The sequence below is a fragment of the Echiichthys vipera genome, assembly GCF_963691815.1.
Source record: "Echiichthys vipera genome assembly, chromosome: 18".
Classification (NCBI taxonomy): Eukaryota; Metazoa; Chordata; class Actinopteri; order Perciformes; family Trachinidae; genus Echiichthys; species Echiichthys vipera.
In genome coordinates this window covers 3502949-3645141 of record NC_139843.1, presented here as the reverse complement: position 1 = coordinate 3645141, position 142193 = coordinate 3502949, and the positions used below count along the sequence as shown (strand labels likewise).

The 142193-nt window shown below is 43.6% G+C and overlaps 9 protein-coding genes across 11 annotated transcripts in view; 3 read left to right on the top strand and 6 right to left on the bottom strand.

Annotated features, from left to right (window-relative positions):
- Positions 1–30761, bottom strand: part of acsf2 (acyl-CoA synthetase family member 2) — a 38677-nt gene extending 7916 nt beyond the window's left edge. The window contains exons 1-14 of the mRNA XM_083932785.1: positions 30492–30761; positions 26904–27099; positions 22425–22553; positions 21414–21467; positions 21225–21343; positions 19238–19400; positions 18028–18123; positions 17643–17794; positions 14197–14288; positions 13329–13405; positions 2241–2348; positions 1340–1491; positions 1125–1266; positions 174–284 (exon numbers count right to left, since the gene is read on the bottom strand). Of these exons, the coding sequence (XP_083788911.1) occupies positions 174–284; positions 1125–1266; positions 1340–1491; positions 2241–2348; positions 13329–13405; positions 14197–14288; positions 17643–17794; positions 18028–18123; positions 19238–19400; positions 21225–21343; positions 21414–21467; positions 22425–22553; positions 26904–27099; positions 30492–30610 (1710 nt within the window). The 5' untranslated portion in view covers positions 30611–30761. The remainder of the gene's footprint in view (positions 1–173; positions 285–1124; positions 1267–1339; positions 1492–2240; positions 2349–13328; positions 13406–14196; positions 14289–17642; positions 17795–18027; positions 18124–19237; positions 19401–21224; positions 21344–21413; positions 21468–22424; positions 22554–26903; positions 27100–30491) is intronic.
- Positions 5141–13102, top strand: chad (chondroadherin). The gene is made up of 4 exons (XM_083932787.1): positions 5141–6222; positions 9830–9999; positions 10097–10254; positions 11512–13102. The coding sequence occupies exons 1-3, from the start codon at positions 5437–5439 to the stop codon at positions 10236–10238; spliced, it is 1098 nt and encodes a 365-aa protein (XP_083788913.1). The 5' UTR covers positions 5141–5436; the 3' UTR covers positions 10239–10254; positions 11512–13102.
- Positions 30762–31846: 1085 nt separating the features above from the next.
- tap2t (transporter associated with antigen processing, subunit type t, teleost specific) lies at positions 31847–43069 on the bottom strand. Of its 2 annotated transcripts, none has more exons than XM_083933213.1 (12): positions 42880–43069; positions 40909–41451; positions 39891–40005; positions 39642–39772; positions 38805–39010; positions 38467–38664; positions 37681–37809; positions 37399–37590; positions 36526–36699; positions 36213–36372; positions 35961–36097; positions 31847–33396 (listed from the first exon to the last, which is right to left on the bottom strand). In XM_083933213.1, the coding sequence occupies exons 2-12, from the start codon at positions 41411–41413 to the stop codon at positions 33202–33204; spliced, it is 2142 nt and encodes a 713-aa protein (XP_083789339.1). In that variant the 5' UTR covers positions 41414–41451; positions 42880–43069; the 3' UTR covers positions 31847–33201. The 2 variants fall into 2 exon arrangements, with proteins under 2 accessions (XP_083789339.1, XP_083789340.1); XM_083933214.1 differs by having other exon boundaries at positions 33201–33396; positions 35961–36117.
- A 1269-nt stretch (positions 43070–44338) lies between these two features.
- Positions 44339–63819, bottom strand: slc16a5a (solute carrier family 16 member 5a). Its single transcript, XM_083932786.1, has 5 exons — positions 63718–63819; positions 58316–58779; positions 53416–53559; positions 51193–52014; positions 44339–47855 (listed from the first exon to the last, which is right to left on the bottom strand). The coding sequence occupies exons 2-5, from the start codon at positions 58674–58676 to the stop codon at positions 47584–47586; spliced, it is 1599 nt and encodes a 532-aa protein (XP_083788912.1). The 5' UTR covers positions 58677–58779; positions 63718–63819; the 3' UTR covers positions 44339–47583.
- A 7402-nt stretch (positions 63820–71221) lies between these two features.
- On the bottom strand, positions 71222–78059 carry kctd2 (potassium channel tetramerization domain containing 2). The gene is made up of 6 exons (XM_083932511.1): positions 77412–78059; positions 75834–75942; positions 75478–75569; positions 75107–75202; positions 73346–73471; positions 71222–72166 (listed from the first exon to the last, which is right to left on the bottom strand). Exons 1-6 carry the CDS (start codon positions 77787–77789, stop codon positions 72137–72139), a joined length of 831 nt encoding a protein of 276 aa, XP_083788637.1. The 5' UTR covers positions 77790–78059; the 3' UTR covers positions 71222–72136.
- An 880-nt stretch (positions 78060–78939) lies between these two features.
- On the top strand, positions 78940–92203 carry tubgcp2 (tubulin gamma complex component 2). Of its 2 annotated transcripts, none has more exons than XM_083933410.1 (18): positions 78940–79074; positions 80536–80693; positions 81731–81859; positions 82076–82252; positions 82355–82514; positions 84833–85040; positions 85129–85328; positions 85969–86158; positions 86245–86390; positions 86469–86649; positions 87896–88076; positions 88245–88417; positions 88509–88637; positions 88727–88847; positions 88919–89062; positions 89221–89337; positions 91045–91208; positions 91930–92203. In XM_083933410.1, the coding sequence occupies exons 2-18, from the start codon at positions 80544–80546 to the stop codon at positions 92003–92005; spliced, it is 2646 nt and encodes an 881-aa protein (XP_083789536.1). In that variant the 5' UTR covers positions 78940–79074; positions 80536–80543; the 3' UTR covers positions 92006–92203. The 2 variants fall into 2 exon arrangements, with proteins under 2 accessions (XP_083789536.1, XP_083789537.1); XM_083933411.1 differs by having other exon boundaries at positions 78988–79074; positions 80533–80693.
- Positions 92204–93581: 1378 nt separating this feature from the next.
- On the top strand, positions 93582–110061 carry adam8b (ADAM metallopeptidase domain 8b; the record flags this gene model as incomplete). Its single annotated transcript, XM_083933319.1, has 23 exons — positions 93582–93618; positions 96663–96769; positions 97316–97389; positions 98124–98199; positions 98661–98737; positions 99622–99826; positions 99912–99977; positions 100780–100842; positions 100930–101099; positions 101187–101268; positions 101358–101497; positions 102200–102386; positions 102765–102854; positions 104347–104545; positions 105617–105719; positions 105914–106079; positions 106168–106248; positions 106357–106441; positions 107441–107561; positions 107650–107809; positions 107920–107967; positions 109170–109220; positions 109316–110061. The coding sequence occupies 23 exons, from the start codon at positions 93582–93584 to the stop codon at positions 109400–109402; spliced, it is 2475 nt and encodes an 824-aa protein (XP_083789445.1). The 3' UTR covers positions 109403–110061.
- A 2471-nt stretch (positions 110062–112532) lies between these two features.
- On the bottom strand, positions 112533–126548 carry LOC310961192 (inhibitor of nuclear factor kappa-B kinase subunit alpha-like). The gene is given in 24 exon segments (XM_083933182.1): positions 112533–112964; positions 113829–113928; positions 114552–114589; positions 114592–114693; positions 115348–115495; positions 115622–115727; positions 115859–115908; positions 117773–117882; positions 117984–118045; positions 118160–118311; positions 118402–118525; positions 118773–118875; positions 119305–119499; positions 120515–120650; positions 120814–120921; positions 121584–121708; positions 121883–121972; positions 122057–122145; positions 122229–122298; positions 123396–123513; positions 123701–123795; positions 125139–125266; positions 125353–125450; positions 126426–126548. Coding segments are annotated over 23 exon segments (2376 nt in total). The 5' UTR covers positions 125414–125450; positions 126426–126548; the 3' UTR covers positions 112533–112898.
- An 8339-nt stretch (positions 126549–134887) lies between these two features.
- Positions 134888–142193, bottom strand: part of LOC310960919 (PH and SEC7 domain-containing protein 1-like) — a 64731-nt gene continuing 57425 nt past the window's right edge. Inside the window, exons 11-16 of the mRNA XM_083932784.1 lie at positions 142091–142193; positions 139688–139758; positions 138157–138314; positions 135989–136133; positions 135688–135831; positions 134888–135577 (exon numbers count right to left, since the gene is read on the bottom strand). The exon at positions 142091–142193 is cut by the window's right edge and continues 91 nt beyond it. Of these exons, the coding sequence (XP_083788910.1) occupies positions 135302–135577; positions 135688–135831; positions 135989–136133; positions 138157–138314; positions 139688–139758; positions 142091–142193 (897 nt within the window). The 3' untranslated portion in view covers positions 134888–135301. The remainder of the gene's footprint in view (positions 135578–135687; positions 135832–135988; positions 136134–138156; positions 138315–139687; positions 139759–142090) is intronic.

The following is a 142193-nucleotide window of genomic DNA, read 5'->3' as shown; positions in this document are numbered from 1 at the left end:
TCAGCAGGTTTAATTCAGCAGGTTTGATTCAGCAGGTTTAATTCAGCAGGTTTAATTCAGCAGGTTTAATTCAGCAGATTTGATGAAGTGTGTGTGTGTGTGTGTGTGTGTGTGTGTGTGTGTGTGTGTGTGTGTGTGTGTGTGTTAAATGTTGAACAGTGAGTTGGTCTCACCTGTCCTTTGCAGAAAGCTTTGATGTCTTCTGCCGTGCACTCCTCTCCGTCTATCAGTTTGATGCAGGCGCAGATCTCTTCGCCGAAACGTGAGTCCTCCACTCCGACCACCTGACCCACGATGAAATACATACGTTACTTTTGTACTGAAACAACAACAATAAAATAAACAACAACAGAGAAACACGTGCACAGCAGCATGCAGGTCACATCCACACATTTAAAGACGTGATAAATACTTCTTTGAATATTAGTTGTGTTGGTTTCAGGACTGGAGGTAAAAACTTAAATAAATAAAATAATTATGGAGCCGGGGAGACGCAGACTTTCTCAGATTATTGTGAGAAAGTAACGAGAAATAAAATTAAATTTATGAAAAAAATCATAAATTTACAAGAAAAAAATCATAAATTTGTGAAAAAAATTCTAAAATTTATGTGAAAAAAATCTGAAATTTACAAGAAAAAAAATCAAAAAATTTCAAGAAACAAATCCGAAATTTATGAGAGAAAATCTGAAATTTTCAAGAAAAACTTCCAAAATGTGTGAAAAAAATCAAAAATTTACAAGAAAAAAAATCAAAAATTTATGAGAAAGAATTCTGAAATTTACAAGAAAAAAATCAAGAATTTGTGAAAAAAATCTGAAATTTACAAGAAAAAAATTAAAGAAAATTCTGAAAAAAAATCCGAAATTTATGAGAAAAAAATCAAAAATCTTTGAGAAAAAAAATTCTAAAATGTGCAAGAAAAGAATCGTGAAAAAAATCCGAAATTTACAACACAAAAATCAAAAATGTAAAAGAAAAAAATTCTAAAAAATTTGAAAAAAACCTGAAATTTTCAAGAAAAAAAATCAAAAATTTATGAGAAAAACATCAAAAATTTCCAAGAAAAAAAGTCATGAATTGTGAAATGTGTGAAACACGTTCTGGTTCCCGCCCGTCCTCACCTGCGCCTCCATCACTTTGGGGTGTGTGTGCAGGAACTGCTCGATCTCTGCCGGGTAAATGTTCTCTCCTCCTCTGATGATCATGTCTTTAATCCGCCCCTCGATCCGCAGGTAGCTGTACGCGTCCAGTTTCCCGATGTCTCTGCGGGAAAAACAGGAAGCGTTGAAGCAGCTGCGTGCGGAACAAGAGAAACAGAGAAACGGCGTCCACTCACCCGGTTCTGTACCACCGGTCTTTAGTGATGCACTCCTGGGTTTTGGCCTCGTCGCCCCAGTACTCCAGCATCACGCAGTAACCCCGGATCAGGATCTCCCCCGTCAGCCCCAGAGGCACCACCTCTCCCGTCGTTGGGTTCACCACTTTAGCCTGTGGAGCAGTGGAGCCGTCGTTATGTAACGTTACAGGCTGAATATGAACAAGCTCTATTAAAAGGTAGATATTTAAAAAATAAATGATGCACACACGGGCGTTTTGAGGGGGAAAAAGTCTGAATTTTATGAGGAAAAAAATCTGAAATTTACAAGAAAAAAATCAGAAATTTACAAGAAAAAAAATCTGAAATTTAAGAGAAAAAAATCCTAAATTTACGAGAAAAAAATCTGAAATTTACGAGAAAAAAATCTGAAATTTACGAGAAAAAAATCTGAAATTTACGAGAAAAAAATCTGAAATTTACGAGAAAAAAATCCGAAATTTACGAGAAAAAAATCCGAAATTTACGAGAAAAAAATCCGACATTTAAGAGAAAAAAGTCCAAAATTTACAAGAAAAAAATCCGAAATTTACAAGAAAAAAAATGAAATTTACGAGGAAAAAAAATCTGAAATTTATTAGAAAAAAAATCTGAAATTTATGAGAAAAAAATCTGAAATTTATGAGAAAAAAATGAAATTTATGAGAAAAAAATCTGAAATTTCTGAGAAAAAAAACATGAATTTTGACAAGAAAAATAATGAAATTTACAAGAGAAAAGACAGAAATTGGGAAATGTGTGAAGTTCCTTCTGATGCACGTCCGTCCTCACCTGTGCCACCTTCACTTTTTTAATAATGTTATATTTTGTGTAAAAGTGTATTTTTAGCGTGACGTCTCGGTGAACGAGCACGCCGCCGTACCTCTAAGTGGTCCATGACGATGCCCACGGTCTCCGTCTTCCTCTCCAGGTTGTCTGTCGGGAAGCCGCAGAAGGTCACGGGGCTGTTCTCCGTGGTGCCGTATCCAATCTGTCAATCACACAAACGGGACGTGGTGAGGAAGAGGAAGAGGAGAGGGAGAGGAAGAGGAGGACGGGACACGATGGGGACTAAGGACGTGGTGAGGAAGAGGAAGAGGAGAGGAAGAGGAGAGGAAGAGGAGGACGGGACACGATGGGGACTAAGGACGTGGTGAGGAAGAGGAAGAGGAAGAGGAGAGGGAGAGGAGGACGGGACACGATGGGGACTAAGGACGTGGTGAGGAAGAGGAAGAGGAAGAGGAGAGGGAGAGGAGGACGGGACACGATGGGGACTCAGGACGTGGTGAGGAAGAGGAGAGGAGAGGAGAGGAAGAGGAGGACGGGACACGATGGGGACTAAGGACGTGGTGAGGAAGAGGAAGAGGAAGAGGAGAGGGAGAGGAGGACGGGACACGATGGGGACTAAGGACGTGGTGAGGAAGAGGAAGAGGAAGAGGAGAGGAAGAGGAGGACGGGACACGACTCAGGACAGAGGGGAAGCTGGGAGCGAGAAATTTACGAGAAAAAAAATCAGAAATCTTTGCTTTTATATTGATATCATTTTTTGTTATTATATATAATTTGTTACTATTAATTTGTCATTACTTTATGTAGTTTTTATTTTATTAATTTATTTATTTTTATTTATTTATATTTTATTTATTTATATTTTTTATTTATTTATTTTTTAATTTATTTATATTTTTTATTTATTTATTTTTTAATTTATTTTTATTTATTTATATTTTATTTATATATTTTTTATTTTTTTATTTTTGAATTTATTTTTATTTATTCATTTATTTTTATTTATTTATATTTTATTTATTTTTTTGTGTTTATTTATAATATTGTGACATTTTAACATTATTTAGGTGGAGGCTTTAAATCAGCCCACTGGGGTTTCTGCCTCTTCCTGCTCTGCATGTTATTTCTATTCTTTGTCAGTATTTGTGTATTTTTTAAATTGTGCTAAAAAAATAAATAAAATAAATAAATAAATAAAACAGAAAAAAGCAGCAAAACCCTCATATTGTTGAAGCTGGACGCACTAAACATCTGCCATTATTGTTATAATTAATTATTGTTATTAATCGCCCATATAAATAGCTGCAGACTTCAGCTGTAAACTGAGAATATAAACGACTTTATTAAATATGATTTTCCACTTGTTGACAACGCGTCAGAGAGACAAAGTGCAGAGGAGTGTGTGTGTGTTCACAGGTGCAGATTGGATCTCAGGGAGGGAGGTTAAAGGCCGGGGGACAAACGGACGCTGCGGAGCTTTTCAGAGGCGGGAACTTCACCTGGAAAATCCGGGAGGAGACGAAATATTCCCAATAAAATGTTAGATTTGTTGAGTAAACTCTAGATTCCACTCACTCCGCGTGGCTCCATCCGTCTGATGAACGCAGCCACGCCACAAAGTCCTGCTGCACGTTTCTCCAAACCGTCCTTTCATAATTTATTTTCCCAATCTTTAATTTAATTCAGTTTTATTTACAGTGCGAATAGAGGAATGTTAGATGCTGGAACATTGAGGGCGTGTGTACAGACACTGATGGCGCCCTCCCACTGTGCCTCCGCCCCGTGCCCCGTGCTTTAGGGTCCTTGTCCCCCCCTCCAGGCCCGTTTGTACTCACACTACCTGGGCCTCGGAGAATGCTTCTTGCTGCCTATACGTCATCACGCCGTAACACGTCACACGCATTGATGACGTCATGGCGATGTGTGGCTTTGTTTCCAGATCTTTCCGTAGACCTCGGAGTTTTTGTGCGTCTTGTCGACTGTTTTTGAATCTTTTCATCGACCAAATCTGCAGTAAACACTCCACCTCCGCATCACACCAACGTGAACCTTTCACCACCATTGTTTTAAATGTCCGCGCATGGTCCCTCCTTCTTTTTTCTACGTCCCAACAGGCGCACAGGAAATGACCTCAGAACCGCCGTAGGCCTCGTGCTCGTACACGTGCACATGCTCGTGCTCGTACACGTGCAAACGTGCTTTACTAAAGCCCACCTCTCCCAAACGGGCAGTGGACGGAAAGTGTGCCGCTCCTTGGCGCGGTACGGTTGCACTCACACTGATCAAGCGTACTAGACTTTAGCCGTGAAACGTGTTTGGGCACGGTACGGATGGACAGTGGGAGTGCGCCCTTTCTCTCTCCTTCTCTTCCTCTCTCCGGTGCAGACATATGTGCGTCCTCCACAGAGCTGGGTCTGTCTGACGTTCCTGTCTGTTATAGTGAAGGTTTTCAACGCCACCGTACTCTACGGGGGAATTGTTGGGTCTGTGTAAATCATAAATAAGTCATAGAGTGTGGTCTTTACCTACTCTGTAAAGTGTCCTGAGATAACTTTGGTTAGGATTTGGCACTAGACTCTTGTAGTTTAAACCTGAGAGCCACAATCGCCTTCACAGCTCGCAGGGCCGACTGGAGAAAGGAGCGTTACGTAACTCCTCCATCTCCAAAAGAAAGAATGCACACAGGAATGTAAAGTGGCATCTTAAAAATCTGCTTTTGTACGTTTTTTGTTGCAATTGTTCCGACCTGAAACAGCATCTGGAGACTATTAAAGGTTACAGGAGCGGCTCCTATTCCTGCCACCGCAGACTGAAAAACAATAGAGGCGTCTGAGAGCGTGCGCGCGGATCCGACCCGACCTGCCACGTGGTTGTGAATGTGTCTTTTCATTTGTCTGCACACGAGCTTCCAGCAGAACACATCGTTTCTGTGCAGAGGAGAGCGCGTCCGTGTCGTCGTCCTGCTCATTTAGGGTTAAATTCTCACAGCTCATGACTTCCTCCTGCAAACCTCTCACTGGCAAACCCTCCTCGGTTTTTTTTTTCCTCAAGTAAATGTTATAAATAGTGCAGTGTGTGTTCTGTGAGCGGCCATCCTCCTCTCAGAGTGCATCGCCCACCTTCGCTCAGTCAACTCACCTTTTCATTCCTTCTCTCTGCGTCTGTCTCTCTCTAAACACCGAACACTTCTTTCATCCTCAGAGATCTTTGCTCTGAAGCTTTTTTAAACGCCACTCCTCAGCTCGTTCTTCTTCTACTAAAAGACTCCAAGACACTCGAGCTTTTCCAGCATGCGTTGTGTGAGCTGGTTGTTGCTGGGGACCTGTCTCCTGGTCCTGGGCCCCGCGGTGCAGGGAGCCCCGGGCCAGTGCCCCACTCTGTGCCACTGCCACGGGGACCTTCAGCACGTCATCTGCGACAGCGTGGGGCTGAAGAAGATCCCGCGGGTGTCAGAGGTCACCCGTCTGCTCAACCTGCAGAGGAACAACCTGGGCACCATTCCCACGGGTGCCTTCAGCGAGAGCAAGGGGCTCATCTCTCTGCACATGCAGCACTGTCAGCTCCGAGAGGTGGGATCCCAGGCGTTCAAGGGGCTGAAGAAGCTCATCTACCTCTACCTGTCCAACAACGAGATCAGCAGCATCAAGCCCGGCGCCTTTGACGACCTCACGGAGCTCACCTACCTCTACCTAGACGGCAACCAGATCAGCGACCTCGCAAAGGGCATCTTCTCCCCGATGATCAACCTCTTTATTCTGCAGCTCAACGACAACAAGCTCCGGGAGCTGCGGCCGGGGACTTTCACAGGCGCCAAAGACCTGCGCTGGCTGCACATGAGCGGGAACGAGCTGGCGACCCTGCAGCCGGGCTCTCTGGACGACGTGGAGAACATCGCCATACTCCACCTGGACAGGAACAGGATGTCCACCTACCCCATCGCGGCTATGAGCAAACTGCGAGTGGTGGAGGAGCTCACGCTGGGGAAGAACCCAATGAGGACCATCCCCGACGTCGCCTTCCAGAGCTTTGGGCGTTACATGGAGAAACTGAGCCTGGACAACATGGGTCTGGAGAAGGTCAGTCTGGGGTTTAACTGGGTCTTTACTGGACACACTTTGATATCTAATGACTAACATGGTGACATTCAAGGCAGTGAAAGTCGCTGCAGCTAAAAATGTAAGGAATCTATTAGTTTAAAGACAGATCAAGTGCTCTTTTAATCCAAAAACACCTTTTTCTTGGCCTGATTATTCAAAATAATGTCTTTAAAAGTCTTGTTTTGTCTTAAAAAACAGTCCAAGCTGAAAGATATTGCAGTGTTACAGAGTTTAAAGTGATATAAAACAGAAAAAAGCAGCAAAATCTGCATATTTTTAAGCTGAAACCACCAAATATTTGCCATTATTGCTTGAAAAAGTACGTGAGACTCTAAAATTGATAATCAAAATAGTTGCTGATTGAATGTGACGAATGATTTCAGCCCTAAACAACAAGTTCATCTAATGAAAAGCTCTCTGCACTACACTGTGTCTGTGTGTCTGTCTTAATACTTGTTTGTTTGTTTTGGATTCACACTCATGTTTACATGTGCAGACACCCCCCCCCCCCCCCTCGTCTGCAGCCAGCAGGCGTTTCTCACTCACTATGACTTCACAGGTGTGTGAATCATGCATCTATCAGAACAGGATGCAGATGTTGGTTTATTCCATTTCCATCTGTCTCACTGTCGGCTGACAACGCAAACCTGATGCTGCATCTTTCAGTCTTTTGAAAGCAGACGGGATTCATATGATGCTCCAGGATCTTTCTCTGGCCACTGACCACAGAGGGACACAAAGAGACACAAAATGACCACAGAGACACAAAATGACCACAGAGAGACACACAATCACCACAAAGAGATGCAAAATGACCACAAAGAGACACAAAATGACCACAAACAGATGCAAAATGACCACAAAGAGACGCACAATCATCACAAAGAGTCACAAAAAGGCCATTAAAAGTCCTATGCATGAGGGTTTGACCACAAACAGATGCAAAATTACCACAAAATGACCAGAAAGAGACAACAGAGACACAAAATGACCACAAACAGATGTGAAATGACCACAAAGAGACACAAAATGACCACAAAGACACAAAATGGCCACAAAGACACAAAATGGCCACAAACAGATGCAAAATTACCACAAAGAGACACAAAATGACCACAAAGAGACACAAAATGACCACAAAGAGACGCACAATCATCACAAAGAGTCACAAAAAGGCCATTAAAAGTCCTATGCATGAGGTTCGGTGGCCCTTTTCCACGTCTGTGTCCATTTGGACGATTAACAGGGAAACTTTCCCCCGGCTCAGTGTCGTTCAGTGTGGGCAGTAAAGGCGGATTAACTGTGCTTGGATTCAGCTCCACAAGACTTTCCTTTAATAATGTACAGTTTACTGACGCCAGTGAAAGTCTTCAAACACTTAACATGCAAGTCTCCGATCCAAACGTCTCTGAACTCTGAAGAGACGCCTTCTTAGATCTCCAGGAGTCTGGCTCCTGAAGGCGACATTTGACTCTAATCCACCTCGCCGCTTCTCAAGACATTCCTCAGTCCACATTTGCTTCATACTTGCGGTCGAGCCCATATTTGCATGTACCTGTGCCACAGTACGGAGGGAAAACTGTGAAACAACAACCTGCTCACGCTGGGACTGTGTGAGAGCCAGGTGGAAGCAGCGGGAGACGGCGAGTGCGGCACACACACACAGCCAAAGGGAGATTAAACCCATTTTCCAGCCAAAACGCAGGTATTTTTAGAGTGTTTTTGTTTGCTGGACCTCGGCCAAGCGTGTCCCAGTCTAATTATTACACAAGTGTTATTTTCAGCAAGGTGTGTTTTCTACTTTCAGCGGGAGGGTCTTGTAAACAGGTCAGGAGGGGTGAGGAGGCGGGTAAATAGAGGCAGGGTGTAGAAGAGGAGTATTTTTAGCCCCATTTGAATGGACAAATGGGCCCTTTGCGAGCCTTCCTGGCAAAGAGGGCGAAGACAGAGAGAGAGAGGGAGAGCGAAAACACCTCGGCCACGCTGGAAGTCATCCATCTTCCGTTGCTCCAGACTCTCGGCTACTTGTCGCTGTGCAGTGGAAATTTCCAAACAGCCTCGTCCCCTCCAGACTCATAAAACAACCCTTCAAAGCTCAGCTCCTCTGCTCCTTCTTCCCCGACTTGACCCGACGTGGATCGGTTCACCTCGCACCTCTCTGAAGCTTTTAGCACCCTCGCAGATGCATATGAAGACGGCCCGTGTTTACATAAGTGCTGGTGCGGGAGGAAGGATGAGAGGAGGCTTTCATGGAAGAGAAACACCGGCGAGGTCCCATCGTTCTGCATCGGGGACGAGCGTGTGAACCGTGTTTTTATCAACACCGTCTGCAGCACGAGCTCAGAACTACAACAGTTTCAGGAAGCATTGATTCATGAGTCCTCGCGGTCGAGATAAGAGTCTGAGGCGCTGGTGGTAACTCCCCAAAGCGAAGGAATAAAATAAAGAGTGAGGGTAAAATTGAGGGTGAGATGGACAGGCGGTTAGGCGCGCTGTCAGCAGTGATCTTGGCGTTGCGTCGGACCATTGTGGTGAAGAGGAAGCGCTCGATTCACCAGTCCATCCACGTTCTGACCTTCACCTACGGTCATGAGCTTTGGGTAGTGGACAAAAGAACATGGCCGTGGAAGTGATGGGAATAGTTTTCAAAAAAAGGTGCGGGGGTTAATATCTATCTGCGGAAATCGATCAGGCATGTGCACGCACGCCTGCCTGTCATGCATGTTGGAAAAAGTGTCAATAAAAAGTGTGTTTGCGGGTTTCCAGTCTGTGAATCCTGCAGCTCGCTATGGATCTAAAGGGGCCGTCACATGATCAGCTTTTAGCGCTGGGCTCACTTTGAGGTCGGGCGCAGAGACCCAGTAAACGGCTAAATCGACGTTAGCATTGTAACAACCGTTAGCTCGCAAACTGCCTCTTCACAAACCTGGTGTGATGCAGATAAACCTCCATCGTTACGTTTTCTTCTGATCGTGATGCGACTTTAATGTAACGTAAATAGATCGGGAAACTCGGACAGACGAACGATACGTTTCCTCCATCTTTCTCACCGGCTTGATGTCGCTCTCTGGTTGTGCTTTTGAAAGGTCAGTGGCAACGAGGTCAAAGTTCAACTGATTTGAACTTTGTGCGCCTCCTCCAAAGGAAGCTGGTGCAAAGCGTTTTTTACCGCGTATCACTTGTAAGGGTCTTAAGGCAGGCACAAGCATACAGAGAACGACTCTTAAGCACGACTTCGCTCACACCAAAGAGTTGTTTAAAAGAACTGTTTCCATGGCGTACTCACATCCCTAAATCGAGGATACAAGAGGCACAAAGTTGCTTTCTCCGTAGGGCGGCTCTGCTCAGCCTCAGAGACGGGGCGAGGAGTTCAGATATCCGGAGGGAGCTTGGAGCAGAGCCCCTGATCCTTGGTGTGGAAGTGAGGGCCTTTCACTCTCCGGTAAAAGGCCCAGAGGTCGACCAAGAACACAGAAGTGTCATTGGGGCGGCAACTTGCACGGTGGCTCACTGTGAGTGTGTGAGTGTGTGAATGACGATATAAAGACGCAGCCGTTGACTCATGTACAGCTCGTCCTTCTTCTAGTTCTCTGACGGTGCGTTCACCGGTGTGACGGCAGTCAAGTCGCTGAACCTGGACAACAACAAGCTAAAGTTTCTCCCCAAAAGCCTGGATTTTAGCGCCGTCACCATCACCAACCTCACGCTCTCCAACAACCCGTGGAGCTGCACGTGTCAGCTGGCTCCGCTGCGCAGGTAAGAGACGACGACGACACCCCCGACACAACACTTCACAGCCGCGCTATCGGCACAAACTCTCTGCTCCTCATCTTTTCTGCTTTCCACCCCGCAGGTGGATGGACTCCAGCCGCAATCGTCCAGACGCGGTGTGTGCTTCTCCCCCTCAGCAGAAAGGGAAGCAAGTGAGAGACAGCGCCGCCTTCAGTGGCTGCAGAGTGAAGCCGAAGAGAGCCAAAAAGGGAACGCGTCATTGAACACGCAGCTGCACAGGTAACCGCCACTGACGTTTGTTACCCGGCTGCCATGTTCCATACAGTCGAGACAAAACCAAACACAACCGCCAGCGACCGTCTTCCTGTCATTTTCACATAGTTGGTACATCTCTACCATAAAAACACAACTCCATGCTGAGAGAACAAATTATATTTATCGTGAACGAGTGAACAATAACTCGAGGACGAACCGTTTCTACTAAAGAGCTTAACGGTCTCTTGACTCTGCTGTTTGTTTTCTGTCCTCACTTCCGTTTCTCTTCTCTTGCACCAACCGAACCGCCAATCCGAGCGTTTTGTCTCACCGATGGACTCCTGTTGAGCCCCTGATGAGGGCCGGTTAGTGCGGGAATCACCACAAAAACTAGCGCAGCAGAAGCCAAAGATGTAGCGTGTAGTGCTAGTTAGGAATCATATCTGTCTTTAATGACACGACCATTAGGAGTCACTGAAGAGAAATCTTTAACTCTTAAACTTTGGGGTTTTAAAATGGTAAATCAGTAACATTTAGGTTACTGCAGCTTTCAACAAGTTAAATAAAGACTTTGTTTAGACCATTAAGAGCGACGTCCATGTGGAAAACACCCTTGAAAACCTCATCATTGTCAGTGTTGTCAGTATTTTCTGTCAATTCTTCCGAGGAGTGGACTGGAAGAAGAAACACGCCTTAAAGGCCTTAAAGGCAAACGTTGCATCCGGTCGAATAAGGGTTAAATCGTTATTAATGCAATTTAAGACCCAGTTCACATCTATACTGGCAGAAAAAGTTATTTCTCCTCTCCACAGAGTTATTGGTTCAACATTGGAGTCATCAATACACATGTTTCTCAAAATAACAACATTTAAAAGTGAGATTAATCGATGCAACTTCATAAAAGTCCTGTTGAAAACGTAGATCCAAGGACTCAGATTGATCTTCATTTCTGCAGAAAGCCTGTTTCTTAAATGCCTGAGGTGCAGTGAAATCACAGCCCTCCTGTGACGCTTCGCTGTGAAAGGTTTTCAGCTGCAGTTCTGCACAACGCGACATTGGATTCAGACGCGACCACGTGGGGTTTGAGTTGGTTTTGGAGTGGGGATGGAGCTGGCTCTGCAGGATTTTGTTTTTCTCTCCGCCCGACCGCAGGACTCTCCGTCCCCGTCTGAACTTTTCCATGTTGGCCCCGGGGTCCAGAACACGGCGTCCAGGTCGCGGGGTCTCTGTTTGGGCGCAGACTATTTGTTTTGGCTGCTGACATTTGTGTCTTTTCCACAGGAGAGGAGGCGAGGAGGAGCCTGTCCAGGTGACTGGCTACTACACATGCAACGAAAAGCAATGCTAACTCATTCTACTTCAACACTGTCCATCTATTCATCTGCCAAATATTGTCACGAGCGTAAACACACACACACACACACAAACACACATTCATACACTCCCTCTGCGTCTGTCTCTCTCACACCCAAACACATCAAGAGCTTAACGGACCTGAACTTTCATTTCTTGTCCGTTTATACCAAAGATGGAGGTGAGACGTGGAAACAGGCAGGTAACCACCAAAACAAAGGATGTGTTTGAGTAAATGAAGCTGCACAAAAACATTAAAAAGGAGAAATGTTTTCCTGATGCGTTCAGAGAAAAACAGTGAATACAAACACGCCTGAATATGAATGAAAATAACGTGAAATCAAACCAGATTCAAGGGAAATGTTTGGGGAAACAGAGAAGATCTACAGCCAGCAGCTGGTTAGCTTAGCTTAGCACAAACACTGGAAACGGGGGGAAACAGCTAGCATAGCTCCGTCCAATGCTCACTAATTAAAAAGCTTTAATCTGTATTTTTTCCACATTAAAGTCTAAAACCAACTTGACCTTTGTTCTGTATTTGGTTGAGTTGTGTTCTGACATGATCCCAACAATGTTCAAACCAGAGAAATGTGTCGTTTTATTTAAAGGTGCCGCTCTTTGTCGACCAGAAGCTTCATAAATTGACTTTTAACCAGTTTTAAGACACATTTTTACCAAACACTGTTTAGATCTTGGTGGTTTTTAACTCTATTTTTGACCCTGATGGAGGATTTGAGTCATCAGACGTCTGGATCTGAAGTTATCAGAGAGACAAGCTGAGCAAACGTTAGCGACAGCCGCGGAGAAACAGAGATTTTTAACTGGAAAACTGCTTCATTCAGCGTTTTTACAGGTTTGAATCAGCGGGTCTGTGTGTTTTGGCGGGTCTGTGTGTTCACCACGTCACCAAACGTCTTCTGGTCTTGTTTTAAATGCAAGAAAAATAACTTTATGTTGTTTAATTCCACACTTGAACTTTCCAGTGAACTCTTCACACACGGTCGTTAGTGAATCTTTGTTTTACTGAACTTTAAATCTCTTATTTTGGTGGTTACCTGTTTAAACGACACAACAACAACAACAACTAAAAAGACAAAGAGGCAGAGAAACACATCCTCAAACACTCGCTTAGCGTCTTTTCTACTTTGTGATGTCAGTTCTACGCCCTCGCCAAAACATCCAAGACGTTTAAAAAAGTCAGTTTTCAGACGATACGACTTTAAAGATGTGGGTTGGCTTATTTTGTGGATCAAAGGAGACAATTTCGGTCTTTTATGAAGGTATTTTAACACATTTTTGGTCCGAAAAGATGAAAAAGTTCTTCTTTTTTAACTTTAATGCAAACTATTTGACACATATTTAACATTTTCTCAACATTTCACTGATTTAAATTGTAGGAAAATGGGATTTTTATGCAGCTGAGGGTGACTGACTTTAATGCGTATCTAATGTATATTCAGTTTCTTTACTTTTTCTACACTTTTGGTGGTGACGAGTGCTCACATGCAATAAACCTTTTACAAAACCAAGCCTCTTTGTGTCGTGCATGTATACTTTAACACGTCTGACGTTGGATCTCTGCAGAAACAGTCTCCATTTGTTCATTAATGGATGTTTATGTGAGGGTTTGTCTCCCCCTGGTGACTGAAACTGCATCATTGAAGCAGTGAATGATCAGATTATACTACAGAAACTTAAAAATATATAATAATAAGAAGAAATACAACATGTGTTGATCGACTCACTGTTATTTGCTTGATGCCCATGACGTTGATGACCTGCTTCACAAGTTCCTGAGGACAAGGGGAACCCGCCATGATGCCTACGGAAACAAATACACTTAATATGTGACATCCACAGCAAACAGTTAATTATATTATTAAAACGCTCACTACCATTTAGGAAAAGAAAAGCAGGAAAAAGCAGAAAACCGGTGGATTGTTACTCCAGGTAGGGAATAAGTCCTGACCCCAAGTGAAGGAGTTCAAGTCCCTCAGGATCATGTTCACGAGTGAGGGGACGATGGAGCGTGAGTTTGGCCGGAGAATCGGAGCAGTGGGGGCGGAGCTGCAGTCGCTCTACCGCACCTTTGAGACGAAAAGAGAGCTGAGGAAGACAAAGCTCTGGATCTACCGCTCAGTCCTGGTTCCTACCCTCACCTGTGGTCATGAAAGCTGGGTCAGGACCCAAAGAACCAGGTCCAGGTCCAAGCGTGTGAAATTTGTTTCCTCAGGAGGGGGTCTGGAGTCTCCCTTAGAGAGAGGGGGAGAAGTTCAGCATCCGTGAGGAACTCGGAGTAGAGCCGCTGCTCCTTTGCGTTGAAAGGAGCCAGTTGAGGTGGTTCAGGATCATCTGGTAAGGATGAACCCTGGGCGCCTCCCTAGGGAGGTGTTCCAGGCACGTCCAGCTGGGAGGAGGCCTCGGGGAAGACCCAGGACCAGGTGGAGAGATTAGATCTCCACACTGGCCTGGGAACGCCTCAGGATCCCCCAGTTAGAGCTGGTTAATGTGGCCCGGCAAAGGGAAGTTTGGGGTCCCCTGCTAAAGCTGCTGCCCCCTGACCCGACCCCGGATAAGAGGCTGAAGATGATGTTATGTGAGTGTTTCTCTCACCTGTATGAACTGACGACAGGTCGTATTTAGCCAGGTCCGGCTGGTTGATCATATCCACGTACATGGTCGGGGTGCCGTAGATGAAGTCGCACCTGTGAGGAAAATAAAAATACACAAATTAACAAAACACATCTTCACTGGAAAATCTGAAGAAAAGCTGCAAGAATGGATAGACAGATAGATAGAAAGATAGATTTTCTAATACAAGTTCTCTGAAATGTTGTGTTTAATTATGCAAATGAGGCATTTTCTTATTCCACCTTTGGTTGAATTTAGGGGAAATCTACAGACGCAAACAGACAAAGAGAAGTGGAATAAATGTTTTATTTCCAGCGCTCTGAGAGAAGATTAACTGCAGGAATGAAACATGAGTTTAGCAGCTTCGTCTGGTTTTCAGATTTTAAAAAAACACAAGTTTAGGAAGAAAAATAGCCTAAAATGTTAAAACGAAAGCGTCCGCATGAGAACTTTAGTGCAGAAGCCGCAGGGATCAGAACAGGAAGCATCGTCCGAGTCACAAATCGCTGTTGCAGTTTTGTGAAATTGCGATAAAACAAAATAGAAAAACAAACATTTTAATGTGTTTTGCTGATATTTATATTGGATCTCTGTGTCATTTTATCCACAAAGTCACATTTTTCCCCTCATGAGACTGAAATTCAGCACGGAGCTGTGTGTGAATGATCATTAACCTACCTCACTCTTATATATTTATTTACCTTGGATGTTCACTGTGCTGCTGAAGAGCTGCCAAACTGATTTGTATTGTTCTTTGCACAACGACAAGAACAATCTGTTCTCTTGTATCATATAAAATGTGCCGACACGCTTTGATTTCTCTCTCTTTTTTAATTCACTTCCATTTAAAAACATGAAACTTTATTTGGAGACGAATGAAGTGAAACTAAAGTTAAACTCTCACCGTGTGATTTGGGTTAAAGGTAAAGTTTGGAGAAGGTCAGTATGAAGCCAACAGCTGGTTCAAAGACACAGCTGCATAAACACTGAGTGCTGACACAGCGTCGGGGTCCGCGGGGCCTTTATTCTGATATATTTATTCTTCTGAGTCCAGCCTTTAATACGTTTCTGACCCGTCAACGCAGGAACAGCACACGTGTAATTACAGTAAATACATTCATGATGAACTGAAGCTTTATTTATCCTGAGGGAAATGATTTAGTGTGCAACAGTTTCAACACAAAGATGAAAGGATCAGAGTGACAATAAGCATAAAAACATGAATCACATCAAAATAAAGCCAACGTAAAATAAATCAAACAATTAACTAAATGTGACAGAGTGTGACGGACATTGTGGTTAAACGCAGGTTTATACAATAAACAACAATACGCAGCTTAGCAGCATTAAGATAGGTACAAACTGAATAAGTGAGAAGTGATCTTCTGCACTATATTTAAAGGTTGAATGTGTAGAATCTTTATTTAAAGTTTTATTTCTAAGAACGAAGATTGTTGGCAGATCCAGAGCTTTCCTTTCGTCACAACTCTTTTATTAAATACTGACAATAAGACGATCAAAGACCTCAGCTGTCTGATGAGGAGTGGGAAATGGCTCTTACTAGACGCTTGATCTTATTTAAATGGGAGGCTGCTTCTCCGCCATCACACCACCACTGGATTAGGGACGTTATGCAGAATGTTAAGTTGAAAAAATCAGATGTACCTTCAACGGATCCATCAACAGATTCTGCAAAACCTGGGACCCTCTGACATCTAATGGGAACGGTTTACCGGGTCTGGACCTGGGTCTCTGCCCGTGGTCCATCCTGTGATAAGGAGAGTTAAGTGCACCTTCCACCCTTTTGTATTATTTATTTATTTATCTTATTTTATGTCTGTCGGTTGTCTGTGACAAGTCTGTTATAGGTTGTTTTTGGGTTCGGTCGGTCTTTGTCTTTTTCCTGTTGGGACTGTTCTTGTACGGTTATTTGTGAAATAGAGGATATGATTGTTTTGTACGATTGGAAAATGACAAATAAAGTAAAGCTGCTGCTTTTGATTTGACACAGAGCCCCAGTTTTCTCGTGTGTCCGCTGTGAAACCCCCGCTTTAGCCCTGAACGGCGCTCTGAACAACAGCGGCTTCATTCCTGAGTGAAACGTGAAACTGGAGCTAAAGATCGCTGCGGTCGTGATGGTTGGAGTCACTTCTCTTTCTGCCTGAACAACAAAACAACACGTGATATCTGATCCCACTCAGGAAGCGCTAATGTGAACCAGATCCTCCGCAGACTCAACATGAAGCAGCCCCCAACGAGCTCAGACGGGGCTGCACACGAGCTGAAGGGTGGTTCTCCCTGTCTGTCACAGCTCTGCACACGTCCACTGCATCTTTTTAAGCTTTTATTTCCATCTAAATGCAATAAATGTGTCGAAAATCTCCTTTAAAGAGCGTCAGGCAGCAGCAGCACGGCACAAACGTTCAGACATTAAACATCAACCAGTTTAAAACATTTATTAAACGTTCAGAGAGGTGGAAAGGATGAGATTGGTGGACGGACCAGTGGGAATTTCTCAATTATTGATGTTTTTAATGGAGATTATTGTTTTGCATTGATCTGGTTGTTCTTGGAGACCATCCAGCTTTTCCAAATTACCTTTATTGCTACTTTTTAGTTTGTTTAATTGTTTTTTTTATGCATTTTTTCTCCTGCAAATGCAATTTATGTGTAGAAAATCTCCTTTAAAGAGCGTCAGGCAGCAGCAGCACGACACAAACGCTCAGACATTAAACATCAGCCAGTTTAAAAGATAATTAAACGTTACTTTATTTTAAAACGACTGATTTTAAACATTCAGAGAGGTGGAAAGGTCGAGGTTGGGGGTTTTCGAGAACGAACCAGTGGGAAGTTCTCATTTATTGTTGTTTTTAATGGAGATTATTGTTTTGCATCGATCTGGTCGTTCCTGGAGACCATCCAGCTTTTCCTAACTATCTTTATTGCTAGTTTTTAGTTTGTTTAATTGTTTTTTTATGCATTTTTTCTCATTTTTCCCCCAATAACTGGGTTTGTGTCTCTGGTTGTCTTTGAGTTGTGTGATGTAGGTTATGTTTAATGTTTGTTTCTGTTTTAATTGTAAAATAAAACGCATACATATATAAAAAACATTCAGACATACACCATGTAACGGCTACAGACAGTAAACTATTGAAAATAACAGCATTTTATGTCGTTATATGCAGCTTATGTTTGCACAGCTCCAAACCTGCTGCAGGGAACCTTCACTTTGATGATTTCATTTGAAATAATCCCAAAGCAGCTTTCTTACCTCCGTGTCCCGGAGCCTCGAGGTCACGCGGTTTACAAAGAAAGGGGATTATTATATTCTGTCACATTTAATCCTTCGTTACAGGACATTAAAGCTGCTTTATGGGTTTAATACTCAGACTTAATTAAAGGACCTGGCCAAGGGTTTGTAACGTTACCTTTCGCTCTCCAGAGCTGCTAAGTTGGCCTTCCCGTCGTACCCAGCAGAGGGAAAGACCACGGAGACGCCGTGCACGGCCATGCACAAGCCGCCGCCCACAGAGCCGAAGCAGTGGTACAGAGGCACGGGCAGGCAGATACGAGTGTGAGGCTGCGGGACGAAGACAGGACACGAGAGAGTCAGAGCATCATTCAGAAACTACCAAAGTACCCGTGAAGATGCACGACACGGCCCAAAGTATGTGGAGCTTTGTGGCAACAACCTGGACTTAACCGCCATCGTTAGAGATTTTAACTATCGTCAAAAAACGTGTAGAGACCAAAATCAATCTGTATTTGTGCCTCACATTACAAATTTGATACAACGCGTCGGCTGAGACTCACCATCCAGGTGTAGCCCACTCTCTTCCCCACGGTGTAGGCGTTGTTGATCATGTTGTGATGAGACAGCGTGGCGCCCTTTGGAGCCCCGGTTGTGCCCTGGTGACAGATACAACAACAGGATCAAATTATTGCATTTAGACATAAAAGCAGTCGGTCAAAGGAGACTCTCTAAACACGGTGAAGCCAACCGGCAGCTAGTGACATTTAGGTTTTCACGTCTTTATTAATACCTCCAAACAGCTGCTACGGTTCTCTAATGTAGTGCGTTTTAAAAATGTTTATATGGCACACGGACACAAACTAAAATAGAAAACTCAAACCAGATTCAAAGGAAATGTTTGGGGAAAGCGTTTGGCGTTAGAGGAGAAGATCTACAGCCAGCAGCTGGTTAGCTTAGCTTAGCACAAACACTGGAAACGGGGGGAAACAGCTAGCATAGCTCCGTCCAATGCTCACTAATTAAAAAGCTTTAATCTGTATTTTTTCCACATTAAAGTCTAAAAGCAACTTGACCTTTGGTTGAGTTATGTTCTGACATGATCCCAACAATGTTCAAACCAGAGAAATGTGTCGTTTTATTAAAGGTAGCGCTCTTTGTCGACCAGAAGCTTCATAAATTGACTTTAAACCAGTTTTAAGACACATTTTTACCAAACACTGTTTAGAACTTGGTGGTTTTTAACTCTATTTTTGACCCAGTAAAGGATTTTAGTCATCAAACGTCTGAATCTGAAGTTATCAGAGAGACAAGCTGAGCAAACGTTAGCGACAGAAACAGATATTTTTAACTTGAAAACTGCTTCAATCAGCGCTTTTACAGGTTTGAATCAGTGGGTCTGTGTGTTTTGGAGAGGAGGAGTAAAAAAAACTGCTTCACCACGTCAACAAACGTCTTATTTTCTTATTTTTAATGGGGGAAAAATTACTTTTGTTGTAAAAAAATGTGAAGAATAGAAGAGAAAAGTGGATGTTTTCTATCACAGGACGACTGTTGTTAGTGTTTCCCCCACGTCACCTCATACGACCACACTTAAAACACATCCAAACCAGCCCTAGGGGTTGAAACGTTCCCTGCATTTCAGGGTGCAGTTTCTTTCCCAGGACATTCTGTAAGAAAGGAGCCAAACCCGGCGCTGACTCAGCATGTTTGATCTTGCACAGACCCCGGCGTGACTTTGACATTCCTTTAAAAATCTGCAGGAACAGTTACCGAGGTGAACTGGATGTTTATGGGGTCGTCGAAGGAGATCTTCTTCTGCAGATCCTGGAGCTGCTGCATGTACTGGCTGCTGCCCGCCTGCATCACGTCCTCCAGATGGAGCATTCCTGGCTGACGACTGTCCACGACAATCACCGAGCGGAGGTCCGGGAGTCTGGGAGGGGAGACCAAAGGAATGTGGGTCACGCTGTTAGACCGAGGAGCTCCGTTCTGCACTGTAAAGATCGATCCATGCATCCTGTGAATGTTGAAGCTGACGCAGATTATTTCACACACTGAGGTCTGGAGTTCAGATGCTCTCTAGGGAACTTTTCACATACCAGCCCCTAAAAAAAGAAAGAGCCATTAAAGGCCACACATCAGCATTTAAAAACAGCTAAATGTTCTTTGTGGGAACAGAGAGAGCAGCCTAAAACCAGAGCTATCGAAGCGAATCAGCTGCAGCATCAACTTTAACTCCTCTGTCCGTCTGAGGGCGCACTCCCACTGTGCCTCCGTCCCGTGCCCCGTGCTTTAGGGTCCTTGTCCCCCCTCCAGGCCCGTTTGTACTCACACTACCTGGGCCTCGGAGAATGCTTCTTGCTGCCTATACGTCATCACGCCGTAACACGTCACACGCATTGATGACGTCATGGCGATGCGTGGCTTTGTTTCCAGATCTTTCCGTAGACCTCAGAGTTTTTGTGCGTCTTGTCGACTGTTTTTGAATCTTTTCATCGACCAAATCTGCAGTAAACACTCCACCTCCGCATCACACCAACGTGAACCTTTCACCGCCATTGTTTGAAATGTCCACGCATGGTCCCTCCTTCTTTTTTCTACGTCCCAACAGGCGCACAGGAAATGACCTCAGAACCGCCGTAGGCCTCGTGCTCGTACACGTGCGCACGCTCGTGCTCGTTCATGTGCAAACGTGCTTTACAAAAGTCCACCTCTCCCAAACGGGCCGTCGACGGCAAGCGTGCCGCTCCTAGACGCAGTACGGTTGCACTCACACTGGTCAAAGGAACCAGACTGTAGCTGTGAAACCTGTTTGGGCACGGTACGGAGGAACAGTGTGAGTGCGCCCTGAGAGACTGAGCGTAAATTGTCACATGCTCTGGTCCTGAGTGATCCGATCACAAGTGGACAGCTCTAAGTGCAGGTGTGAATGCACCAACGATCGCTCAGACAACATGCGGAGGTGGTCTTTTAGCGGCGAATGTGTCCTGGTCCACACTGAAGGACCACCTACGTCACAAAGAGTCCAAACTGTGGAGGAATCAGTGGGAAACTACCTTCCTGATTCAGTCGGAGACGCATTGAATGGCAAAAAGGACGTGCCTTTTCCTATTTCAGACAACTTTGTGGCAACATCGTGAGCTTTATTGGCATTGTTAGAAATGTTCTTTCCCTGTGTAGAGACCAAAATCATCTGTCTTTGAAGACTTTCTGATTTCCCCGACCTTCACTTGTGCCTCATGTAAAAAAATGTACAAAAAAGGCCACTACATTATGTATTAATATTATCTATTATCAGTTTCATCATCACTATCAAATATTCATTAATTTTCAGAACGTAAAAGCTCTAAATGCCATTTTGTTTACATAATGCCACTGTTGTTTTTGTGCACACTAAATGCAAAGGGGGGATTTTTATTGTTAAAAGTGTACTTTATGGTTTTTAACCTGGGCTACGTCAATGATTAGTTACAACACTGAGGCAAAAGCCTTTAGAAACAATCATTTCATCATTTTTCTGGGCCACTTTCTGCTGTTACCGAGCTTTTATTCTGAAAAAACGGCAGAATTATGTTTAAAAAGCAACAACTGTGTGCACTTTGTGACTGTGGGATGTAAACCCTTCTCCAGATGTCCAAAAGGACACGATTTAGAGAAGATGGACGTCCACAGTTGACATTTTCACACGTTTTGCAGCGTTTTAAGTTCAATGACAGGTGAGAAGCAGCAGCAGCAGCAGCAGCAGCAGCAGTTGTACCTGGCGCTCCGGATGTCTCCCGGGGTGGACGTGTCGATCTCGGGACAAATCTTTCTCAGCATGTCGCAGTACTTCTGAGTCTTGAACTGCGTTGGGCACACGATAGCTTTGCACCCAACCTGCGGACAGAGGATTCAGGTGTGATGTGATGTCACAGCGGCGAGAGCAGGTGCGTTAAAAGTCACTCACCTTCCTCAGGGCGAACTCCACCTCCTGCAGCTGGTACGCCGGGTTCACAGACACCTGACGCACACGGGACCAGAAACAATAACAGCTGATGAGACACTGAACGCTGCTAAAGTCTGTATTAAATAAATTAATGTGGCTGTGAAATATTATTATTCATGTTATTTATTTAGTTCAGGGGACGTTTTTGGACAATTGACCTGTTATTGTATGAAGGACTCAACGTGTATATAATTAAATAAATACATAAATAATTACATGACTTAATAAATAAATAAATGACTCAGTAAATAAATACATAAATGACTTAATAAATAAATACATAATTAAATAAATAATTAAACTAATTAATTAATTAATCAATAAATGAATAATTAAATAAATTATCAAATAAATAAATAAATTACTCAATAAATACATAATTAAATAAATAATTAAACTAATTAATTAATTAATCAATAAATGTATAATTAAATAAATTAAATAAATAAATTACTCAATACATAAATGACTAAATAAATACATAAATTATTAAATAAATAAATAAATTACTCAATTAAGAAATGACTAAAATAAAGAAATAAATAAATACATAAATTAATAAATAAATGAAATTAATTTACCTTTATATTAATCCCCCTATTTATTTCTATTCCTATTTAATTTTCCCCTTTCTTTCTTTGTTTATTTATTTAAATGTGTTTTGTTTACATTTTAATCATTTCTTTTTGCAATTTTCATTTATTATATATTTATTATTTGTTTATTGTCCATTTATGACACATTTTATAAATAAAAGCCTAAAAAAACATTATTTTCGGTAGATTTAATGACATTAATAACTTATTATTACATGTGTTATTATCAAGTCCTTCACTTATGTCTGTTTGTATTCGTGCAGGTTCGGTCCTTCACACTACGGCACAGAGAAACAACAAATATCATCTTTCCCACAGCGTCGGTTACGTCCTAATAAAGGCTTCGTCTTCCTGCCAGGGAACTTTGTCGACTCACCAAGATGATGCCCGCTCTGGCCGTGGCGAACTGAAACAGGATCCACTCGTAGGTGTTGGGTCCCCACATGCCGAGCCGGTCTCCTTTCTGCAGCCCGAGCGCCAGCAGCCCGGCCGCAGCCTGATCCACCTACGGACACAGAACACGCTTTAACACGTTGGCTGAGGCGGTGTTCTCTTCACGAGGAGCATCACGACACACAGAAAACACACACATTCTTCTCTTAAAGTCACTGTGTTATACCACAAAAGGCGGCAGTAGCTCAGTCCGTAGGTGACTCCGCTGGGAACCGGAGGGTTGCCGGTTCGAGTCCCTGTGTGCACCATGAAAGGAGCGTGGACTGGTGGCTGGAGAGGTGCCAGTTCATCTCCTGGGCACAGCGGAGGTGCTGTTGTGCAAGACACCAAACCCCCAACTGCTGGGGGCGCCGATCCATTTGGCAGCCCCCTCACTCTGACATCTCTCCATTAATTGCATGTATAAAGGTCCTGTTTGTGCATGTGTGTGTGTATTTCGGGCCTCTGTGTGTGTGTGTGTGTGTGTGTGTGTGTGTGTGTGTGTGTGTGTGTGTGTGTAACCTGTATAATAATAATAACAGTGAGAAAAAATTGAATTTCCCCTTTCAGGATTAATAAAGTTATTCTTCTTCTTCTTCAATAGTTCTCCACATGCAGCGACTTTAGAGACGTTAAGTCAAATAAACGTGCAGAATTTATTTAAAGAGTCTTTTATTTCAGATTCATTATTTCACTTTCACTACTTGATTTTAAGTGTTATTTAAAGGCTGTGTCCAAAAGAAGCCAATTCAAAATCACCCCGATAAACGAAAATGATCATTATTATTTTATTGCAATCTGCGATAAAAACAAGTATTGCTCGTCCTTAACGCAAATGTTATTCCACTGATGAGGAGGAAAAGGACAATGACCTTATTTTTGTCTCATTTATGTTCAGTTTTGTTTATCTGTGTTTTTTTATTAATGGAAATAAAACAAAAGCCCAAATAAATGCATCACTTGGTGTCATTTCTGAAGCGCTTCACATGTTTAAAGGCTGTGTTTTTAAAAACACACGTGCATAAAACTAAGTTGGGAAACATCAAACGTATCTCTCTTACAAAAGGCAGTTTTACCTTTTTAAGATATTACCAGGAAAAAGTGGTGAAAATGATCAGGAAGGGGAATTTACTTTAATTTCCCAAAGTTTGTGAAACACTGCTGCAGGAATATTAATCATAATAATTCAAATAAACAGAAAAGAAATGCACTTTAAAGCCTGATGAGCCTTCAGTAGTGGACCTGGTGATAAAGTTATCACCTGATGTGTTATTTACGGCCGCTGCTATCTGAAAAAATGTTCAGCGCTTTACTTTGAAAAACGGTTAACACCATATATCTGTGGTGTTTGTTTCTTAAGGTCATCGGGGGAAAGGTGAGCGGGTCTGAACTCGCAGGTGAGCAGATAAATATATAAATATAAGTCATATCTGAAGACAGCTGTGCTCTTGTTAAGTTTCTTTTTGCTTATTGTTCGTCCCTAAATGCAGTGAAAGCAGTTTATTATGTACGTTGTTTAAGAGATCAGAATCAGAATCAGGTTTATTGTCAGGCAATTTTCATTGCAAGGAATTTGACTTGATTTGACAGTAATGTGTTTAAATATAACCATGAACACAAGCAAACTAAACATATGGCATTGAATTATATACATGAAATATAAGTGAGTGTGTTTGTACGACCAGTGCAGGTGGTGGTGTGCACGTTCATGTGTCCAGTGTCGTTGATCTCGATGAGACAAAGTGGGTTAAATAAATAAAATAAATGTGTTATAAACGTCGTACTTCCAGTTCAGGACTGACTAATGATTCACCACATGAACTGTGTGTGAAGTGAATTGCAAAATAAATTGTGTACTTTCTGCAGAGCGAGGGCAGAATGACATTTTGTTTTTGTCTCCAACTCAACTTTTACAATTTCAGTTTAATGAATTCACTGAAATCTCTTTAAAAACACGTCGCCTGCTCGTCCAGCTGCAAAATCCAGCTTGAAATAATCATTTAAGTTGCTGTAAAGGCATCAGCGATGAGCTTCATGAGCAGCAGCAGCAAAGATTATTAACATTATTACTTATTTTAGTGTCTTTGTTCTGTGTTTAGCATTTTGGGCTCCAGCCAGGTTCATGTAAAACCCTCTGATTGATGGAGATTTATGAGCAAAAATGACTTTTTTCACCCTGAAAAACATTCTGAGAAGGTTTTCCACCCTTGTCTTTCTCTCAGTTTGCATTTTGCACCCAGTGACCTCCACTCACGCGACTGGGAAACCTGTATTTTACCTGAAATATGAAACCGGACCCAGGACAAAACAACCCCTCACAGCTGCTCTGGGGCTTGACGATGAGTTGAAGCATAACTTGACTTCACGTGCATGTTTGTTATGTTTTACTTCTGTTTACCGACAGTTTGGCAGGTGATCTTATCTGTTAATTATCCATTTAGGGCGCACTCCGGTCCATCCGTACCGTGCCCAGGCACGTTTCACTGCTAAAGTCTAGTTCGTTAAAGTCTAGGAGCGGTACGCTTGCCGTCCACGGCCCGTTTGGGAGAGGTGGGCTTTTGTAAAGCACGTTTGCACATGTACGAGCACGAGCATGTGTACGAGCACGAGGCCTACGGCGGTTCACGTTGGTGTGATGCGGAGGTGGAGTGTTTACTGCAGATTTGGTCGATGAAAAGATTCAAAAACAGTCGACAAGACGCACAAAAACTCTGAGGTCTACGGAAAGATCTGGAAACAAAGCCACGCATCGCCATGACGTCATCAATGCGTGTGACGTGTTACGGCGTGATGACGTATAGGCAGCAAGAAGCATTCTCCGAGGCCCAGGTAGTGTGAGTACAAACGGGCCTGGAGGGGGGGACAAGGACCCTAAAGCACGGGGCACGGGACGGAGGAACAGTGGGAGTGCGCCCTGACTGAGAGTTATAGTTTGACACAGAATCACTCCCGTGTGTTTAGAGTGGGGTTAAACTTTAATCCAGATCATCGTGACCTTGTTCTGCACAGTCAGTTTCTATGGAGCTTCAGCCGGGGAAGATGACAGCTCTGGTGGGTCCCTCCGGCAGTGGAAAGACTTCCTGCGTCAGCCTCCTGAAGAGGCTCTATGAACCTGGAGAGGGACGGATCCTGCTGGACGGAGAGCCGCTGCACCGGTACAAACTCAAATACCCTCTGATTGATAAGCCTGTGAATGTTCTCATTTGTCCAGGTCAGCGTTATCCTTTGAAGATAACCTCTGATTGATGGAGATTTATGAGCAAAAATGACTTTTTTCACCCTGAAAAAAATTCTGTGACGGTTTTCCAGCCTTGTCTTTCTCTCAGTTTGCATTTTGCACCCAGTGACCTCCACTAGCACGACTGGGAAACCTGTATTTTACCTGAAATATGAAACCGGACCCAGGACAAAACAATCCCTCACAGCTGCTCTGGGGCTTGACGATGAGTTGAAGCATAACTTGACTTCACATGTTTGTTATGTTTTACTTCTGTTTACCGACAGTTTGGCAGCTGATCTTATATGTTAATTATCCATTTAGGGCGCACTCACACTGTCCGTCCGTACCGTGCCCAGGCACGTTTCACTGCTAAAGTCTGGTTCGTTTGAACAGTGTGAGTGCAACCGTACCGCGCCTAGGAGCGACACGCTTGCAGGCCACGGCCCGTTTGGGAGAGGTGGGCTTTTGTAAAGCACGTTTGCACGTGTACGAGCATGAGCGTGCGCACGTGTACGAGCACGAGGCCTACGGCGGTTCTGAGGTCATTTCCTCTGCGCCTGTTGGGACGTAGAAAAAAGAAGGAGGGACCATGCGCGGACATTTCAAACAATGGCGGTGAAAGGTTCACGTTGGTGTGATGCGGAGGTGGAGTGTTTACTGCAGATTTGGTCGATGAAAAGATTCAAAAACAGTCGACAAGACGCACAAAAACTCTGAGGTCTACGGAAAGATCTGGAAACAAAGCCACGCATCGCCATGACGTCATCAATGCGTGTGACGTGTTACGGCGTGATGACGTATAGGCAGCAAGAAGCATTCGCCGAGGCCCAGGTAGTGTGAGTACAAACGGGCCTGGAGGGGGGGACAAGGACCCTAAAGCACGGGGCACGGGACGGAGGCACAGTGGGAGGGCGCCCTTAAACATGGAAAGGCTTTTGTGGTCAGCAAAGTTTTTAAGGGTCATTTACAACTCCTTCTGTTTCACTATCATATAAAACTGTAGAAGGTAAGAAAGCGGAGATATAATGTTTTAGGTTTTGGAGTTCGTTTTCAGTCGAACAGGTAAAGACGGTGAAGCCAGGTCCTTTTCTTTCTATCACTTTAAAAGTGTCCCACACAAATATTCCTCCCAGAATCTCCACGTTTAGTCTGAATAAACAAGTTTAAAGTCTTGACCTTCACATAGTTTGATCAAAGACTCACATCCTGCTGAAACTGTTCGAAGGTCTTGCGGACTCCGTCTTGTAGAAAAGCCACGGCCTCTCTGTCCGGCCAGCGCTCCACGGTCTTCAGCAGGGACTCTCCGATCGTAGCGTGGAGCAGAGATGTGTTAGACGTTCCGTGGGCGTAGCTGGTGGTGAGAGTCGGGATGATTGGCGGAGAGTCCACATGAATGCCACTGGAGCGAAACAAGAGATAGGAGACGTTTTCAGATACATATTAACATTAAAATACAACCACACACAAACTATACTGCCCCTTTTAGTAGTGGAGTCCCTCAAGGCTCTGTCCTAGATCCTCTGCTATTTTCTAACTACATTATTTCCCCTTTTATATATCAGAGTTTTTATGGACATTGAGTTGTGGAGTCCCTCAAGGCTCTTTCCTAGATCCTCTGCTATCTTCTAACTACATTATTTCCCCTTTTATATATCAGAGTTTTTATGGACATTTGGACTTTGAGTTGTGGCGTCCCTCAAGGCTCTGTTCTGGGACCCCTTTGGTTTTATATTTAAATGCTTCCTCTTGTCCATTTTATTCAAAACCGTGATGTGCATCTATGCTGACGACGCTCCGTTATATGCGCCGTTAAAACCTGCGGATCCTAGGGTTTAATCTCACAACCTGCCTTTCTGACATTAAATCCTGGATGTCCTAAAACTTCCTTAAAACACACACACACACTTCTTAAAACTGTTCTCTTTGTAAATGCTTTTGGTTTGATGTGTTCTTATTTATTTGTTCCTATCACTTGTATTGTTTGACTTGGTCTGTGCGTTCTTATTCTCATTTATTTATTATTAATTCACTTTGTAACATTGTTAACATTTAAATAGAGTTGATTATTATTATTATTCACTATTTTCTGACGTTTTTTAGACAGAACGACTAATCTACTAATTTAAATGTACATTTTCCTTCAAGTTAATGAAGAAAAATCTGAATTGTTCGGTTCATTAAAGAAATAAAAATAGATATTAATGATAAGTTAATTAATCTGGAACCTTCCATTAAGCCTAGAGCACATTTAGGAGACATCTGTCCAATCTTACTTTGATTATCATGTTAAATAAGAAGTACAGGACTGTTTTTATCCACTTTATATTATTTTAATTCAGTCTTTTTCTAAACTGTGTTAATGTAAGTCTCTATGTATCTCTGTTAGCATCCTCCATGCTCTCTGGAACCTGTGTGACTTCCTTAAACTCCCTCATCAGGTGCTGCTCAGCTGAACTGATAAGTGAGAGGTCAAACAAAGGTTTGGCACGGATCCAGAGAAGGTTCATTCGACCTTTCGCACAGAACAAGTCGATGAACCAGGGCGGCGAGTTTCTGTGCCGCAGATAAGAGGAGCGACAAAAGTGTGACTTTTTATCTTCATGACGCCGCGGATAGAAAACAAACCAGCACAGTTTCCATATCAATACCAAAAGATCAGTCTCCGACCAAACGTCTCCGCTTCTGTTCCTGAGTTATGAAACTTTGTGATGTCACAGTGAAGTTCACCTTTGACCCTTTGGACAGAAAATGTCACTTACATCATTTTTATACTTAAATCTGATCTGAAAACGCACCCGGTCCGCTCTGCTTCACCCCCCAAACCCCCTGTTTGCACATATGTTTGGTTTAAACTGTTTTTAATCCGACATGTTTTAAAGCTAATCTTCACGTTTATGCTTTTTAATTTCATGAGTTCATGTAAATCGACGTGTTTTGCAATATGATTGTTTTACCTTTCTGTGAAGCACCTTTACATTCGTTTGTATTTTAAAATGAATTAAAAAATAGCAATAAAGTGACAGACAGCAGTACGTAATACGCACACACAAGAATGGGAAATACGGACAAGTTCATGAGTAAATGCACTTTCCACTAATGCTCATATTAAGTCACATTAAATCTACCTGCTGCTGCCTAGCAACAAGAAACAGACTTCATTCTCCGTTCGTTTGCACTGAAGGAAAATCAATGATCTTATTAAGGGTGATTAACACATCACGGCCATTTAAAGTGTAATTCCAGCGCAAAATAAACAAATAAACCATTGAGACAACTATTAGCGGAGAAATCCAGGAGAGACGCTAACAGCCGGACGTGGCTAACAGTGATTAGCTCGGGCAGTAGCGTGAAGGCATTAAAAGGTCTTTTTTAACCACTAATGCTACTGAAAATAACAGCAAACCTCTGCAGCAGCATGAGAAGAGTCCCTACACACACAACAAAGCACCAATGGGCTCCTTCCTTTGGGATTGACTTTGGTAATCCACTGTAATGGACTTTACTATGAGAGGAGCTGGTACAGGGGCCAGTAGGTAAGTCTTTAAAACACTCTTTAATAAACTCTGGCTTCACTAACTACGCTGTTGCTGCTTTGTTGTGTGTGTAGGGACTCTTCTCATGCTGCTGCAGAGGTTTGCTGTTATTTTCAGCAGCATTAGTGGTTAAAAAAGACCTTTGAATGCCTTCAACTCTCCACCCCGAGCTAATCACTGTTAGCCACGTCCGGCTGTTAGTGTCTTTATGGCTTATTTGATGAATGTAAGTGCCGCAAAAGACCACAGGGATGATTTTTGCTGGAATTAAACTTTAAAACACAAACAACGACTCAAAAACTGTTTCTTTCCAAATGCAATCGGCACTTTAAACCAACTCAAACATAAAATGCATAACATGTCATAAGCAAAATATGCTGGACTGCACTTTACATTTGCTCATTTTTGTACATTCACTGTCGAACTATCTCCTCTTTCAAACCAAAGTACTCTATTATAGATCAAACCTTGTTTCCACATGTACATACAGATTAATTTATATGAATATTTCTGTTCTAAGCGTCTTGAACCACATGTAACCTCACCTTGTTGCATGTACTTGTCTGTTAAGGCGTTAAAATGACAAAAGCGACTCTTGAATCTTGAATATCAGCCGCTAAAGCACTTCTATATTTATTTATTCATATTATTCATAACTCACAACTATGGAACTGGATTTAAATGGGTGCATCTGCAGGCTACAACACTCTGAATCAGTGCTTAGAGAGATTCATCCATGCTTTGATGGTATCACGTGAATGCAGGGGGTGGACACAGTCATTTTTCTCCTTCCATACATTAGACTCTGGTGTTTGTCTGCAGAGACACCATGGTATGTCTTAGTCTCCTCCCCTTCCTTCCAGCGCAGCAGAAGTCTCCACCCACCCCTGCATTTTGACTTGATTATTTAAATGATTTGCACATAAAAAAGCAGATAAATTAATGTTAATAAAAATCTGCAGGCGAATTCGGGTAAAACTAAACATGGGACGGTTCTCCAGACTTTAAAAAGTCTTGAAAAACAAATTATATTTCTCAGCAAACGCGGAGATTTTGTTACATAATGACACAAAAAGTCACCGACAAACAGAGAAAGTTGATTAAAGTGGATTAAAACAGTAAAAGACGCTTTAACCGGGAGGTTTCTGCGGAACCCCGCTCCCCTCTGCAGCCTGTGTGCGCGTTAACGTGAAGTGAAACCAATCTCGACTGCGCCTTTCTCCTCTTTAAAGACACTTTTGGTTCATATGTGACTCACCGGCTCGCTGCAGGGAACCCCCGGGGACGCGTCCACGGTCTCTGCAGGAGTTTCAGAGACGCGGAAAAGGCGCAGTTGCTCCGCAGAGACTTGGCGCACAGCACGATGTTGGGGATCATTGTTGTTCGGCTGCAGCTCACCGCGCCCCTGAGCACAAGGATGAGAGAGAGAAGGGCTCCACACGGACTTCCTGCTGCACAGAGACGCTGAGAGAGGCAGCGACACACGCTCCTGCACCGGGGGAGCGGGCTGCAGAGGATGGACCTTGATCCTCGGGAGCCTCCCGTCCTGCTGGGGGAGCCGCGCGCTGCAGGGAGGACCTCTGTCAAACCAATTAGAGCCAATTAACAGTGACGTCTGCACACACATGATGATGCGTCATATTAACAATAATACACCTTACTTTCCTGCTTTATTTGGGATCAAATGTGCGTTTTTCCAACACTGGAGGTCAGATTGAAAATAACAGTAGATCCTCAGCCTCTGTGGAAAGAGAAGTGCACGTGTGTGGGTTCATTTGAACAGGTATTTAACATAAATACATACACATATTCTTGTTTATCCTCTTCCATTAAGACATTTCATCACCTGCCTCACAAAAGGATTATTATTTGGATCTGCAGTCTGTGAAAATGCCCCTCCACCTCCACCCTTCATGGCAACAGTGAAAAAAATCAGATTAATTAGAATAAATAATTCAGATTAATTAATAAAAACTATTAAAAAATACAATAATAAATATATTAGGAATAAATACATTAATACAAAAATAAATACATCTATTAGTAATAATTACAATAAAATATAAATAATAAATAAAATATAAATAATAAATACAAATTTTAGTGATAAATACAATAAAATAGAAATAATAAATAAATATATTGGTAACAAATACAATAAAATAAAATAACAATTTAAAAAATATATATTAGTAATAAATACAATAAAATAAAAATAATAAATAAATCTATTAGTAATAAGTACACTAATAAAATAAAACATTTAAATAAATATATTACTACTAAATACAATAAAATAAAACAATACATCTATATGTAGTAAATACAATACAATAAAAATATTTAATAAAGATATTAGTAATAAATACATTAAAATACAAATATTAAATACATTTGTTAGTAATGAATATCTTAATAAAATAAAAATAATAGATAAACACATTATGCTGAAAACTGTGATAATGGCACGAAAACACGGTGGAATCACATTTAGTTAAGAAACAAATGTTTTTATTGCTTCACAAACAGGAAACAAATCTTTTTTAGTGAAAAACAAAACATTTTCAAATAAAGTTATTATTGATCATAAAGCCCCCTTTAAAAAATGTGGTAAACAAATCTCATTTAGCATTTCTGCACATTAAATATTATATATTAAATATTAAATACAGCAGATTAGAACTTACATCTGTTGCTGTGGTTGATAAAAACATGCAGAGTGATGCAACAAACACTTCTTTTAACCGTCTTTATCAAATGAAAACACGATTTTCTGTCAAATAAAACACATTTTTCTTGATCTGACGCTGTGATTTTATGAGCTGAGGCCAAATCGATGCAACGTCAAAGAGAAAACAACGTGAACTGCAGTAAATCTGCCGTTGAGTCGCTCGTGAGTAGATTCATAATTATCCCGATGATGGAAATTCACAACAAACTTAATAAAATCACAATAAACCGTAGATCGTCCCATCGCTGTGCCTGAGTTTTGTACGACATGAGAAACAATTCTGATAAATGATCGTCTCGCTCAACGCAACAGTTCCAGTTCCTTCTGACGCCACAAAATCAAACTTAATCCTCTAAAGGCCTTTAATATATTAATATACTTCTTCCTTTAATATATTATCATATTTCTTTGAACGGTTGATCTGGAGTATTTTCACACGGAACAAAAATATAACAGCACGAGGTTTCTGAGATTTTGCACGACTAAATCCAAGCATGAGGATTGGAAAACTTTACTCCCTTCAACCTTGACAAAAGTACTCTCTTTCCGTTCTTACCTTTCACAATAAAAGCCCTAGACTGTGCAACTGTTGAGCCGATCTAGCACATCTTCTGTTTTTGTGACTCTTAGGGCGCACTCACACTGTCCGTCCGTCCCCAGCCCAAACAGGTTTCACGTCTAAAGTCTGGTTCCTTTGACCAGTGTGAGTGCAAGTAAAGCACGTTTGCACGTGTACGAGCACGAGGCCTACGGTGGTTCTGAGGTCATTTCCTGTGCGCCTGTTGGGACATAGAAAAAAGAAGGAGGGACCATGCGCGGACATTTCAAACAATGGCGGTGAAAGGTTCACGTTGGTGTGATGCGGAGGTGGAGTGTTTACTGCAGAGTTTGTCGATGAAAAGATTCAAAAACAGTCGACAAGACGCACAAAAACTCCGAGGTCTACGGAAAGATCTGGAAACAAAGCCACGCATCGCCATGACGTCATCAATGCGTGTGACGTGTTGCGGAGTGATGACGTATAGGCAGCAAGAAGCATTCTCCGAGGCCCAGGTAGTGTGAGTACAAACGGGCCTGGAGGGGGGGACAAGGACCCTAAAGCACGGGGCACGGGACGGAGGCACAGTGGGAGGGTGCCCTTATTCGTCACGCCCCTGGTGTGTAAAGGCCTTAAGACATAAACATGATTTGTAACCATTAGAACACGACGTCGTTCATACATTCACTGAGCTTCTTCTCAGCTGGGTCGAGAGAACAGTTCCTCTTTCAAGCGGTGGTAGCGTCCTCTCTTGGCCATGAGCTCCCGGTGCGTCCCCTGCTCCACCACCGCTCCCTTCTCCATGAAGACGATGTGATCCGCCTCCTCCACGGTCTTCAGCTGATGCGCCACCACCAGGACCGTCCGACCACGAGCCAGAACCTCCCGCAGCACCTGAGACGCACAACGGGGAAACACCGATGAAAGTGTTGCTGGAATGTCCATAAAATGTCATAAAATAGTGAATCATAATAATAATAATAATAATAATAATAATCATCTCTATATGTGAAGTGAATGAATATGAATAAATGAGAATAAGAACGCACAGACAAGTCAAACCATACAAGTGATAGGAACAAATAAATAAGAACACATCAAACCAAAAGCTTTTACAAAGAGAAGAGTTTTAAAAAGAGATTTTTTGTGTGTTTTAAGGAAGTTTTAGATCGTTTTTGGTTCAGTTCGTCTTAAATGGTGATAAAAACAGTATAAATAAGAACACATCAAGTCCAAAGGTGACTTGGCTGGGAACCGGAGGGTCGCTGGTTTAAGTCTCTGCGTGGACCATGAATGGAGCGTGGCTGGAGAGGTGCCAGTTCGTGTGTGTGTGTGTGTGTGTGTGTGTGTGTGTGTAAATTGAATTTCCCCGGGACAAATAAAGTAATTCTTCTTCTTTAAACCAATAAGCTTAAAGAGTTTTTGTAAGAAGTTTTAAGGAAAACAGTTAAAATCATCCACTGAAGTTTGTCTAAAGTCATGTTTAAATTGTTTTGTCTGAGCAACAGTAAAAGAAAACCCCCAAAATATGAAATTTACAATAATAATAAACCGAGAAAAGCAAATATCTTATTTGATACCTGCTCTGTAAAGTGTCCTGAGATCACTTTTGTTAGGATTAACATTGAATTGAATTGATGAAGTGAAAACAGCATCTTTGGGGAAATTTCTGCTTAAAAAATGACTTTAACAATTTATCGTCATGGAAACATGCAGATTATTTTTCTGTCCACTGATCAGGGCAGCTTTACTCTTCTCTGTGCACTTAGATGTGGTGGAAAGGTTCAGTGAAGCTGCTTGTTAGAAAAAAGAATAATGTTACAACATGTTTGGACGTGTTGGGTGGAACTTGTTGTTTTAGGAATGTGGTCAAACGCAGATTCCACTTGAGGGCCGGCAACAACGCAAAACCAGAACAACAGCCATGGGTGTAGATTCCTTGTTGGGGGGGGGGGGGGGGGGGGGGCAGTTCCTTACACAGACGCTGACGATCAGCAGCCTTTAAAAACAAACTGCTTCATATTTTCATACTCATCCATATCAGTTAATCCTGTATAAGTAGTGACATAAAAAAAAAAAGATGGTGAGAAGAACTGGGGGTGAGAAGACCCCATGTGCGGTACTTTTTGAATGATATGCGGAGCCTCTTAAGAAGCTGGGATTTATGGTGGCATGGTGCATACGGGCAACAAAAAAAAGAAGAAGAAGAAAGAAATCACTTTTGTGTCCCCCCCCCAATCCTGACATCAGCTCTGCATCCCTGCCAACAGCAGCATTGATTGTTTTCAGGTCAAAGAAGTTCGACATAACGTGTGTTTGGGAAGAACTGAGCACATGTTTCATTAAACAGGACTTGGATTAAACTGCAGGAGCCGTGTGAGAGTTTGTAAACAGCCGTTTTTGTTAGTTTCACTGTTGTTTAACAGCTTTTTCATTCTCCGTTCACCGTGGAGGCGTGCAACAAAACCAACGTTCTCTTCACGAATTCAAGGTTTCACCTGTTGAGTGATTGATACAGAAACGGCCATTTTGAGGCTGAAGTATTCCCTTTAATGATGTCTGAACTCCAGTTAGCAGCTTCAGTTAAAAGAAGGGAAAGAACAAGTGGGATAAGTAAGTTAGAGCAGAGGACAAAGGAGGAAATCCACCGCATTTAAGTGAAATTCCCATGTAAAATCATCCCAGGGTCTTCTTATACACTTACATCAAATAATCCATAAGGAGAGTTTTTTTTTTGTGTGTAACAACTGTTAACGGAGAAATCCTGGAGAGTGGCTAACAGCCGGCTAACATTGATAATCTTTGTTTTGTGTGTGTAGGGACTCTTCTCATGCTGCTGCAGAGGTTTGCTGTTGTTATCAGCAGCATTAGTGGTTAAAAAAGACCTTTGAATGCCTTCAGCGTGCTGCCCCGAGCTAATCACTGTTAGCCACGTCCGGCTGTTAGCTACACTCCTGGATTTCTCCGTTAACAGTTGTTACACGAGAAAAAGGTTTATTTGATGAATGTAAGTGCTGAAAAAAGACCATGGGATGATTTTGCTCTGGAGTTACACTTTAAAGGAACACACTACAAAAAGACTCCTGCCACCATCTGGGATAAAGCAGACATGCACATGCTAGAGCTGACCTCAGTCCGGCTGTTACGTCGTGGCGTAACGCCCTTTCAAATTATGATTTCCAAGCCCAAGCTGGTCCAAAAAAGCAACATCATAATTGTCATTTTAGTGCGTTTCTCTCGATGAAAACTGAAGAAAGAAGTGATCGTGATTGTTCACAGGTTCGGCCGTTGTTGTCTGTTTTGTTCGATGGGGCGTTTGGGCCAGGAAATAGTATTTTGAAAGGGTGTTACGTCACGACTTAACAGCCCCATAAGGTATGATAGCGTTTAATAGCCTTGTCTGCGTTAGGATGGGCGTCATCAGTGACACGCCATGACCTTGTTTGTTCTTTACTCACAGCATGCTGCATTTTAACATCCAGTTTGCTGGTAGCCTCGTCCAGAACGATGACCTGCGGATCTCGAACCAGCGCCCTGATGATGGCGATGCTCTGCTTCTGTCCGTCTGAAAGTCTCCCGCCACACTCACCGATATCTGTGAACACCAAACACGGACTTGGAGACGATTCAGATCTTTTTGTTTTGGTCAATCATTACTGAATATCACATCAGATTTAAGGAGGTATTTGTTCCTTTCTCTCTAAACATACCTGTGTCATACTCGTGCTCCAGTTCAGAGATGAAGTCGTGTGCGTTGGTCTTCTTTGCAGCTTCCTTCACCTTCTCCAGGCTGCACTCCTTCAGCCCGTACTCAATGTTGTATCTCAGTGAACCAGAGAACAGCACGGGATTCTGGGACACCAGAGCCATCTAAACACGTGAAGGGGAATCACACACACGAGTATGAGGGCAGTGCTGGTGGACTTTATGGAAACATACGGTCCAAATATCATTTTTACATGTTTTTTTTATGATTAGAAAAGTGAAAAAAAAAAACTGCAAATCAAGATTTAAAAACTCTACCTTTTGATGCAGGTATTTGAGTTTGTACCGGTGCAGCGGCTCTCCGTCCAGCAGGATCCGTCCCTCTCCAGGTTCATAGAGCCTCTTCAGGAGGCTGACGCAGGAAGTCTTTCCACTGCCGGAGGGACCCACCAGAGCTGTCATCTTCCCTGGCTGAAGCTCCATAGAAACTGACTGTGCAGAACAAGGTCACGAGGATCTGGATTAAAGTTTAACCCCACTCTAAACATACGGGAGTGATTCTGTGTCAAACTATTACTCTCAGTCAGGGCGCACTCCCACTGTTCCTCTGTCCCGTGCCCCGTGCTTTAGGGTCCTTGTCCCCCCCTCCAGGCCCGTTTGTGCTCACACTACCTGGGCCTCGGAGAATGCTTCTTGCTGCCTATACGTCATCACGCCGTAACACGTCACACGCATTGATGACGTCATGGCGATGCGTGGCTTTGTTTCCAGATCTTTCCGTAGACCTCAGAGTTTTTGTGCGTCTTGTCGACTGTTTTTGAATCTTTTCATCGACCAAATCTGCAGTAAACACTCCACCTCCGCATCACACCAACGTGAACCTTTCACCGCCATTGTTTTAAATGTCCGCGCATGGTCCCTCCTTCTTTTTTTCTATGTCCCAACAGGCGCACAGGAAATTACGTCGGAACCGCCGTAGGCCTCGTGCTCGTACACATGCGCACGCTCGTGCTCTTACATGTGCAAACGTGCTTTACTAAAGCCCACCTCTCCCAAACGGGCCGTGGACGGCAAGCCTAGACGCGGTACGGTTGCACTCATACTGGTCAAAGGAACCAGACTTTAGCCATGAAACGTGCTCGGGCACGGTACGGATGGACAGTGGGAGTGAGCCCTCTGTGAAGCAGTTACCTGCAGAGCTGGTTTATCCTCAGGGGCTGAGGGATACGTGAAGGTGACGTCCTGGAAAACAATTCTCCCCTCCAGCTTCTCAGGAGCTAACTCTCCCTCCTTCTTACACTTGGGTGTTCTGTCGAGGTAACTGAACACTTTGGAGATGACCCCAACTGTGGACATCGTCTCTCCGTAGCAATACATAATCTCCTGTGACAAAAGGAAATCATCGACAACAGGTATTATATTTCTGACAACTACATAGGAGAGATTCTGCAGAGTAAAACATGCGTAACTCACCTTTAAATTGTTGGACATGGGCTTCTGGTACAGGAAGAAAGCCACGAGGCTGCCGATGCTGAGGTGACCCGAGGAGATGAGGCCGCGGGCCTGGACCAGCATGAGGATCTTAATCCCCAGACTCACCAGCTGGAAACAGAGAGGAAATAGGGGGGAATTTAAAAACGACAGTAAACAGGCTCCTAAAACACACGGGCCAAACTGAAATAATTTATTTTATTCTATTGGAGCAGCACATTTGTATAGTAGTAGTTCCCAAACAGCATTAGCTTCTTACAAACCCACCGACAATGCTACAAAATATGTCAAACATCAACTTTAAGGACGTTTAAGGAGCGTATTCAAAACGCTGCAGCCAGAGTCCTGACGAAAACAAAGAGGTTTGAGCACATCGCTCCTATTTTATCATGTCTTCATTGGCTCCCGGTTAAACATAGAATTGATTTTAAAATACTTCTTATTGTTTTTAAATGTTGTGATGGCTTGGCTCCTTCTTACGTTGTTGACATGCTCACTAACTACACACCAGTGAGATCCCTTAGATCAGCACCGTAAGAGCTCCTCACTGTACCCAGAATCAACTCCAAATCAGCTCATGGCTGTAAACTAAAAACGTATGTGTTTAAAATATTGATTTTAATATTTAATGTTTATGTCTATTTTATTTTTGACGCACATAGGGCTTTGTGTATTTATAAATAAAGTTACGCGGAGTGGTATCTGCTGTGCCTCCACACGTTCTCTTGCTCTCATGTGACTCATGGACGCACGCCGCTGAAGTCTCACCCTCCGTATCAGGCAGAAGACGGCGCTGTAGATCCCTGAACGTGTCTTCACAGCACACATGTGGTCCAGAGCCTCCTTATACCTCCTCACTTCATCTTTCTCAGCCTTGAAGCTGCGGACCGCGTGAATCCCGCTGATGGTCTGCGTGGCCAGGTCTTTGTTCTGAGCCTGGCAGTCCTGCATCTGATCTTTCAGCTCCTGTTTGACCGAGACAGAAAACCGCACGTGAGCACCCCGATGCAGCATGTTTGGGCAATGATCCGTCAGCAACAACTATGCAAACTGTGTCCTCCTGTCGTCTATTCAGAGTGGACCGGGGTCAGTCTCCTCACACCTACCTTGGACCAGGTGATGTACTTGTTCTGCAGGATGGCCAGGAGCGGCATCTCTATGCAGGTGAGTAGAGTGAGCTCCCAGGACAGTCCTAACATCACCGTGAGCATGAGGCAGGTTTTGAATGTGCTGCGAACCAGGGCGTTGGCGTTCAGTGCGACTGTGCGACCCATCCTGTCCACATCAGAGTGCAGGCGGGAGGAGAGGCGTCCTGGGTGGAGGAGAAGAGGAAGAACAGGAGGAGGACAAGAGGAAGAAGAGGAGGAGAAGGAGGTGAAGGAGGAAGAAGAGGAGGAGGAGATGAAGAAGAGGCGGAGGCAGATGAGGAGTAGGAAGAAGAGGAGGAGGAGGAAGAGGAAGAAGAAGAGGAGAAGGAGAGGAAGAAGAGGCGGAGGCAGAAGAGGAGTAAGAAGAAAAGGAGGAGAAGGAGAGGGAAGGGGATGAAGAAGAGGAGGAGGAGAGGGAGGAGGAGGAAGAGGGGGAAGAAGAGGAAGAAGAGGAAGAAGAGGAAGAAGAGGAGGAGGAGAAGGAGAGGGAGGAGGAAGAGTGGGAAGAAGAGGACAAAGAAGAGGATGAGGAGGAAAAGGAGAAGGAGGAGGAAGAGGAAGAAGAGGCAGAGGCAGAAGAGGAGGAAGAAGAGGAAGAAGAGGAAGAAGAGGAGGAGGAGGAAGAGCTGTGAGAGTGACACTTAAGAGTCCTACACTTCGCTGACACTGCGAGTAAGACGCTGGATAACTAACTTTTAAGTGCAGCTTTCAGCGAAGACTTGTTTTAACTCATAAGTCGACTCTGAAGTGGCGGTGAGCGTAAACCAACATGCATGTTTACTGTGTGGTTCTCACCGGCGTTGTTCTCCTCAAAGAATTGCACTTCCTGCTGCAGAAGGCTGTGAAACAGCAGGTGCTTCAGTCTTTTGTTCAGTCGGGCCAGAGTGCACATAAACACGCCTCCTCTTAAGCCCGAGAACAGAGCGCTGTGAAGGTGGTTAATGTTAAAAAAGTTTATTTTTCACATCACTGAAGGAAATCACTGTTGATTAGTTCTGTTTAATAAATACATAATAATAAATACACACGTTTTCATTTCATTACCTTCCTAGAGAGACGAGTGCGAGCCGTCCGACTGCGTAACAGAAGTCGGTCTGAAGAACTCGACCTCGAAGCATATCGATGACTTTCCCCTGATGCAGCGGGATAAACGTATCGCCTGTCAGGGAGCGTAAACAACAACACCGATTAGGTAAACAGGAAGTGGCACGATGCTTCTGTGATTTACGTCGTCTTTTTAATAATAACTTTAAATGTAAATGAACTGGAGCAACCTCTAAACGTTCACACTTAAGCTGTCAAAAGCATCCATACGACAGATTCAATAACACGCAAAACTACATGATATTATCGTAAGTATTGAAGAAAAATTAAAAAAATCTGTTCTACATTCAGACAAATCTGCGCAAATGAAACAACGGGAAGGAAAGTCAGAGTTGTGTCAGTTTGTGTTAAGTGACTTTTTTCTCAACCAGCTCTGTTCATTTAAAAAACAAGGAAAAATAATAATAATAATTAAATTATTTTGTGCCAACCTCAAAACAAACAAATGCACATTTTTACTTTGAGAAGCATTTGGTAAAAACTAAAGTAAGCAACTGTTTCAGTAAATTACAGGTTCCTTTTTTAAACATTAAACTGTACATTTGTGATTTAATTAACAAACAATACACACTGAACAAACAATAATAAGTGGGTAATTAATAGAAATAAAAATAAAGGTAATAATAAAATAAAATAATAGAAATAACACAAAAATAAATAATTTAAATAACTTTAAATAACAATAATGAAAATAAATAATAAAATCACACATTAGGTAAATTAAATTAGGACAAAAAGGTGGTGATAACAATATTTATAAGCAAGTCCTGTCCAGGGTGGACCCCGCCTCACGCCCGATGTCAGCTGGGATCTGCTCCAGCCCCCCGCGACCCCGACAGGGACGAGAGGCTGAAGATGAATGAATGAATGAATGAATAGCATAACAGTAAATAATGATTTACATGTGTAGGACCCAGAGATTCGACTGTTAAGCAGGTTGTGAGTATTTCATACTTACAGACGACTCCTAACAGCAGGAAAGTGAAAGCTGCAATAAGGTAAAAAGTGTCCGGTTTGAAGTATTTCAGCATCCTCGTCAGCAGCCGCCTGGCATTCAGTTTAATGTCGTCCTTCCTCTTCTTCGAGTCACCACAGAGGCCCTTCTCCCAAACCACGCAGGCCAAAGACGAGGACATGGCGCCCAGGAGCAGCGTGCTGAGGTCAGGAGACGGTCCCGCGTAAGGCTCCGAGGGAGGCGCCACGAACATCCTTCCGCTCTCAAACACCGGAGGAAGAAGGCAGAGGATGGCCACCAGCCTGCGGAGCACGGCCTCTGGCTTCCCATCGGTCAGTGTGGAGGTGAAGACATGGAGGATGGCCCACTTCACCGCCCCAAAGGCCCACACACCTGCCAGCCCACTGCAACTGGAGCACTGCTGCAGCACCAGTGCGGCCCGCAGAGCCAAACCCAGCACCGCGTCAAACACAAGAACAACTAATCCACATGATGTCACGTCCCTCATTTTCTCTAGGTGGACGATGAAACGGCAGGAATCTGGTCCTAGAACAACAAGAAATTCTGTTATAGTTGAGTGTGACGCCTTTGTGACATGTTTACTGAGTTTTCCGTCAGTGGTCTGGCACCGTTGACTGACGCTGAAGCCTGCGGTGCAGAGTAACACAGAGTTTTACTGGAGTACTTCTGTAATGAAGGACATGTTTCCCTCTGAGATGTGCAGGAGGGGAGCAGAAGTATAAAGCAGCATGAAATAGACAAGTACAAGACACTCATGTTTATGATTAATTAACAGTTGTTGAGTCAAATGGATAAAAGGGCCAACCACGACACAAACACAGCCGCTATGGAGGAGTAAACACAGCTTAAGTCTCAATAAATCAACAAACAAATGCTAGAATAAACGAATAAATGCTCAAATAAATAAATAAATGCATGAATAAATGGGACCTCCTACGTCATTCAGCTACATATGGACAAAGAATTACATAAATAAATAAATGTAGGTGAACAAAAATGTAGAAATAAATGTCTAGCAATATTTTATGTATTTAATCATTGATACTTTTATTTATGCATTTATTTATTCATTCATTAATTTAATTAATTAATTTTCCCCTGGGATTATTAAAGTATTTCTGATTATGATTGTTTATAGTTGTATTTATTTATTCAGATATATCTGTATTTATTTATTTTGCTTTTATTCCTGTGTTTATGTATTTATTTATTCATTCATTCATTGATGGATTTATGTATTCCTGTATTTATTTAAACGTTTGTTTATTTATTAATCCATTCATTCCTGTATTTATTAATTTCTGCATTCATTCCTGTATCTATTTAAACGTTTATTAATGCATTTATGTTTTCATTTATCCCTGTTTTTATTTATACATGTAGTCCTCCATAAGCCCCAGGGACTTCATCTCCCAGAGTTCCTTTCGTGTGGACTGTATGACGTCAGTAGATTAATCTGTCAACGTTTGTAGTCCGGCGGTGTAGAAATACAAGTTAATAGTTAATATTTTAGACTTTAACGAACCTCAAACTATAAAAATACGAATCCGTAAATGACTTCTTTGTACTGACGGTTTTGTAGCTAACATGCTATGCTAGCTGCTAACTTTACTAACACTTAATAACATTTATAGAGCGTTTCTGCTGTTTAGCACCTGTAGCTAACATGCTGTGGTAGCTGCTAACTTTAATAACACTTAAAGATAGTTTCTGCTGTTTAGCACCTGTAGCTAACATGCTATGCTAGCTGCTAGCTTTAATAACACTTAACATTTAAAGCTAGTTTCTGCTGTTTAACACCTGTAGCTAACACGCTATGCTAGCTGCTAGCTTTAATAACACTTAATAACACTTAAAGGTCGTTTCTGCTGTGTAACATCTAACTAAACACGGCTGTCACACATTAATATGAACATAAACTCGAGGTGATCGAAGCTAAATGTGAAGATTTACCGTGTTTGCTCCAGGTCACACACCGAGCGTTAACGGCCGTTAACGGCTAACTGCTTTCAGTTTCACTTTCAGTCGGTCGGCCGTTGACTCGCCTGTCTCGGTTCCGTTCATCTGAAACAAGCAGAAAAAGCAGGAAAAAGGAAAAACAGCCATAATTTAACTTATTTGCCCTTTCCCCGTAGTTACACACACTGTTTTCTAACTTTCCTCCTTTAAACAGACTCTGTCCGCCATTGCTCATTTCAGACACAAGATGGCGGCAGTTTCCTTCTTTGTTCCTTTAAACAGGAGGAAGAACTTTTATTTTATTTTTAATAAAAAAATAAAGCTGTAAATATTCATTAAGTCATGTTTCTGTCTCACATTCAACTCAAACTGTTTTAATATGTTTCTCAGGAACCAGTGGCGTGCTCAGACTTTATGAAGGGCAGGGGCCAAAGGGAAAAGGCACAAACAGCACCGCTCATTTATTCCTTTATTTATTTATGCAGTTAAATATTAATTTATTCCTGTATTTATTTATATATTTATTTCTGTATTTATTTATATATTTATTTCTGTATTTATTAATTTCTGTATTCATTCCCCCTTTAGCTCCTAGAGGACACTTTAGCACATGTCTGGGCTCCTAGAGGACACTTTAACACACGTTTATGCTCCTAGAGGACACTTTAGCACATGTTTTAGCTCCTAGAGGACACTTTAACACACGTTTATGCTCCTAGAGGACACTTTAGCACCTGTTTTAGCTCCTAGAGGACACTTTAACACATGTTTTGGCTCCTAGAGGGCACTTTAGCACATGTTTGGGCTCCTAGAGGGCACTTTAGCACATGTTTTGGCTCCTAGAGGACACTTTAACACACGTTTTGGATCCTAGAGGACACTTTAACACATGTTTTGGCTCCTAGAGGGCACTTTAACACATGTTTTGGCTCCTAGAGGACACTTTAACACATGTTTTACCTCCTAGAGGGCACTTTAGCACACGTTTTGGCTCCTAGAGGGCACTTTAGCACACGTTTTGGCTCTTAGAGGACACTTTAGCACACGTTTTGGCTCCTAGAGGGCACTTTAGCACATTTTTTAGCTCCCAAATAATCACAAAGGGGGGGGGGGGGGTTGTAATAAATTAGGATGTATTATGAGACTTTATTGACACACATTACTGCATCAATACTTACAGTAATATACTGTAGATTATGCTGAAATGGCACATTCTGCATAAAAAGGTATATTTTGATGCTCATACTTTTGTACTTTTTGTACTTTTGAATGCTTGAATAACTTATCACAGAGCACTTCTCCCACCCCTGTATTTCAGAACATATAAAACCACGGCATTATAACTAATGATGCATTAATGTGTTCATCACGTTAATGTTGCAGGTGCTGAAGGTGGAGCTCATTTGATGCTTTTAACGAGAGCATGTGCACAAAATAACACAAAAAGACAACAGACTGATACTCAAACATTTATTTTCCAGCGGATCATAATGTATAAATAAAGCATTCATAATAAAGGTGCCATTTGGCCAAAAGCAACTAAAACTCCTGTCGTATTGAATTCTCACAGTCTCCGTGTTATCAAAACATAAGTCCGTCACATGAAGTCTCTGATCAGGACCGAAGCTGAACTCAGTGTCAGTGAAAATAGTCCTCTGCTCTTCTCCTCCTGAACCCTTTTCAGTTCATCCTGTGGTTCTGTAAAAAAAAGGCACTGTTCCTTTAAGGAGTGAGAAGCATGTGAACCACGACAAAGACACGTTTATTACTGCGTATACAGTTTATTTCTACACGTGGATCTAAAGCAACATGGACGTGGCTTTAATCTGCTCAGTGTGCTGCGTTTACTGCCCTCGTTACACAAACAATGACCTTCTTACTTTAAAGATATACCATTGTCCTCTTTAGATATTGATATTAAAGCATTAGAGAGGGGAGTTTCTATATTTTCCTTATTGTAGTGTAGTGCTTGTTTTGTATTTGCTTGCATGCCACCATATTCGCTCATATCGGATTCATTTTTACATTCTCATGAAGGCGAGCACCACCTGGACCACCTGGACCACGAGGACCACCTGGACCACCTGGACCACCGCCTCAGTGCTGAGAGTATGTGAGAATTAGTCCTGCTCTCAAACTTAGGAATGAATACTTTCTTAAGTCTATGAATCATGTTGTTCCTGTTGCATTTTCAAGGCACAAACTCCTGAATAAAAGTGTGTTTAATGAACTAATGAACACAACAACACCTGGTTTTTCCTTTAGCTCTTGATAATGAAGAACTCTTTTGCTTGTTTTTGTCATCACAGCCCTCCTGTTTATATCGTCCAGAGCAGTTTTAGGGCTGGGTATCGGTTCTTTCCAACCTCTCCAGTCAAACGATGCTTGCATTCAATCCTTTTCGAACCCAGATCTAGAAAAAAAAAGACTTTTTGTACGGTTTGAAGCCCCTTTCGCACACGCACTGCAAACCTGGACGTACGCAGACATCATCAGGAGGAGCTGTGTGTGAGAACGCAAACGTCCGAATCAGTTAAACAGACTTTACGCAGCCGGCTCCCTCGCACAGAGACCACGTAATGTTCGAATGTGTGGAGAGTTCACAGTGAGCGAGCGAGGACGTCTCTATCACGCGGTCGCCGCTTAACCAGAAGAAAACAAACGGAGAAATGGGAGTGTGAAAAAGAAGGATGGTTCATATTAAAATGTCTAACTAGAGAGACAACAGCTACTTCTTTCTTTGCCACTGACGACGTGGAGAGGCTCGTTATGACCCCATTACAAAGCAGCCACGTGACTACGGTGTACGCAGCGCCATGTCCTGCCTCCTGCACGCTCGACAAAGACGCCACCTCATCGTATTCGGAGTGAGTGAGAACATGTCGGAAACTGGGGTTTTACTGTTGTGAGAAAGGGAAGTTTTTGACGATAATCCAGACCGGATTATTCAGATTTGTCCGCAGTTCATGTGAGAAAACAGTCTGTGGTGCATCTGATGAGTTCTGTGATTTATTGGTATCATTTAAAGTGTAATTCCAGTGCAAAATCATCCCACTTACATGCATAAAAAAAACCATCAAGACAGTTTTTAACGGAGGAAATCCAGGAGAGTCGCTAGCAGCCGGACGTGGCTAACAGTGATTAGCTCGGGGCAGCACGATGAAGGCATTCAAAGGTCTTTTTTAACCACTAATGCTGCTGAAAATAACAGCAAACCTCTGCAGCAGCATGAGAAGAGTCCCTACACACAAAACAAAGCACCAATGGGCTCCTTCCACTGTAATGGACTTTACTATGAGAGGAGCTGGTACCTGGGCCAGAAGGTAAGTCTTTAAAACACTCTTTTAATAAACTCTGGCTTCACTAACTACGCTGTTGCTGCTTTGTTGTGTGTGTAGGGACTCTTCTCATGCTGCTGCAGAGGTTTGCTGTTATTTTCAGCAGCATTAGTGGTTAAAAAAGACCTTCGAATGCCTTCACCGTGCTGCTATTTGATGCATGTAAGTGCCAATGTTGCGGTGGAATTACACTGTAAGGGTTTCAAACGACGCCCAGCCCTAACAGCAGATATTCTGCGTGTCTCTCAGCTCCTCAAACATTTGTGAGTGATTTCTTCAACAAAGGAGGACGTTTGTAACTCGGCGTGACGCATAAATGAGCGACCTCCGGTACGATAGACGGTGTGTGATCTCCACATGGATGAGATCAGCAGCAATAAATAGAACAACCACTTTGTAGCTGTAAGTGCACATCTGTTCATTTTGGTACGAAGGATCGAGACTTTGGTCAAACAGTGCAAATTATTCATCGTGTTTGTTTTGACTTTTATGGCGCAACAGACGGCAGAGCGGTAAACTCTGCAACATCCGGCGTCAAGAGAAGCCGGTACGGAGGACGAAAGCTGCCAAAATAAAAATAAATTAATTAATATGCTATTAAATGTGCTTTTAATATTTAAAAGAAATGTAGGCATTAATTGATAAAAATGTGAAAATAATAGTTTGGAACTAATTTGCTTCTTTATTATTTATTTAATTAAATGAATTAATTAATTTCCTATTAAATTTTCTTTATTAAAAAATAATTGCTTCATTATTATTTATTTACCTTTGTATTAATTCCCCAACTTAATTTATTCACCTATTTATTTCCCAGATTTAATTTATTTCTTATAAAATTTTCTTTATTAAAAATAATTGCTTATTTATTATTATCTTTGCATTAATTTTTTCATTTTATTATTAATTTATTCATTTTTATATTTATTTATTAATTTATTATTTTTTGGTACATTCAACGTCACATTAATTTATAATAATAATAAATTGTTTTATAGTATATATCACTTCCCTGTGAACTCAACGTCTCTTTACAAAACAGGAAAAATAACTATTTGTATGAAGTAATTTCATAACAATGATTTAAGTTATAAATACATATTAAAGTGTTAAAACAACAGAACATGTATTTATTTATGTATTTTCTTTATACGTTTCTTTTTAAAACATCATTTCTGGAACATTCAACGGCACATTTGAGTGATTTATTGTTATAATAATATCTTCACTGAGTTATTGATTGGTGTATGTTTTACTTTGACAGCTGTCGTCCTCCGTAAACGGGTGCAAACACGAGCAGCTGTGATCTGTGTGAGCCAGAGTGTGACGGGTGAGGAGGTGGCACCCTGGGGCGCAGGGTTCAGAGGCTGGTGATGAACTCGTCCCCGTTAGGCGCGGCCTTGTCTTTGTCGCCCTCTGTGGGCACGCTGCTGTACTGACAGCCGGGAGCCAAGTCCACAGCAGGTCTGGCTGGTTCGGGCAGCTTGGGGGGTTGACCCTGCTTTGATGACTTCCTGTCTCTTTTATCCAGCCAGCAAAACGACACCATGAGGAACATGGCGGAGGAGGCAACGACGGCACTGCAGGCAAAGAAGACGTGGAAGTACTGGCCGGTCCTGTCGATCAGGACCCCTACAACAACAACAACAACAACAACAACAACAACAACAACAAGAATCATCATCAGTTTCCTTGGTAACATTTTACACGTCTTATACTTTTCCGTCATTTCCTCAAAATGAAACTGAACAAACCTACAAAAGTATCAGGCGGTCTGAACTGGCAGGCCGCCATTATAAATAAGAATCTGTTCTTAATGAGTTATTAAATACATGAATGAAACAACTACTTACATAAAACAAATAAAAACAGGTGCAAAATGACCACAAAGAGTCGCAAAAAGACAAAGAATAGACACAAACGTACTATATGCACTGACTACAAACAACCCAAAATTAATACAATGTGCAACTACATGTGCAAAATGACTAAAAAAAGACACCAAATGACAGAGAATAGACACAAATGTACACATACTGACAACAAAAGACCCAAAATGAACACAAAGAGACACAAAACAGCCACAAAGACACATTAAATAACTTTAACTATGTGCAAAATGACTCACATTGATGCAAAATGACTACATACGTGATTAAATAGATGCAGGACCACAAAGAGACAGTTAATGACAGAGAACAGACACAAACATACAGTATATATACTGACTACAAGACACAAAACAGAAACAAAGACACATTAAATGACTTAAATATGTGCAAAAGGACTAAAATTAGATTCAAAATGACCACAAAAAGACACTAAATGACAGAGAATAGATACAAACGTACACATACTGACAACAAACGACCCGACATCTATACAAAGAGACACAAAACAGAAACAAAGACACATTAAATGACTTTAAATATGTACAAAACGACTAAAAAATGGAAACAAATAGATGCATACGGACCACAAAGAGACAGTAAATGACTGAATAAAGACACCAACATATACATACTGACAACAAACGACCCAGAATGACTACAAACAGGTGCAAAATGACCACAAAAAGACACTTAATGACTGAAAATAGACACAAACGTACACATACTGACAACAAACGACCCAAAATGAACACAAAGAGAGACACAAAACAGCCACAAAGACACATTAAATGCCTGAAATACATGTGCAAAATGACTCAAATTGATGCAAAATGAATACATAATTAATTAAATAGATGCAGGACCACAAAGAGACAGTAAATGACATAGAATAGACACAAACATTTAGTACATATACTGACTACAAGACACAAAACAGAAACAAAGACACATTAAATGATTTAAATATGTGCAAAAGGACTAAAAATAGATGCAAAATGACCACAAAAAGACACTAAATGACAGAGAATAGATACAAACGTACACATACTGACAACAAACGACCCAACATCTATACAAAGAGACACAAAACAGCCACAAAGACACATTATATGACTAAAATATGTTGTAAAATTACTAAAAACAGATACAAAAGGACCGAAAAGAGACAGTAAATGACTAAAAAATAGAAACAAATGTACACATGCTGACAACAAACGACCCAAAATGACTATAAACAAATGCAAAACAGCCACAGAGACACAACATTAGAGAAGCAGAACGAGCACAAAGAGACCAAAGGTGTAAATGCAAACGTGTCTGCAGGGAAATGTTTATTTCAACACTTGATAAACAGAGTTTGCAACTGTAAATGAATAATAAATACCAGATATTTGCCTTCATTTAAACGGAGAGGCTCTTTAAGCAAAGCTGCTCTTCTTCCAAACGTCTCTTTTCTCTAATTAAAACCAAATGTTGATGTTTGTTTTTGCAGGAAACTCTTCAGGAAATGAGAACGGTCGGGTGTTTGAGGGCGACTCGGTCAGACTCCCTGCATGTGTGAGGGGATCCGGTGTCAGCGGTGACATCACGGCCCGGCTTTAGCAGCGTGCAGATAAACACGGCGAGCGAACCTGTCATCTGAGACCAGGCGGCCTCGCTCTGCTGCCTCACGCTGAACTAGAGCCGCTCCAGCGTGAAGCACACACTAAACACTTTCTGTTGTTCTGAGAACATGATGTTATTTACAGCAACAGCCCCGAGCAGGACACACACACACACACACGCACACGGACACACACACACGCACACGCACACACACGGACACACACACACACACACACACACACACACACACACACACACACACACACACACACACACACACACACACACACACACACACACACGGACACACACACACGGACACACACACACACACACACACACACACACACACAGTATACAGCGCCACAGAACAAAACAGTCACAGAGACGCATTAAATGACTTAAATATGTGCAAAATTACTTAAAATAGATGAAAATGAACACAAAAAGACACTAAATGACTGAAAATAGACACAAACGTACACAACAAACGACCCAAAATGAACACAGAGAGACAGAAAACAGCCACAAAGACACATTAATGACTTAAATATGTGTAAAATGACTAAAAATAAATACAATTACATGCAAAATGACCACAAAAAGACACTTAATGACAGAGAAAAGACACAAACTTACACATACTGACAACAAACGACCCAAAATGAACACAAAGACACACAAAATGGCCAGAAAGACACATTAAATAACTTCAAATATGTGTAAAATGACTAAAAATAAATACAATTAGATGCAAAATGACCACAAAAAGACACTTAATGACAGAAAATAGACACAAACATACACATACTCACAACAAACGACCCAAAATGAACACAAAGACACATAAATTACTAAAAATAGATGAAAAAAACCCACAAAATGGATACAAATAGATGCCAAATTACCACAAAAAGACACTAAATGACTGAAAATAGACACAAATGTACACATACTGACATCAAACGACTCAAAATGAACACAAAGAGACACAAAACAGCCACAAAGACAAATTAAATGACTTAAATATGTGTAAAATGACTAAAAACAGACAAACAGACAAAAAACTACAAACGAAATAAAAATAGATGCAAAATGAACACAAAGAGACACCTAATGACAGAGAATAGACACAAACGTACACAACAAACGACCCAAAATGAACACAAAGAGACACAAAAAGGCCACAAAGACACATAAATTACTAAAAATAGATGCAAAAACCCCCACAAAATGGATACAAATAGATGCAAAATGAATAGAATTAGATGTGAAACGACCACAAAAAGACACTAAATGACACGAGCTGCTTGCTCTACACTTGGGTTTCATGAGGAGACTTCGTTTTGAACATATGGAGGCTGGAAGCTGCCAGAATAATAAATAAATAATAAATAAATAAATGCCTTTTATCGTCACTATACTCAGAACAACGGGATAAAAAGCAGCTCCCTCTCCGTCTCTGCACGTACCTGCGAGTGGAGGCCCGATGAGCAGCGTGATGCTCTCCATGATGGCGAGCAGGCCCAGCGCCGAGGGGAAGCGGCTCATCTCCACGATATCCATGAGCACGGTGAACATCAGGGAGCCCACCACGCTCATGGACAGCCCGTAGGCCGCCACGTAGACCAGCAGCACGGGGAAGCTGTGCCCGATGCAGCAGATGCTGTTACTGAGCCCGTTGACCAGCAGCGCCCAGGCGAACACGTAGATGTGGCGCCCTTTGAACCACGGCAGGCTGAAGATGAGGCCGAAGGGCGGCCGCACCACGATGTTAACCATGCCCAGGATGGAGAGCAGCATGGCGGCGCGGCTCGGCTCCATGCTGTTCGCCGTGGCGTAGGGAACCAGGTAAATTAAAGGCACCACGAACCCGAGCATCATCCAGGTGATGCCCACGGCGTACACGCAGTAACGCGCGTTGTAGCGGAGCTGGTCGAACGCCATGTGTTTGCTCAGAGAAGCCGCCAGGGAGCTCCAAATCCGCTTCACCGCCCCCTTTTCCTTCCTCGCGGTTTCCCCGTGGTTCACCAGCGGCTGGCCTCGGCGCTTAGGCGGCTGCAGCGGCCTCATCACCGCTCCGCACACGCAGCAGTTCAGCAGGACGGCGCCCAAGACGAGGAAACTGCCCCTCCAGCCCAGCTCCGTGTGGAGGTAGTTACCCAGGAAGGGTAGAGTGCACAGCCCCAGCGCCGTGCCCGTGGAGGACATGGCGTTGGCGAACGCACGGCGACGCACAAAGTAGTGGCCGAGGATCGTGACTGCCGGCTGGAAGCTGAAGCAGAAACCGAGTCCTGTGACGAGGAAACGAGGGAGAAAACTGTGTTAAAAAACAGTAACGTCTGTGTGTGTGTCCTTCACTTATCTGGAGAACTGCTCGTCCGATCCGTGTCAGACTTGGCAGGTGTGTTGGTGGGGATCCGAGGGAGTGCAGTGTCGAATTTGGTGCGATTTGGCCAGAAGGTGGTGCTATAATACCGAACTTTATATGTGAAAGGCGGGAAAAAATCCATCGAGAACTCTCCAATGGAATTCTAATGTCCTGTTTAACTTCATAGATTAATACAAAATGTCACAATCTGTTATATAAAGATCAGTTACTGTTGTGGTTATTTGTATTTACCTTTTGACAGCGACCAGAATTTTTAAGGTGGCGTGTTTCCTTTCATGCGAGTTGACATCGTGAGTCAAACGAACCACCTTAAAAGTCAAAATGATGTCAAACGCTTTGTTTTCATCGTCTTTCTCGAACGACACACATTTAAATAATGGTCAGAGGTCGAAGTGCTCATGAAACTGCCTGAATGTCAGATTATTATTATTATTATTCAAACTGCAACTGTTGATCGAAACCCGTTCAGAGTGGGACGCCACCTCCGGAGCGTCGTAAATCCCTCTGGGGTTTTTTAGTGAGAGGACATTTGAGACGGCGTTTCCTGAAACTCTCCCAGCGGCCGCATTCTCCATCAATGGAGACGCGCCCAGTCTGACCTGTTCGACGCGGGACGACCTGCCGTTCAGGAAATCTCCCAAACCAGTCCGACCCTCCGACCCTGGGACAAAGCGAGTCGGGGCCCCGTGAGGGCGGGGCCCCTGCGAATAGTTTGATTATCAGTTTCTAAAGAGGCCTGGTTTAACTTACACCTACTGGTTTTACCGTAGTTTCCCTCCGGAGTGCTTTAGATAATCTGGATTAACTGTTGCGTGGCTGTTCCCAAGTCTCAGGAAGTACTAATTACACATTTGTCATAAATACCCAAACTATGAGTGGGTTTTATTTTCCCTATTTAAAGTTTGAAAGGCTCAGTATATTTTTTTCTTACTGTGGTTCTTCTTTTGCACAGAACGGGAACATTACGCGGTGATAAAAGGGCATTTTTTGTCAGAACAAGGTTGATTTTCTGAGATTTCGCCCCTTTCTTACCTTTCAAAATAAAAGCCCTGGGCTGTGTAACTGTTCACATCACCAGTATGAGTATTTGCATGTGAGCGTTTTGCATTTTTGTGATATTATTTGTCTCGCCCCTGGCGTCTAAAGGCCTTAAAGCTGCATAATTGATTGACTGAACATGTAAAAGCGTGAGTTTTCATTTGCGGCTTTCCAACAACTCCTGAGAAACGTCTCCAGCTGCGGTGCGTTGCAGGTAACACACGTGTCCGTGAGGTGATACTGAATGAGCTGAGTGTTTGCTGACCTGTGATGACCCCGGCGGTGACGTAGAGCTGCGTGATGGACCGGGTAAATGAACTGGCAGCCATTCCAAACCCACTCAGGACGCCGCCCAGCATGACCGTCGCCCGGCAACCAAATCTCTCCACCAACACGCTGCAGAAAGGACCTGCGGGTCAAATGTGACGCTCTTAGTTTAATGCATACCGGAGCGGGAAGGGGCAGAGGCGAGGCTGTTACCTTGATCCTGCAGAACAGTACTCGCGTTGGTAGGTAATCTGTACCAGGTGCACGGAAGCATGACTGAACATGTGTTTGCTTCCTCACTCACTGTGTGTGTGCACACGGAGGTCGACTCAAGAGCAGCAGTTTGTCGACGTATATAACTGAGAACATGCTGAGTTTGAAGTGTAGAAGTCATCCCATGGTCATTTTCAGCTCTTACACTCATCAAATGAGCCACCGAGACAGTTTTTCCCCCGTGTAACGACTTTTAACGGAGAAATCCAGGAGTCGCAGTACGGTGCGGTAATGCCTTCACCGTACTGCCCCGAGCTAATCACTGTTAGCCCCGTCCGGCTGTTAGCGACTCTCCTGGATTTCCCCGTTAATAGTTGTTTAAACTGTCTTGATGTCTAATTTTTTATTTGTTTATTTATTCTTTTTCAACACTTACACATCAAAGAAGCCATGGAGATTTTGTGTATAAGCTGAGAAATCCGAGAGGGACGCTAACTGTCGGATGTGGCTAACAGTGATTAGCTCAGGGCAGCACGGTGAAGGCATTCAAAGGTCTTTTTTAACCACAAATGCTGCTTAAAATAACAGCAAATCTCTGCAGCAGCATGAGAAGAGTCCCTACACACAAAACAAAGCACCAATGGGCTCCTTCCATGGTAATGGACTTTACTATGAGAGGAGCTGGTACAGGGGCCAGTAGGTAAGTCTTTAAAACACTCTTTAATAAACTCTGGCTTCACTAACTACGTTGTTGCTGCTTTGTTGTGTGTGTAGGGACTCTTCTCATGCTGCTGCAGAGGTTTGATGTTATTTTCAGCAGCATTAGTGGTTAAAAAAGACCTTTGAATGCCTTTAGTAGCCGTTAATAAAAGTTTCACATCAAATTTTATATAATACTAATCAAAAGGCCACTGTTGCACCAAAGGCTGCAGTGAACGCGGATGGAGAACAATGTCAAGTTTCAACAAAAAGGTGGTTTATTTAACCAAAAAGCGAACAAACAAAGAACAGAGAGAAATCCTGTGCTTCTCCCGCTCCAGTAAAACACCTTTCGCCCGCCCAGGTGCATGCTGGGACCTTACCACAGCCCACCTATTTAATTTCAGGTGCCTCTCTAATGTGCCTGAATGCAACAAAACACAAATAATAATCAGGAAACACATAAACCAAACAAATAATCTTGAATACTAAGAGAAATCAAAGTGACACAGAATAATAAACTTACAATAAATGAATAAATAGCTCCAACAAATGCCTTCACCGTGCCGCCCCGAGCTAATCACTGTTAGCCACATTGTTGTTAGCGACTCTCCGTTAATAGTTCATACACAAAAACGTCTCGTGGTTTATGTGATGAGTGTAAAAAGATCACGGGGTGATGTTGCGGTGGAGTTCCACTTTAAGGGCGAATGTAAAGATTTCCTGTCCCTGGCTGTGAATCGATTGGCCTGAGGAGGAAGTTCAGCGCTTACACACAGAGGGAAATGTTGGTGAAAGGTCACCGACGGGCGGTGAATTCAACAAACGCCTTTGTTGTTAGGCAACAGGGGTGCAGGGCGCTGACGGGGATAATGCCTCATTAGCATATTTAAACACAACATGTTAGAAAACTTGTAATACAAAAAGTACTTGTCTGGATGTTGGTGATGCACTGGAGGAGTTTCATGATTTTATCTGTGAATTAAAAACTTTACCCTGTTCCCCTGAGGCGTCTTTCACCGAGGCGAGTTTGTAAATTCAACAACAAGGTAATTTAAAGTTCTTTACGTACGACATTAAAATCTCATCTTCAGCCTCGTTAAAGATAAAAAAATACTGATTTTTACAGACTTTTAAAAGTCTCATCTCATCTCATCTCATCTCATCTTCAGCCTCTTATCTGGGGTCGGGTCGCGGGGGCAGCAGCTTTAGCAGGGGACCCCAAACTTCCCTTTCCCGGGCCACATTAACCAGCTCTAACTGGGGGATCCTGAGGCGTTCCCAGGCCAGTGTGGAGATCTAATCTCTCCACCTGGTCCTGGGTCTTCCCCGAGGCCTCCTCCCAGCTAGATGTATATGAACTATATAAAAATATGATGCCTCCCTACACGTTTTTGCAGCTTTTTCCTTTCATAATAAAATGTTTCATGCCGTAACTTGTGCCTTTAAGTGATCGTGCATGCATCTGTATTTCAAAAATTCTGAATCTGGCTCATTCCAGTATCTAATCACGCGTTTGTATTGTGCAATAATCCTGCACGCACATTCATCTACTGACCCAAACTGCACACTATCACTGTAGAGTCTATTGGTGGGTAATACCTTCTATTATTTGCATGTATCCTTTTACCCACTAACCCCAAATTACCCACTAACACCTTAAAGAACCTGTGTATAATCCTTCTATCACAGAAAGCCTCCTGGACTGAGCGAAGGGGCCGGACTAACTACATTCTTTCCGTTCGTTACTTTGCCAAGTCTTGGATTTCCTGTGAAATCTCCCTCCACTCACCGAACTCCTAACTCTGAACTCTTACAGAAAGTGCAAAATCATGCTTGTTACATAATCTGCATCCTGCCGCACACATTAGAATAAATACGGCTTTCACCTTCTTCTGATCTGACTTCATTTGCCCTTTCACAGCCACCGCTACTTCCTGTTTCACGCATGTTACATAACGCGTCATTACTGAGGAAGGAAGTTTACATTACGGGCTGGTGAGATAGAGCCCCTGTGCACCGCACTGAAGCACAGAGATCAGCAACATTTGTGTTCATTAGGCCTAAAATGGCTGTAAAAGCTTTTTAAAATAACCCCTAAAACCTGAAGTTTTTCTGGATTTTCAACAGAAGTGTCAACGCCGACTAAATGACAGATTTCTGAGGCTCTGAAGCCGAAAGAAATGAAGTTCAAAAGGTATTTGAGAGCTTAGACCTGTGGCTTTCATAAGAAGTAAGCCGTTTTTTTGTCCAAACCTTCAATAACGTTAAAAAAAAACAGTTTAAGAAACAGTCATCTCATCTCATCTCATCTTCAGCCTCTTATCCTGGATCAGGTCTCGGGGGCAGCAGCTTTAGCAGGGGACCCCAAACTTCCCTTTCCTGGGCCACATTAACCAGCTCTAACTGGGGGATCCTGAGGCGTTCCCAGGCCAGTGTGGAGATCTAATCTCTCCACCTGGTCCTGGGTCTTCCCCGAGGCCTCCTCCCAGCTGGACGTGCCTGGAACACCTCCCTAGGGAGGCGCCCAGGGTTCATCCTTACCAGATGATCCTGAACCACCTCAACTGGCTCCTTTCAACGCAAAGGAGCAGCGGCTCTACTCCGAGTTCCTCACGGATGCTGAACTTCTCCCCCTCTCTCTAAGGGAGACTCCAGACCCCCTCCTGAGGAAACCCCTATATCACATATATAAATATATATTTATATGTGAATCAAATCAAATCATCAAGTGTGCTTTTTTAAAGACTGCAGGGAGTGATTGTGAAAGAAAGAACAGCCGCCGTTTCGTTTTCTCTGAGGAATCATGGCCCGAAGTTTCCCTGCCACGTTCCCTCGTACTGGAAAGACGCACGGAAGGGTGGTGCTCGGGTGGAGCGTGCAGGAGGTGCAGGACATGACACCCCTTTAAAGGTGGTATATTATTATTTCTTTGTAAACCTTGAGTCTGGATGTGTGGAGAGTGTCCCTCGGCATTGTGGGCTACGGTTTCCCACAGGATAATGTTCTTTAAACCAACATCGACGCAGCGAGCCGGTTTTAAAACACACAAATTCTCTCTTTAGTTTCACATTTTCCCTGAACGACAACAACAAAAGGTAAGAGCTTAAGTTACCTGAGGTCGGGGGCATTAAAGGGCAACTCAACGCTCCCAATTATCTGCTTATTTTCAGGTTCAAACTTGTATTTTGTTTCTACTAGAACACGTTTACATGCTTTAATGTTCTAAAAACACATTATTTTTCTCACCCTGTCTGTTTGAATATACCTGTGTTCACCTTCTGTCTGAAACGCTCCGTTTTAGCGCCTGTCTCTTTAAGAAACGCTCCATTTTAGCGCCTGTCTCTTTAAGAAACGCTCTGTTTTTAGCGCCTGTCTCTTTAAGAAACGCTCCGTTTTTAGCGCCTGTCTCTTTAAGAAACGCTCCGTTTTGGCACCTGTCTCTTTAAGAAACGCTCCGTTTTTAGCGCCTGTCTCTTTAAGAAACGCTCCGTTTTTAGCGCCTGTCTCTTTAAGAAACACTCCTGAAAAAGCCCCTGTCTGCTCTGATTGGTCAGCGTTTCCGTTGCTCTGCACCGTCATTGCAGCCGGGGAACGACTTTAACGGCACCGTAGCATCACTTTCTACCTTTATAGAGTATATTTGTGACATCACAACATACAGGAAGTCCTGACGGCTCGTTTAAAAGAGCATTTTCCGAATACGGGCTGTGTGCGTTTCTCCGTGGATTGACTTAAATCTCACTTTTTACAATATCGGACCTTTACTTTTTAAAGATTTAATAATATTCATAGTGTTGTAGTTGATAATTAATGATAAAACATAACACTTCCATCTAAAACCACATAACGTATCATAAAGTGAAGTCACAAAGCATGAATAAATAAACGTAACACCTTGAGGTAGATTGACGTGCACTGTGTGCAGCGATTAAGATTACACATTAACCACACGGGGAGCTAAACAAACAGTCTGTCTGCGTTACCTCCTGCATGAAGCACTGACGTCATGATGGAGGGCACCCAGGAGGTCTCGCTGTTGGAGGCGCCAAACTCATTCTGCAGGTCGGTGTAGAAGATTCCCACACACGCGGGGAAGGCCAGGGTCAAAGCCAGGACTACGATGGTGGCAGCCAGCACCACCCACCCCCAACCGCCATCTGGAGCCGGGACAGCTCGCGTTACAGCCTCAGAGTCTCCGCATCCGCCTCCTCGCGCCCCCTCCTCGGCTTCACAGTCGTCGGCCTCTTGGACTTTCTCCATGCCGTCGGCCTGCTCGAGGTCCCCGGAGGCCTCTGAGCGGAGGAAGCGATCGCTCGTCCCTCTGATCCCATTCCTCTGAGTCATTCTGTGCTCCGCAGCTCGGGAGAGGCTCCTGTGTTGGCTCTGCAGGGTGTGTAACTGCCTTCGCTGTCCATGTCACTGCAACTGCTGAGACCTTCAGGGACACCTTTAACAACAAAGCACAAACTCTGTCACGTTATGAAGGGGCAATAGTGGTGTTTTCATGCAATTGTCGAGCTAATTTGAAGCTTAGAAAAGCAAATTGGGTGTTTTTATCAACTGGTTTGGAGCCAATAAACTCCATACGGAGTAGTTTGGTCAGAAGACGGCGCTACAGCAGCCTCATGAGCCCGTCCTGAGCTCTGAGCGCCGTTGTCTTTAACTCTCAGATCAGTCTGGTAACGTTTGATCAGTGTTGGTTTCTTTGGTGGGTTTAAGTGAAACAGAAGAGACTGTTGAGTGTGAACAACATGGAGGCTTCCACGGATGAGATGAGCAGCTATGGAGCAAGCCGCTCACTAACTTTTTGTTCAACCTTCTGTTGAATATGGACCGGGCTCCTGAAATTGGGCCTTTGATCCGTAAATTCACGTTAAACACAAAGGGAAAATCTCCTTTACCCACATGTTGTTTCCTTTCTGAGCTTTGCCTCCACGCTGTTAGCACGTCACACGCTTCACTCATCTGATTGGTTGGTTTGGCCCGTATGTTGGTGACAGACAGATGCTTTATCCAATCAGAAACCAGGATTTTCCCAATAGATCTCCAAACCCGAGTTCACAAGTCAGGTTAGCGCTACAGTCGCCTGTAAACCCGCCAAACTCATATTTCAATATTCTGGCAGATAGGTCTGGCCCCTCTCCCATACGGACTTGACTTTGACGGACCAATCACAACCGTTTATCTCGTGGGGGGCGGGTTTAAAGCGATGACTGAATCACGGTCCAGTTTCTCAGGCAGCGCTGATCAAACATGACGCTATATTCTGTTCTCACATCATATGTTTGTTTTAATCGTTCTTTCACGCCAGCTCGTATCACGTATCACACCAGCTCGTATCACGTATCACACCAGCTCGTATCGTCCCGCGATGAAGACATCTTGAGAATATATGGGAAGACATGACAGTTAAATGTTTTCGTACGTCTGAACTTGTTCTACAAACGCGTTTCCATTTAAAGCATCAACTCTTTACAACAATTGTGGAAGTTTTGTCGCATAAAAACGTGAGAGGATCGATCCTAATGACTTAAATCATCCCGATTAGTTTAGCGTCACCACGACATCTGATACGACTACTGAATGCATTCCTATGATCTTATTTTAATATGGTTTTTTGGCTCTTTATGCTCAAGTACGGCCAAGATTGATAGGTAACGGGGGAGAGAGAGAGGGCGACATGCAGCAGAGGGAGTCACGCTCTACCAGGCGAGCTACTCAGCGCCTCAGATGATACAATGAAACATTCCTGTTCCCCTCAGCATGAATTGTAATTGCATAGTTGTAAATCGTAGCAATGAGAGAGGAGTGTGTGTGAAGTAAGCCATAGTGAGCGGTACAAGGACAGCCTGTTCTTTAAAACCACACAATGTTGCAGGGAAAGCAGTGCTCAAACCTTCTGCTGCTGGTGTTTGGTACAAGCTGCAGGCAGTTACAGGAGTCCAAATAAAGGTTTCCTAAAACAAACCACATGACCTAATGTTTGCAGTGCTCCTGCGTTGACAGATGCTGGACTTTGCTATGTTAATTAAAACATATAGAGACACTTCAGTCAGAGAACCATAACTAATATCTATAGAGCAGGGCTGCCCAACCCTGCTCCTGGAGCCACAGTCCTGCATGTTTTAGGTTTCTCCTGCTGTAACACACCTGAGTCTAACGGGTTTCAAACCTGTGACGAGCTTCAGCTGCTTGATAACGAGCACATCGTTCGACTCAGGTGTGTGAGAGCAGAGAGAGTCATGAGAAGAGTCCCTACACACACAACAAAGCACCAATGGGCTCCTTCCACTGTAATGGACTTTACTATGAGAGGAGCTGGTACAGGGGTCAGTAGGTAAGTCTTTAAAACACTCTTTTAATAAACTCTGGCTTCACTAACTACGCTGTTGCTGCTTTGTTGTGTGTGTAGGGACTATTCTCATGCTGCTGCAGAGGTTTGCTGTTATTTTCAGCAGCATTAGTGGTTAAAAAAGACCTTTGAATGCCTTCACCGTGCTGCCCCGAGCTAACCACTGTTAGCCACGTCCGGCTGTACCTACTGCACCTACCGACCCCTCCCTATTTAATTTCAGGTGCCTCTCTAATGTGCCTGAATGAAACACAACACAAATAATAACCAAGAAACGCTTGAACTAAACAAATACTCTAGAATACTAATAGACACCTCACAGCGAGAGGGTTCCTGGTTTGAATCCCAGCTGGGGCCCTTCTGTGTGGAGTTTGCATGTTGTCCCCGTGTCTGCGTGGGTTTTCTCCGGGTTCTCCGGTTTCCTCCCACAGTCCAAAGACGTGCAGGTGTTCGGTTCATTGATGACTCTAAATCACCCGTAGGTGTGAATGGTTGTCTGTTTCTGTTCGTCTCTATGTGTCCTGTGATAGACTGGCGTCCTGTCCAGGGTGGACCCCGCCTCACGCCCGATGTCAGCTGGGATCGGCTCCAGCCCCCCGCGACCCCGACAGGGACATTAGGCTGAAGATGAATGAATGAATGATAATACAAACTTACTCATCACTACACAGAAACCCTAAACTAAACAGCACTAACTGTGCTGCCCCGAGCTAACCACTGCTAGCCACGTCCGGCTGTTAGCGACTCTCCTGGATTTCTGCGTTAACAGTTGTTACACGAAAAAAACTGTCTCGATGGATCATTTGATGCCAAAACATGGATGATTTTGCGCCGAAATGACACTCTAAGGTAAATAAAGTGTTTAAAAAGCCCCCTGTTACAGAATCTGATGCACTGCTGCAGATTAAACTACCCCACAGTTTATAAAGGAGTTCAAATTCACTCAGCCAGGAAAATGCAGCAGACACATTCATCCAGAGCTACACTGGAATTACGCTGTAGTTATAGTTGTTAGATCTGCTGAGAGTGTGTGCAAAGGGACTCTGGCTTACACGGGACTAACGTGCACGTGTGAAACCCCGGGTGAATGAATGGGCCTCTGTGCAAATGCTGCAGGAGGATTTTTCCCCCAAAGTCTCGCAATATCATTTCCAGATGCACGGACGGCCGACGGATTACGCTCCTGAGAACGTAAACATATGCTGGACCCTACAGTACTACAACATTACACACACACACACACACACACACACATGCAGGTACAGTATCTCACAAACAAAGTTTCCCACCAGCAGAACTTGTGACGCAAATTCTTACATTTAAATAGAAAAGGCCTACGGCGGTTCTGAGGTCATTTCCTGTGCGCCTGTTGGGACGTAGAAAAAAGAAGGAGGGACCATGCGCGGACATTTCAAACAATGGCGATGAAAGGTTCACGTTGGTGTGATGCGGAGGTGGAGTGTTTACTGCTGATTTGGTCGATGAAAAGATTCAAAAACAGTCGACAAGACGCACAAAAACTCCGAGGTCTACGGAAAGATCTGGAAACAAAGCCACGCATCGCCATGACGTCATCAATGCGTGTGACGTGTTACGGCGTGATGACGTATAGGCAGCAAGAAGCATTCTCCGAGGCCCAGGTAGTGTGAGTACAAACGGGCCTGGAGGGGGGGACAAGGACCCTAAAGCACGGGGCACGGGACGGAGGCACAGTGGGAGTGCGCCGTTAATTGCTGAAATATCGACAACTTGGCGTCTTGGATAAAAACAAAGTCACAATAATCATTTCTCCTTGTATTAATTTATTGTAGTTTAACGTCAGACCCCCCAGGCCAGTAATTCCCATTCTGCATAATTTAAAATACTAAATTCTGCATAAATTGCATGTTTTTGTCTTTATTTGTATAATTTTGCAGACTCTGCTTTAATGAAAACTACAAAGTTGGGCAGAATAATTATATTAAATATTAAATAAACTTAATATTGCACTTGTTAATTACATTAAATGAGATGTTATTGTCCTTTAAACTACCAACATGATGATTTTAGACAGCTTTCTACAGAAGGACGACAAATGAAAGGAAAACCAACTCCACAGAAATACAATCAACTATTCTGATCATCTGAGAATCATCATCACGTTAAAGTTATTTTTGATGCAAAAATGTCAGAAAATGTTGTTTTCAGTCTGTTAAATGTGGAGATCTTCTTTCCTCTGTTATATCATATACACCATCATCATATAACAGAACATTTTTAAGCACTTTATTCAAAATTTAAGCACTTTTCAAAGCGTAAACAGTACAATTCAAGTGTTTTCAGGGATTTCCAGCACCCATTAAGAACCCTGTGTGTCTCATACTCTTAAGTGTGTAACGGATCAGTGAGGGGGGTAAAAGGCCTCACATATTTCTGCAATCTGACCCGCAAACATGCCCTCCTGTGTCCCCCTCCTGCTCTCTCCTCTGCAGCCGTGCGCCCCCTTGTTCATAATGAATAGGTGAACGCTCCCGTGGGTGTTTGGGAGGAGAGCCCCGTGCATGTGTCCCCTGGTAAATAAAAGTGATGCTGAGTGGCTGCCGGTCCTTCCTGTGGGACAGCCCGTCCGGGGATGAGAGCGCTGCGTAAACGGCGCCTGTTTTACGTGTCGGATGGTGGATTTGCTCAGCTTTAATCAGCATTACATATCAACCCACGTGCTGCACAAGATCAGCTTTAATCTGCATTACATATTAACCCACGTGCACATTTCAAACCCTATTAACACGCGGGCTCTTTGGGGTTTTTCTCTCGTAATGATCGCAGCTCGTTTACGCACGAAACCCACCCGAACACGGCCGCGTCGCGTCCAATCATCTCCAAGAATCGCTTCTTAAAAAGGAGATTTGCACACATCTCCTGCTCCCGTGCGTGCGCGTTCACCCTGACACATAAACATCCCTGCATCAGCACTTTCCGCGCGCAGAGGAAGCGATTTCACCCCAACACCGCGCGTGGATTTACAGAATAATCATAAGATCAATTCATAATCACCTTTTTGTTGTTGATTGCCGTCGCGCAGCTCTCCAAACACAGGTGTGGTCGCTCCTCGATGACTGCCGGGGCAGTACAGGCTGTACCGGGACCGACCGGGGGTCTGCTCCTCCTCGGTGGGAGGAGACTGACGTGGCCGCGCAGGGAGGGTCGGATGCGGCCGCCGGGCTGTGCAGCAGCAGGCCCCGGCAGCCCTGTTGCACCACACACAGGCGAGAGGAGGGGAGGACAGGAAGAGCTCCCCCTCGGATACTGAAGGCCTGTTCAGGTCGGTTCTGTGGTTCAGAGGCGGGTCTACAGTCTGCTGGGGCCAGAGGCTGCAGACTAGGGGCCCCAGGGGTGCAGGGGCCCCCAGTGTGCAGGGGCCAGATCATTTTTAATTTTTTTAAACTTACCTCACTTGGAAAAAAAACTTGCCTCTTATTTGGGCCCAAATTTAAATGAAATAAAGTCACTGATTGGATAGATATGTGACACATTTACCCAATCAGCTGCCATTTTGTGGCTGCGTTCATAAGGTCGGTGTTGTAAATGATACCTCTCTCACTGCTACTATGGTTACGACACAGTTCAGCGTCAAAACGTCAGAAAAGCACGAGTGAAAGATCGAGATCTACTGAACCAAGATTGACCGGTAGATCCAGAGCTTTGCCTTCCTCAGCTCTCTTGTCGTTGCATGTGAAGTACTCCAACTTCTCACATGACTGAGAGTACGATGCTGAACAGGATCGTTTTCACCAGTTTCAAAAGAGATAATGATAAACTTTAGGACGGTATCTGTTTAAATACTTTGGTCAGTGCTTACGTATATCATACGGTGGTGCAACATCTGCATTTATTTGATATTTTTGTCATTTACTGGACTCCAGACCCCCTCCTGAGGAAACACATTTCAGACGCTTGGACCCGTGACCTGGTTCTTTGGGTCATGACCCAGCTTTCAGGACCACAGGTGAGGGTAGGAACCAGGACTGAGGGTAGATCCAGAGCTTTGTCTTCCTCAGCTCTCTTTTGGTCACAACGGTGCGGTAGAGCGACTGCAGCTCCGCCCCCGCTGCTCTGATTCTCCGGCCAAACTCACGCTCCATCATCCCCTCACTCGTGAACAAGATCCTGAGGTACTTGAACTCCTTCACTTGGGGTCAGGACTCATTCCCTACCTGGAGTAACAACCCACAGTGAACGGAGCGAACAAACAGTCGCAGAGCCGTGATTTTTTAAAACATAGACACATTTTATGATTAAAAACCAGACTGTGTTTTGTTAAAATTGTTACATTTAAAGAAACATCCGTAGACAAAATCCAAAAAATATAAAATAAATAAAAGTGAAACAAACAAATCGGACCGAAAAGAAACAACAAAAAAAAAAAGCTTAGTCAGCTTCCAAACATTTTTCTCCACAGTCTCCATTGACAATATTCACATTTGACATCAATACTGTTGATAAATGAACACAAAGTAACGGTTAATAGGTTTCTCAATACCTCTAAATGAGCGTACAAGTGTGCATGTCCACAAACGCATGCAGGTGTTTACAGGTTAACTGGCAACATGATCCATGGGTTCGAAACCAATCTTTCTTTTGTGTGATGAGCTGCAGGTAAACGCTTCATGAACCGAGGGTCGGGGGCGAGGGGGAGTCTGCAACCGGATCTGGTTAATGTGTTCAAAGCTAGCGGTTCGGATTCTACTGGTGAAGTGAAATTATGGCGTTAAAAAATCATCCCAGGGTCTTTTTTCAGCGCTTACATTCAACTGTTAACGGAGGAATCCAGGAGAGTGGCTAACAGGCAAATGTGGCTAACAGTGATTAGCTCGGGGCAGCACGGTGAAGGCATTCGAAGGTCTTTTTTAACCACTAATGCTGCTGAAAATAACAGCAAACCTCTGCAGCAGCATGAGAAGAGTCCCTACACACACAACAAAGCAGCAACAACGTAGTTAGTGAAGCCAGAGTTTATTAAAGAGTGTTTTAAAGACTTACCTACTGGCCCCTGTACCAGCTCCTCTCATAGTAAAGTCCATTACAGTGGATTAGCAAAGTCAATGAATCTGGACACTGAGACGCCGATGGAGACGCTGAGGCGGAGGTGTTACCATGTCTGCAGCAAATCGCAACGTTTACCTGTTTTGCTTAAACAAAGCAGCAATGGGCTCCTTCCTTTGGGATTGACTTTGGTAATCCAGTGTAATGGACTTTACTATGAGAGGAGCTGGTACAGGGGCCAGTAGGTAAGTCTTTAAAACACTCTTTTAATAAACTCTGGCTTCACTAACTACGCTGTTGCTGAGGTGCTGCAGGTAGACGAGTACGTAACCATGAAGGGAGTGGGTAAACTTCATTCATTCATCTTCAGCCTCTTGTCCCTGTCGGGGTCGCGGGGGGCTGGACTTCGGGCGTGAGGCGGGGTCCACCCTGGACAGGACGCCAGTTTGTCACAGGACACATAGAAACGAACAGAGACAGACAACCATTCACACCTACCCTGGACAGGACGCCTTTTTAATTACTGTGTCATGCAAAAATAATAACGTCCAGCACAACTATTGACAATTATAAGGTGGGTAAACTGTGATCTGCCACAATAAGAGGCGTATACTCCATAAACCTGCACATATCCTCCACTACACCACTGCTAACTACGCTGTTGGTGCTTTGTTGTGTGTGTAGGGACTCTTCTCATGCTGCTGCAGAGGTTTGCTGTTATTTTCAGCAGCATTAGTGGTTAAAAAAGACCTTTGAATGCCTTCACCGCGCTGCCCCGAGCTAATCACTGTTAGCAACGTCCGGCTGTTAGCGACTCTCCAGGATTTCTCCGTTAAAAGTTGATAAACGATGGATGTAAGTGTCGGAAAAAGACCCTGGGACGATTTAGCGCTGGAATTACACTTTTAAGTTAAACATGACAAAGATAGAAAAACAACAAAGGAGCAGAACATGTGAGTAGAGAGTATTTCTGGTTGTAGACCGACTGTTCCACACGACACATCTACACCTACGAACCACAGAGCCGCGCCTGCCCGCTGCTCCCCCCCCACCATGCATCACATACACTTTGCACTAACACAGAGGTCAGACAAACTCCAGTACACAGTACACATCATAATCTCTAGAACAACGCATGCTCTCGTGTTTTCACGTGCCCAAACAACAGAGATATATATTCATTTATATTTAATATATTTATATAGATTTATTTATTTTGCAGATCTGTTAAAATTGCACATCATCTGTAGACTAACTAGTGCAGGTGTGAGTCAAAACTAAAGGTTATTTTTCTTTTTTAAAAAGTGTTTCGGATAACCGCACCGCAGAGTTCAGCGAGGTCAGTGGTTCCCGAGCTGCTTCGGCCGTCGGCCCTTTAACACACGTCTACGGGTCGTTGCGTTAAACGATAAGAATACAAACTTTTACTGCGGCTCAACGCCAACTTTACTCGCCATCTTGGCCCGTTCCCAACCAGAACAACAACCGTCTTTTAACCCCTACATCCGGTCCCTTCACAATAAAGGTCCCTTCACAATAAAGGTTCCTTCACAATAAGGGTTAATTCGCAATAAACGTTATCGTCACCACACAGGTTGATATTTCATCTCTCATCTCATCTTCGGCCTCTTATCCGGGGTCGGGTCGTGGGGGCAGCAGCTTTAGCAGGGGACCCCAAACTTCCCTTTCCCGGGCCACATTAACCAGCTCTAACTGGGGGATCCTGAGGCGTTCCCAGGCCAGTGTGGAGATCTAATCTCTCCACCTGGTCCTGGGTCTTCCCCGAGGCCTCCTCCCAGCTGGACGTGCCTGGAACACCTCCCTAGGGAGGCGCCCAGGGTTCATCCTTACCAGATGATCCTGAACCACCTCAACTGGCTCCTTTCAACGCAAAGGAGCAGCGGCTCTACTCCTAGGTCGATATTTGTCTAACTGAATATATTAGAACAGTGCAACAGGACACAGTGAGTTAACAGTTGACCCTGGTGCGACCGAAAACGGATTATTTTCCTTTATTTGTACATTATTTTAATCCTTAAGACCTAAAACTATCCGGTAACTCACAAGAAACGAGGTCTAAAGGAGTCTACAGCCGTGCTAGCAGCTCTGGAAGGTCGTGTCTCGATGGTTACTCAAGGTGATGGTTAGACGTCGAATGGTTTCGGTTGGACTTGACCATGAATGTAATGGTTTCATAGGTCGTCAGGCGATAGTTTTTAGAGTTTTGACAGATCTAGAGTTACCATCCAGACATCCTGTTCTCGTATCACAGTCAGGTGGTGTCGGAATAATTGGAAAAATTAGTTCCCGACTTGGAAAATTCACGTGAAACTTCCCTAAAGTCGAAACGACAGCACGGAAAGTTGGTGAAAACGTTGGTATGTGACTTTTCCGAGATGACGGGGTCCGCTCAAATACTGGAAACGGTGTTCTTTAAAAACTTGGATCAATAAAATACAACACACCTGGTTTGTAGCGTCCGCGTAGTTCACACATTACAAATGAACGACTTCCCAAATCGGGAAAAAGGAGCCGTGTGAATGCACCAAAAGTTCATGTTGCTAACATTTTAATATTAGCATTAAACACTGAGGCATATGGGAGTGTTTTGCATGTATAAACCAAAGTATCGGACACATTAAAATGTTGGAAAGTTCATCAAAGTCGGGAGGATTCATGTTTCAGTGAAGTCCCGCTGCTAGCATGGCGAAGAACGACCAATAATTAAGAGGAAAGACTGAGAGAATAAGCAGAAATGTCGGGTTTTCTTTCTTTTTTAACCGTCCCTGCGAACTCCTCCGGGGTCCCGACTCCACCCCCAGTTTGGGAACCACTGACCTACGCAGCCGAGGGAAGATACGACTGTTTCCACGAAGGTGACGGGAACGGTAAGTGCTTTAAAAACGATCACACACACCTCTGAGAGCGGGCTCGTTAGAGATGGCTTCAGCATGCAACTCAAGGAAAATAGGAAGACGCCAACCGACGTGAGTTCATCGCCCGATTGAAGTGCACTGAGGATAAAATAGCAGAGGAGGGAAACCTGCTTGGACCGCACTTCCTGTTCCCACCAACAGAGTTTACAGCAGATTCAGACGAAACTGAACCTCCAGGAGTGATCGAGGGGTCGTGCTCCGAAGCGAATGGCACAAAGAAAGCAGCTGGTCATCAGTTTGAGCGTTAAACGTAAAATAACGCAGAGGGGGAAATGGTCTGTTTGGCTCGCCTCTCACGTAAAACACCAACAATAGAAAACAAGCGAAGAACCGCATTATACGTTAAACCTCAGGTCGGCGCCTCCGGGCTTTTTTTAAGGGGATGAAGAGGCACCGTATGATACGAGGGGAGAACAACTGTGCACAACACAGGTCAAAAGGCACAACACTGGACACAGACGGAGGGAAACGACACCCGAGGTGCTTCGCAAAGGCCGAGAGAAACAACGAGGGAGGGAAAAGTGCTCCTCGTGAGACGTTCAGGCGTCTTTAGCAGCACGCCGTCCGCCCACGACTCCGGTCAGCAGACGAAAACTGCACGACGGGAAGGGAAAAAACACCAAAGTGTGAGCACAAGGTAGAGTTTTTTTTCTTGCGTTCTTTTTTGTTCATGCGTGATAAAAACGTAACTGCATCAAATATGATCTTTACACAAAGAGAGGTCTATCAAAGTGATTAGAGCGCCGACGCCGTCGTTCAGCTGCTCCGTTCGGCGTCTGATATGTGTCAACGGGGCTCAAACTGTGCGTTAAGTTGCTTTTATAACGCGGTGACATTCACACCAGTAACAACGTTGTGTTTTTGCGGAGTGTGGTCGTCGATTAATCAATTAGTCAATCCATTAACTACAAAATTTCACTGGTTTCAGTTTCTTAAATGTCACAATTTACGGTTTTATACATTAGGAAACTGGATAATTTGCTGGATTATTTACTTTTAATATGAATATCTTACCGTTTTTTATCTTTTACATTATTTTAAGTCAAATATTTTGGGGTGTTTTGTGTTTTTTCGTCATTTTCTACCTTTGTATGTGAAATATTTTGTTGTATTTTTCCGTTTTTCTCCATTTTATACATTAGGAAACTGAATATTTTGCTGGATTATTTACTTTTAATATGAATATCTTGGAATATTTTCCGCTTTTTTTATCTTTTACGTCATTTTAGGTCAAATATTTTGGTGTGTTTTGTGTTTTTTCTCCATTTTCTGCCTTTGTATGTAGAATATTTTGCGGTAATTTTCAGTTTTTCTCAGTTTTATATGATTGGAAGTTGAATATTTTTGAGTTTTTGACTGTTTGTTGAAGGAAACAAGCAATTTGAAGACATTAGCGAAGGCTCGGACAACTTGTATCCTGCATTTGTCACAATTTTCTGACATTTGATAAACTAACTAATTCATAGTTTAGTGAAAAAAAGTCTAATTTTTTCCAGAGCCCAAGAGAAAATCTTATACATGTTGCTTTAACAGATCAAAACCCCCCAAAATATTAATTTTAAAATGAAAATCGACTAATCTGTGAATTGAATTTACCTGCAGAACTACAGTTTTTGTAGCTGCACCTGTGAAGTAGAAGCCAATTTACTTGCAAAACAGTGTGCATCCCATACAAACACTTTAAAAGCACACGTTTAGCCTGATAATCTTTAATATAACTATAAAATCAGAGTTGTGTGGCGACTTTACAACTTTGTTACACGTGTTAAAATCACGCTGCAACTTCACGTCAAGTATATTTCAAGATACTTTAGCCGAGAAAAACATCTGACATAAGATAAAAGGCTTCGCTCTGAAGCTCGGGGGAACTGAGGACACTTCCCGATGCGGCGGGTTTTTGCGTACAGCGCGTAAATCTGCTGACGTGAGTCCAAGCGTGAGGAGGAGAGGGACGGTTCAGCTGGAGCCACAGACGCTACGAGTGCTGCAGAAGGTAAAGACGACACAGAGGCAGCTGCAGAGTCGGCGTGAGAGAGAGAGACGATTCGAGGCAGCGTACAAAGTGGCCACAACCCACGCCACACCGGTCCGGACGAGGGCGACGACAGTTCTCCGTATCCCTGGTTACAATTTTAAGATATGCAAGAGATCAAAGTAGGAAATCTAAGAGGAAACTTTGTTTTTTTGGGAGGATTTCTACAGAAAACGTGCAGCTGAAAACAAAAGAACGTGATATTTTTGTTCAGTCATGAACGACAGAAAGCAGAGAGGCGCCGCACACACACACACACACACACACACACACACACACACACACACACACACACACACACACACACACACACACACACACACACACACACACACACACACACACACACACACACACACACACACACACACACACACACACACACACACACACACACACACACACACACACACACACACACACACACACACACACACACACACACACACACACACACACAGCGTAGACTCACATCCTTGTTACCGGGCGGGAAAACCTTCAGGGGAAAAACTGGTTATGACAAATGATATTTTTTCTCTCTCTCCGTCGTTTAAATAAAGACTCAACCCACCGAGAATATGCAAATATATGACGACTATGATACAGAAATCAGTACTTACACCATTTTGCATTTCATATAATTCACCATGTAGCCTATATATAGATTTATATAGATTCCTCACATGCCTCGACGAGTTGTACACAGTCTTTTTTTTTTTTTTGAGTGTTTTCTTTTACGCAGAAATATCCCAGATTTACGATTTTCTCTCCTGGGGCGGACCGGGAACAGGAAACACGAGAAGTAGAGCGCCGCCGAAGCAAGACAAGGTGTCGCTCGGAGGACGCGGGCCGCCTCCACGTCACGCCTCCTGGTTCGTTGCACCGCGGCCTGCCTCAGACATCCGCCGCGGAGTCTGGGAGTGCGGGAAAAAAGGAGGCGAGGAGGCGGGCGTCAGCTTCGTTGAAGAGGCTGGAGTCAGTGGAGGTCGTTCCTTTGTGTCCTGTGAGAGTCCTGAGGAGATTTCTGCTAAGAGCCAAACGTTTACGTGGTGACGGCGATTCAAAGTAGCTCCCCCGTTAATAATGAGCGGCTACAATCGGCACCGTAGCCCGCGCCGCCGTGACACTGACCGTTAAAGAGAAAAAGAAGCTGCTATGGAGGAAGAACCACTCACTTGTAATCCCTTTAAAGCTCCCCCTGAAGTGATCCGCGGCCCGGCGCAGGAGGAGGAGGAGACAAATCAGGAGGAGGAGGCGTCGGTCGGGTGGAAAGGCACGCCACAGGAGGAGGAGGAGGAGGGCGAACGGGGTGGATGGCGATGATGATGAAGGCGGCGGTGGCAGAAAGGTACATGGGGAAGGTAAACTCATGGGTCTCGGTGATGAAAACGGGAGAAAATGATCATGTTATTGTTTTGTTTTTGTCGATAAAAGTGTTATTGAGACGAGCGCCGGCGTCTCCTCACATCCGCGAGCCTCGCTCCTGAAGGATCTGTGAGGACACGAGGAGGGGACACACTTTAGAAACGCCACAGAGATGAGAGCAGGTTAGTGTTTCAGACGTTATTAAAAGAACAAATAAATCTAAACATGTTCAGGTTCAAGTTCCAGGGTTAAAACAGCTTTTCCAAGATCAAATTCAAGCACTTTCAAGGTCCAATAAATAAATTACATTTCTATTCTATAGCTATTTGTTTTATGAAAGAAATGTGGAAACAATTTCAAGCATTTTTAAGCATTTTATCCAAAATTCAAGCATTTTTCAAACCTTGAAAACATTAAAATTCAAGCATTTCAAGGATTTCCAGCACCGGCACGAACCCTGAAGTTCATCCAACTGTTCTAATTACAAGTTAAATGTCTTTGAATGTTTGTGAACCATTTTCCTGTATTTTCGAACATTTTAACGTAATCAATTAATCACAATAATAATAATAATTATGCACTGTCTTTGTTTATTTAACCCTCCTGTCGCCCTCAGATTTCACTAACACCATTTATTCTTGGGCTCAATTTGACCGTTAAACATCTGTAAAATGATCCTAATCAATGTGTGACTGAAGTGAAGTCGGGTCCTTTATGTTTTTATTGAACAGAATGAAAAATATCACTGATGTTAAACTGCATGGAGGGATTTCTGTGTGTGTGTTTTAAAGTAAGTCTGTTATTTTAAGTGCTATTCTGTGTTATTTGTAACATCTGGAATGAAAGTAACGTCCGTTATCAAGAACAGCAGCATGAATTTGACCTCATATAATATTTGAATTGTAAAATAGACAATAATAATAATGATTAAATCATCCAGATGATCAAACTGACCCAAAGGAACACCGATGCCACAAGTACATGTACGATAAGAACAATAAAAAATATATATAATCATGACAATTATAGGTTTTTTATGAGTCGTCCCCATAAAATGAGGAAAAGTCATAAATATAAAGCAAAAAAACAAAAAAAAATGACATTATTTAGAGATTTTAAACATTAAATGGGGTCAAATTGACCCTTAGGAGAACAGGAGGGTTAACTCTAAATGTTTTGGAAACTACTTTTGTTCCATTCTCAGATTTTCACTTTTACATATTTTTAAAGGTCTGAAGAAACAAAGCAGACTTGTTCGTAACACTCCACTGTTGTTTTTTGGTCTGTTGTTCGTTGGAGCGCTCACCTTTGCCTTCTCGGTGGGCTCGATGACGATGCCGTTGGTGGAGTTGTTGAGTTCCCGGGAAACTACGCATAGAAACTCCGCCTGGTCCTCGTTGCCGTAGTTATAGGAGGAGCCGATGCTTATGAGCTGAGGACAAGAAAAACCAGAGGAGAGGGAGAAACACTGAGTTCCCTGAAGCTTTCATTAGTTTAAAGCTTTGTTTACGCGAAACCGACAAAATACTTCATCAGATGTGCCGTTCGTTGAGACGGCGACGGCGTTTTTGTGGCTTCAAACCAAGAAAAGGTAAAAATTGTAAAAGTTAAAAAGGCTCCAGCGTTGTGTTTGCGTGTAAAGGTAAAAACACTAAAGTGAGCTCTGATCTGCTCCAGCGTTGTGTTTGCGTGTAAAGGTAAAAACACTAAAGTGAGCTCTGATCTGCTCCAGCGTTGTGTTTGCGTGTAAAGGTAAAAACACTAAAGTGAGCTCTGATCTGCTCCAGCGTTGTGTTTGCGTGTAAAGGTAAAAACACTAAAGTGAGCTCTGATCTGCTCCGGCGTTGTGTTTGCGTGTAAAGGTAAAAACACTAAAGTGAGCTCTGATCTGATCTCTACGTGCTTCCGTAACATTCGTGTGCAGAGTTCAGGTAAACAACAACAAACATGTGGGACTGTTTCCATCAGTGGGACATTCACATGGTGTTGTGTGGCGTGCACACACTTTGGCGTCACCGCGTGCACGCAGATTCCCCCCCACAGACGCTTGTCTAAACGTGGAATATAAGGTAAAAACGCTTTCTCGATCGTCTCCGTCTACACAGGGCCTAAGATGACAGTAATGAGTTAAATCTACCTTCTGGGTAATACTTGGGTAAAGGTTTGAACTAAAACAGTTAGTCCCGCAAGAGGAAATGTACCTTTTACTCATCAGTAGCCTGAAAATGGCCTTACCCCGGTTAAGGGAATAATGATATTATTAGAGTTCCCTTGTTTACATGAGAGGGGGTTAAACGGGGAAATGACGGAGTAACTCTTCAGTACAATAGGTGGCGCTCCACCAACATACAGCTGCTCTGAATACGGCTTTTTTTTTCACCTTCACCTTTGTCAAAATCCCAAACGTCCGACTTTTGGACAGAATTACGACAGAAACAGGTCTTCTTGGTATTGATGTTACTTCAAGTTGTGAAGTCCTCCCTTGGTTTAAAGGTAACGCTCTATTATTGTTGTTTTCACGTTGTTTTTTGGCGCCGTTACTTCCCGGTTTATTCTATTCCCGGGTCAAAAGCCACTGCAGCGAATTGGGGAGCATGCGCAGACGAGAAACCCGTATGAATAATAATCAGGGTAAGATGTTTACATGCCAGAGAACCCCGGTTACTAAAGGAGGTCTCTGGGTCTGTTAACCGGGGTATGAGAACGCCGATTTAACCGGTTTACGGTGTTTACATGGTGTTTGAGAAACCGGGGTACGCCCTTAACCCGAATATAATCTGGTTTTTAAACCGCAGGGAAAAGCAGAGACTCAAGTATGCACACATGCACAAACAGGTCCTATACACATGCAATGGAGACACGCCAGAGCGACAGGGAGGAGCAGATGGGATCGCCCAGAGCCGTTTTGGGGTTCAGTGCCTTGTTCTCCAGCCACAGATCCACCCTTCTCTCTTTGTCCGTATGGGGACTTGAACCGGCGACCCTTCAGTCCCTACGGTCTGAGCTACTGTCAGAACCAAAAACACAACAAGAAGGAGATAAAAACCCAAAGCTGTATTTTCTGCACCTGCTCAAACTTCCAACCGTCCGACATGGTTGAGACCATCTGCGTGAGCTCCTCCTCTTGGCACTGAAGCACTCGATACACGTGCTTCACAGGACCCTGAGGACCACACACACACACACACACACACACACACACACACACACACACACACACACACACACACACACACACACACACACACACACACACACACACACACACACACACACACACACACACACACACACACACACACACACACACACACACACACACACACACACACCACAACAACAACAACAACAACAACAACAGCATCAATCGTCTGCACACAAACACAAGCTAGTTGAGTTTTTAATGTGACCTCGATGACAGAAGTGTGTGTTGTGCACCTGAGACGTGCGGTTCTCGTTGTCCCGTATCCTCTCTTTGACCAGCCTCACCAGAGACGCGATGTTGTAGAACTCTGCTTCCTCCAGGACGCCTGAAAATCAAATTATTTTTATGTGAGACAGAAAACTTTGGATCTGGTCTATCAGGGTCCTGTAGGAAAGGTTCTGTGTTACAGTATGTGTCCATGGTTCGGTCACCTGGGGGTTAAAAACAGGATTTGTGAACAGAAATTATATCTTTCACTTTGTTATAATACATTTATTTCTCTGTTTTTTTTCCTTTGCTTCATGACTGCCCATTAATGTGTGATAAAAGTTAGATTCCTCCGCAGCAGCGAGGGATCAGGACACGTTACCTTCCTCAGCCAGGTTTTTATCCATGATCAGTTTCCCGTGCCGGAGGTAATTGAGGATGGGGCCGAAGTACGTGGGGTCCCTGTCGATCAGGTAGGCTCCTGTTTCATCCTGTGGGACACAAATAAACAGGGTGAGGGTCGGTTCGTCCTCGCTGCTGCACCGCGGACGCTTGGAGGAGCTGGAAGAGTGACGGGTTTGCCCTCAAAAGAGTTTAGCAGAGGAGGGGATGAACCGAGATCCTGACCCATTTTTATCACAGTACTGTTTTGAATTTAAGGACGCACTCCCACTGTGCCTCCGTACCGTGCCCGAACACGTTTCACGGCTAAAGTCTGGTTCCTTTGACCAGTGTGAGTGCAACCGTTGCCGTCCACGGTCAGTTTGGGAGAGGTGGTCTTTTGTAAAGCACCTTTGCACATGTACGAGCACGAGTGTGCGCACGTGTACGAGCACGAGGCCTACGGCGGTTCTGAGGTCATTTCCTGTGCGCCTGTTGGGACGTAGAAAAAAGATGGAGGGACCATGCACGGACATTTCAAACAATGGCGGTGAAAGGTTCACGTTGGTGTGATGCGGAGGTGGAGTGTTTACTGCAGATTTGGTCGATGAAAAGATTCAAAAACAGTCGACAAGACGCACAAAAACTCCGAGGTCTACGGAAAGATCTGGAAACAAAGCCACGCATCGCCATGACGTCATCAATGCGTGTGACGTGTTACGGCGTGATGACGTATAGGCAGCAAGAAGCATTCTCCGAGGCCCAGGTAGTGTGAGTACAAACGGGCCTGGAGGGGGGGACAAGGACCCTAAAGCACGGGGCACGGGACGGAGGCACAGTGGGAGTGCGCCCTGAGGAGCCGTCCACACAGAGACGCGTTTTCCTGTAACCGCACAGCTTCAGTCTGGTTCAGTCGACCGTCCACAGCAGCCGGCGTTATCGGAGCCTGAAACCCCCATGGCGTTGTGGTCTGGACGGTGAAAGCTCAGACTTTGTTAAAGGCCGGCGTCATGGCCCCACCTCCGACCTCTAACCCCACGGTGTCACATAACAACAACAGTGCTGCTGCGTGAGAGGACAGAGACGGACCCAGAGACTGTTTACTGAACTGGACTCTGAGCCACATGCATGGGACTGAATGAGGTCCAGCACAGATGTCTCCCTTTTCCCTGATGCTCTGAATAAGGAGCTAAACTGCTCTAGGCTCTGTTTCTAAATCCAGTTCTAAGAAGCTGTGAAAAGTCTCTAAATGTAGTGAGAAAGTGGCGCCTGGGAGCGCTTTGGGACGGGGAAGGGGCTCGGCGAGGACCCCAGCGTTCGTACAGGTGCTGGAAATCCTTGAAAACACTTGATCAGTGCAGTGTTTCATTACTAAATTACTACATTTATATTAATTTAGTAATTAATATTTCCTTTTTTTTAAGAAAGGTTTGAGAACCAGTGATCTGCACCCATGACTGATGCGATTAATCGTTTTGCTGCAACGATTAATCGAGTGAACAACGGTTAGTTGCAGCCCCATATTAGGACGTTTAAGCCCCTGCAGCGGGGTGGAAACTCTATAGAAACGTGAGCCCACCTTGTCGGAGTCCAGGTCCGGGTCTTCTTGACACAGTCGGAACAGGAAAGACTTCGGGTCCCGACACAGAGTCTGTTTGGTCGTGATGAAGTAGGTTCCGCCGACGTTCAGACGGACCCAGCGTGACCCGGGCTTCTCCGCCGGTTCGGACGGGGAGCTCGGGTTGCTCTTCCCCGGGAACCCGAACCCCACCGAGCGTCCTCCACCTCCACCTCCACCTCCACCACCTCCGCTGCAGCCGGGACTGAGCTGGCTGCTGCCCCGCGGCGGAACCATGAGAGTGGGCGACGCCAGGCGCACGGAGCCCCGGACGTCGCGGTGCTCGGGCGGCTCTATGGTGCCGGTGCAGCCCGGTTCCACAACATGCAACTCGGCCATGTTTCTCTATTCTTCCCCCGTCTGCAAAAACACACACGATCGAGTCAAGTTGCACTGCAGGGGGACGACGTCTCCCAGCTGATTTGTAAACAGAGCTCGGTGTTTTTCTCCGTCGGGTCAGCTGGCTCTCATCAGGGCGTTGCTGCTTCACACTCGGCCGCCTCTTTGTGCCTCCAGAGCCGCAGATTCACACCCGGAAAAGACCCTCGGAGCCCGGAGGACGGTGCCCGCATCAGCGTTTAATGGTTTCAAGCGAAGATAAATGGCTCATTCTTGTCTATTCAAACGTTAAATCAGAGAATAGGAGGCAATTCTTCCGGGTTGTAACGTGATTACTGTTTACTTCCACTGTGCACGTCGTTTTTCAAAATAAAAGCACACTAGTGGATTTTTTTTTTGGGGTACTTTTTTTGTTTTGTTTTTTTGCTCACGGGGGAATTTTTGGGTCCGTGACTCACGTGTACACCTGCAAACACTTTAATACAATTATTGTTTTTTAAAATAACTTATTTTAACGGTGTATTTTCTTTTAGTTTCAATTTAATTTCACTGAAAAATAAATATTCGAAGAAATAATATAAAAATTATAAAAAATAAATGAGATCAAATAATGACGATTATGTTTTTATTAATTTAACTGTGTATTTTCTTTCACTTTAAATATAATTTTTCACTGAAACAAGAAATAATAAAAAAATATATTAGATCAAATGATCATGATTATTTTGGTCAAAACTGAGATTTATTATATTATTATTATATCTTTTATTAATTTACTTTCGAAACATGCATTTATTGAACTTAAAAAACGTATTATTTCACTAAAAAAACGTAAAAATATATTTAAATAAATAATATAACAATAATAAAAAATAAATTAGATCAAATAATCACGATTAATTCCGTCAAAACTGAGATAACCGTTATTTCACACTTTTATTAATGGACATCATGCATTTATTGACCTTTTAAAAAACAGGATATTTGATTTTACTTATATAGTCTCATGAGGAGGCTGGGACACAGAAACATTGGGGTTTAACGCATGCGCAGTAACATTTAGTCGTCATGTCCCAGCCTGCTTAAATTATGCTTGTGTTGTGGTTGTCCGAGCCTCCTTCTATCAGCCGTGTGCTGTGGGCATGTTAGCTGCTCCGCTCCGGTGTTTCTCTTCTGCACCGACCCCGACTTACAGCTTCAGTCCCCGGTACAGACCCGGGAGAGGCCCGGTACAGACCCGGTACAGACCCGGGGTACACCCGTAATAAGGGTTCATATCACGGAGGTACGTTGTTTTAACCGCTCGGTGAATTATATGTTTAATTCTGGAGGAGTTAGCTGCGCTGTTAGCATCCTCACGGTTGTGTTTGGGTTAGCCAGTTAGCATCGAGCTAACATGTAATAGCCGTTAGCATCGTTATAAACTGTTGAGATTAAATAAGTTTAATTAATTTAATGTTTTCAGCTCAAACACAGCTTCATTATGAGTCATTATGAATCTGTAGCTGATGATAAGATAATAACATCCATCTGCTTTCATAAAGTGTGTTTGCTGCAGGATTAAAAACATATTTAAATTATTATTTTACACCTTTATTGATTGTTTTTGGGAACATTATACATTTATTTAACTTTTAAGAAAATAACTTATTTTTACAGTGTTTTTTCTTTGACTTTAAATATAATTTCACTGAAAACAAATAAGAAATATTTTAAGAATTAATATAAAAAGAATACAAAATAAATTAGCTCAAAACTGAGATTATTAATTAACAATTTTATTAATTGACTTTGGAAACAGCATGTATTTACTTAGCTTTTTATATAAAAACAACGTATTTAAACAGATTAATTTCTTAATATTCAATATAAATATATTATATAAATATAATTTCACTGAAAACATTTATTGAACTTGAACTGAAAAAAATAACTTATTTCACTGAAAAATAATATTTTAAGAAATAATAAAAATAAATAAATTAGATAAAATAATCACGATTAATTGGTCAAAACTGAGATCAATATCATTTAAAAATGTATTAATTGACTTTGGAAACATCATGCATTTACTTTTTTAAACAACTTATTTTACCAGTGTTTTTATTTTGACTTTAAATATAATTTCCCCGAAAACAAATGAAAAAACATTTAAAGAAATATACTTAAATACTTAAAAAATGAATTAGATCAAACACTGATAATTAATGTGGTCAAAACTTATTACTTATTTAACAATTTTATTAATTGATTTTGGAAAAATCATGCATTTAAAACGGTATTTTTCTTTTACTTTAAGTATAATTTCACTGAAAACAAATACAAAATAAATGTAAATTATAATATATACTATATTTACACTTTAACAAATAATATAATAATAAATAAAAATGCATTAAACCAAAAAATAGATCAAATATGTTGTTAGTGAACTTCCAAACAGACTGAAAACTCTTAAAAAGGGCCGTGCGATAATTCAACATGGTCGTTTGTGCTTTTCAGTGGAATCGTATCGTGATGAAATAAAACTAAATAACTATAATAAGCATTAAATATATATATATATTATAGTATTGTACTTTAAACAAAAATTCAGCTGTAATGTGCTGGAAACGCATGAAAAAGCACCTTTAAATGCTTGAAAAATGCTTTAATTTGATGTTGGAAAAGGCGCAGAAACCCTGAAATGAACAGTAAATAAAACCTGATTAACCGCGCAGTATTCATGTGTTTGTGGCGTCAGCAGCCGGAGCCATGAGCGAGTTCAGGATCCACCACGATGTGAACGAGCTGCTCAGCCTGCTCCACGTCCGAGGAGGCGACGGAGCGGAGGGCTACATCGACCTGCTGCAGAAGCACAGGACCCCCTACGTCACCACGACGGTGTCCGCTCACAGCGCAAAGGTGGAGGCTTTAACGCAGCGTGGTTTGGGACAGAGTGGACCGTGATGTCCTGAAGTAGATCAAAATGCAAATAACAAGTTGGGTTTTGTTGCAAGAAATTCCTGCAGCAACAGAAATTAACGCCTGAGTTTCATCAGGGTGCTTGAAACCCTTAAATGTGCTTTAATTTTAATGATGAATTTTGGATAAAGTGCACAAAAAATAGCTGTAGACATTTCTTATCCTTCTGGTATAAACATTTTTGGTGTTTATGTCTCTTTCAACGTGATTTTAATGAAAAAGTAAAAGGTGAAATATTAAGTTTAAATATCTATATGTATGTATTTGTAGAAATGTGTAATTTAGCACAGTTATAAGGTGCTGGAAAAACTTAAATAGACCTTGAAAGTGCTTTAATTTTGGATAAAGTGCACAAAAAATAGCTGTAGAGAAGAAATATAATTACATTTCTGATCCTTCTGGTATTTACAAAACATTTTTGGTGTTCTTATGAAAAAATAAAGGTGAAATGCTGGAAAAACTTAAATAGATCTTGAAAGTGCTTTAATTGTAATATTGTGCTTTCATTTTGGATAAAGTGCACAAATTACAGCCAAAGAGTAGAAATATAATTACATTTTTTTATCCTTCTGATATTTACAAAACATTTGTGGTGTTTGTCTCTTTCAATGTGATTTTAATGAAAAAATAAAGGTGAAATATTCCTTTTAAATATATATATTTGTAGAAATATGTAATTTAGCACAATTATAAAGGTGCTGGAAAAACTTAAATTGACCTTGGAAAAAGGTGCACGAACCCAGTTTTATGTGCTTACGTCGTCTTTTAACAGCTTTTGTGACTTTTTTCAGCTCAAATTCTGCTAAAAATCCTTCAAAAAGAGAAAGAAAATGTTCTTTTTCCAGAGTCGGAGCCGTGATGAAGAGAAACACACGCAGGAAGGCTGATTTTATAAGTGATGTAACACCCGTTGTAGAAATAAATGTGTTGCTAACTGAATGTTCTCCTGGTTACGGCCGTTTTTTTATCATTTCCAGGTCAAAATAGCAGAGTTCTCCAAAACACCGGAGGACTTCTTGAGGAAGTACGAGGAGCTCAAGTCCAAAAATGTCCGAAACCTGGACCCTCTGGTTTACCTGCTCTCCAAACTCTGTGAGGATAAAGAGGTAAAAAACACGCCGTTCACAAGCTGCTGATTATAACGTTTACGTTGTTACTTAAAAATCTAATTGGTTTTCTAGATTTTAAACGATTGGAAAGGATAATTATGTCTTTTCGTCTCTGAATAAGTCGTTTTAACATAAGAAATATAAGAAAAACAGGTTAGAAGAAGAACCCTATTGAAGCTTAAGAGTTAACTTTCCTTACCTTCTTTCCCGCAGACGCTCCAGTTCCTGCAGCAGAACGCCAAAGAGCGGTCGGAGTCGTCGGCCAACACGACGTCGACCACGACAGCCAGTTACACGCTGCCTCCGACCAGCACCAAGATGTCCATGCAGGAGCTGGACGAGCTGCGTAAGAAGCTCGGCAACGTGACGGCGAGCTCCAACGCGCCTCTGGTGAGCTGCGTACTCGAGTAGTTCCGCGGATGAAGCTTCTAAATGAAACGCTGCCCTGTGTCTGACGCTGGTTGTGATGCATCTGTCCTGCTCCCTCTGCAGCCGGCTGAAGTCACACGGAAGATGCTGAGGGACAAACACAACAAGAAGAACCCGACGCAGCCCAACCCCGTGTTTCCCAACTGGGTGTACGACCGCCCCGCTCTCCTGGGAGACTTCATCACCAACCCCAACGCGCCCGGAGATCCAGCTGTGGCCATCGGTGAGACACTGGGACACACGAGCTCAGGAGGAAGGTTTTCACGTCATGGACGCTTTTAATGGATAAAGACGTCCTGCGCATAAATGCTGCCGTCGCTTCCTGTGGGAAATATTCAGATGAGCGCGTCCTCATAGAACTGGGGTTACATCCAGGGCACCACTCCAGGTCACTGGTTTGGTCCTCCAGCCCGGTTTAGACTGGTTTGGTCCTCCAGCCCGGTTTAAACAGGTTTGGTCCTCCAGCCCGGTTTAGACTGGTTTGGTCCTCCTGCCCGGTTTAAACAGGTTTGGTCCTCCAGCCCGGTTTAGACTGGTTTGGTCCTCCAGCCGGGTTTAAACTGGTTTGGTCCTCCAGCCCGGTTTAAACTGGTTTGGTCCTCCAGCCCGGTTCAAAGTGGTTTGGTCCTCCAGTCCGGTTTAGACTGGTTTGGTCCTCCAGCCCACCTTAAACTGGTTTGGTCCTCCAGCCCGGTTTAAACTGGTTTGGTCCTCCAGCCCACCTTAAACTGGTTTGGTCCTCCAGCCCGGTTTAAACTGGTTTGGTCCTCCAGCCCGGTTCAAAGTGGTTTGGTCCTCCAGTCCGGTTTAGACTGGTTTGGTCCTCCAGCCCGGTTTAAACAGGTTTGGTCCTCCAGCCCGGTTCAAAGTGGTTTGGTCCTCCAGCCCGGTTTAGACTGGTTTGGTCCTCCAGCCCACCTTAAACTGGTTTGGTCCTCCAGCCCGGTTTAAACTGGTGTGGTCCTTCAGCCCAGTTCAAAGTGGTTTGGTCCTCCAGTCCGGTTTAGACTGGTTTGGTCCTCCAGCCCGGTTTAAACAGGTTTGGTCCTCCAGCCCGGTTTAGACTGGTTTGGTCCTCCAGCCCGGTTTAAGCTGGTTTGGTCCTCTAGCCGGGTTTAAACTGGTTTGGTCCTCCAGCCCACCTTAAACTGGTTTGGTCCTCCAGCCTGGTTTAAACTGGTTTGGTCCTCCAGCCCAGTTCAAACTGGTTTGGTCCTCCAGCCCGGTTTAAACTGGTTTGGTCCTCCAGCCCGGTTTAAACTGGTTTGGTCCTCTAGCCCGGTTTAAACTGGTTTGGTCCTCTAGCCCGGTTTAAACTGGTTTGGTCCTCCAGCCCAGTTCAAACTGGTTTGGTCCTCCAGCCCGGTTTAAACTGGTTTGGTCCTCCAGCCCAGTTCAAACTGGTTTGGTCCTCTAGCCCGGTTTAAGCTGGTTTGGTCCTCCAGCCCAGTTTATACTGGTTTGGTCCTCCAGCCCAGTTCAAAGTGGTTTGGTCCTCCAGCCCGGTTTAAACTGGTTCGGTGTCCAGCCCGGTTTAAGCTGGTTTGGTCCTCCAGCCCGGTTTAAACTGGTTTGGTCCTCCAGCCCAGTTTAAACTGGTTTGGTCCTCCTGCCCGGTTTAAACTGGTTTGGTCCTCCTGCCCGGTTTAAGCTGGTTTGGTCCTCCAGTCCAGTTTAAGCTGGTTTGGTCGTCCAGCCCGGTTTAGACTGGTTTGGTCCTCCAGCCCGGTTTAAACTGGTTTGGTCCTCCAGCCCGGTTTAGACTGGTTTGGTCCTCCAGCCCAGTTCAAAGTGGTTTGGTCCTCCAGCCCAGTTCAAAGTGGTTTGGTCCTCCAGCCCGGTTCAAAGTGGTTTGGTCCTCCAGTCCGGTTTAGACTGGTTTGGTCCTCCAGCCCACCTTAAACTGGTTTGGTCCTCCAGCCCAGTTCAAAGTGGTTTGGTCCTCCAGTCCGGTTTAGACTGGTTTGGTCCTCCAGCCCGGTTTAGACTGGTTTGGTCCTCCAGCCCAGTTTAAACTGGTTTGGTCCTCTAGCCCGGTTTAAACTGGTTTGGTCCTCTAGCCCGGTTTAAACTGGTTTGGTCCTCTAGCCCGGTTTAAACTGGTTCGGCTGAGCTAAGTAAAGTTTCATTCACTGTTCACTTGTTTCTCACAGACTTGAGTAGAAAAGGATGATTGTCTCAAACATGTTGGATCATATTCACAGTGTTGGACCCTTTTACTCACTTTCAGACGCCACGCTTTAAAAAACTGGAGATCCATCTTTAAAACACCTCCCTGCTCATTTTGGACTCACGCTAAACGCTCCACGCTCCACGCTCCACGCTGAACATTTAAGGAGCTTTTGTTAAACAGTAGAAGGCTGAATGTGAGTTCCCCCCACGTGACGTGACACCGGGTTTAACAGGGCAACAAATCAGGACGCCATAAATATCATAACTTCTCTAAATCTTACGGTTATAACAAAACCTCAGTGGATAAAATCAGCTGTGTACTTACCCGTGTACTTGTTGGTAGTGTCTCTAACGGTTGTCTGCGGTCAGGTACGATGCCGCTGCCGGCTCAGGAACAAGCCCTGGTGGAGGATCTGCTGTTTGTGCTGGTGGGAGTTGACGGGCGGGACATCACGGCTCAGCCTGTACTGGGGAGGCAGAACCGCTCCTTCATCGTCGACTCAACGCTGGACATGTCCATCAAAGAGCTGGTCAACAGAATATTACCAGTCGCGTCGTATTACTCCACTATAACACGGTGAGAAAGTCAGAAACGTCGCTTGTTCACACACATTTATGAGCGAGGGCAGATCATTTGATGTTGGTTTTCCTTTTTTTTCCTTAAGCTTCATCGAGGAGAAGTCGTCCTTTGAGTACGGCCAGGTGAACCACGCGCTGACGGCGGCCATGCGGATGCTGATGAAGGAGTACCTGATCCTGGTCACTCAGCTGGAGCACCTGCAGCGGCAGGGTCTGCTGTCCCTGCAGAAGCTCTGGTTTTACATCCAGCCCACCATGAGGACCATGGAGATACTGGCCTCCATCGGTAAGAGCCTCGACACCAGGTTTGAGTATCGGATAGTGTTTGAACACGAGTACAGGTTAACATAAGACCGCTGAGTGAACGCCAGCTTCTCATTTTGACCACGTGAGGGCGCTCTGAACCAGGGCAAGAAAGATAAAGATTAAACTATAAACTGTTGGAGCGTGGAGCGATCCTTTACTGTTAGAGTTGCTAGGAACATGTATTTCTTTATGATTAATATTTAATTGGAATTTTTCACACAATACAAGTTCACATGTGGAAACGTTGGTTACAAAACAGTATTAAGACTTAAACCATGTTAAACGATGCTCGCACTCCAGGAAACGGGGAAAAAACAACAAAAATGGCGAGACAAGAAGAATCTAACAAATGCCAACAGACAGGCACACTGACACGCGTGTGTGTCGCTCCACAGCTGGGCTCTGGGGGGCGGTGACGGGCGCCGTAAAACAGTCCGAAATCCAGCCGGTGTGCTTTTCAGGTGCCCAGGGTTCATCCTTACCAGATGATCCTGAACCACCTCAACTGGCTCCTTTCAACACAAAGGAGCAGCAGCTCTACTCCGAGTTCCTCACGGATGCTGAAATTCTCACCCTAGAAGATGGCTAGTTTAATTAATTCTCTTCCACTCATTTTACAGCGTCCTCGGTGGATAAAGGCGAGTGTATGGGCGGGTCGACGCTGAGTCTGCTTCACGATCGAACCTTCAACTACACGGGTGACAGCCAGGCTCAGGAGCTGTGCCTCTACCTCACCAAAGCGGCCAGCGTCCCGTACTTTGAGATTCTGGAGAAGTGGATCTACAGAGGCATCATCAAGGATCCATACAGGTTCAAACTGATGCTCCACGTCACAAAAACACACGTACACACCGCTGCGTCTGCTCTGTTTAAATCACACGTGCGTGTCTTCGCAGTGAGTTCATGGTGGAAGAGCACGAGCTGCAGAAGGAGAAGATTCAGGAGGATTACAACGATAAGTACTGGGATCAAAGGTACACCATCGTGCAGCACCGGATTCCCTCCTTTCTGCAGAAAATGGCCGATAAAATATTAAGCACAGGTAAACACAAGGTAAAACGACGTAAAACCATTAGAAGAGCCGCGCTCAGACAAAAGGTTTGATTCCGTTATCGTGCAGGGAAATACCTGAATGTGGTGCGGGAGTGCGGCCGCGACGTGACGTGCCCCGACGCCAAGGAGGTCCTGTACACCCTGAAGGAGAGGGCGTATGTGGAGCAGATAGAGAAGGCTTACAACTACGCCAGCAAGGTGCTGCTGGCCTTCCTCATGGAGGAGAAGGAGCTGGTTTCACGCCTCAGGTGAGTGGAAGTTGTTTCTCATGTTGGAGTTACAGGAAACGGGATCAGTGTCTTTGAAAAGACCCCGTGCACCGGAAGCATCTGCAGCCAAATCACGTCCTGACGATGATGTTATGAGGTCTCTCAGTGACGTTCAGGACCCAGATCACAGCCAATACCAGGAGGATTTTGATGACCTTTAAATGCCCCTAACTCGCCAAAGTACCGGCTGTTTTTAGCCCGTGACGAAATTAATTATCATATTAAAATAAGCCTCAAATCGGCTGTTATAACTTTATGGCTTTTTATTTTCTAGTAGAGATGAAGATTGTCATGAAAGGAGGGGAGAAAGAAAGAGAACAGCTATGGGTCGAGGTCAGACGTGGATTGCTGTGGCGAGGACTTTTAGCCTCTGTATCCGGCTGTTCAGTCTGACGTAACACCCTTTCAAAATACGATTTCTGGGTGCAAACGCAGAAATGATTTTACCATCACATCAGGATCTCCTCGTTCGTCAGTTAGACTCTTTTTCATCGATAAGAAAGAGTTAAAATGACAATCACGTTATTTAAAAATACAAACTCAGATCTGTTTAAAGAACGGGGAACACGGCACTGCGGCGTTGGAGAAATACGGGGCTTGGACACGGAAATCATATTGTGTAAGTTACGTCAAGACTTAACAGCTTGAAACGGGGCCTGAACATCACTGAAAGACTTCACCACAGCGTCATCAGGACCTAGTTTGGCTGCTGGGTGGCATCTGACGTTCTGCACAAGGTGTTTATAACGTGTCGTAAGCAACCGTCAGTAAAGTCCTCGCCACTTTCATACTTTAATAAAAGGTACTTTAATTACTAAGAAGTGAGTTTTACCAGAGTTTGGGTCATTGGCAGTGTCCTTCTGGACTTGGGGCAGACGACACGCAGCAAAGTGTCTTGATTAAGTTAAATCCAGGACGATGTAACATTATTTTATTCCAATGAATAATCAGTACCTGTGATTTTGTAGGCAGTGATGCCAGATCCCGCCCACTTTTGTTTAAAAAACTGCCAAATATATGAACATTGAATTATCTGCAGTAAATCAGATTTTGGATAAGAACAGACCAGACTGACAAAACACACAATTTGACCCCAGGACAGTTTACACACAGAAAAACAAGCAAAAACAAATAAACTGGCTAAAAAGTGTCTGTGGTCGTCACAGTCAGGTTTAAGTTTTGTGTGTAGTGCTAAAAACCTGCCTGTTTGTGTTGTTGTCATCAGATCCATCAAGCACTACTTCCTGATGGATAAAGGGGATTTCTTTGTGCACTTCATGGACCTGACGGAGGAGGAGCTGAAGAAGCCCGTGGACGACATCGTTCCTCCCCGACTGGAGGCTCTGCTGGAGCTGGCTCTGAGGATGAGCACGGCCAACACCGACCCCTTCAAAGACGACCTCAAGGTGAGTGTAAATGAGACTTCTGTCTACTCTCATCAGTCACTTAAAGACTCAATCATCCATCCATTCCTTCATCACACTGTCGTCTGATCTCGTAAGGCGTCCTTCACTCGCAGACTTTATGCGGTTTCACACTTTGTAACGTTCGGACTTCCTCTCGTCTCTCCGCAGATTGACTTAATGCCTCATGACGTCATCACCCAGCTGCTGCGGGTGCTGGCCATCGAGACCAAACAGGAGAAGGCCATCATCAACGCAGACCCGACGGACGTGGCCCTCAGCGGGCTGGAGGCCTTCTCCTTCGACTACATCGTCAAATGGCCGCTCTCGCTCATCATCAACAGGTTCTCTACGCCTTTCATATTGTTTAGTTTACTTTCAACATTCTTCAGCAACTTAACAATTAACACGTTCTGTTCTCTGCTAATGTTCCAGGAAAGCCCTGACGAGGTACCAGATGTTGTTCAGACACATGTTTTACTGTAAACACGTGGAGCGGCTGCTGTGCAACGTGTGGATCAGCAACAAAGACTTCAAGCTCTACTCTTTACATTGCGCCAAATGGTGAGTGGATGCAGAAATGTTTGTGCGTTTGTCAGAATCTCAGGCAGCAGAAAAGTCCTCACGCTCTCTTCAAACTGCCCTCGACGCAGGTTCGCTGCTGCGTTCGCCCTCCGACAGCGCATGCTCAACTTTGTGCAGAACATCCAGTACTACATGATGTTTGAGGTGATGGAGCCCACCTGGCACGTCATGGAGAACAACCTGAAAACAGTGAGTGGATGATGAGCGGATGATGGCTCGCTGTTTTGTCTCAGCCCGCTGACCGTCTGTCTTCTCACCAGGCGTCAAACATCGACGACGTGCTCTGCCATCACACCAGCTTCCTGGACAACTGCCTGAAGGACTGCATGCTGACCAACCCCGAGCTCCTCCGCATCTTCTCCAAACTCATGTCCGTCTGCGTCATGTTCACAAACTGCATGCAGGTTTGTTGACAGGACGATAAAACTGGTCGCTTGTTTCTTATCTTTGAGGATTTCATCTTCTGCTTCAGCTGAAGACTAGATTTGCACATAATGCCGGGTGTTAAAACCTGGAAATGAGATGTACTGACATGTTCTTCTTCTCTTCCTGACTGTCGAAGCGCTTCACTCAGAGCATGAGGTTGGAGCGCCTCTCTCTGGAGCAAGGCACTATGGATGGGCCTCCCACCCCGAGCGAACGCGCTGAGGAGGCAGAGAAGAAGAGGCTGACCACAAAGGTAAGGCTGCACAATTAATCTGTGGTATGAGCGAAGGGAAGGGAGTCATACTTGAGAGACGTTATAGATCGATTGTGTTTCAATGTCGTCTTTATTCATTTTGAAATTTAGAGTTTCTTCTAGTCAGACAAATTAGTCGTATGGTAAGGACGTCCTCTTACCTTTTCTTACACCCGAAACTGTCAGCTAAGAAAAGGTACGATAAAAAGAATGTGATCGACTGCAATATTGACATTTAAAATCTGTGCTCCGCTCCGATCACTTTGCTGCACATCAAAGTAAGTGCTTCCTAAACTAACAGGCAGCCACCAGGGGGCAGTGGAGATGTTTGGTTTTTACTGTTTGGGAGCCGTCACGCTGTGAAAAACGTCCAGAGTGGGAGATCAACATACAACAGAACAAAAATCTAACGCAGCGCAGAGAAAGCCCCTTTCTAATACACAACTTTATTTATATTCTGCCTCTAGACGACGATCTCACTGAGGGGCAGAAGAACCTGTGTCACGGTTCATTTACGTTCAAATTGATGAAGTTTACCTAACTTTTAATCTGCTTCCATATCCAAAGTGTTAAGATCACTTACTTGCTGAGTAGGTTGACTGAAGGTCTGGGTTTGGGTGCAGCGGTTGTGAACGAGTGAATGAATGAGGAAAGTCAATAATGTTACACTAATTTGATGCTGGCATGAAACCCGCATGTGGATTAAAGTTCTGTTCAAAATAACTGTTATTCAACAAAAACTTTCTTTAGCTCCAAACTTGTGAGCCAGTGGTGGGAAAACAGTTTCTTCTCAGCGTCCTCGCTCACACGCCTGCGTCTGATTCAGGTTGATTGCATCATTTACAACTAATGCTGCGTTCGAGTGCTGTGGGAGGTCGGAACTTTCTGACCTCCGACTCGGAAAAGTGCACTGGAAACTCCAGCCCCGACCACACCAAGATAAGTCGGAGAACAATGGCGGCGCCCGTTGAGACACACTTTGTGAGCGATAAAGCATCAAAGAATAGACCGTAAACGTTACTTCCCTGCATGTAGTGTTTTATCAGATACTGCAATTTTAATACAACTTGTTTTGAATATTCTGGCATTAAAATATGAGTTATCTCTTATCTCTAAGCATATATTTATTTATTATAGGCTACATTAATTTGCAGACTCTTATAATATACTATTAAGGTATATTTTTTCTACACACATTGTTTCATTTTGATGGCAGCAAAACTGAAGCCTTTTGTAATATTGTCCCCAGGTCCATTTCATATCCATGTGCAGAGCTTTTACATAAACTCCAGATCAGTTGATGATGTTTTAGCTGAATATCGCTCTAATGTTCCAAAGTTATCCACTGCTGGACAACATGTTAATTAACGTATTTGACGGCGGTCGATCATGTTTTCTGTTTACGTTTGACTTAAATGGTCTGGGACGCTCTGAAGTCTGAGCAATAAACTCCATGTAGGAGAAGTCTCATGTCCCAGTGCTGAGGAACGCAGCATGAGCGACGCCTTGTAGTTCTTTAACCGAACTACAAAAATGGATGCCGCTGTACCACCTTATTTTAAAGGCTCTAAAAAAGTGACCACGTTATGAGAAGGTCATCAACGTAGCATTAAAATTAGAAAAACGCTTTAACAGCCGGTGCGTGGAAACCCTGCGGCTTCTGTGCGTCTCCGCTGATGCGTTTGTGTGTTCTTTTCCCCGCTGCAGTTGTTGGCGGAGCACGCAGACACGCTGCAGTCGGACGCAGGCTTTGAAGCCACCATCAGCAAGTTCGACAGTAACTTCAGCCTGCTGCTGCTGGACCTGCTGGACAAACTGAGCATCTACAGCACCAACGACTGCGAGCACAGCATGATCAGCATCATCTACAGGTAAAAACGTCGTCTGCGTGGATTCATCAGGGTTCTACAAGGGCTGGAAATCCTTGGAAACACTTGATTTTTAGTGTTAAGGTTTGAAAACTGCTATAAATGTGTGTTATATGATGACGGCATATGTGATGTTATGGCTTTATTAGTCCCACAAAGGGGAAATTTCCTTATTACAGCAGCAAAGCAGACAGAAAACATAGAAAACGCATCAGTGAGAAACAATAAATTGTAGAAAAATATGAACAATTTAAACACAGGGAAGTATAACATCTAAAAATACAGGAATAATATTTAATAGATTATATTTCTGTGGATCTGTTGATCGACTAAGCAAAGAATTCACAAACATGAAACGTTGCTTTCCTTTCATTTGTCGTCCTTCTGTAGAAAGCCGTCTCTAAACATCGTGTTTATACGACAGTAACATCAAATTTAATGTGATGAACAAGTGCAATAATAAGTTTACTGCATATTAAATATTGTACTGCATGAAAATATGAAGTTTACCAAAGCTGTGAGGTGCTGGAAAACCATGAAAACGCACCTGGAAATGCTTAAAAAGGGCTTGAATTTGATATTTTACACGTTTCAAAGTATCGTTTTTGATTAATTTCAGTCGTGAAATAAAACAGATTGAGTTATTGAAGATGCACAATTACATAATGTACGTTTTTGTTCATTATTTTCACGGTTTTCTAACTCAGCTGTTGTTATTTCACAGGCTGGATTTCAACGGCTTCTACACGGAGCGTCTGGAGAGGATGGCGATAGAGCGGAGCCAGAAAGCCTCAGCGTAGCACGTTACGTCTTAACCCTTAATAACAACAATAACGTCCTTTCCTTTGTGTGTGTCCATAACTGCGAACACACCCGCTGTTGCTTCAGTGTGTATATTATTATATATGATGAACTGTAGAGTTACAACATGGCTGACGCTTCAAATTGTACATTTACTGTGGAACTGATGTGTTTATTCTGCGCCGACAGTGAAGCCTCATGGGTCATTTATTGTACTTGTACAATAAAAATGTATGTTTGTATTCATTAAAACAAGAGTTCACTGAGTTCATTCAGACACCACCTCCGTCTGTCAACCTTCCTGAAACTTCCCCAGTCGATTACGGACATTACGACACGTATGTGTTTTAAATGTAATGTTTAAATGAGGCGTTATCCTATGAAATATGTGATACATCTAAAACAGGGGCTGTCAAACTCATTTTAAGTCAGGGGCCCAATTTGATCTCAAGTGGGTCGGACCAGTAAAGTCACAGCATAACCACCAACCTTTTTGTTCTAGTGCAAAAGAGCACATTCAAACCCTATGAAGCCTCTTAAATATTATAAAATCTATATTTTATATGCATTTAAAGTTGAGTTTGGGCTCAAAACTGCTGCCGTGGTTCGGGCAGCGGGTTCCTGCAGGGTCAGGTCTGATCATAGCTCTTGCGTGCTTATTATTGGTGTCTGCACCAAGAACAGCGTCACGTGGCTGATGTTAGCCGACAAAAGGGGGCGGTTACGGTAACAAATTCAATTTAATTTTATTTACAGTGCCAAATCATAACAACAGTTATCTCTAAACTTAGCAATGATGCTACCACCTGGGTGCATATCATGCATTATTTATTTAAAATGTACGTCTTTAACCTGGTTAGATGCTTTATTTGTAGGGTAGAAGCTCTTCTCCAGTTTATGTATTAAGTATTAAGTTTGTATTAAGTATTAAGGACCTCCAGGCACAACTCTACCTTTGAACACACTGGTGTTTATGTTTATTATTATACTTTATATATTTTACACTTGTTTTATATTCACTGTAACTCAAGTGTTTTTTTTATAAGTTGAATTAACTCGAGCAATAATTACAATAATTTAAAAAATCAAATTATTATAACTTCTCTGGAGGAAACAGGAAAACTGAAGATAACTTTTTACCAAAATATAAAAATTGACCAAGTTACTTTGCCTGGGATGACGTCACCAAGCGTCAACGGTTAATGACTGCTTCCGGTCTGTAGAGTTTAGCGTGATAACATAAATTAAAATATATTATTAATAATTCGTTCCTCTATAACACATTAACTTTAAGATTTTGTTTCAGTTTAAGTTAAAAACGTTTTACTTTGTACTAGTTTTAAAAAAAAAAAGCAGCTAGCTAGCATCTGTTAGCATTAACGTAACGGTTCTATTTTGAAGTCGTGCCCGTTGCTATGGTTACTTCCCTTCTCGGCTCGCTTGACTGTGTTCCGGTAAAAACCTGCGGGGCGGAGATAAGACGCGGCCGGAGGGCGGAGCTCCTGAGGCGGGGCTTCCACGGAACAAGCCCCGGTGATTCACGGAGGCTCTCAGCCCGGAGCAGAGCGCACCGTCATGGGGGCGAACACGGTCCCGCTGTGGCTGACATGGGGTACGTTTACACTTTAATTACTTCACTTTATCAGGAGAAAATCACTGTTTTCTGACATTTTTAGGGTTAAATTCAACAAAAAGGTGAAGGTTTAGATAATAAGCGTGTAGGAAGTGTTACTATAACACAGGTTAAAGCCCTGCATTATATCGGAAATGTTACTTTATTAAAATAATATTATACGTTTATTTGATAAAGCACCTTTTACTGACGAAGTCTCAAAGTGCTTGATAGGATAAAATGTTAAAATAAGACAAAAATAGAAAAATAAGTTAAAAAACAATGGAAAAAACAATTAAAAGTACCAAAGTATAATCAGAAATTTTAGATTATTATTAGATTATATAATTATTGTTATTATTACTCATGCATTAATATAAAAACATGATTTTATTGTGATCGTTGGTGAATTTTAAGGTCATGTTAAACTCTTCTAATGACTAATAACGTGTTTTTCTTTGTTACTGCGTGTTTTTAAGTCTTTCATTTTTATTTACAGTGGTATTTTGTTTTGCTAATTTGTCTGTTTGGAATTTTATCATATCATTTATTTTATCATATCAAGCACTTTGTGACTGTCTGTAAAAGGTATAGATATATACAGTGGGTACGGAAAGTATTCAGACCCCCTTAAATTTTTTACTCTTTGTTAAATTGCAGCCATGTGCTAAAATCATTTAAGTTCATTTTTTTTCCCTTTTAATGTACACACAGCACCCCATATTGACAGAAAAACACAGAATTGTAGACATTTTTACAGATTTATTAAAAAAGAAAAACTGAAATATCACATGGACATAAGTATTCAGACCCTTTGCTCAGTATTGAGTGGAAGCACCCTTTTGAGCTAATACAGCCGTGAGTCTTCTTGGGAATGATGCAACTAGTTTTTCACACCTGGATTTGGGGATCCTCTGCCATTCCTCCTTGCAGATCCTCTCCAGTTCTGTCAGGTTGGATGGTGAACGTTGGTGGACAGCCATTTTGAGGTCTCTCCAGAGATGCTCAATTGGGTTCAAGTCAGGGCTCTGGCTGGGCCATTCAAGAACAGTCACAGAGTTGTTCTGAAGCCACTCCTTCGTCATTTTAGCTGTGTGCTTAGGGTCATTGTCTTGTTGGAAGGTGAACCGTCGGCCCAGTCTGAGGTCCATAGCACTCTGGAAAAGGTTTTCGTCCAGGATATCTCTGTACTTGGCCGCATTCATCTTTCCTTCAATTGCAACCAGTCGTCCTGTCCCTGCAGCTGCAAAACACCCCCACAGCATGATGCTCCCACCACCACACTTGACTGTAGGGATGGTGTTGGGCAGGTGATGAGCGGTGCCTGGTTTTCTCCACACATACCGCTTAGAATTAAGGCCAAAAAGTTCTATCTTTGTCTCATCAGACCAGAGAATCTTATTTATCCTAGTCTGGGAGTCCTTCATGTGTTTTTTGGCAAATTCTATGCGGGCTTTCATGTGTCTTACTCTGAGGAGAGGCTTCCGTCGGGCCACTCTGCCATAAAGCCCTGACTGGTGGAGGGCTGCAGTGATGGTTGACTTTCTTGAACTTTCTCCCATCTCCTCACTGCATCTCTGGAGTTCAGCCACTGTGATCTTTGGGTTCTTCTTTACCTCTCTCACCAAGGCTCTTCTCCCCCGATTGCTCAGTTTGGTTGGACGGCCAGCTCTTGGAAGAGTTCTTGTCATCCCATACGTCTTCCATTTAAGGATTATGGAGGCCACTGTGCTCTTGGGAACTTTAAGTGCAGCAGAAATTTTTTTGTATCCATGGCCAGATCTGTGCCTTGCCACAATTCTGTCTCTGAGCTCTTCAGGCAGTTCCTTCGACCTCATGATTCTCATCTGCTCTGACATGCACTGTGAGCTGTAAGGTCTTATATAGACAGGTGTGTGGCTTCCTTAATCAAGTCCAATCATTAGAATTAAACACAGCTGGACTCCAATGAAGGTGTAGAACCATCTCATGGATGATCAGAAGAAATGGACAGTACCTGAGGTAAATATACAAGTGTCACAGCAAAGGGTCTGAATACTTATGTCCATGTGATATTTCAGTTTTTCTTTTTTAATAAATCTGTAAAAATGTCTACAATTCTGTGTTTTTCTGTCAATATGGGGTGCTGTGTGTACATTAAAAGGAAAAAAAATGAACTTAAATGATTTTAGCACATGGCTGCAATTTAACAAAGAGTAAAAAATTTAAGGGGGTCTGAATACTTTCCGTACCCACTGTATATGTACAAGTTCTTCACAGTTTTGGGCCTAAAGGTATGGAAGTTAGGATTAATTTTTATATATTTATATGGATAACTATTATTTATAACTTTTCACTTGTTGTGACAGTAAAGAACCTCTAAAGCCATTCTTTTTTATGAACTAAAATGTCTCTTTTTGTCCACGACTCAAAGAGATTCAGTTTACTGCATAGACTGTAGAATGAATAATATATAATAATAAAAGTATATAATGAATAATTATATATATACAGTCTTTACTGCCACAGAGGAGGAAAGAAACCAGAACATATTCACATTTAAGAAGCTGAAAAAAACTGAATTTTGACTTTTATTTACTTAACAAATGACTCAAAACGATTAAAATATTTGATTAATTCAGTTAATCGCTGCAGCTCGAGTCCAAACCTCAACATTATTACTCATGCATTTAAAAAATATCAACATTATTAAAAGGAAATATTAATATTTTTTAAGCTGGAACCATGAAAATAACTAAATAACTTAATATTAAACAGTTTCAGCAGCACTTGTATCAACTGTTTGTGCAGTTTAACTCATAACAAAAACATTTTTTATTCATTCATTTAAATGTTTTGTGTTTAAAACTATTAATTCGTAAAGTAAATAAAGCCGTAGTGAAGAAAGAAATAAAGTAAAACACCAGGAATCTGAACAGCACTTCTTCAAAAAGAGGAACTTTGTTCAGGTTGTGTCGTCGTCTCACTTCCTGGATTTTAACGCAGTTTAAAGTGAACCCAGATATTTAGTGTCTGTGTGATTAACGCTTGTGTTCTGTGCGTAGTTTGTCTCGCGCAGACGTCCGGGTTGTTGTCTCACGTGGATCGATACGAGGTGGTCCGACCTCTCAGACTCGGGGGGAGGCAGAAGAGGAGCCTGCAGGACGACCAGGTGACTGCACCTCGGGGTTCATCATCCCGCAGCGTATCTCACATGTCACAGACGTGTCACCAGCAAAACGTGCTCAGAGATACTTCATATCAGTGTCGAATCATCGTTAGAATTAAAGTTTGATTACTTTATACACGGCTGGATGGTTGAAGCTAAATTAGTGCAGGTTTTGTATGTAAACACTTGTTGTTAAATCAATCTTATGCGGTAAAAACGACAATATTTCCCTCAGAAATGTGATAAAAGTATCAGTATCATTACTTTCCTCTGTATAGTGTTCAGTGTATAAAGTGGGTGAAATTTGTTTCCTCTCGACGTGCTTTAACATTGAAATGATGAAAATAATTCAATAATGTAAAATAAAACATTACAGGAGACGCTCTGTACTTTTAACTTTTGATCATTTAAACACTTTTGCAGTTGAAACTTCTGTGTTTTTACTTAAACAGGACTTAAAAAGGTCAAAGGACGTGCGCACTGCTAATTGTTTTAATTCGTACAGTTATCGATAGTTATCGTGTGACTGACGGACACTTGTTTCAACAGTTGTATCCTGACACGGTTCAGTACAAGTTGGCCATTGAAGGGAGAAACCACACGATTCATTTGGAGAAAAACAGGTGAATAATCTTTGTTTTCAGTTCTTATAAACAACAAATATGTTTTTTAAAGTGTAATTCTGGTGCAAAATCATCCCAGGGTCTTTTTCAGCACTTACACACATCAAATAATCCATCGAGACAGTTTTTCTTTTGTGTAACAACTGTTAATGGAAAAAAAACCAGGAGAGTCGCTAACAGCCGGACGTGGCTAACAGTGGTTAGCTCGGGGCAGCACGATGAAGGCATTCAAAGGTCTTTTTTAACCACTAATGCTGCTGAAAATAACAGCAAACCTCTGCAGCAGCATGAGAAGAGTCCCTACACACACAACAAAGCAGCAACAGCGTAGTTAGTGAAGCCAGAGTTTATTAAAAGAGTGTTTTAAAGACTTACCTACTGGCCCCTGTACCAGCTCCTCTCATAGTAAAGTCCATTACAGTGGATTACCAAAGTCAATCCCAAAGGAAGGAGCCCATTGCTGCTTTGTTGTGTGTGTAGGGACTCTTCTCATGCTGCTGCAGAGGTTTGCTGTTATTTTCAGCAGCATTAGTGGTTAAAAAAGACCTTTGAATGCCTTCACCGTGCTGCCCCGAGCTAATCACTGTTAGCCACTCTCCTGGATTTCACCGTTAACAGTTGTTCTTGGTTTATTTGATGTATGTAAGTGCTGAAAAGACCAGATTTTGTGCGGGAATTACACTTTTTTCATTACATAAACTCATGTTAAAGCTTTTTCCACCTTTATTACATAGGAACCTTTTCGGAGCAGGCTACACGGAGACGCATTATTCAGAAGATGGAAACCGTGTGACAGCGTCGCCAACTGAGGTGAGATTTCACTTCCACTTACCTCTGAATGTGTAACTTGTCTATATCCTGTTTTTTAAATATATATATTTTTCTTGTACCAATATTAAGTGTGTACGTAAAGTTGTGCGAGACTTAATAAATGTTCGACCCCATTTGAACAGAGTAGTTGAAAATTAACAACAAAAAAAGTATCAATTCATTTAAAAAACAACAGAGACTAATGGATAATTAAAAGATTTACTCCCTAATGTCAGCTTATGTAAGAAAATGATAGTTTTAAATCCTTCTACGCAGAAATTAATGCCACATTTGTATCTGGAGTCAGTGAAATAATGTGCCCTTCCTTATCAGGAGTCTGGAGCTGAGTTGAACCCAGCATGATTAACATCACATCATTCCTGACCTGTGATTCATGATCTTATAAACAAAGAAGAGCTCTGTGAGAAACTGAACACACTGATGAATGTGTTTCCTTCTAGGACCACTGCTACTACCACGGCCACATCCAAGGCATGAAGGACTCTTCGGTCAGTGTGGGGATTTGTTCCGGCCTAAGGTGAGAAATATCTGGATGTTTTCACTTTTGTCCCTTTGCTTCTTACATGATCTCCAGTAAAAGTTGAGCAGACACTTGTGAAAGGTGTTGCTTCATGATATTTGGTAACCAGGTAGTATCTTAGGTCGCACTCCCACTGTGCCTCCGTCCCGTGCCCTGTGCTTTAGGGTCCTTGTCCCCCCCTCCAGGCCCGTTTGTACTCACACTACCTGGGCCTCGGAGAATGCTTCTTGCTGCCTATACGTCATCACGCCGTAACACGTCACACGCATTGATGACATCATGGCGATGCGTGGCTTTGTTTCCAGATCTTTCCGTAGACCTCTGAGTTTTTGTGCGTCTTGTCGACTGTTTTTAAATCTTTTCATCGACCAAATCTGCAGTAAACACTCCACCTCCGCATCACACCAACGTATTGTGTTTTTAAATATCTTACTTTAAGCAATTCTTTAAATTCTTGCATGTCTCACAGCGCTTCCCTCCAAAGTCCATCCTCTTCCCCCTGCCTGACCTCTGACGCTCCCTCCTCCCCCGACACATACAGTGAGAGAGAAATGCTGCGTTCAAATGCCATGGGAAGTCTGAAGTTTTGGACCTCCAATTAGGCAAAGTGCACTGGAATGCCTGTCAAAGTGGAACCTCCTACTGTTGGATTCGGGGAAGATCGATCTCCTCTGAATCGATCGTGAGGCCAATGGCCAATGGCACTTGAACGCAGCATGAGCAGCGCAAGTGAAACGGGGCGACTTGTTAAGTTAAATTGTTTGAAAGGTGTAAAACAAGTCATTTGTACAGAACAGATTGATGCATCTGTTGAATCACATTCATGCTGTTTTCCTTCAGAACGTCACATGAAGCGCTTCTCTTCTTGTTTCTGTTTGCAGTGGTTTCGTGAGAGCCCGGCAGCAGGTCTACCTGATCGAGCCTCTGGGCCGGTCTGAGGACGACGGTCATGCCGTTTACAGACGGGAGCACCTGAAGGTCAGCGGCAGCCCCGGCTGTGGCGCCTCGTCCAACACCAGCACGCTGTACGACCAGGACCAGGACCAGGGCCCCCGGCTCTCCGGACTCTTCAAGTCCAGATCATGGGTAGGTGACATGGTTTTATGTTTTATGGTTTAACCATTTATAAGAATATTAATATAAAGATTGTATTTCTGTTTTTTTCCTTCAGAAAACTAAACCCATGACCGGTCCAGAGAGGTTTGTCGAGCTGTATGTGGTGGTGGACAACAGTGAGGTAAATACCTCATTTTAATTCCTTTACAACTACAATTTTCATCATGAATGAATCTGGAAGGGTCAATGCAAAAGCAAAGGCAGGGACCTAAGCATGCTGACCCTGGAATCACAGATCTAGGGTCGTGGGACGCCACCTCTCCCATGGGGAAGGAACCAGAGCTAGTGTGGGATGTGGGCGGCACCAAACTCGATAAAGTTGGGCTCTCCTATACGCACTGGCTCTAGAACCAAAGTCCTGGAGAGGGGCTGGACTTTTTCCACAGTTGTCCAGGGTGTGAGGCATCGGGTGGGTGCCCACAAGCTCCAAGCTGAGCGCTGCTGGGTTGGAGTTTATCCCAGAAAACAAGAGAGTTACCGAGACAAAGGCTCTGTTGGTTGCTTGTACCTGTGCACCAAACAGCAGTTCATAGTATCTTCTTAGAGTTTTTGTGTAGGGTCCATCACAACTAGGGACATCAACGCTTCCGTGGACATTTTTTGCAAGGAAGAATGAATGAATCATGGATACAAGCAGACAAAATTAGTTTCCTCTTGTAGCGTGTGTGTACTCGAGACAAGGTAAGAAGCTCGGAGTAGAGCCGATGCTTTGAAAGGGTTCAGCGTAGGTGATCTGGGGGCCTGATCAGGATGCCTCCTGGGGGCTGCCCTTTGGAGGTTTTCCCAGCATGTCCAGCTGGTGGGAGACTGCATGCTGGAGAGATTAGTGATCTCATCTTTCCAGGGAAACGTTGCTGAGGAGAAGGACGTCTGGAAATGGATGAATAAATTAATCTGATCATGTTTGTCTCCTCTTCCTCCAGTACAAGCGATATGAAGGCGAGACTAAATCCCGTATTCTTGGAGTAATAAATCACGTTGACAAGGTAATTTTTGTTTTGGAAGCCGTCTGCTTGGCGTCGTGCCATCAGTGCTCTCAGACTCCTGAACCACGTCTCCTCCTCTGCCTGCAGCTGTATCGACCTCTGAACATCCGCGTGGTGCTGGTGGGCTTGGAGATGTGGACAAACAGAGACTACATCGACGTGGACATTAATTCGGAGACTACGCTGGACAGATTCCTCCTGTGGCGGCAGACCGATCTTCTGCAGAAGAAGAAGCACGACTGTGCCCAGTTTGTGACGTGAGGACCAGTCTTCACATATCTCTGCAGATGTTAAACACTCATGCTGCCAGTTTGACCTGATGTTTGACTTTTCCCCCTCAACAGTGGAAAAGACTTTGACGGAGATACAGTTGGACTGGCGAATAAGTTTGCCATGTGTACCGGAAACTCAGGTGGAGTTAATCAGGTATGAAACATGACCTCTCACTTACTTAAACAGATGAAGGGAGCGTATTGGATTTACGATAAAGCGACAGTTCTGCATTTCTCTTCCAGGATCACCATGAAAACCCAATAGGCCTCGCCTCCACCATCGCTCATGAGATGGGACATAATTTCGGCTTGTCCCACGATGCCGCTGGCTGCACGTGTGGTCCGTCTCACAGCGGGAACTGTGTGATGGCAGAGAAGCTCAGGTGAGAGCGTCACTGTGGAGCGGACCTTTGGGTCTGTCTTGATGTTTTGTGTTTTGTGCTGGAACATCATAAACGTTCAGCTTAATGCGGCCAAAAGGATATGCACACCCTCTGTTCTTGGTTTGTGTCACTGCCTTTTATCCATCCATCCATCATGCATTTACTGTTTTACCCGAACCCTCTGGAATCATCTTCCCCAATCCATCTGGTTTTCTGAGTCTTTGGACCTCTTCATAGGCATCTCCACCCCTGTCTCGTATTTGTCTGTCTCTTATTGTGCTGAAGATTGTAATTTCCAGTTTTAAAAAGTGCCATATAGGTAAAGCTTTACTTACTTACTTAGTTCCAGTTATGGGAAATCCTAATGCTACAGAATACCGTGATATTTTAGACAATAGAGTTTCACAGTTTGTGTTCGTCCCTTTCCTGTCTCAGCCTTACGAGTACAAAGGCTGCTCCGTAGAGAAACACCTCTGGGATGAACTGGCCCATCAGTGTTGATCCCTGCAGCAGGTTCAAACAACTCATGGAAAGTCAGAAACCAGAGGAGTGGAGGCTGTTTATATCAGCACATTAATGCCCATGGTTAATACCCCATCCGGGTGTGATGTTCAGGTGTCCACATGCTTTTGCCCGTAAAGTGTGTTCTGTCTTAAATGAGAATCACAACATGAACGACTGGATCTCTTTGCTCGTCTTCAGGACAGGAAATCAAGCGTTCCCAGACTTTTTCAGCAGCTGCAGTGTGGAGCAGCTCGCCGAATTCATGGAGCGAGCTCAGCCCAGCTGCTTGGTCAACCCCGGCTCCGTAAGGACCGTCACCGAGGGCCCTAGCTGCGGCAACGCCCTGCTGGACCCAGGAGAGGAGTGTGACTGTGGCACCGTGGAGGTAAGAGCTTCAGTAGATGTTAACAGCCCTGTTTTTAACAGATTAGTCATGTTTTGGGAGCTCGGGCAGTTTAAATATATCCTCTGTGAAGGAAGATACCAGTAGAGTTCTCTGTTTTAGCTGACTGGTGTGGTTTCCTGTGTGTGAGGTTACAGCTAATAAAAGGGAAGGCAGTAATGATTCAGGACAAGCTGGAGTTTGGCCTCAAAAATGTAAATAGTTTTCCTGTGTGCTCACATGAAACCGCCCATTCCTGGCAGAGATGCTGCGTTTGTGGGGGATTTAAATCTCATCTGTTTTGGCTTTGATAATGCATCTGATTTTCTAACGTGTAACTGGATACACAAACATCAACACTGAGAAGATGTTTCTCTCTAGGAATGCAAGAACCCTTGCTGTGATGCCTCGACGTGTCGCCTGACTGAAGGGTCCCAGTGCGCTCACGGTCAATGCTGTGACAACTGTCAGGTACTTTAGCAGCCATTCACTGGCTTTCTTTGACTCCATCAGCTATAAAACATGTTTGCTTTGTGAATTTCCACCCTAAGACTAAAAAACCTGCAGCCATGCTAGCAGCTCTATGATGCTACACAGTGGTGTCTGGAGCTAAATGCTAACGTCAGCATCATAGACTGTATAAAATATGGACGTAGTCTCTCGGCTAATCCAAACTGTCTGTGCTCGCCGCCTGTAACTGAAACAACCCGTCATTTAAAGCAGCCATATCTTAATTATGTCGAACTTTAAGTCTTAATATAATTAAAAAGGTGTGTTATATAAAAAATGTACAGTTATCATAACTGTAAACATATTTATTTATACTGTAAAGTTGGACATGTTAATCATTCTCTGGTGCCTCAAGTGGCCGTTTGAGGAACTGCAGTTTTTGGCACTGACACTTTTCAGACCTGGAAGCTGCTGCTTGGTCATGCTTATGTTTAGCATGCACCATGTTCACGTTCACAATTATGTTAGCATGCTTATATGGGGAGCGTACCTATGTTCCGCGCTTTTTTCATGACAGAGGAGCAACGGACCTTTTTCTGAAAATAGGGTCCGCTGTTCCCCGCTTGTCACAGAAATGGTCCCATGTTCCCCGGTCTGTTATTTTTTCCACAATCAGTGCCGAATTCCCTGGCAAATAGGCCTGTGTAGACCCTAACACTACCCCCTAACCCTGATCCTAACCATACCCTCTAACCCAAACAAAACCCTGAATTAAATCCGCAAAGGCAGAGGCTTATGCGACCGGGGAACATAGGACCTTTTGGGGGATAAGGGGTCTGATGTTCCCCGACTTGGATGACCCCCTAATATGTGGTAATTAGCACTAAACACAAAACTAAACTCCTGGACAAATCAAAAATGAGTTATTACAGTTGATCCAGAGGGGGACATGAATGTACTAAATGTAATGGCAATCCATCCAATACTGGTTGAGGTATTTCACTCAGAGTCAGTAGGATTGGATTAATCCTCTGGGGACCATGAATGCCTTAAATACACTTTGTGCAAATCCGCTCAGCCGTTGTTTTAAGTGTTTCAGTCTGGACCAAAGTGTTGGACAGACGCAGCAGCACAGATAAAGAACCCTCTAGACCGGGTTAAGAAGGCAGATCAGCTCCACTCTCAGCAGACAGACAGGCTACACACAGGCCACTCACACAGACACGCCCTGCTTCAGGCTAATAACTGTGGCCATTAAAGTTACGACGGATGAAGGTTACTCTACGGACCACACTGCAACAGCAGCAGCTCAATAACAACAGGAAACATTGGGTTATATCCTGCTGTTTGCATGTACAGTAACTCACCACATCCTTCCTCAAATGACCGTTTCAAAGACTGGGAGAGGTAGTGGAAGTCATGCAACACGGCATAAATACACTAATTATGTGCACTGTGTAATGGCTCTCTTTATTCTGACTAAATCACCTGAAAAATGTGCTTAAACACACAGATCAAACCGGCCGCAAGTGTTTGCAGAAAGTCAGCCAGTGAGTGTGACCTGCCTGAATACTGCAGCGGAGCGTCGGAGGATTGTCCCGAGGATAGCTTTGTGATGAACGGCAAGCCGTGCTACAACCAGGCGCAGAGCTACTGCTACAACGGACAGTGCCCCACATATCAGCAGCACTGCTGGAGGCTGTTTGGAGCAGGTACACTGCACACAGCTGTGTCCTGTTCATGAGCCTCATGGAGCTTCAGTTATTATTAGTCTCTTTCTATTAGTCTCAGTGCATTTCACTGTCACGTGGGGGAAGTGGGCCGACATCATGTAACACTTAAAATCTTCTTACTCCGCACAACCCGACTGAGCAGAGTCCTGGGACAGTTTTAGCTTGTTTCAATAATGTGGATAAAGATCACATCCTTTATTTACGGAACTTAGTTAAAGTTAAGCCGCTGCTCCTTTGCGTTGAAAGGAGCCAGTTGAGGTGGTTCAGGATCATCTGGTAAAGATGAACCCTGGGCGCCTCCCTAGGGAGGTGTTCCAGGCACGTCCAGCTGGGAGGAGGCCTCGGGGAAGACCCAGGACCAGGTGGAGAGATTAGATCTCCACACTGGCCTGGGAACGCCTCAGGATCCCCCAGTTAGAGCTGGTTAATGTGGCCCGGGAAAGGGAAGTTTGGGGTCCCCTGCTAAAGCTGCTGCCCCCGTGACTCGACCCCGGATAAGAGGCTGAAGATGAAGTTAAAGAGTGATTCCGGCGCAAAATCATTGCAGATTTACACTTTTAGGTTGACGCAGCGCTGCTCTTCTTTACTACAGTCGTTCTCTGCAATGCAGCATTTCACTGAATCTGTGACTGAAATGTGTAAACGTGAAAAAGTATTTGGGCGCCACTTAACCACTCCGTCAAATGGATTTCCGTTTGATGGAGTGGTGCAGCATTTGTCCTGTCCTGTGCATAATTTCATACACACTTCCCCTCGTATTCAACCTGACACATGAGGCAGCTTTGCAAAATTCTCCAAAGATCCCAAATTCTGTTCATTTAAAGCTTCTTATTTGTATTTTGTGTTTGTTCTAGAGCATGTTTACACGCTTTAATGTTCAAAAACACGTTATTTTTCTCATCCTGTCTGAATATACCTGAATCACCTTCTGTCTGTTGCTGTTTTGGGCCGATCAGTGGATATGTGATTATTAATATTTCATACTTTTGGCTCGCGATGACGGCGTGAATGGGTTTCCATAATTTAACTATGAATATGTTCTTTCCTCAGGGGCCAGAGTCGGACCAGACGTGTGTTTTAACCTCAACAAACGCGGCCAAGAAGGCTCCAACTGTGGGAGGGGCAGTTCTGGCTACACGCGCTGCACTGCCCCGTACGTATCTGCGACATTTACACCGAAGCCGTTCTAATCTTTTTTGTGTACTTGCACGATCCTTGCATTTCTTCATGGTTGAATGCACTTATTATAAAGTTTATCCTAAAATGAACTAATGTGACTACTGAAAGTAACAGAAATGTTGCATGTTTGAGGCTATTTTTATGTTAATTTGTTCTTTCTTCTTGTAGGAATCAGAAGTGCGGCTCTATATTTTGCGGCGGAGGGGGCGAGTCCATCACAGGTAAAAGGGCAGCCTTCTTCGTGTTCGGCATCGAATGCAAACTAGTTGAGGACGACGATAAGACGAGAAACATGGACATGGTGCCACAAGGAACCAGCTGTGGACCAAATAAGGTGAAAGGTCCAGCGAGGAGACACGTTACCTGGAGTTTGTGTTACTCGTGTTGAAGGTTTTTGTTCATAATCAAACGTTTGTGCGCAGGTTTGCCTCGACAACAGATGTGTGGATGTGTCGATTTACGGGAAAAAGGAGGATTGTGCAAAAAAATGCAACAACAACGGGGTGAGTGAGTTATTTTAGGGCTCAGCTGTTTCACAATCGGACTCTTCTGGACCAAAGTCCAAGTGCTTGACTCATGTTTAAATGCATTTTACTGCCTTTTGTCTTCAGGTGTGTAATCACAAGAAAGAGTGCCACTGTAACCCCGGCTGGGCTCCACCCTACTGCGACAGCCAGTACGCAGATTTACCTCAAGGTACAGTCGGTTTTATGGCAGCAGTATTGATTTGCTCGGCTGCTAAATGAAAATGTTTTATCGGATTAAACCGTCAGACAGAAACAGGTCACCACCTGCTCCATGAATCATTCTTCCAGTAAGTGATAAACATGAATGATTCATCGTGAGCGATCTCCTGTTTCCCACAGCTCTGACCAGCGAGTCCAGTGACCTCGGATAAAAGATCTTAGATCTGCTCCGTGTAAAACTACAGAACAAACGTCTCACAAAACTTTTAAAATGAAGGTTTCAAAGAACAAAATACCCACAAATAAAAGAGGAAGAAGAGACGGTTTGGAGGCTGAAGTTGTGAAATAACGTTGGCACAGCGTGTTCGACACTTTCTTCACCAGAACTTGTTAAACTTGTGTTTTCAGTGAAATGATGGTGAAATGTTCCACAGTAACGACCTGGAGATGACTCTGCTCTTTCTCTGAACGACAGAGCAGCTTCTCTCTCGTGTTCGTGCTGCTGTTAGTACGCTTTTGTAAGCTGTTTGTCGCATATCACAGAAGTTAACCTGGAAACTAGGAACTTTATTCGGCGTGTGCACCAGGACAGAAATTCTCATTGGACTGAAAGGGCGTAATCTTTTGGTGCTCTTTTAATACACCTCTGGTATTTAGTCAAAAAGGAAATAAGACAAACTTCCGCTTAATGAAAAGTCAGAGAATCCCCAAAATGACTGCAGTTCGTCCTCTGAGGAACATGAAGCGTCTGAACTAATATTCATGAAAATCCATCTAATCCCGGATGTGAAGGAGTCGACCGCATGACCGGCATTTCAATCCGTAGGGCCTTTGTTGCTAGCATGGCTGTAAATTTGCATGGCTAAAAAAACTTTTATGTGTCTTTTTTACACATAAAGTTTTCCCAGTTCCACACACTATGATGTTAATAAAAGCATCACAACAGCAGAGATGGTGTATATACCAGCGTGCTGCTGTAACAGTGAGATTTCACTGTCTACACCTGCAGGTCACGGCGGGATAATAGCGGGTGTGTGTGCAGCTCTGTCCGTCCTCCTGCTCATCACTGCGGTGGCTGCAGGACTGATGTGCTGCAGAAAGGACAACATGGACAACTACACTTCCAAAAGGTTGGTTCTGCGCTCCCTTCTCTGCCCTCGTCTGTGTCTTTGTCTTCACTTCTCAGCTGAATACTTTTCCTTTTCTTGTTTTTCACAGGAAAGTTCATTCCGCTCCGGACAAGTTGAACCCGATGTTTCAGGAGGCGAGCGTGAAAGACAGACCTCAGATCAGTCAGCCCACTCTCATGGAGTCGACGGCGACACAAGCCTGCGCTCCTCTGATCGTGACTGTGAGTCCCAGCAGAGCCGCTCCACAGGTACAGACACTGACACAGACAGTGGTGCAGACAGTGACACAGGAGGAATCACTCAGTTTATGACGTCGGTGTGAAGAACCGTGATCGTCACTAACTTTTGTTTCTTCCAGCCACCAAAGAAACCATCGTCACTGTCGCCTTCGTCTCAAACTGAGCCGGTGAGTTAAAAAAAACCTTGAAATGTGATCTAATGCATAATACAAACTGAAGATCGCATTCAGATTTGGCAGCTGAAGTCGGCCGCTAAAGTTTAAAAGATTAATAACGCACAGAGAAAGTTATCTGTCTGTCTTCGGGCGGGTGAGAGGATGACGGTGGAATATTGTCAGCAAATCCCAGGAAAGAGCAAAACCAACAACGTGCAACTCCCAATAAATTATTTTATCCATAGACTTTAAAAAATGGACGCAGCAAACCCGTCGAGGTCCGTTATCTCAACTTGATCCAATCGTCCTCGCCTACGGGAGTCTCCATCTTGTCAGACTTTGACTCCGCCTCATTTCCTCTGACCAAAAAAGCGCATGTATGTGACGTTTGGGGGGAGGGGCGTACGTCCATCTGGCTGACGTTAACCTCCGAGGAGAAGTGAGGGCCAGAGGCTAGCTGTCACTCAAGAGGCCACGCCCCTAATTATTCATACACTTTAACCTCCAATAAAAAAAAACTAGCCCCTCCCCCTCAGTGTTGTCATGGAGATCTGATCTAAACACACAGACTAGAATGTTCTTTTGTCCTTAAACAGGTTTAATGATGCTGTGTAAACGGCCTGTTTAACATGGGGCTCAATGAGAAACTGCTCTGTTATGAAACCTGCCCCTAGTGGACACTCAGAGAACTGACGCTGACGGAGCTTCCTGATTGGATCAAACAGGAAGTCGCTGTGGTGGGGGTGTAGAGAGCCTGTTCTCATGTGTGCCACTGCCAAACGCACCGGACTTTAAACTGTAAACCCTGTCCGCGGTGATATTAGACACTCAGAGCAAGTGCTCCGGGATTAAGAGCGCCAAACTCTGCATACATAGCCCGTTGGGGCGGTGCAGCCTTTAACCCAGGACACAGTCCCATTCCTCGCTGTAGCTACGTTACAAACACTTATTTTAACCCCACCCGCGATCTTTTCCTAACTCTAACAAGTGGTTTTGTTGCCTAAACAGAACCACGCAGTTTTGTGTAAATTCACGCGTTCCCCGTGTTTAAAACAGCGCCTCCAGTGGAGCGGTCCCTGATGGTTTTGGTCTTTTTGTGAGATCCATCGACCGGACTTCTCCTTCAACTCTGCGTGCAGTTGCCTCAACTCTGAATACGGAGAATGTTTCACGTTAAAAACCCACAAATGTCGTCTTCTTCTTCTTTTCCACAGACAAAACCTCTACCTCCATGTAAACCTCTACCTCCTCTGAGTAAAACCCAGGTGAGTCACGACTGCAGCTCTCTGACTCACACCAAATGAAACCACCAAGTATCAACACTTCTAGACTTCTCGACTTCTCTTGTCTTGTGTTCCAGTACGCGGCGGCCAAACCCTGTCCTCCTCCCGTACCTCCAGTCAAGCCCAGCCCTGCAGCGAAGCCGAAAGTTCTCCGACTCTCATGAACGTCTCATTAAAAGTTCCACCAAAGAGCAGAAGAGTTTAGTTACAGAGAGAGGCCGAGGACTCACACGCGTGAGTCACCGCAGAGGACAAAGACGTTTCATCTTAAAGACGGCGTGAGCGACCGGCGGAGAATGTCTCTGAACCGCTCACTTCCTTCATCGTGAGCTGGTCCTGGTGCTGACGTGATGATTTTAAGTTATTTATTTAATGTCTGTGAAAACAATCAGAGGTTGTGTGTTATGGTTCACGCGGAGTCCGTCTCAGTGGTTGCGTCTTCTCCTTCTGTCATTTTGACGGACCGGGTCGTAAAGATCCTGTCATCATCGATTATTACCCAACATTATTAATAATAATGCTGTAATTTTACAGTTGAAAACGCAGCTCCACACACAGCAGAGGAGAGACGCACGTGAGATTTAGTGAGTTTATCGTTTAGTTTCTTTTTATTATTATTTTCTTGTGTGTTTTAATTATTTATTTATTCATAATCTGTTTTGTTTTGAGCTCCAGAGCCAGTCGGTGCCTTCTACAAGGTTCTTTCAGCATCACTTTGCACTTAAACCTGTGAACAGTTGAGAGGTTCATACAGTATGTGTGTGTGTGTGTGTGTGTGTGTGTGTGTGTGTGTGTGTGTGTGTGTGTGTGTGTGTGTGTGTGTGTGTGTGTGTGTGTGTGTGTGTGTGTGTGTGTGTGTGTGTGTGTGTGTGTGTGTGTGTGTGTGTGTGTGTGTGTGTGTGTGTGTGTGTGAGCCTCAAGTGTTTTTTTTTAAATCGCACTTTGATGCATCCATAGCAACAGTTTCAGGGTTTCATAACTGAGTCGGTTGAATTAATAAACTGTAAAATAAAGATGGACGTCTTATAAAAGTGAAGTGTGACTCCACTTAAAGCTGCCACGTCCAGCTGGGAGGAGGCCTCGGGGAAGACCCAGGACCAGGTGGAGAGATTAGATCTCCACACTGGCCTGGGAACGCCTCAGGATCCCCCAGTTAGAGCTGGTTAATGTGGCCCGGGAAAGGGACGTTTGGGGTCCCCTGCTGGAGCTGCTGCCCCCGAGACCCGACCCCGGATAAGAGGCTGAAGATGAGATGAGAGATGAGAACTGGTGGCCGATTTATCAAAATGGCAACTGTTACCGTCAAGACTTATAAGTGTGTGCAACAGTTACAGCCTAAAGCATAAAGCTTGTTTGTTATAGCGCCACCACCTGGACAAACTGCACCGAAAATTGAGATATGTGGTTTTCACGCACGCACGCACGCACACACACACACACACACACACACACACACACACACACACACACACACACACACACACACACACACACACACACACACACACACACACACACACACACACACACACACACACACACACACACACACACACACACACACACACACACACACACACACACACACACACACACACACACACACACACACACACACACACACACACACACACACACACACACACACACACACACACACACACACACACACACACACACACACACGAGGTCGTTTTCTCACCGAGAGCTCGTCTGATTCACTTTAAACACCATAAACGACGACTGCCAATCATTAATTTAACATTTATATATTTTATGTGTTGTGATGTAATTTAATGTTTGTCACCAAAATAAATTAATCATTTATATATTTAAACAGTTTAATTACGTATTCATATATTTAGTTATGGCCCTTAAAGCCCTTCATATATTCACATGAACTCACATTTATTTTAATTTATTCTTATTATTGTTACACTGATGATGGTCTGGGTTAGTAAAACATAGTGAAGTGAAGCAGAATCATGCCAAAGTCTTTTTATTTGATCACCAGTCGAACATTTGATCTTTACACATTTAGAGATGAAACATTCAGAGACAAAGTGAAAACCATCAGGTGGAAACAAAGAAAACGGACGAATCCGAGGAACTTAAATACGAAAAATAGACTTTTTCCATTGCACTTCAGCTTCATAAATACACGTCAGAGGGTAAAGATCCCCCCCGCCCCCGACTGCAACCGCGGTACATTCATTTACCGTCTACGGTCCTGGTTTCATCCATTTCACCGTGGACCAGAGACGCCACGATCACGCCATCGACGGATCCGTGATTAAAGCAAAGAGTCCCACGTTTACGACTGCAGCAGAAACGATCCACTTATTATCGTTTAGGTGATTATTCAGCAACATTTAAGTAAAAAAAAGGACAAATATCCTGTCTACGCTTCTCAGATGTGATGATTTACTGCTTTTAAATAACTGTAAAGTGTTTCAGGCTGTTTTGGGTGAATGAAGTTATATGAATGTGCGTTAAATTACATTTTATTCACTAAGAAATTAACCAGATAATAAGAAAATAATCACCAAATATGGATTGGGGGGTTGCAGTCCGGATGAATCTGCAGATTATTTTCTTCATTAACTGATTTATTCTTTTGTCAGATGTCAGAAAATACTGAAACACGATGACGTGACGTCCATCAGCGGCTCGTTTTGGTGTCATTTCCCTCGTTTGAGCTCTGACTAACGAGGTTTAACCAGTTTATTCAGCAGCTGTTCGTCTCCATGAACCAGCTCTAATATTCTCAGAAGAGCCGTCGATACAAAGTCACATAATCGCACATTTTCTTCCTCTGATTCTCTGAAGTTTTGTTTAAAATCTGCGTTTGTTTTGGCTGTAAACGTGACTCTTATCCCACCGCGTCTCCTCCGTGTGACGTGAGCGCGGCGTGAACCACCCGGTGACGTTAAACGTGCAGATTAAAAAGAGAAAACAAACCTTTTTGTATCTCTAAAAGGACAGAGACACTTTATAAACATGATAACCGGCCGCGTCCGCCACATTCCCATGACTGAAGACTTCTGCTTATAACACTTTATTTCAACAAACGGGCAAAAAAAACACATTTACACAGAATCTGAACCCCAGAGTGTGAACAGCAAAGTGGATCAAACTGATTATGAGCGACGGTGAAACTTTGAATGCTGCCTGGAGACGTCTCATGTCTTTCCAGAGCGGATACACGGGCGTATCAAAGTGCTGTTTGCTTGATTGTGATTTCCTCCTCCACCCCCCCTCCCACCCCTCCAACCCTACCCCCTCCACTTCCTGTGTTTTTCCTCGTCACACGGTCGAACTCGCTCCCGTGTTTCTGTCCGACGCGCTCTCATGTGACGAGTCCACCTCCGACCCCTCGAGTCTGGTGCTACAGTTTGCTCAGTGACTCGACAGGAAGAATGAATTATGATGCATTTTGTGCAGCGAAGAGAAGAAGAAAAACAAGTAGAGTGACACGGCGCCATTGTTTCTGTCCACCGTGTGATCCCAGCAGGAGCGGACGGTCGGACGCCACGGAGCGTGTGCGAACATCCCGAGTCCATGAACAACTGTACAAAGTCTTTTGTCTCTCGTGTCGGCAGCTTTACAGTCTTTAGTGTTACTCGGAGCACAGGCGGGGATGGAGGGAAAAATACCCGCTTACGCATTTCTCTTTTTTAATTTGGTCGTTAAAGTTTCGTATTTGGTCCAGCTCCAGTCTTGGTCCTTGAGAAAGGAAAACCACCAGGTGTTAAAGAGTTGAATGTAAACCAAACACATTTAAACCTCCTCCCTGACTGGTTTTCTGTGATTTCAGTGCTTGGTGTTGATGTCAAAACTACACATCTGTCTATCTTTCTCTGCTTCCCTTCATCTCGTGTTTACCTTTATCATCACATCCTTATTTCAGGGATTTCTTTGCTCATTGTGTGAACACTGAGTCAGTTTGTGCACTTAAATGTCTGAGAATATGATCATTTTTTGACTATTTATATCCCTAAAATATGCTGTGCAATGCTGGTGTTTAAGTAACAAACACATGGTTTCGTACACAAGTTGGATGTTTGAAATATACACGTTTCGCACCAAACACTTCCATCTTGGTAGAAGTTATTTGGCGTTTCATTAAATCTTTGAAACTGTTCTGAAAAGAGCTTTCTGCTTCATCTGTTCTGATCTTAACGGTGTAATTAATGCTCATGTGGATCGTCTGTGTCTCTATAACTAATATGAGCATCAGCGTTCACATTTTAGTTGTGTAACAATGTGCGCCTGTGCCTGTGAGCCTGTTTGCAATGAGCTTAAATGTCACTACACTGCGCCTTTGACGTGAGTCGGCACAAAGTCATTATTGCGGTGGAGGCATCAGAAGAAGCTGAACTGGTGGATCTGTATGGAACCTGAGTGTGTTCATGTTTGTCTATTGAACTGGAAGAACTGTGTTACTGAAGTGTGTTGTCTGCTCATGTGTTTTACTATTATAGATGGCTTGTTGAGGGATTCATTCACAGTTTAAAAACAACAACTGGGACATTTCCTGGGGGCTCCGGTCATCATGTCCAACAGCTGCGTTAAAGAAAGTGAACTCACCACAATGCTCTTGGCCTGTTCGTCAGCAGCCTCCTGCATCAGGCTGGTCAGCTGAGTGAGGTACTTCTGGTTCTCCTGCAGCAGACGCGGTGCAGCGTCACTGAAGGAAAACACACACCGCATGACACCTCTGTGAGTGTACAAAGAAGGAAAAGAACACGCACCGTAACAGCAGTCTTCCCACATGACTGCAGCATGATTATCATCAAACAAACACACTGGGCAAGTAAAGTTCTGTCCGCGGAGTACAAAATGTCCAAGATATGAAACGTGGTTTGTCCCATTTCTTTATGAACAAACAAAACAAATTAATAATAGACGTGAATGGATTTTATGGTGAAGACAGTGAGGCCTTTAGCAGCTGAAGAGAAAGATATTTCCCTCAGAAGTTGGTGGAGAACAAAAAACAGAGAGAATATTGGACCTGAAATTCAAAACAAACAACAAAACTCTTTATCTGCTGGATGTGGGAAACTGTTTTTAACTTACTTTAGGTGATAAAATGTCCTTAAAAGTGTTCACAGCTTGTTTCTGCTGCCCCCAAGTGGCCACTTAGTTTTTAATTCTTACTGCCTAAAGGTGCTTCCACTAAACCCTGACTGAGCTTAGATCTGTTTGACAGATGTTTACAGTTAAACATGAAAAAACAAGGTCGAGGGGGTGAATATTTCCTTTAGAGGTCGGTCACATTCGGGCTCTGAACCCACTCAGCTGATGAGTTACCTGTCATTGGGCCCAGTTAGTGTTGTGAGGTGAGGGGATGTGGGGAGCTGACTGGTTGTGCCGACTGCGACCACTGAGAAACCTGCAGCAGGTTCGACGACTCGGGACTGGCTGCTATCGAGTTTCGTGTCGAGTTTTGAGCCTGCAGGAGAGAGAGAGAGAGAGAGAGAGAGAGAGAGAGAGAGAGAGAGAGAGAGAGAGAGAGAGAGAGAGAGAGAGAGAGAGAGAGAGAGAGAGAGAGAGAGAGAGAGAGAGAGAGAGAGAGAGAGAGAGAGAGAGAGAGAGAGAGAGAGAGAGAGAGAGAGAGAGAGAGAGAGAGAGAGAGAGAGAGAGAGAGAGAGAGAGACAGAGACAGAGAGAGAGAGAGAGAGAGAGAGAGAGAGAGAGAGAGAGAGAGAGATCATACTGATGCATGTAACAAAAACAAACTTGATGCATTCCTTCTACAGGGAGGAAGAGAGGCGGCTTCTCCTCCCGCTGTTTGTGTTTGTAGGCGAGTTTGAGGAGGTTACGGAGAACACAAAGTACCGCAGAGTCACACAACTATGTGGATGATTCATTCATGATGCAAGTCCAAATGTAACCAAGCTCTAGCTCCTTAACTATGAGGATTTCCTGTTTTCCCGTGACTTATCGGACAATAAACTGAATCTTTTTGAGTTTAGGGCACTTGGTTGAACATATAACAGTAATTACTCTGAATACCCCCCCCCCCCCTCAGTGATAACACAGCGACCCTAGAAAGCGTGATCTCTGAGGGCTGACACACTTAAACAAACGCCGCAGAGTCACTTACACAGGCGATCTTCAGTAAATGCCAGAACTCTCTCTGTCTCTTGATCTGCATCTGCATCACTTTGTTGTCCGCGTCCTTGATGCTCTCCAGCGTTTTCTCAATTCGTGGAAACAAGTCAATGATCTTCTGTTTGCTGATGAGGATCTTACTGTGAGGAGTGAGGAGTCGAGACAGGGCAGCCGTTAGCTAACACACAGCGTAGCAGAGTAAAGTGAATTTAAGAGTGAGCCCACAGGTCTGCAGAGTAAATCCCTGTGAGAGCGCTGGACTCTACCTGAGGTGGGTGTACAGATCCTTGAGGACCTTGTCTTGGTTCTGGACCGTCTGGATGATGGCCTTCACCATCTCAGAGCTGTCGCTGCTCACGTCGGGCTCAGGTGCTGACAGAGAAACACATTTCAGGTTTAACAAGTGGATTCTATTAACACTTTATTTTGGTTTTTAAGGAAAAGTATGCCGCTCAATTATAACATGACATTTTGAATGACCAGACATTTAAGATGTTTCTTACTTTTGCATTTCATCTTCAGCTGCTTGTAGAGCTCAATCGCCTTTTCTTCTCTGCAATAAAGTGAATTAAACACATTTAATTACCTACAAGACTGAATTTAAGTTCTGCCATGGAGGAGGCCCGTCTCCTCTCTCTAACACATATGTAACAAAGCATCCTTCACATCCTCTACTGCTCACACAGCCTCACTAATGAAGCACGACTCTCACCATCATTCAGATCACAAAGTAAATCAAAGTCTTTAAGCATGAGGACTGGGGGATAAATGATCAAAGCGTAAACCAGTCTGATCACGGTGCATCCTTGTTGATATCAACCATCCCAACACTAGACTAAAGATTTCTCTGTTTACACAAGTGACTGTGTGGATGAAACACCAGAGGCTTTATTTCTAAAGCACATAAACCCTTGTGTAGATGGGCAGAAATGTGCGGTGGCAAACGTTGGTATTTATAGAAAAATCATTTGCGGAGAAGCGTGCGTATTCCTACGCCAACTATCACTCGTGAGTAGAGCTGCGGCAAAGTTTTTCTGACTCTGGAATCAGCGACACTCGATGGAAACACGAGTTACATTAACTTTAAAATAAATGATAATATAAGACGATACTGTCTGCATCAGTTAAGATGCAGTTTGACTGAATGATCAAGTCTAAATGTTTTTAATCACATGTTTAACTGAATTTTAGAACGGCATACGTTGATAGGTATGTCCGTTTGGCTGAAGTTGTGAAAACGTTTTGTGCCATGTTATAGCAACAATAATGAATTAAAAAGGTAAATTTTGTTAAATACAGTATTTTTTAATTTAATAAATGATGACATTCGTCTGTTCGCAGTCAAATCTGACCCTGCTGAGACAGAAAGGACTGATGTGTGGATCTCACATGTTGCAAATAACGCTCTTTATTTCTTTTCTCACTTCATATAAACACATTTAGAGCTGCCACATTATTCACAGTTTTAAATAGCTCTGGATATTTGATATAAATTTATATATATATTTGTTTTGTGCAGCACATTCATGGTTTTGTGCGAATGCAATGTTTTGGGAAGGATTCTACACACAGTTTTATAAACGAGGCCCCAGATTATGTTGAAAATCAAGTATGAGTTAAGTGGAATTCAAGCATATTTCTAACCTTGAGGAGTTAAAATGAATTTTTCCAAACTTTCAAGACTTTGTATTAAACCTGAGTGTAGTCACAATTTTTAGGAGTATAAGGTGCATAGAAAAGACGCTACAGTCGAGGCTGGGGTTACGTTCTGCATCCATTAGCGTGACTAATGACCTTGAGTGTAAACTCTGCATCGTAAGCGTGTCTCTTAACAGGAGCCATTTTGGGCTCTTTACACAAACACACACATGGAAATGAAACGGCACGCTTCACGCAGTCGTATATCTCAACATGCACCGCGCGTTACTTCTTCTACGGGGGAAAATAGAGTCGGCGGCTGCTCACCGTAGTTGGAGACCTGTTGTGGCTCAATATTGGTCCAAATATAAGGAGCACCGGATTATAAGGCGCACTGTCGGCTTTTGAGTAGTTAGAAGGTTTTTAGGTGCAACTTATAGTGCGGAAAATACAGTAATCTTGATATCCTTTATTCCAGGTAATCTCCCCTTTACTCTTTCCCAGCAGCTTTATGTCTTTGCTGTGAAACTCTCACATTAATCAAAACATCGGTAATGAAGTAAATTAACACTGTGCAGCATTTGAGTAAAAGGTCACAAACGTCATCATTTATGCGATCGTAAATGACTTACAGAGCATAACATCTGTAAACAAGAAGAGCCTTCAGGCTTTAGTTATATCATCACTTCTGCCTTTCAACATCAACAGAACATGGGAGAAAGACTATTATTGATAACTGTTTAGATCACGTGTCGCACTCAGACCACATTAACACTCACAGCTGCTCCATCTTGTCTCCCTGGCGTCGAGCGTACGGGCTCCTCTGAAGTTCCACTATCTCCGAGTGCAGAGCCATGATCTCATCATCCAGATGGCTCACTTCTGCCACCTGCAGGAGGAATCAGGGATCAAGCCACCAGAAGGGTTTGAACCGAGCAACATTACAGCCCGTTTAAATGGGCTTTTAAATATAGTGAAAACATGCGTTACCTGTGCAAAAGCAGCAGCTCGCTCCTCGTTCTCCTGCCAGGCTTTCAGCATCTTTTCAGAAGCTTTAAACAAACACGCACAGCTCGTCAAAAACAAACACCTTGCTCATCACTAACAAAATATTCCCACCTGGAAATGTTCCCCATTAGAGGGTCGAGCTGCCGGTGAGCACTCACATATGCCATAGTGCATCTGATCGCTGTACTTTTCCAGGTCGTACTGGATGCTGCTCTTGAAGAAGTCCAGCTTGGCCTTCAGCTGCTGGGAGAAGCCAAACATGCTGTTCTTACACCGGGTCAGGTTGGTGTTGTAGCGCAGGAGACTCAACCTGGAGGAGGAAGGAGACGATTCAGAGTCAGAGAGGTTCGGAAGGAAGAAGAAGAAGCAGCTTCAGAGCAGAGTCTGTCGTGTGACTCACATCGCAGCCCTTTGTCCTTGGAAAAGCCGGCTGTAGTCATCCTTCAGCCCGCAGATGTAGCTCACTGCTTCACCCCAAACCTTCTTCAGCACCACCAGGGGCAGCTGTGTCTTGGCTTCTTGCACTGCAAAGTTAAAACAAAGACCCATGAGAGCTGCTGCGCTCTAAAACAGAGGAGAAACACTGGAAATACTGCCATTCAGTGGACTAAGTGTTAATCACGATACAAAAAAACCTCATTAGTTACAGACTTGGTTTCATACCCGACAACCTAACGGAGACTGATGAGAGTGATGTGTTAAATGTATTAAAGCTGATGCATTTAACAGGTTGATTGTTGTTTCGTCATGTGCAGACAAATACAGACTCACCTATAGTGTTGACTTTATCAGGCAGTTGTCTGGCACTGAGGGGACCAGAGTACTTGGTGATGCTCTTGTCAAACAGGTAGACGATGTAGCTGTCCCACCCTCTCTACACAGGAGAGGAGAAAACAGCCACTTATACAACCTGCAAATGCATCTCCTGTCACTGAAAACAGCATTGCTGATTGATTCAAAGTCCCTCAGTGCACATACAGGAGTGTGTGAGAGCCAACACACCTGCAGACGCAGCATTTTCTGCATCATTTGAGCTTTTCTAGCACTGAGACAAGTCTTTTGCACACCTATTCCAGTCTTTGTAAGGGTTCCAATGGGGGTTACTAACATAAAATAGTTTGTTTTTTGTTTCATTAGCAGTAGGAAACAGTAGAGAAATGACAGGACATGAAGAGGGAGAGAAACTACATCATACGTGGGGATGTTGCCAGTACATGGTTGGCATCTTAAACCCTTGAACCACCAGGACGTCCCCCCTGATGAAGGTATTAACTCCAACAGGAGTGTTACAGAGTCAACTCACCACTCCATCTAGGACACACTGCGCAGCAGGCTTCCTGGGATCCAGTGACACTCCCGTCTCCTGCAGCAGCTCCTGGTTCACCACTTCGATCTTGGTCTCGCCCTCGATGCGCTTCTGCAGACTGTGGAGACTTTCCTCGTGAGTCAGCTGGAAAGAGTGGACCTGAGCTGTGGTCATGTTCAGGATGTGGACGACCTGGAGAGACACAGGAGGAAAAAAACAGCTTAACACAAAGTCAAAGGTCATCATTTACTGGAATGTTTGGTACAATGAAGACCACAACTCCACCAATTAAGTACAAAAATATCTAATCGATGCAGCAGAAGCGGAGATAGTTTAGTGTTGTATTAAAGTATTATAAGTATATATAGTATATAGAATCGTGTCAACACTGTCAAAAATGACATTCAATCAGTTACAAGAGAAATATGTAAATGCTGTTTGACCCAGATACAACTGGCTCAAACGCACAGATGAGTCTTCAGATAAAACTCTGGCAGTAAAGTGGTTTTTCCAGCATGACACGGCTCGCCTCGACGCTCCAGCCCAGCACAGCAGGGATCTACATTTCCACTGCAGGGCTTCCTGCTTGAAGGCTTTTCAGGGGCTACAGCTCGAGGATAGCTCTGTGTCTTTTGGCTGTTTTTGTATTTTTAAACATCATAGAAGTATTTCTCATGTCACAGAAGAGAGAGAGAGAGAGAGAACGAGAGAGAGAGAGGGAGAGGGAGTGAGAGAGAGAGGATGATGAGCAGGAAAAGGCTGCAGGTCGGATTTGAACGCGGGGCACTGCCAAGGACACTATATGGGGCACACACTGGGTGCAGTATGGAGATCCCCGGGAGACTGCCGGAGACAATAACCTTATATTTTTAGTTTCATAAAATGCACCCAAACTAAAGAAGATGTAGGATATAACTACAGAAGCTGCAACTTTTGATGTTACTGCTTAAACAGCTAAGCGCTGGATAAACATATTTCATTTCCTATGAATACTTCACAATAAAAGCCCCATGTTGTTTTGTTATTTGATGAAGAAATCAAAAATCTTGGCACATTTAAAACTATCTTTCTCTCTGGTCTCCTGCGCAGACATGCGTCAAGTCTTAACTGTTCGATTTGAACCTAACTAAAAAGAGTAACTGGTACCATCCACAACTTTTGCGAATAGAAAAACAAAAAACAGTGGATGGAGAAACAGCAAACTCACCTTCATACTCAGTATCTGCTCCAGCACTTCAAAGCACATGGGTTTCTTTGAGTCAAGGTTGACTTTGCCTCCTCGCTGGACAGGATCCCACTTTAACATCAGCTGCAGCAGAGCTTCCATCGACTCCAGCAGTGTCCTAAATAACAGCAGTTAAAACGTGTGTTCAAGGAGAGAAGCTGGCACCAGACACTGTCCAAACATGTGGCTTTGAGACCACTGTCATCTGAGTGACTATTGCACAACAATGTACTCCCATTCACTCCCATTGCTGAGGGAAAGTGAGTCACAGGGGTCCTAACCTGCTGAGGTTGTTGGGGTAGGGCAGGTGTGTGGAGAACCGGACTTCTCCGTTCTGTTCCTCTACAGCCATGATGTCTTTCGGACCTTTGTTCCTCACTTTGCTGGCCCTGTGGATGAGAAGACACACGTTAGTTCCACATCTTAAAATGATCCAGGTTTATTTTTAACACGGAGCAAAACAAATTGGAAAATTAAAAGTTTCAAATGTGGTTTCACTTCCAAATGGACTTGTTAGTCATGGAAGAAGCTGTTTCCATTAATGTAGAGAATTATATTTATTAGAAAGTAAGTTTTACTGAATCTACGAATATGTTTATCATGCCTGTGTGTTCAGATTTCATTAAGTTCTCCATTTCCTTGCAGGACTCATCCCAAAGGATCGATAAAGAGAAGTCTAAGTCTAAGTTATGAGTCTGAAACAAACTCTTTCATCAGACAATGAGGGTTTGTAGGTAATTAAATTGCCTTCATGGTGGCGTGTCACACCCTCTGCTGCTGCTTTAACTGCTGACTCTGCTGGTGAGCGGCCAAACCAGCAGACCAATCTATAATAACAAGTGTCCCGTTGTTTTCAGAAGACCAGCATGCACCTGTCTCTCTCACATCTCTCGGTAGCTCAGGAATTCCCTTTCACTCCACCGCTGCTGCTGCTGCAGACGGACAAGGTGAACCAAGGGGACTGTTCTTTAATTCATGAGCCAAGTGAAGTCTCCAACATGCTTTAAGTCAATCACTCCTGCACATGTCTTCATGTTTCAGGTCAACTCACCACTGCACGGGTTGCAGGTTGTGCAGGAATGGACGGAAACCACAACTGCATTCAAATACCATCGTGCCAAAGCTCCAGTAGTCCACAGTAACAGTGTACGGCTTATTCTCAAACAGTTCAGGCGCCTGCAGATGAAAAAAGTGGTGCTTTTCAACAGGATACATTTGATCCACGACAAATTTAGCATCTCTACATTTGTGATGGCAGGACGATTATGATGATTACATAATTAAACGTGTAACGAGTCATAGATTATATAAAACTGGGTGGATGTGAGGATAAATAAATAACTTGTTTACCAGGTACTGAAGCGTGCCAACGAAGGAGGTGCACAGACTGCCCTGGTCCAGGTCTTTAGCGTAGCCCAGGTCGATGATTTTGTGAACCAGCTGCAGAAGAAGAAAAACTGAATACGAGACGGTTTCTTCAAGATGTGAAGTCAAAGAGAACAAAGCCGGAAAGCTTCCGTTTACCTTTCCGTTGATATCTTGCAGCACTATGTTTTCAGGTTTAAGGTCTCGGTGTATGATCTTGTTTTCGTGCAGATACTGGATACCAGATCCTGGAGCAGAAGACGGGAGGTTTAACTGGATGATAAGACACGTCTGAATGAACAAGTCGCACACAGAAAAACACTGGACGTACCGACATCGTTGAGTAATGAAAGCACTTCGCTCTCTTTCAGCCCGCAGCAGTTTTCAGGTTTGCTCAGCATCTGTAACCCACACAGACACAACTCTATCACATCCGCAGTGAATCCACATTACATGACAGAAAGAAGGGAAAATCCACCTCACACATACAACATGCTATGATTGTGTGAACATTACATTAACTTAGCTGTTGCTTTTATCCAACAGACTTACAACCAGAAAAATTGCGTATCACAGCGAACATCTGTAAAGTAGAGAGACATATCCTTTATACTCTGCTGGTTAGACGTCTGTTCTGTCTCCTCATGCTGTCTTGTACTTAGTTTAATTACTCATCATTCAGTTGTTGTACTTTACATATATTCCTGTCTCTGTTGTCAGAAAACTAAATGAGCGATGAAGATTTTATAACCAAGCTATGATCAGGATGCACACTTTTACTCTCTCTGATGTTTTCACGTCCCAAAGGCATTAAAACTGGAGTCTTACAGGTAAAACAAGGAGTGACACCAGCAAAGCCTTTTCCCGTCTACACAGATGTGAGGTTGGTGCTTTTAGGGCGCACTCACACTGTGCCTCCGTACCGTGCCCAAGCACGTTTCAGGGCTAAAGTCTAGTTCCTTTGACCAGTGTGAGTGCAACCGTACTGCATCTAGGAGCGGCACGCTTGCCGTCCACGGCCCGTTTGGGAGAGGTGGGCTTTTGTCAAGCACGTGTACGAGCACGAGCGTGCGCACGTGTACGAGCATGAGGCCTACGGCGGCTCTGAGGTCATTTCCTGTGCGCCTGTTGGGACGTAGAAAAAAGAAGGAGGGACCATGCGCGGACATTTCAAACAATGGCGGTGAAAGGTTCACGTTGGTGTGATGCGGAGGTGGAGTGTTTACTGCAGATTTGGTCGATGAAAAGATTCAAAAACAGTCGACAAGACGCACAAAAACTCTGAGGTCTACGGAAAGATCTGGAAACAAAGAGACGCATCGCCATGACGTCATCAATGCGTGTGACGTGTTACGGCGTGATGACGTATAGGCAGCAAGAAGCATTCTCCGAGGCCCAGGTAGTGTGAGTACAAACGGGCCTGGAGGGGGGGGACGAGGACCCTAAAGCACGTAAAAAACCCAGCTTGATTTGGACGTGTATGCTTCCAGACCCTCACCTTCCTCAGGTCTCCCCTGGAGCAGTACTCCATGGCCAGCAGGGGAAGATCATTTAAGGCTATGTGCCCCATTTCTTCCGGGACATCTCGAGCTGTCACCACATTGATGTGATTCAACCTGAGTGAGAGCGAAGGAGGAGTCAATACATTATGATTTAATGAAGCCCATACAGATTGTGCACAGTCACGCACTGAATGTTTCCTTTGGATAATTAGTATTATGTCATCATGACTCCAGAACATCACAGTATAATGTCCTTAAATCACGCCCACGGGAGGAAAGTACATTAAAAAAAAGGTCTAACTTTTTCATGATCTGGATTTCTCTGCTCCATCTGTCCTTATTCCTTGGTGTGAGCTCCAGACGGCACATTTTCACAGCTAGTTTTTCATTTGATTCCTACAAAAACAGACAAAGAGAAAATCCATTATTATTATATCAGAGCATAAAAGAAAACCCCTAAATAGCAAGTTTGTGTGTAATTCTGGAGGAGCTGTTTCACCCTCTTCAAAAAATGTCACAACAAACAGAGTACTGGATTTAAACCCAATAAGAAGTAAGTTCTAAGGCAGGTGTGTCAAACTCAGGCCCGTGGGCCAAATCTGGCCCGCGATGTAATTATATTTGGCCCCAAAGATCCTATCAAGGTTCTCTGAGAGCTGGCCCGCGAGTATAAAGCACATCCACGTCTACTTTACTGTTCACACACATGAGCATCCATGCTACCAGTCTCTGCAGACACACTGAATCCACCCCTCCCCAAAAATGACCAAAAGAAAGATGGAGGACAGGAGCTTTCAGCAGATGATCTGTGTCTGAAGGTAAAGACCATTTTTTTAGTAAAGAAAGATGAAAACACCACCAAAAAGTGATGTAACAACTAAAAACAGACGCAAAACACCACAAAAACATGACAAAATTACTATAAACAGACAAAAAAACACCACAAAAACATGACAAAATTACTAAAAACAGACCACAAAAAAAAGTGAAAAACCGACTAACAACAGATGAAAACACCCCAAAAACGACCCAAAGAAAGATGGAGGACAGGATCTTTCAGCAGATGATCTGTGTGTGAAGGTAAAGAGCTGTTTGTCACCGTGGCTGTAACCAAAGAATCAAACACAAGAAACACCACGACAAGAACAAGGAGCTGCACTGGAAAGGTTCAACGTTACACATCTGGAGAGAAGGAACACATGCACATTTGAAGTCTTTTTTTTTTGGTTTTTCAGTAAAGAAAGATGAAAACACCACAAAAAAGTGATGAAAAGACTAAAAACAGACGCAAAACACCACAAAAAGTGAAATTACCTACTAAAAACAGATGAAAACACCAAATAAACGTGAAAAAATGACTAAAAACAGATGAAAACACCAAATAAATGTGAAAAAAACGACTAAAAACAGAGGCAAAACACTACAAAAACGCCCCAAAGAAAGATGGAGGACAGGAGCTTTCAGCAGATGATCTGTGTGTGAAGGTAAAGAGCTGTTTGTCACCGTGGCTGTGACCAAAGAATCAAACAGAAGAAACACCACGACAAGAACAAGGAGCTGCACTGGAAAGGTTCAACGTTACACATCTGGAGAGAAGGAACACATGCACATTTGCAGTCTTTGTCCCAGTTTTTAAATTTGTCCCACTGTGAATTTGAGTTTGACACCGCTGTTCTAAGGTGTTCACTTGTTAGTGTTACATGGCTGCAGTGTCAGGGTTATGCGGCTCTAACACTCACATGATGCTGGTACAGGTAAACATGGGCAAAACCGCCCATTCCCAGCCTCTCTTTCAGCTCCCACGCTCCGCAACTCTGGTTCTGCCTGAAGGGAGGTTTCTCCATTGTGTTGTCAGGCGGCAGGCGAGCTGGACCAAAGAGGAGAAAGAACGTTTACAATGACTGATAAGGCATTTCTGGTTTAAAAGGCTGATTGAGATGTTTAAATTCCTACCTAGCTTATGGCAAGAATCCCACTTCTCTCTGTTAGATATCCAAACACTTTTGCCATTCATGGGTATCAGGCTTTCAATTAGACTTAGACTTGCTTTACTGTCATTTAATAAATACAACATAAGTGCACATAGTAGATGAAATTTCAATAAGTTGGCTCACAAAAAAATATCTAACATACAAATATTCACAGAATATAAAAAGCTGACATCAATTAAGAAAGGTTCAAATAGTATATGCTTTAAAAAGTCCAATGATACAGAGTGCCATGGTGATGATATTGCACAATTATAGAGATTCACAATTACAATTACAAATCTGGAATGGATTTTCATTTGAGATATCTGTAATTCAAATTATGACTAGTAACAATTATGACAATTGGATTGTGTAGATATCTGAAATGAGTTTGCCCTTAGTAAGAATTGCATTACAGATATCCAGAATGATCTTTATAGATATCTGAAATATAATGATACATATATAGAGTTGAAAGCTCAGTTAGTACTTGTAAGGATGTCATTGTGGATACCTGAAATGTTCTTTTGGACCAGAAACAACTGAATTAAAGACATCTGCAATGTGTCAGGACATGGCTACATCCTGGATCACCTGCAAAGCTGATGTCACATTAACATTGATGCCTATTTTGTGATGATTTGACACAACTGCTTTATTTAAGTAGTGATAAAAGTCTGAATAACTGTTTATTTAGATTGGTTAACTGGAGAACAGCCTGCTAACAGCTAACCAACGGCTACATCATCGGATTAGAGAGCAACTAACGGCTACATCAACGGATTAGAGAACAACTAACGGTACATCAACGGTTTAGTCAACAACCAACGGCTACATCAACGGTTTAGTCAACGAACGGCTACATTAACGGTTTAGTCAACCAACGGCTACATCAACGGATTAGTCAACAACCAACGGCTACATCAACGGCAGCTACAAACATTCCAGGAAATACTCTGCGCCGCCGAGTTAGCATTCAGGGAAATGAAGGCTACGACGCCGCTTCAGTGACGTTTAAATGAACGTTTCCGTTGCTGGAGCGACTTTAAAACTTACTTCGTGTTTCTATGACAGTGTCATGGAGCCGTGTTTCGGTGTAACTGCGTGCTGTCCGGTTGTTTTTCGGTGTCAACGCAGCACCAACGGCAGCAGCTCGAGACTGTGTACTTTCCTCTGTGACGTCACCAGAACCCCCCCGGTTGTGTTTCGTGAAAATGAAACAGCGGCGCGTTCAAGAACACGCGAGCCTGCTGCGTTCAAGCGACGCTAAAACTGTTAAAAACACCACATTAAACAGTAAATCAGGGGCGGTCGATATTGTATTTTTGAGGTCAATACTATGGAAGCCAATTTCTGACTGTTGTGAAATAAAAACCCTAAAAAATATTGACTTATTAACTGCAGAGGCGTTTCTAAGGGGTGGTCTGATACTCCAGCCAAGGTGCCACCCCAGTCAGAGACCTATGGGGGCATCTTTAAAGTGAAATTCTGGCTTAAAATCATCCCATGGTCTTTTTTTGCACTTACATACATCAAATAAGCCATCAAGTCTGTTTTTTTTTCTGTGTAACAACTATTAACAGAGAAATCCAGGAGAGTCGCTAACAGCCGGACGTGGCTAGCAGTGATTAGCTTGAGGCAGTAAGGTGAAGCCATCAAAACATCTTTTTTAACCACTAATGCTGCTGAAAATAACAGCAAACCTCTGCAGCAGCATGAGAAGAGTCCCTGCACACACAACAAAGCAGCAACAGCGTAGTTAGTGAAGCCAGAGTTTATTAAAAGAGTGCTTTAAAGACTTACCTACTGGCCCCTGTACCAGCTCCTCTCATAGTAAAGTCCATTACAGTGGATTACCAAAGTCAATCCCAAAGGAAGGAGCCCATTGGTGCTTTGTTTTGTGTGTAGTGACTCTTCTCATGCTGCTGCAGAGGTTTGCTGTTATTTTCAGCAGTATTAGTGGTTAAAAAAGACCTTTGAATGCCTTCACTGTACTGCCCCGAGCTAATCACTGTTAGCCAAGTCCGGCTGTTAGCGACTCTCCAGGATTTCTCCATTAATAGTTGTTAAGTTGTTGTTGGGATGATTGTACACTGGAATTACACTCTAAGAGTCTGTAACAGCTTCAAGTTGGTGCAGATAGCGGTTTCATAAGAACCTGAATGATCTAACGGATCCATCTGTACCAACCACCTCATGCTAGTTTATCTAAACGGAGGCTAAACAATAGTTAGGCTAAATGTTGGCGAGGGATAAACTGACATTGTTTCCCTCTGTCGTCATTTTAAATCTGTTTTTAACCATTTCGTGTAGCTTTGTCATACGTTTTTGTCTTAGTGGTCATTTTGTGTCTATTTCCAGTCATCTAGCATCTCTTTGTGGTCGTTTTGGGTAATTTTGTGTAAACTCGTAGTCATCTAGCATCTCTTTGTGGTCGTTTTTGGTCTATTTCCAGTCACCTAGCATCTCTTTGTGGTCGTTTATTCGTCGTTTAGTGTATACTTGTGGTCATCTAGCTTCTCTTTGCGGTCGTTTTGCATCCCTGTCGTCAGTTTCTTGTCTCTTTGTGGTCGTTTATTCATCGTTTTGTGTGTTCTTGTAGTCATCTAGCATCTCTTTGTGGTCATTTTGCATCCCTATAGTCAGTTCTTTGTCTCTTTGTAGTCATTTTGCTTCCCTATAGTCAGTTTTTTGTCTCTTTGTGGTCATTTTCGCATAGTTTTGTGTGTACTTTAGCATCTCTTTGTGTTCATTTTGTGGGGTTTTTTCAGCAACACTTTGAGTCAGGGCCCCTGGACCTGTGCCTGGTGGACTCGTTCAGTAATTCTTCCATGGCAATACCAATGTTTGGACGATAAATCTGTAAATCGATAAATGCAGCAAAATGATCCCTGTCAATGATGCATTAACGTATATTATTGGATCATGTCTCAGTATTTAATCCCCTCTGAAATACACAGATTCCTTTATTCAATGACGTTCGGACACGTTGAACCTTTCAAAACACTTTTATTTTCACCTGCTGTGCCTCCCAAAAAGAGAAGCTCACAAACAACATTTCCTTGGTGAGTTTTTAACAAGGCAGTGACACGTGTAGCTCACTGTGCGTGTAGCGTATTCGATGAACGTTGCCTCTTACCTGCACCGGTCTTTAAAAAACACTGAGACGGATCCGATCTAACATGTAAAAAGATTCGTATGCGCCGGCTCGATTCTCTAAAACACAACAGCGTACGACAGCAGTTAAATAGCCTTCAGTCACATTGAGAAAGGAAACAAAAACCATGAAGAAATGTTTGACCTACCTTAAATATTAACCCTTCATTTAATACTCTAACCATAATATAAATGAAAACAGGCCATAATATCTCATGCTTTATTTACATTCAGAAATGAGGCGTTCATGGGTGCAAATAAGAAGGGGTTTGTTTCACCGCTGCAGGCATGCACTGCTGCTTCAAACAGAGGTGTTATCTCCACCGCTGTGGACGCAGTACGACAGGGTGACTTTCACCGGAGCATCGCACAGCCGTCACCAGGGGAACCAGACATTTCCATGCTAACCAGCGCCATGGAGACGCTGCAGCTGCTCTTTGATGTGAGTGAGGGGAGAGAGAGGAGAGTTTGTCAAGGTGGAGGATCTGAAGAAGTGCATCTACGCTGCACGGAGAACACAGACCCGTCAAGGTCTCCGCTTACGTGTTACTCATGAAACTGATAATGCCTTTGAATTAGGGAAGGCACGATTACACACAATGACTGAACCCTCTTCTTTTATTTGATGGAGCCAATTAAAGAGTAAGGAGTGGCTGAAAGAGTTTGTTGCATGGGCATTAAACGTCGCTGTGCATGTGTTTATCATTTATGACACGTGTAAGGACTCTTCTCATGCTGCTGCAGAGGTTTGCTGTTATTTTCAGCAGTATTAGTGGTTAAAAAAGACCTTTGAATGCCTTCACCGTACTGCCACGAGCTAACAACTGTTAGCCACGTTAGCGACTCTCCCAGGATTTCTCGGTTAATAGTTGTTACACTAAAAAAATGGTCTCAATGGTTTATTTGATGCATTTAAGAGCTGAAAAAGACCCTGGGATGATTGTACCCTGGAATGACACTCTAAGAGTCTGTAACAGCTTGGTGCAGATATCGTTTCATAAGAACCTGAATGATCTAACGGATCCATGGATACCAACCACCTCATGCTAGTTCATCTAAACAGAGGCTAAACAATGATCTAAAGTTAGGCTAAATGTTGGCGAGGGAGAAACTGACATCGTTTCCCTCTGTCGTCATTTTAAATCTATTTTATCTCTTTATCTTGAATCTGCTTTGTCGTATGTTTTTGTCTTTGTGGTCATTTTGTGTCTATTTCCAGTCATCTAGCATCTCTTTGTGGTCGCTTTGGGTCGTTTTGTGTGTACTTGTGGTCATCTAGCATCTCTTTGTGGTCATTTTGCATCCCTGTAGTCAGTTTTTTGACTATATTGTTATTTTCAGCAGTATTAGTAGTTAAAAAGACGTTTTAATGCTTTCACCGTGCTGCCCGAGCTAATCAGTGTTAGCCACGTCCGGCTGTTAGCGACCCTCCTGGATTTCTCCGTTAACAGTATTTACACACAAAAAACTGTCTCGATGACTTATCGGATGAGTGTAAGTGCTGAAAAATTATGATTTTATGACTGAATTACACTTTAACATCGTTGTGCATGTTATTTATCAACCATAACAACAACAAATCTAAGTTTCATCATTTAAGAGCCTCTTTATTCATGACATTTCTAATCAGCGGGACCTTTTCATTCATGATTACCTTATGTAAGATTGTTTTTTTACCATGATAGATGAGTCCTATCTGTTACATTTCCTATTAAAATGTACGGTAAAGTGATTCCAGGGTGTTTTAGTGCCATTTTAAGAGTTTTAAGGGATTGGATAATCCTGATGTTATTGATTTAAATGTATGGATTTAGCTTGTTGAAACGACAAGTGTTAAAGATGGTACAGTTTGTGTGCAATCGAATGATTGTAATGACACAAAATGGTGCTTTTCCAGTCAGAAGTAATCACAAACGATAGCTGCTGGAGTGTGGACTCAAATACATTTGAGGATAAAACCGCAGAAGGGCCTTTGAGTTTATTAATAACGTGTTTCCGTGATGTAACCGAATGAATCTGAGCTCATCATCCTTCCCCTCAGTTCACCGTGAATGACATTCAACATGAGTCCGGCTGCTCCTCGACAGGTCGGACACTTCATAAACAGCAGCGTCAAACTCTATTAATAAATACAAGAGCTGCGATGTCGACGTTATATAACCGGGGAAAGGTACAAGATGGCGGCCATGGCAACAACATCCACACACACACCTTTGTTTCCAACCAGAGAAGCAGAGGACGAGATGAGATGTAGATAATATCTTCATTATTGGTGAATTGTCCCAAACAAACTCAGTTTCACGTCACAGGAAACAAAGAAAAGAGGGACGCACTCGTGACCGAGAAGCTGGAAATGGGAACGCTTGGCTTTAAAAAACGACTTTCACAGTTGCGACTTTCTGTAGATCGACTAATCCGATCTGAAACTGCAGGCAGAACGTGATTTAGAGGCAAACACAGAGCGAAGCTTAAGCCCGGATATGTCCCAAACACAAAGTCACACATTTAGAGCGAACAACAGGAGAACGGATGCAGACGAAGGAGCGTCAGACAAAATGGCGACCGGCTGGAGAGTTCTGCACAGAGCGCTGCCGTGGGGATGCACGATGTGTGTGTGTGTGTGTGTGTGTGTGTGTGCACCGATCAACGGCTCTGTCAGACCTATCGGCGGCGATCAGTATCGGCGTATACGTTGTTCGATATGATAAATACTTTGCTGGGAAATTTCTCAGAGAGGAAAAATAAATAGCCGAGAGCATGAACTCTGTATAAGTGTTGGGGTTAAATCTGGAATATTGCCGAATAGGTGCTTATTCTTTTTGCTTTGATACTAAAGTAAAGCAAACTCTCCCGACTCCTGCTGCTGCTGCTGCTGCTGCTGCTGCTGTATGCAGGGGCGCAGGTCTGATGTCCGGATTGGGGGGGTGAGGGGGTTGGGGGAGGCACAGAAGTGATTATTTCTTTTGCCCGTATGCGACTCATACCATGCCGCCATGAATCAAATCTTTGTAGCTCGCCTTATCATTCAGAAATGCTGGTATATTAGCCGGATAGAGCGTCGATGCTTATGTAGATGTGTCTGTGTGCAGCTCAACATGTGCGCCTACCGAACGAGCACTTATTCCCAATGTGTTTTCAGGTAAAGTGACCAGGAAACTGATCCACAAGAGGGCTGAGAAGTACCACCAGGAGTACAGGCAGATGTACAGACGCCTGAACCGTACTGCCCGCAAAGTGGGAAACTTCTATGTTCCAGCAGAGCCCGAACTGGCATTTGGTGTCAGGATCAGAGGGTGAGTGGTGCCAAGTGCTCTGTTTGTTAGGCAGGACCTTTTTAGCAGCATTGACATGGATTACTGGAGATCCAACAAGATGTGATGCTGCACATGGACTCAGTGGCTGTTCTTACCTTTCTCATTTATTTGTCCTAAACAGCCGACAGCAGGTATCACTGCTTACTTTCTTTCTTTCTTTCTTACTTTCTTTCTGTAATGCATTTTAATTCATGACATGTTGTCCTGTGAAGCACTTTAAGTCTGCCTTGTGTATGAAAAGTGCAATACAAATAAAGTTGCCTTGCCTACCTTACTGTTATATTAGTAAATCAATACTTTATTTAACTGTTATATTAGCAAATCAATACTTTATTTAACTGTTATATTACAAATCAATACTTTATTTAACTGTTATATTAGTAACTCAATCCTTTATTTAACTGTTATATTAGCAAATCAATACTTTATTTAACTGTTATATTAGTAAATCAATACTTTATTTAACTGTTATATTAGCAAATCAATACTTTATTTAACTGTTATATTACAAATCAATACTTTATTTAACTGTTATATTAGCAAATCAATACTTTATTTAACTGTTATATTAGTAAATCAATCCTTTATTTAACTGTTATATTAGCAAATCAATACTTTATTTATTTGTTATATTAGTAAATCAATACTTTATTTAACTGTTATATTAGCAAATCATCATTTTACCTAACTGTTATATTAGTAAATCAATCCTTTATTTAACTGTTATATTAGCAAATCAATCCTTTATTTAACTGTTATATTAGCAAATCAATCCTTTATTTAACTGTTATATTAGTAAATCAATCCTTTATTTAACTGTTATATTAGTAAATCAATACTTTATTTAACTGTTATATTAGTAACTCAATACTTTATTTAACTGTTATATTAGTAAATCATCATTTTAAGGGTCATGTGATGTCTCCTCACTTCAGTTCTTCTCTATCTTCCTTCTCTCCCAGCGTACGGGACTTTATGCACGATTAACTGATATTGATGAATATTAAAATATGAAGCTCTAAGCAGGTTGTGAACAACTAACTGATTGTGTTTTTACGACGCCAGTTATGCTGCAAACAACACCAGCACAGGTCTGAGAGCACGATAAACACAACACAAGTTGACCCAACACTGTTATTTCAATCATTTCTGTTTAGATGTGGATCTAAAACGTGAAGAACGTGAAGTCTGAAAATACATTTGTTCATTTTGAATCGTTTAGGGTCTTTTTATCGGGTGGGACGGTTCGTGTGTCTCAGACCTGCACCCATGTCTGTGTGGAGCAGACGCGTTCAGTGTAACCGGACGAGCGGTGGATGAGTCGGCCTTCACATTTTTCCATCATTTAAAAAAAAAAAACCTTGTTAGAGACGGAAAATATTAGTTTTTCTTATGCGACCTCTGTACAGTACTGATACTTAGCTATTTATTGTATTTTTATCTAATCCACATCGTGCATCCCGAGCTTCCAGCACAGTCGCACACACACACACACTCACACACACACACTCTGACATCCACACACACATGGCAGACAAGCAAACAAACAACAACACGGATAAAACAAACAGCCGTTGTGTCATTTAGCCCTCAGGTGAGCGGGGGATGCCATGCATATCACTGCAGCTGCAGCAGGTGTGACTATGGCTGATGAGTGTTGACAGCTCCCTCTGCTGGTTGGTGTCATTTTAAAGCCTGAGTAGAAAATGGCCGTAATGCTATGAGGCGTCCACGGCTACCACAACATTACACGCTTCACGCTTCAAACCAGGCCGCTCCTAATATTTTTTTTTTACATTCTCCACCTTTTTTCATGCACGCTGTCAAACGACCCTGATCCCTTTAAAATCATGCTATTAGCCGACCATGCGCTGTCTTTGGATTACTTCCCACGGCAGCGGAAATCCTCTTTTTTCCCACCGCCACGTGTGTGTAATCCCGCCACAAACACTTACTAATCTTCGATAGGTACATAGGCGTCACTGTAATACTCATATTGTGCTGAATTATTACCACCATGTAAGAAAAAAAACAACAACAACACATGATTATCGTGTAGCGCTTCTGGGACTCTAACGCGTCTTCACGCTGTTTGAATATATTGTAAATATATATCCTACAATATAAGCTGATGGTGCGTTATATCTATACAACACATCCCGGAGGTCTACAAAGAGTATGGATAACATATTTTTCCTTTTCAATATCATATTTCATCATACACTTGACATACACGGGAGGAATAGGCTCAACATCCACAGACGACTGTAAAATACTGTAAAAATATTGAAAAAACAAGAACATTCAGGGTCTGCCTGGTGAGTGTTAAAACAGGGTTCATAAATGAGAGGCTATAGGTACGGACGGAGATTACACGCGCTGGATGTGGCACCGGCATGAGGACAAAAAGGACCTAAACGAGCCCAGAGAACAGGGTTTTTCGCCGCTCTCAGTTTCGCCCTCGAAGAAGTAAAGAGGCCTAAAAGAAGCAGTGCTGGATGCAGGCATGCGGATCACTGGAGAAAACAACATTCGGCCGAGAAAATAGAAAGAGAACAGAAGAACACCACGGGACAGAAGCCAGAAGCAACTGAGAACGAGATCTCCTGTTCAGGTAGAGCGAGAAAGACCTCCGGAGATGAGACGCGCTCGCTGCACACCAGGAGTTCTGCCGGCGTCGCCTCTGATTGGAGCTGCGACGTCTCCTCATGTCTAACCGCAGCCTCGACGACCCGTCCACGTGTGTTGTGCGCGGCCCGTGGAGTCTGCTCGACGCCGCCTTCACTGAAACGGGAGCTAAAAGCTGCGATGTCCGACTCCCGTGTGGAATGTGAACACGCCGCGGCGATGTGGCGAAAAAACAAGGAGCTGGAATGTAAATGGCTCCGTGAGACTCGGTGACGTTTGCATCAAAAATCAAAATCAGAGCGGCGCGAGATCGACCGAAATCATCAGTCGACCAAGGTGTGATGTTTTCAAATGTTTGGTCCCAAGACAAAAGGTGGGAGAACGTGGCTGCAGAGGTGCCTTAAAGAAGAAAAGGTGAGGAAAAGGATGCTGGATTAACGTCCCTGCACGGTGCTCCATCAGTGAGCACTTCTCCTCCTCTCGCTGCACAGTTCAGTCTGCTGCTGCACCCAGCGGCCGTTCTCAAAGACACCCCGTCTCTGCAGATCTGTGACCTCTCAGCCGCTCCTCCCACCTCCTGCACCAACAGCCTCGCTGGTGTCGCTCGGCCACGCTGCCAGTCACAGGATCTGCACCTCCTCCGGTAGGTGAGGAGATCGGGGTGCCGGGTAGGGCTTCGTGGTCTGGGGGAGAGCGTGGGGTAGACCCTCACTCCTGCTCCCCCGTTCAAGCAGAGCTCCAAACCCTCCTGGATCTCAAATAAAAACCTATGCAGGGAGACAGCCTGCCGCTGGCAGTGCAACGCTGTGCCGCTCCCGGCGCCCCGGCCCCGCCTCACTTCTTGACGGCCTGCCGGTAGCTGTGTCTCTGGCCTTCCTGTCGGACCTTGCTGCTGCTGCAGCCGCTGGCTTTGCTGCTGTTGCCCCCGTCCCTGGTGCTGCTGGCCTGGCTGATCTGGCTGGCCTGGCTGCTGTCCTGCAGCGTGGGGCTGGAGTGAGCCCTCTGCAGCGAGTTGTCCTCCAGGAGCTGGGACTCGAACACAGACAGGTCCTCCTCACCGCTCCGGACTTTGGCTCGCAGCAGCATGACGTAAGTGGCGTACCGTGTTTTCTGTAAAGGTGCAGAGAGACAGCGGACACCTGAGAGAGCTGCGGTGCTGTAATAACCGTTTAATGCTTCGCTGCCTTTCCCTTTTATTCCGTTCTCTAAGTGCAGCTCACCTCAAAGTCCAGATACTCGTCTCGCTGCCGGTACTCTTCCAGCTCGCGTCCTTTGACCTTGCGGTCGGGAGGGTACGAGCGCAGCTCAGCCAGCTCAGTGGAGAGGGCTCTGAATCGAGACTCGTGGGATCTGATCTGCTCCTCCTGGAAGCACAAAGTCACACTGATGAATGAAAGAGTATTTAATTCCCAGTTTTTAAATGTTTTTATACAATCAGTCCACTAGTGGAGAAAATCCATAATGAAAATAATCATTAGTTAATAGTTGAAAGACTGCAAACAGCTGTTCACACTAAGGTACCTCGGACAGTTTGGACATCGTCCCCGGCAGAAGCGGCCGGCTGAACTTCTTCTGGGAGCCGATGGCTGCCGGGAAAGGAGGAGCGGAGAACATGGCGGCCACCGCGTTGATCCGCGTGATCCAAGACTGCATCTGCTCCGCGTTCCTGCGATGGATGTTACACACATGTTACGCAATTACAAACAGATTTACAGCAGTGGGCACAAACAGAGTCACCGGCTCCTCTGCACGCTCACATCAGCACATGGCTAGATAACAACATCAAAGGGATCATTATCGGAGGCTGCAGCCTCGCTGTTGACAGAAAATATTTTGGAGCCAATTAATGCATGAGAGAAAAAGGGCCTGTTTTACGCTAACAGAGCCATTAGGGGCCCAGGAGAGATATCAGATTGAATCAGACAGCCTTGCTTAGATCCCCAGAGAGGGAGAGGGAGAGAGGGAGAGGGAGAGAGAGCGCGAGAGAGAGAGAGAGAGAGAGAGAGAGAGAGAGAGAGAGAGAGAGAGAGAGAGAGAGAGAGGGGTGCAGTATCTGGGACAAATGCAAGCTGCAACTGGAGCACAGAGCCTGTCCTCCAGGGGGCTGAAACATGTGGCCACTCATGTGCCACTGCCTGGATCCTGAGAACACACACATGCACACCTCCACCTCTCCTGTTATATATATATATATATATTTATTTATGCACAGTACATATATACACGCATCTTGTTTCGTTGATCCGTGTGCTCTCTGTTCTGTTCTGCACACCTTATGCACATGTGCACAGCTGTTCTCAGCTGAGGTCGGGTGCTCAGCTGTGATAGTACCGTATCACACCCATATGTGAACGCTATGACAGTGATCTGCTGCTTCAGCTTTTGGTTTCAGTACTTCCTCCAGATGTTTGAACCTGGCTGCAGGTCCAGCGCTGAAGTGCAAACCAATCTGGGAAGACATTTCTTTATGGAGCTGGCCTCACGAGGTAAAGAATAAGAGGTAACGGATCGGAGAAACCAGGTCTCTCCCACTAGAGAAACATGATTCCTTGGCCGTGTATGTGAGCATCCACGCCAAAGTCTGATTCAAACAGACTTAACTACCATGTTTTCATTTTGAAACAGCGATCAGATCTCTCCGTCAGAATGTATTTTAGCACCATATCAGAAATAGTCTCTGTCCATACCATAGAGCTGGGTCTGTCTGACGTTCCTGTCTGTAATAGTGAAGGTTTTCAACGCCACCGTACTCTACGGGGGAATTGTTGGGTCTGTGTAAATCATAAATAAGTCATAGAGTGTGGTCTTTACCTACTCTGTAAAGTGTCCTGAGATCACTGTTGTTATGATTTGGCACTGTAAATAAAACTGAATTGAATTGAATTCATGCAAACACGCCTGCTTCAGTGAAAAGAAACACCAGAGATTATTTGCTTGTTCTGACAAAAAGGTTGAACGGTTACAGAATGAGTCACGTTATCAGGAGGTAAAGGCGTCGGAAAACGTAGATTGGGAGTGTTTGCAAAGTAAATACGGTGATAGAGGGACTAAAACACTGAAACGTCTCTGTTTTAGGTGCTCGGACATGCAGAAGTTATCTGGATGAAAACGCGGCAAAAGAGATGCGTTTTAAAAATGGAAACGTAGTCGTGTGGCTGGAGCCCTTAATCTGAATTAGTCAGTGTAGTTACGTGCTGCGGTGAAGGTGAACGCCGCTCAGGGCTGGGGCAGAAATCTGGTTTCTGATGTGCACGAACATTTACAGACAAAAGAACCTTGCGCAGACAGAAAACCTATTTGCGGAGAAGTGTGCGTATTCCTACACCAACTATTACCAATGAGTACAGCTCCTGCAAAGGTTTTCTGACTCAGGAATCATTTATCGGTATTTATAAAGGAAAGATTGCGTGCAAATGTGCGCCGCACAGTTTTATAGATGCGTGGCACATTCATGGTTTTATGGGAACGCAATGTTCTACGCACAGCTTTAGATAAGGCCCCTGACGTGCACGCGAAAACACTGATGTACGCTGATGCATTAAGATTTCCCTTCATTTGAACGGAGCCCAGACCTCGTACACAAACGTCCACATACTTTTAACCACAAGAGAAAGCAACATGACTAAAGCAGAGAGAAGATGAGACAGGAGTTCGGATGACCATGTGTTTGAGCTCGAGGCAGGACTCACGGGGCCTGGAAGAGATACACCCTCCAGTCAGCGGTGCGCAGGTAGAAGACGTTGGGCCTCTTGCTGTAGTCTGACGCCTTCATGGCCAGAGAGTGGTGGATGGACACGGCGTTCTTCAGGTCGTCCTCAGAGAGCTGTTTGTCAGGTCTGTACTCCCCCTATGATAAATAAGAAAGGACACTTATTAAAGCTGGGGAGCTGACTAAGAGCAGGCTTTACTGGAGGAGAGGCGAGAGAGTAAAGGGATGCATGAAGACATCAGCACTGCACTGGAAACACTCATAAAAACAGCCTCTGATCAGTGCTGGAATTAACTCCTGAATTAATACTTTAAAAATACGAAAACGACACTTTTTCTGATACCTTGACTAATGATTTGACCCCAGACGGAGAAACACAAACATAAAGACGGTTGCCCCCATGATAGGAAGTTAAAGTTCCCTGATATTGTCGTGACAAACATATAATGTGCACAAAAATGTGATGGTTTATTTGCTACAAAGTGATTTAAAGTGGTCACTTGAAATATTTTGATGCTAGTGTTCGTTAGTGTTGGACGACTCGTGACAATTTACACTTATATTAGTCGCATACAATTCCTCAGTTTCAGTAAAAAGGACAGAATCATCCTTTTTCAGATCTTTTTTTGAAGAATAGAAGTTTTTTCTGACAAAAAAAGCCACATCTGTAAATTCTCAGATATAAAACGGACAAAACATCATCTTAAATTGGCAGAATATTGATTTTAAGAGCAACCATTACGTGTTAAGTTGATTTCAGACTGACTTTAAACACAAACGTATTAACAAATCACATAAATCTCATCACATCAACGATTGGAAACAGGTGTAGGAGGAAGCTGGTGCTTATAATGCTGCTTTACATCATTCGAACGTAAGAGTGTGACCTCATCCAACACCAGGGCGGAAAGGCTGACCACGCATTTACTGCACTCGACGGTTTGAGACGCGGCGCTACTGTTGGGACACATTCAGGTCGCTGTCAGAGAAAACAAAACCGCAGAGTCACGGCTCCGCTTGAGGATGACAGTCCACCGCAGAGGTTGCACCGCGCACTTTTTAGACACATGAACAGGAAGTGGGTTCTCCCTTTGATGGACTGCATTTTGGGAAATATGTGTGAGAAGGTGATGAAGGTGGTTAGCACTGTCTCCTCACAGCGAGAGGGTTCCTGGTTTGAATCCCAGCTGGGCCCTTCTGTGTGGAGTTTGCATGTTCTCCCCGTGTCTGTGTGGGTTTTCTCCGGGTTCTCCGGTTTCCTCCCACAGTCCAAAGACGTGCAGGTGTTCGGTTCATTGATGACTCTAAATCACCCGTAGGTGTGAATGGTTGTCTGTCTCTGTTCGTCTCTATGTGTCCTGTGATAGACTGGCGTCCTGTCCAGGGTGGACCCCGCCTCACGCCCGATGTCAGCTGAGATCGGCTCCAGCCCCCCGAGACCCCGACAGTGACAAGAGGCTGAAGAGGAATGAATGAATCAATTTGTGTATGAGATAAAGTGAGCGACTTACTTTTTGCAGATAGAGGATCAGGCCTTTCAGGTGCACGTAGAAGGTCTTCCACCCTCTCTTCCCTCTCGGTGCTGTGAGGAGGAGGAACAGTGTTAACATCACACCTGCAGTTATAGATATTATGCATGATCCTTTATATTCCTTATGCTCCAACTCAGAGAAGTTAAGAGGTACCTGCATATTCACAAAAAACACCAATAAGAACCAAAACAAAACTGCTACGGTGAAAGAAAGTGTAAAAAAAAAGACAAAACATTGCATTTTCATGAGCTGGAGCAGTAAATTTCTGCTTTTTTGTTTGTTTTTTCTTCTTTATCTGTTGTTTTTCTGTTTGTTACTGTTTTTGTTTTCACCCACGAGCCGAATATCACACACCGACTGATGCAAACTGGATTTTTAATTAGTTTATGATTAATAATTATACAAAATAAGAGGGGGTCGGAGCAGAAAAGTCCATCCTAACCCTTTTGAACATGAACTTATTTATATTTATATTTATTTGAGTCACGTATTTTATCGCCTATTTGCTTGTTTTCCTTGTTTTTTGCTGCTCATTCGCTTTAAATAGTTTGTATTATTATTTTTTTAACATGTTAAAGATTAATGAAAAACATAAATATAGATTTCTAGAGTTAGCTGCACTTGTTATAGACGGATGCAACTCAAGTGTAACGCTTTTAAGTCAAGTGTGGCGGCAGCTCAGTCCATAGGTGACTTGGCTGGGAACCGGAGGGTCGCTCGTTCAAGTCCCTGTGTGGACCATGAATGGAGCGTTGACGGGTGGCTGGAGAGGTGCCAGTTCATCTCCTGGGCACTGCCGAGGTGCTGTTGTGCAAGACACCAAACCCCCAACTGCTGGGGGCGCCGATCCACTGGCAGCCCCCTCACTCTGACATCTCTCCATTAGTTGCATGTATATAGGTCCTGTCTGTGCATGTGTGTGTATTTCAGGCCTGTGTGTGTGTGTGTGTTTGTGTGTAAAATGAAAATTAATAATAGAGTGAAAATTGAATTTCCCCGTTGCGGGACAAATAAAGGAGTTCTTCTTCTTTCCACGTGTGATGAAACAGCAGCTGAACGACCTTGATGAAGTTGATTTGCATGTTAATAATAAACAACGAGCGCTGTGGGAACCTCCTCTCCCTCACTCTCCTCCAAGAAACCACATCTTTAATGAATGAACGGTGTGTGTGTGTGTGTGTGTGTGTGTGTGTGTGTGTGTGTGTGTGCCTTGAGTATTTATTCTGTCTGTTTTTTAAATATATAGTGTGTTTTTATTGTTGTGTGGCGCTGGGACGAACACATTTCCCTCCTCGGGGGGATCAATAAAGTTAATTCAATTCAAACACAGACACAGACTGTTTCACATCGACTGCTCGGCTGCAGGGCGCTTTAAAACTCGCAGACCAGTCAGTACGGACACACGGTGCTTCGGCGTCGGATAAACACGGGTGTTTTTGTGCAGTTTGTAGGAGATTTGGGGGTTTTTTTTGCTGTTTTTTAAGCCTTTTATTGTGAAAGGATAGACAGGAAATAGGGTGAGAGAGAGGGGGGGAGACATGCAGCAAAGGGCCGCAGGTCGGAGTCGAATTTTCATTTATTTAATTGTCTTTTAAGTTCCAATCTATCAAAGAGTGAGTTAAATCAATGGTCCTATGACCCACTAATGAAAGCGCTTGTATTAATAAATGCGATCTCAGTCCGCGGAGACTTTCCCGCGCTAACACCAAACGCGGTGCACAGTTAGCGCCACTTCTTACGCCGCTCCCCTTCTCTCTTCAGACCTCCTCTCAGTGCGGAGCACGTGAAGGCATCACGAGAGCTGCCGACCTCCTGACTGACACAGTCGACGCCGTTCGGTTTCCACAGGAACTCTGGGAGATGAAGTCTCAGAGGAGCACCTGCAGTTACATCTGACCTCCACAGAGGCCGCCAGAAACAACGTAGCTCAATTCTTACGGACTACAACTGCATCAAATACAGTTATTTATACATATTTAATGCCTCTTCAACATCTTTAGGGAACACGTCTTGCTTTAGCGAAACCGAAATGTGACTCATGTGGACGCAAGAGGGGGAGTGGCTGCTAGGCGTCGCCTTTGATACCGGATGCCGTTGTTGTTTCTGGCACTCGTCCCACAAAACAATGGGCGTGTGTGAGTTTCGACTATAAAAACACAAATATCCCAATCCCAAATTTGAAATCTGGAAATCCAAATAGCCGAATATTCTGGTACTGGTATCGTAACACTTTACTTTTAACCTTTTTTTGGATGAAAAGTCGGATAAAGCCGGATAAAGTCGACATTACAAACTTTATCTCTTGCTGATGATCACGTGAGGTCCCTTAACAGCTACGAGGCGGGAAAACGTAAAAAGAAAAAGGCGTCTGAGGCTTCGTACTTCTCTTGCCATCCGAGTCCGCGTGGACTTTGCGGACGAGGAACCCGTTCTTGTACAGCAGCGACCCGGACGGCTGCGTCTCGTCCGTCGGGGGCTTCCCGCC

Excerpts from the sequence above, each read along its gene's own strand:
- chad (XM_083932787.1), top strand. The coding sequence starts at position 5,437 with ATGCGTTGTGTGAGCTGGTTGTTGCTGGGGACCTGTCTCCTGGTCCTG. Across the intron at positions 6,223-9,829 it reads ACAACATGGGTCTGGAGAAG|TTCTCTGACGGTGCGTTCAC; the intron begins GTCAGTCTGGGG and ends TCCTTCTTCTAG. Across the intron at positions 10,000-10,096 it reads CAGCTGGCTCCGCTGCGCAG|GTGGATGGACTCCAGCCGCA; the intron begins GTAAGAGACGAC and ends TCCACCCCGCAG.
- tap2t (XM_083933213.1), bottom strand. The coding sequence starts at position 41,413 with ATGAGGGACGTGACATCATGTGGATTAGTTGTTCTTGTGTTTGACGCG. Across the intron at positions 39,773-39,890 it reads GCACTCGTCTCTCTAGGAAG|CGCTCTGTTCTCGGGCTTAA; the intron begins GTAATGAAATGA and ends CCACCTTCACAG. Across the intron at positions 37,591-37,680 it reads CCATGTCCAACAATTTAAAG|GAGATTATGTATTGCTACGG; the intron begins GTGAGTTACGCA and ends CTTTTGTCACAG.
- slc16a5a (XM_083932786.1), bottom strand. The coding sequence starts at position 58,676 with ATGACTCAGAGGAATGGGATCAGAGGGACGAGCGATCGCTTCCTCCGC. Across the intron at positions 53,560-58,315 it reads GTCAGTGCTTCATGCAGGAG|GTCCTTTCTGCAGCGTGTTG; the intron begins GTAACGCAGACA and ends TTTGACCCGCAG. Across the intron at positions 52,015-53,415 it reads CACCGCCGGGGTCATCACAG|GACTCGGTTTCTGCTTCAGC; the intron begins GTCAGCAAACAC and ends TCCTCGTCACAG.
- kctd2 (XM_083932511.1), bottom strand. The coding sequence starts at position 77,789 with ATGGCCGAGTTGCATGTTGTGGAACCGGGCTGCACCGGCACCATAGAG. Across the intron at positions 75,943-77,411 it reads CGGACCTGGACTCCGACAAG|GATGAAACAGGAGCCTACCT; the intron begins GTGGGCTCACGT and ends TGTGTCCCACAG. Across the intron at positions 72,167-73,345 it reads AGCCCACCGAGAAGGCAAAG|ATCCTTCAGGAGCGAGGCTC; the intron begins GTGAGCGCTCCA and ends GTGTCCTCACAG.
- tubgcp2 (XM_083933410.1), top strand. The coding sequence starts at position 80,544 with ATGAGCGAGTTCAGGATCCACCACGATGTGAACGAGCTGCTCAGCCTG. Across the intron at positions 80,694-81,730 it reads TGTCCGCTCACAGCGCAAAG|GTCAAAATAGCAGAGTTCTC; the intron begins GTGGAGGCTTTA and ends TATCATTTCCAG. Across the intron at positions 86,391-86,468 it reads CGATAAAATATTAAGCACAG|GGAAATACCTGAATGTGGTG; the intron begins GTAAACACAAGG and ends GTTATCGTGCAG.